The sequence below is a fragment of the Lathyrus oleraceus genome, chromosome 1, assembly GCF_024323335.1.
Source record: "Lathyrus oleraceus cultivar Zhongwan6 chromosome 1, CAAS_Psat_ZW6_1.0, whole genome shotgun sequence".
Lineage (NCBI taxonomy): Eukaryota > Viridiplantae > Streptophyta > Magnoliopsida > Fabales > Fabaceae > Lathyrus > Lathyrus oleraceus.
Genome location: NC_066579.1, coordinates 366785751 through 366929929, shown reverse-complemented (window position 1 = coordinate 366929929; position 144179 = coordinate 366785751). Strand labels below are relative to the sequence as shown.

Sequence of the window (144179 nt, the reverse complement as noted above, 5' to 3'; positions counted from 1 at the left end):
TGATGCAATTTGAAGTGTTATAAAGCTGACACTCGTACCTATAACGTGGTAGCGACTGGTTATATGTTTGAATATTATTCACGTGCCTAGTATGTTGATAAATCTATTGATTTATATGTTTGGTTGATGAATCGTTGCATTGTTGTAATATCGTGGTATGATAATTATGTTGTTATGTCGATGATGTTATGATAATGATGTTAAGGTGTTGATGAGTTGATTTTTTTTGTTTATATTATTGATGTGGTAACATGAATTGATTATTTCATGATGAATGATGTGATGCATAAATGATGAGATGTGTGTGGAGATCCTTTTGGTGAACCTTGTTTTGTTAATGCATGTTATTTGAGTGTCATGCATCATGGTGTACGGACTTCGGTCCAATTTTCGTGAGCATATATCCTATGGTGATGGATCGGGTGATACTAGTTAATTCCTATTTATAGCGGTAAATTCCCGACCATCGAGCTATTGGTTAGCTTAACGTCAATAAAACAAGAGTCGCCACTGCACTTTTATTGTTTCCAAAGGAAAAGGGAAAAAGCACGAACAAAACCCAAAGATAAGAAGTTTTAAAATTAAAACTAATAAAATGTCAGAGATTACAGGTAAGGGGGTTGGTTACATAGAGGGAAGGTATTAGCATCCAAAGTGTCCTAGGTACTCCTAGAGAGTCCTTTTTGCGTGTAAGTGTTTTAGTTGAAAATGATGTTTGTTGAAAATTGAATGTGGGGATGAGAAAAGAATTCCTTTATTATATTTTTGGTTTTGCCAAGACCTTCGATCTTATGCCTACGTACCAACATATAAATGAGGGATAAAAACCTCATAGTTCGTGGTAAAAATTTCAAAGATTGGTGGATTGATTTAAAAAAAAAAGCTTACAGATCTTTTGTTATGAATGGGGGAATACTCAACCAAACATCCACTGATAATGAGTGCTTTACAACATTTAAGATGGAGGGCTACAACTTGGATTTAATCAACAAGTATGTCACTAACCCGTAATAAATGGAAAGACTTATAATCAATATATCATGGAATAGGAGAATTAGGTCTCAACCAAAGATAACTCAAATATATATGCTCTCTTTTGAAAAGTTTAAAAGAAAGGGCACAAAATGGCTAAAAGGTTTTGATGAGGTTGTTAGTTATTTTTTTCTTTTTGAAAGTAAAGTCAATATGATTAAATTCATTTATAAGTTTAATTTAAGAAAATGTTTTGAAAATCAATGGCATAAGGCCTAGGTTTCTACTCATTAAAACAAGTCTAAGTTGAAAACACAAACAAATAAGTTTTTGAAATGAGGGAGAGATTTTGAAATTAAAGAAGATGGAGGAGATGAAGGGACTATCCTAGACAATATTTTAAAGTTTAGAGTTGAAAAGACCTAACCAATGAGAATCATCCACAAAACAAGAATGTTAGATAGAAACCCATTTTCTTTGGACTTTTAAGCAAGCAACAAGCATAATCATCCAAGAAATTAATAAGGAGACCAAATCGCATCAAATAAAGATAGTCAAGCATCAAAGCAAGAACTCCAAAAGTAAGTAGTCTTCAATGTCTTAAAATGTATCTGATGAATATTTCTTTTAGCAAACTCATAGGGACAATCATCAGGTAGAAACAAATAAGATAAAAATAACAAATTAAGCATAGAGACAAAGTAGTAGATAAACCAATGGATTTCTCAAGGCTTGTATCATATTAATGGCATTGGCCCATAACAGGTCTCAAAATAATGGCATTGGCCAAGTTTCCTCCAAAGCATAGGGATGTTGCCTACTCTAAGTCCAAAAGTTCAGATCAAGTCTCAGATAGAGTTCCAAAGTCCACCAATGTATTTTTTAGGATTTTTGTTGTTATTAAGTATTTTAAGGTCCTAAGACTGTAAAAAAACAAAATCACAATCACACAATATAATACAAGCACAAAATATGGCTCAAGTGAGCAAAGTGAAAATGACTGAAACATAAACAAATTGCATGAATGTAAATGACAATGAATGCTAAAGTGCAAGAATTTAAATTGCATTAAATAAAATGACATTAGAAATAAAGTCAATACAAATAAATGTTAGTTAAATATTAGTGGAAGGAGCAATTTTTTAAGTAATTCTGTGGAGAATACTCAACCATCCACTCATAAGCATGGAGATATGAACCAAGATATCATCCATGAGAAGGGCTCCAACTTGGATAAATCAATAAGTATGCCACTAGCTCTCACAAATGGAAAAAAGGTTAAATATTCACACAATACCATTAGGAATGAGAGACTTACAATCTCACTTACAAAAATGTTATGCCTTTGGGATAAATTTAGCTCTATGTTAAGCAATCGTAATTGGACTTATGTAGAAGTCACAACTATCTGAGGCCGGGAAATAATAATATTGGTGTTAATGCATGCTAGAGACATGGTACAAATACCAAGCTCCTAAAGCATAGCAGACACAAAAATAAAATGGGATTAACCTATCTCAATCAGGCTCATGTTGATTCATCTGACACAAGGTCCATGATGAATCAACTAGCATTTGAATATTTGAGAAGTCATTGGTCAATGAGGGATTGGGGAAGAAGGAGATGAAAATGAAGATGAAATGAAATAGAATCCCAAATTGATCAATGGATGAACTTCATTTGACCAGTACTATCCATTCATCTTGAGGGATAAAGTCCATACTTCACCAACCCCCTAAATCCAATAGTATTGATCAAATTGAAGTCCAATTCAACCAAGATCAAGGCTAAACAGAAGATGAGTTAACACAAAGTCAGTCAAATAGATCAATAAAATATTTAAACAATTAAACAAATTAATTTCAATTTTTAAATGAATAAAAATTCAATTTAAAAGATGAAAAACCTCAAATCCCTTTAAATCACCAAATAAATGGCCAAGAGATTTATCATACGTCAAACAAGGTCAAAGGACCTTAGGATAAGTTTTTGGAATTTTTGAAAAGTCATAAGTATTTTAAATCAATTAAAAACAAGTCAAAAACCATTAAATTCACTAAAAATATCAAATCCGACCCAAAAAATGATTTTAATTCGTAAAATGGAAGAGGAAATTATTTGAAATTTTTAGGTGAAAGTCCCATATTTCTTGGATTAAGATTGGATTTATAATAAATTTAATAACCAAAGGCTATTTAAAATACTAATTCAGAAAATAAAAAAACAAGAGCCATCAAATATCCCTCATTAATTGAGGTGGCAGATCTGATGGTCACGCCCATCATGTCCATGGTGTTCCAAAGTCCACGCATGTGCAAACATGGTAATAAGATTTTATGGTTGAGATTAAAACTTGGGAACCAGATCAAATGGTCTGGACAAAGCCAACGCATCACAGGAGCCCTAGCTCCGGTCATCTTCTCTGATCACCCTCGTCGGACTGTCAGGACCAAAGCATTACCAAAATGAAGATAAAATCATGAGGATCTCAGATCTGACCTCCAATTTCTCCAATTCTCACTATATAGGAAGATACGTGTCATTGAAAAAGGAGGTATGCAAACTGAGTTGCTTAGACTCAACCTCAAAGCAACTCAACCTTGTTACCTACATTGGTAGGACTTCAGCCAACCACAAAACAAGCAAAATTATGGAGAAATAAGAGAGAATCGAAGAAGGAAAATTTGTGAAAATCCACCTTCGGGTTGTAGTTATTTGGCTTGATCTGGATGCAATTCTTCTTAGCTTTGCTTCCTCTTGCTTGCAGGAGATGATTAGAACACAAATGGAGGTGAACCCTTGGAGTTTTAGCTCACAAATAGAAATTGAGCTAAAACTCGATTTCAAAGAAATCTTCAAGGTTATTATTTCAATGGAGGTTAGGGGAATTGCTAGGCAGAGCTTGGCCAAGGTTCCTCCAATGTTGAGGCAATGGCAATGTATTTATAGGCTCTTTAATTCATTTCTACACCATTTGAAAAATTGGCCAAAAATAGCAAGTTGTGTGCATGGGTGCATGGGCATGGAATTAGGACCAAAAAATGATGCAATCCACTTCCAATTCATGTACAAATGTTGTTGAAGTCATAACATGGAAGCATGCAAAGGAGAATAACATTTGAGTTCAAAAATTGCCAAAACAAACTATCCAAAGGAACCATACGCAAGTTCGTCAAATTTGATCCAGATACAATGATCTTAGACTCTTTGGAAAGCTAGCATGAATGGAACAACTTTGATGTTGGAACATTTTCCATTTGAAGCTTGGATCATGATGAATTTTGGTGTTGAAGATGGAGAAATCAAACATACTTGAAAACTTTCTAAGTTAAAAGTCAAATGACCCATTTTTCCACCTTGAATAACTTTTATTATAAGCTTCAAATGACTTTGGTTCCTTATTTAAAGTTGTATCTATTTAAATCATATTCAATTTGGTAATAAATTTGACACCATTTGAAGCTTGCATGACAGAGTTATGGATTTTAGAAGTTGAGGAAAATTGCTTGTTGAATGATAAGGACCCAAAAGGACCTATAATGTTTCCTCATGGCACATGACTTTGCAAGTGGAATTTTACTTTCATCAAAGATGAAAAGTTGAATAAGACATATTGAAATTGATCATTAAACTTGGATCATATTCATATCATACAAATTGAGCAAGTTATGGTTCTTGGAAGTTGACCTTCTATCTAGGGCACAAACAAAATGACCTATAATCTTTCACTTTAAAAAATGACTTTCTAAGAAAAGTTAGATCTTGATAAAAACATGAAATCTGTTTGGAATGTAATAAAGAGTAAATTTCATCTTGTAATCATTTTAATATGACAAAAATTGTAGGAGATAGGGTCTAGGGAACCCTAGATTTGACCAATTGACTTTTCTGGTCAACCTCCTTGAACCAACTTGCAAACTTGAAGTTCCTTTACTCTTTGGGGTTCATGGAGAACCATATATGATTAAGATGATATACAATAAAGTATCCCTTGATATCTTTGACCAAATGTTGAGTAAACTTGTTGAGCAAGGCACACAAGATACCTAGATGAATTAGGGCTTCCTTGACAAACAAGCTTCAAACTCTTGATGAATTCTTGATCAAAATAACAAATGAAGAACATACGGATCAATATATGATGCTTAGAAATCAAGTGGACCATTGCTTGCTTGATTCCTTTCATTGACGGTCTTAAACCCTAGTTGTGAGTTGGATGAGGCATAGGTGAACATACACACTACCTACAAAAGAAACAAAGCTACACTAGACATATTTTTGGTGTTTTGGTTAGTAAACAAAGAAAATAAAGTATGATACAATCAAACATGCTTGGCAATCTCTCCTAATGAAATCCCAATGAATGATAGGTGAGAAGGATACCAAGGTGTGATCATAATGCCAATGCAAATATGATGAGATGGCATGAGGGATCTTTGTGTCAAAATTGGGGTCTTACAGCTGCCCCTATTTAAGGTCATTCTATCTGGGGATATGAAGGTTAAAATATTTGTATCAACGCGGTAGAATGGACTTAAATAATAACATCAAGAAACAAATTTTGGTCCCTATGAGACCTCATGATGCATATGATATGAATGCAAAAAAAAATTATGGGAAATATATTACCACAAAGGAAAATGATCCGAAGAGACTAAAAATGTACGGGAGCATAATGAATTCCATAAGGAAAACTCATTGAGGAGACATAGACTCAAGGGATGAAAAGCTTTGCGTAGGCCTGACTACAACTTAAACATTGTTGGAGACACGAGGTAATTTATATGAAAATAAATCAATGGAAAGACTTGGACTGGAGAAAAAGAATCTGCATGTATCGAGATAAAACCAACATAACAAGAAACAACCACCAGGGAAAAGCGTAAATCAGAACGAAGCTGAAATACCCAAATACAAAAGGAAATTCGATTTCACAAAGAAATATGAATCCAGACTCAAATGAGGAAGAAAAACTTCAACATAGGAGTAAAAGAGATACATTATCTACCACTTGTTAATGGGTAGGAAGATAATACACTCGGGAAGACGGACATTCGTCACCGCTTAAGGTGAACATATTAAGGATGACTCGCTGAGAGAAAAAAGAGGAATATTCAATACCGGTTAATGGGTAAGAATAGCCTACTAGGGGAAAATGAAGAAATAGGATTTACGACTATCTGCGGGGATAGAAGACCGAAGGAAAAATATTCGTCATCGGTTAGGATGAACATATCAAGGATAAACTGCCGAGGAGAATATCCATTACCAATTAAGGTAAACATACCAAGGATAAACTCGCAAAGAAATAGGCTTTGCATCTTCCGGTTACTGGGAAAAAGACCAAAAATAGAGAATATATGTCATCGGTTAAGATGAACATATCAAGGATAAACTCGTTGGGGAAACGAGAAATGAGTCCGTCGGGAAAATTAAAGAAGTAAATTACCTTTTACCGGTTACTGGGTAAATTGACACAAGTAAAGTACTCATCATCAAGAAGGATATTACCAGTTACTGAGTAATAAACTCTTGGAGACCAAAAGATCCATCTAGGTAAGAACTAGAAAGAAACTGTCAAACAAGACTCAACCCAATGAGGATATAACTTAAGGGGAGTGGTTCCATCCAGATAATGAATTGGGCAAGAAACAAAATAATAACCATCCACGAAGAAATAACTCAGTGGGGAAGAAGAAAGGATATCCTCTTTCTGCTTAAGGGGATGACACTCTATATTGAAGGAGGATAGACACACCAAATCTGCATGGGAAATTATATCACCAAAGCAAGGGATCAGAAAAAATTAGGTCAATGCATAAGATGCACAATAAAATATCTGATGTTGTGTTTATGCATGTATATGCATGTATATGATTATGCCGATAATCGAGCACAAAGGATACAAACACTGAAGATCCAATCATCACAATTAGATACTCGGAAACTCTCAACAAGATGGGAATACCAACTAAAGAACCTGCTAGGGATGAAAAATAAATCAACAAGGATATAAATCTTATCTCAAATACATTCATTTCCCATGTACCACACGAGGATTCAAATCACAACAAACTCCTCAAATGGAAAACATCAGTCATAAGACTCTTCTTGGAGATTGAGAAATAAACCAATTCCAAGGTACTAAAGATATCAACCCACACTGCAGGAATTCGCAAAAGGGAAACACTGCCATGGCCATACAACAACAAAAAAGGTTTTGGGAATCTGGAAACCAAATAAAGGTTTCACCGGGGATCCAAGGTTCAATTACAAATGGAAATTGAGAATGAAATACCCACGAAGTCTCAATTGGGGACAAATGATGAACCATAAAGAGAACAACACATCATCTCTACCAGGGATAAATGTTAAATTGTTGGGGAGAAAACATTAACCATGCTTGGGAAGAAACAACAATGCTTTACACATCAAGACTTACTGCTCTCAGATTGCTGTTGACATTTCTTTTTTTTGTTTGAATTCAAAGTTCTTAAAGTAAATGCCTTATTATTTTAGAAAAATATTTATTCATTTATTTAAAAAATTATCATCATGAAAATTCAATTTTATTAAACAAGCGCAAATAAGAATAACAAATAATTGGATAAAGGCTCAACTTTATTTAATAGAATGGTAGTCTGCAAATGGAAAGACTCCATGGATCTTTACAATGTTTGAAAATGGTAATTTACATGGAAAAGTGATACATTAAATACAATGACCACTACTCTCCTCTACCAATTCTGATATCCATTGTGCTCTTGTCTTCGGTTGAGAATGATGAATCATAACCAAATGACTGACAATGTTGCTTCAATGATCTGATCTAGTCGGATTCAGTTACTTGCCATAATCACTGATTTTTCCTAGGTTGTCCCCAAGGTGGGCTACTCAATCTACCGGGATAATTTTTTTGTTTTATGTCTCTAACTTTTTCCTGGATCGCCCTTTTGGGTTTTCAATCCACCGAGACGCTCATTTTTGCCTAAGTCGCCCTTTTGGGTTTTCAACTTAGCGAGTTGTTCATTTATTTTTTTAGGAAAAGTATTTCTTGACTGCATCGGCGTTCACAGAACGAGTGAACTCTTCACCATCCATAGTTATAAGAATCAATGCACCTCCTGAGAAAGCTCTCTTAACAACATATGGGCCTTCGTAGTTAGGAGTCCATTTTCCCCTAGAATCAAGTTTAAAAGATAAGATATTCTTGAGCACGAGGTCACCTTCTCGGAACACATGAGGCTTAACCTTCTTATCAAAAGTTGTATTCATTCTCTGCCGATATAACTGACCATGATACATGGCAGTTAATCTCTTTTCTTCATTCCAATTGAGCTGGTCAAATCTGGTTTGACACCATTCAGCTTCAGTCAACTTGGCTTCCATCAATACACGCAGTGATGGGATCTCAACCTCTACGGGGAGTACAACTTCCATGTCATAAACAAGATAGAAAGGGGTTGCTCTTGTTGAAGTGCAGACAGATGTACGGTACCCATGTAAAGCAAACTGGAGCATCTCATGCCAATCTTTGTATGTGACAACCATCTTCTGGATAATTTTCTTGATATTCTTATTCACAGCTTCAACAACCCATTCATCGTGGGTCTGTATGGAGAAGAATTATTGAAGCTACGTGAATTATACCTTAGCGCATCGCACGCTCAAAGATACAACAAAGTCTCCATCAAACTTTATTTATTCCCGAAGAAAAGGGAAAACATTGATAAAACCCGGGGTAAAGAGAAAAGGGTAAGGAAGTCGGTTATGCAAGGGGAAAGTATTAGCACCCCAAACATCCATGGTACTCCATGGGAACCATTTTGAATGTTCTTTGCAAGAATAGGTGTTATTATCTGAAGATTACTCAGAAAAGGGGAAACAATGGGTTAATAGATAAGTGTGAAAAAGGTGAGAAATAGATAAACGTGCTCGCCAAGGATTTGGGCCCTCGTGCCTACGTATCCTCATTCGTGCAATGAGCAAATCAGAGCTCCGTAGTTCGTTGAACTAGGACGGATGCGTTAGTTGTTTTTAGTGGATAGTATTAACGTTTGCATTCTACTGTCGATTGGCTTGTATGCTCGAGCATGGGAGCTTTAAGCGTATGTCTGTTTGCGGTAGAATGGATGAACTCAGATTGCACTCTAGCAGTTAAACATTGCTTGCTCGCTCATTGAGGCTTAAGCATCGTTCACGGCAGAACGGAAGTAAAACATTCTTTCTGAAGAGGTTTTAAACTAAAAATGAAGCCCAAAGGCAAACATATTTGAAAATTTTCTAAGTCCCAAGTCAAATGTTCACTTCTTCCACCTTGAATAACTTTTTCTATGGACTTAAAATGAGAAAATTTCCTTCATCAAAGTTTTAATTCTTTCAAACCTCTTAAATTTGGTCACAAATTTGACCTAGTTTGGATTTGGCATGAAGGAGTTATACATTTTAGAAGTTGAGGAAAATCACTTTTTCAATGGTATTGGCCCAAAATGACCTATAATGTTTCCTCTTGGCACATGCATTTTCAAGTTAAATTTGCACTTCCTCCAAACATCAAAGTTGAAGTAGACATCTTAAATTTGACCATGAAATTTTAATGGCTTCCATCTCATACAAAATGAGCAAGTTATGGTCTTAGGAAGTTGACCTTAATCAAAGTATTTCTTGAGAGACTAAAATCTAAACGCCTCACATGAAGGACTTAGAGTCTTATCAAACATAATCAACTTAAAGTCTCGCACGAAGGACTCGAGTGATGCTTGTCTCGTGAAACTCAACTTAAAATCTCGCTTGAGGTATTCTACCAAAGTCTTGCCAAAGAGATTCAACTCTAAAGCCTCACCTGAGGCACTTAAAGTTTCATCATACATGTTCGACTTAAAGTATCTCCTAAGGGACTCGACTAAAGTATTTCTTGAGATAATTAACTTATAATCTCTCCTGAGGGATTCAAACAAAGTCTTTCCCTAGAGACTCAACACTAAATGTATCACCTGAGGGACTTAGAATCTTATCAGACATACTCAACTAAAAGTATCTCCCAAGGTACTCAACGAAAGTTTATCCCGAGAGACTTAACTTATAGTCTTATCTGAGGTATTAGACCAAAGTCTTTCTCGAGAGACTCATCTCAAAACACCTCAACTAAGGGACTTAGAGTTTCATTAGACAATCTAAACTAAGAGTATCTCCCATGCTACTTGATTGAATTTTATCATGATACACTTAACTTATAGTGTCTCCTGAGGGATTAGACTAAAGTCTCACCCAATAGACTCAAACGTAAAAGCCTCTCATAAGGGACTTATAGTTTCATCAAACATGCTTAGCTTAAAGTGTAGTGAGAGGGACACGATTGAAGTTTATCCTAAGAGACTTAACTTACAGTCTTACCTAAGGGATTCGAAGAATGTGTTACCTGAGAGAATAAATTTGGAATTCCTTGCTTAAGGTACTTAGATTTTCATCAAACGTGATCAACTTAAAGTCTCGCTGAGAAGCTCATCGGAAGTTTGTTCCGAGAGACTCAACTTAGAATCTCGCCAGAGGGATTCAAACAAAGTCTTTCCCAAGAAACTAAACATTAAAAGCCTCGCTCGAGGGACTTAGAGACTCATCAGAAAGGTTTGACTTAAATTTTGGCCCAAACGATTTGATCAATCGCCATTTGCATTAAGTTTTCGTTACTGATCCGACAAGAAATCGAGGATTTTGAGACTTTGTGCAAGCATTTTTGATACTTTTCAAGGCAATTTTACTTTCGGTATAATATTTAAGCATTTCCATTCATTGTTACATTTTATTTATATTTTCGTGATTTTATGCGTGGGATAATTGTGTTTTTGTCCGACAGGTCCAGGTAGAAGAACCAGGGAATTCAGAGCAAGACAATGCGAGATTCCGGCAACTAAAAGAGTGGAAAACCCTAGTACAGGAGGCCTGACACGGCCACCCGTGTCACCTGACATGGGCCATGTCAGGAAAAGGGGGGCGTGGCAAGGAAGACAGTGGCCTAACACGGCCACCCGTGTTAGCTGACACGGGCCGTGTCAGGCATCACCCCTAACTGTGTCAAGAGGCCATGGGCATGTCACCAAGGACAGCATGCTGACACAGCCACCCGTGTCTGCCCAAGCCCAAAATTCCCTTTTTCTCGGGCTTTTGATCATCGGGCTTTCAGGGAGATTTTTGGACATGTCCACATGCTGCTTGGAATTTTCATTATAAAAGACAACCTTTTGCCTAAGGAAAAATCATCTTGGAAGAAGGCAAAACACAGTATTATGAAGCAATCAAGTATTACAGAGAGCAAGGTATTCAGAGAGCTGAAGGTTTTCATGAGCGAAAGCGATTGAAGATCAAAAGTCATCCAAATACTTGTAATGTGTAATTTTTATCTTGCCTTTGTTTTGAACAATATGAGTAGCTAAACCCCCCAATGCTAGGGGGGTGTCCCTGATTTAGAATTGTAACGAATTTGAGTTTACATTTGCATTTATAATATTATTTTTACGGTAACCTTTTGATGTGTTTAATGTTTTCTCTTTCGGACCAATCGAGATTGTTTTGGGGTTATCAATTAGGTTGGAGTGCCATTGATAAGGTTTTCATAAGGTTACTCTACAGTAGATATCACCTAGGACTAGGGATACCCTATATGAACCAGAGTATTCTTGATATTATAAAGCTTAAGTTCACCTTAATTTCCTATGGACGTAGAAATTAGGGTAGATTGATTAAAGGTTTTCTCACCAAGGACTTGGGAGAAAATACCCTTGAGAATTGGTAGTAATTGATATTTGTTGATGCAATAGTAACTCAGAGTTGTTACAGGGATAAATCATACACCTTCCTTAGCATTGTTCCATTTTCCATGTAAACCTTTATTTTCATTCTTATTTGCCTTTACCTTTATTCTTATATTTTTACATCTAAAAACCAAATTAATACTTTTTGTTTAATTGAATGATAATTTAATCTCGATATTAACGTGTAGTCCTTGAGATCGACATTCAGGGAATTTCCCCATTATTACTATAAAAGGAAAAATAGTACACATGCTATTTTCCCGATGAAGTTTTTGGCGCCGTTGTCGGGGACTACCAAAATATAGAGTTTAATTTTAATTTCAATTAAAATTTTGTTGCTCTACAATAAAATTATTTTTCTGTAATTTATAATTTACTATGCGAGTAGAACCCTCAGCTGAATTTCTTTTTGACGCAGAAATCGAGAGAACCCTTCATCGAAGACGCAGAAACCAAAGAGTGCATTCCAAAGAAGAAAGTACCTCTGATCACTCAGAAGTCAAAGAACGTAGCGGGGTTTTCGTTACCTTTAGGTTTATTGACTAAGCCAAAAGTCAACATACAATTCGAGTCGCCACCGCACTTTTATTTGTCCAAAGGAAAGGCTAAAAAGCGAACAAAAGCCAAGTAAGAAGTTTTTCAAATCAAAAACTAATAAAAATGTCAGAGATCTAGGTAAGGGGGTTGGTTATGAAATGGGAAGGTTTAACGCACCCAAAACATCCTTAGTACTCTAAGGAAACCCTTTTTGCAAATATGTGTTGTAGGTTGGTATTTGTGAAAAGATTGTGCAAAGGATTGGAGGGATGAGAAGAGAATAGATTATATTTACAAATTTTGTTGTTTGAATGGATGAACCCATTGCCTACGTACCATCACAAAGGAGGATCAAAACCTCGTAGTTCGTGGTAAAAATCTCAAAGATTGGTGAATTGATTTTGATCAAAAGCCTTAAGGTCTTTTGTTATCAAAGGGAGAAAACTCAACCTAAACCAACAATCCACCATGTGAGGAAGGCTTTCAACATGCTAGTGAGGGGTTAACCCTATAATAAGCATGGAAGGCTTATAATCCAACACTAAGGATGAGGTGAGATTTACATCAACCACTATGATAACTCAAACCTATGACTAATGTTTTTGAAAAGGTTTTAACAAGTGGTCATTGGAACCACAAAAGCAACTTGAAATGAGTTATATTTACAGGTTAAAGTTATTTACAAAATGAAGTCAAAGTTGGATTAAAGTTTATTTACAATGAGTATTTATGAAAATGGTTTTAAAAAGTCAAAGGCCTAAGGCCTAGGTTGAAGGAGAAGGGCGATCCAAAACGCGTCAGAATTTAAAATTTTCTCCTTTAGTGATCCTTACGAATGGGCATGATCAGTGATAGAATCGTTACCTCTTGTGACGATTGAAACCTTTGATGCAGATCTACGGAGCGATCACGAACGTTGAACAATGACAACGCCTCTACTCAGTCCACACGAACGGATTCCTTCAATCTCAGTGCTAGTTGCTACGAATGAAGGCTTTGAGTGAGAGAGAGAGAGAGGGAGAGAGAGAGAAACGAAATTGCAACTGCAACAATGCTTCTACACAAGGGTTCTATTTATAGAACCACTTGTGTGGGTTGCAAGCTAAAAAGCCCACTCAAGTGTATATGGCCCATATCTTATAATATGCCAAAATCATTTAAGCGCATGGTACCTTACCATATTTCGTATTCTACTTAAGTACACCGTACCTTACGATGTTATATAATTCACTTAAGGGCACCGTACATTACGGTATTCCTTAATTACTCTATCTCTCATCAATCCGTCCTTTGTGTGTGACCCTATAGGTTTTCGCAGCATTGGCAATTATATTAAATCACATATTTAACATAATAAACAGTGAGCGGTATCTAGCAACACATCACTGCTACCCAAGACACGAAAATGTCATGTGATCTGACAAATCCTTATGTGATAATAATTATGTGTATAATTACCCTTTTACCATTATGTCTATATTGAACACAAGGCATAGACCGTGTCATCCTTGTGCAGTTCAATATTGGGCCCATAGACATTTATCATGTTACGCAGGATGGGAAAATTCCATCTAGGTCACTCATGTCCCTTAGCATGCTTCGTGGAGTACCCATCAACTGTCTTAATGGTCATCCAATTACGGACAACGTTTGATCAGCAATAAGGCACTCGACTTTACATCTAGGGTCCATAGTGGTTTCAGGTCGAAGGGTGGTATACACCATTATCACCATGAGAATAACTTATGACACTTTGCATAATATTCTATATAGTATTCTCATAGCGGGTCAATCCAGTATAAATATTACTCTTAATATTCATACCTATGTTTAAGACTTGATAACTCTTTATCCATGATCCATGAGATGTGATCATCAGTCTATAAACATAATAGTCTTCATGCTTTAATGTTATCCCACTTCACAATAAAGCTTGACTACGGATACTTTAAGAATAATGTCCTTATGTTTAATGTGATCTCATGATTAAGTCATACTTGATACATTAAACGGACTAGCTATTCTAGGGACTTTATTAAACAAACATAATAAAGAAAAAGCTTTTTATTATTAATAAATAATTCGATACAAGTACCAAAAGTATTGGCCTCTAGGGCTTACACCAACAATCTCCCACTAGCACTAGAGGCAATCAGGCATACCCGTAATTCCCATAGATTTAGTATGGCCATCATGCTTCTGCTGCGCAAGAGGCTTTGTCAGTGGGTCAGCAATATTGTCAAGTGTAGGTACTTTGCATATTTTCACATCTCCTATATCTATTATCTCTCGAATGAGGTGATAACGCCTAAGTATGTGTTTGGATCGTTGGTGAGATCTAGGCTCCTTAGCTTGTGCGATAGCACCATTGTTATCACAATAGAGACCAATGGGATCCACAATGCTAGGAACTATGCCAAGTTCACTAATGAACTTTTTGATCCAAACAGCTTCCTTTGTTGCACTTGAGGCAGCAATATACTCGGCCTCGGTTGTAGAATCGGCAACTGTATCTTGCTTTGAACTTTTCCAGCTCACAGCGCCACCATTTAAGCAAAACACATAACTAGATTGCGATCTAAAGTAATCCTTATCTGTTTGGAAGCTAGCATCAGTGTATCCAATTACAGCCAACTCTTCATGACCTCCATATATCAAGAATGAGTCCTTAGTCCTTCTCAAATACTTAAGGATATTCTTGACAGTTATCCAATGGGCATCACCAGGATCAGATTGGTACCTACTCGTTGCACTTAAAGCATATGAGACATCTGGTCGAGTACATAACATGGCATACATGATAGATCCTATTGTAGATGCATATGGAATCTTATTCATGCGATCCCTTTCTTCCTTAGTTGAAGGGAATTGTGTTTTTGATAGACACAAGCCATGTTGCATAGGTATGAATCCTTTCTTGGAATCATGCATATTAAAGCGTCTTAGCACTTTGTCTATGTACGTACTCTAACTTAGGCCAAGCATTTTTTATGATCTATCTTTATAGATTCTGATTCCTAATATATAGGCTGCTTCACCTAGGTCCTTCATAGAAAAGCATTTCCCCAACCAAGACTTTACTTGTTGCAGGGTTGGGACATCGTTTCCAATGAGTAATATGTCATCTACATATAATACCAGGAAAACGATCATGCTCCCGCTAACCTTCTTGTAGACACAAGGCTTATCTTTGTTCTTGATGAATCCATATTGTTTTACCGTTTCATCAAAACGAAGATTCCAGCTTCTGGAAGCTTGCTTCAATCTATAGATTGATCTTTGTAACTTACATATCTTTTGGGCTTCTTCTGGTATGTCAAATCCATCAGGCTGTGTCATGTACACATCCTCAAGAAGAATCCATTGTCCACAAACATGGATGTGTCAACCAGGAATAAGAGGTAACATCTCAATGCACGTTGTCGGTGGTACTTAACCTGCATATCATCACCTTCGGCATCCAAGCCCTCTTGCAGATGGTCTTTATAAAGCTTTTCCAAAAAAAAAATCTTGCATTAGCACCTTTTGTGTCAGTTTTCTCCTTTGAGGACTTATCGAGGTCAGACCCCAAATGGGTGAGCACCATCTCGATGATTTCCTCCCGACCAATCCTTATGTGGCCTAGTAATTTTCCCCTTATGGGAAGATGGAGGAGATATGAGACGTCATATAAGATAATGGTCATTTCACCTATAGGAAGGTGGAAAGATGAACACTCAGAATGCCTCCTCTCTATAAAAGTCATCTGCATGTCGTGGTTTATGATCATGTACACAGCAAAACATATACTGACAAGACCAGAATAGCAGATAACATCAACGAACCAATCAACAGTGGGTTGTGTTAACTCCAATATCTTTCTATTATGATTTACCGATTTCAAACATGTACGCTCTTGTAAAAATAAAATATCACCATTAGTATCAATTTAATTAGTTGAAAACAAATGTATTGCAAAAGAAAATAAATATGTATCCCTTTCCCAAACATGCCTGGTAGCTTGGTCTGTATAGAGATGAAGTAAGGAGGTGTCAAATGGGCCTCCTGGGTAACTCTCTAAAGAGGCATCAGAAGTCGCTTCCTCTTGGGGTTTAGGGGCTTCAAGGACTTTAGATTCCTGAGAGAGGCAGTTACGAGAAGTAGAACCAGTTGGTTGGGAACCTCAACATTGTGAACCACCAAGCGAGTTATCATCAACTCATGGTCTCGTGGTCCTGGCTGCAGTCATCTCATGTCGTATCGACGTGGTTTAGGATACACGGTCGAACCTAGTTCTTCTAGAGTTGTTTTCAACCATTTCACATGTGTTACAAACAGACACAAAGAAAAATAATATGTCAAGAAAAAATCCACAAATTCCACCAAATCAACCAAATATCATACTGAGTCAAATCCGAAGACGCGCCTCCGAAAATAGTTCAGAGCAAATCTGGAGATGCATCTCCAGACAAACCTACGATTCTAAGTCATGGCAGATACGCCAGCTTTGCCATAACCCTCCAAAAATATATCAATGCATGCTCTTTTAGCCTACAAAAATCATTTACACTACTAACTAATGTACCTAAAACAACTAATGTAGGTTAAACAACGAACTACAAATCAAAACCTAAAAATAAATAGAATTTTTTAAAACTTACCAAATTAAATTGATGAGAAGTAGAATATTAAATGTTTGAGATGCTAGAAAGAAGGAGAAATAACTCCAATGATAGAAGTTTGAATGAATGGGTGAGAAGCTTTAATATTGTACAGCTCAAATGATTTTTTTAGAACATTTTAGATAATGAAGAAGGAGGTATAGGGAAAGGTCTGACACGGGATATGAAACAAAAGTGTATGAAGATGTATCTCCAGACCACCCATTAATTTTTGAATAAATGGTGTTTACGGAGATGCATCTTCTGATTCACTTTTTACGTATATGAAGATGTATCTCCGAATTAAATTTTAGCATAATATGGACGTTCCTTCAAATTGCTCTAAGAAATGACTTAAAAGATGCGTTTGGAGATGCACCTTAGGACTTTATAGACAATCCTGACTTTTCATAGTGGTGTAAGAACATACATAAGAGTCGGAAAAAACAACTTTTTTTTAAAATCAAAACACACATACATCACTTTTTCAACAACTACACTAGTTGTTAACAAACAAGTAAGACCAGTTAAATGAGCTTTGGAAAGACCCTTAGGGCACTTGGTTTTGTTGGAAAACTTTACCTCGTACCCCTACAATTGTATCCATACCCCTACAAATAATTTTTTTAACCAAAATACCCTCATATAAATAGGGTATATTTTTTAGAAATGGAAGTTTTTTCCAATTGCGCTTGAAGACTCCCGGAAGAGAAATTTTGGCATTGTAAACCAGAACACTAAGAGTAAGTCTTCCGGTTCACAAAATGTATACCGGAACACTTATCCAAAGTCTTCCGGTTCGCTTCATTTTTGGGGCATTGCACCGGAACTCTTATAGAAAGTCTTCCGGTTTGTTTGGCTGTGTACCGGAACTCTTTCTTAAAGACTTCCGGTTTGGATGAACTAAACTAGAACTCTTTTTAAGAAGTGTTCTGGTAGTCAACCTTGTTTTTCTCCAAACCGGAACTCTTCTTTGAAGTGTTCCGGTGCGTTTTTTTTATTTTTAATTTTTAATTTTTTAATTTTTTTAATTTTTAATTATTTTGTTATAATATTTTTTGTAGTGGTTCGAAGACGAGGTGCAGATGGTAGGATTCCAGACCGCAGTTTAGGTCGGGGCGCATCTTCGTCTGCAGCTGAGTCGGCTGGATATCCAGGAGGGTCGTACGATATGTATCTTTTAGTGAAGTACGAGCATCATGTTGCTCGCCATTTATGGTTTGGTGAGATAAATAAACGGGATATATTTAAAAATGAATAATATTTGAATATTTTATATTGCATTTTCTAATATGTGTTTTAATTTTTTTTAGGAAACAGGTCCAAAGAAAGAGTTAAAGGTTGTTGGAGATGGACTAAAGCTGACATCTAGGGTTCCACTAGCTCTTCCACAATAGGTGGAGAGTTGGTTATCTAGATCTGACTTATCTTCACTTCAGAGAACTAGTCTGAACAAGATAGACACAAATTTGGTCTCTGCATTTATGGAAATATGGCATCTAGAGACATCTTCATTTCACATGTTGTTTGGTGAAATGAGCATTACTTTGGATGACGTCTCATGTCTGCTTCACATGCCCATCAGGGGTGTCTTCTGGAGTCCTTAGGATGTCACGGAAGAGGTAGTTGCTGAACTTGTTGTTGACTACTTAGGAGTGTCACAGGGTGAGGCACAATCACATGTTCGTAGCTGCAGGGGTTCGTATTATAAATTGGAGTGGTTATACGATTTATTCGTACAGCATAGAGCTGCTTCCAGCTGGGCATATGCGACCAGAGCATATTTGTTGATGTTGGTGGGTTCCACCATTTTTGCCGACAAGATCTTTACACTTGTCGAGGCACGATACCTCCTACTGTTTATGGACTTAGATAGATGTTCGGGATATATTTGGGGAGCAGCTGCACTAGTTACCCTATACAGATATCTTGGATGCGTCCATGTTCAATTGCAAATAGCTCGGTGGATATCCTACTCTCCTACATGTATATAATTTAATTTTATTTATTAAGTGTTGGATTCATTTTCTAAAGTATGTTAACTTAATTTATTTTGTTTATTATGTTTTTATTTTGTAACAGTGTTAGATTCACGAGTACTTTCCAACTGTTGGAAAAAGAGGGGAGAATTGGAAACCAGCTGATAGTTATGGTCTTCCTCGAGCGATGAAATGGTCCTATAGGCAAGGAGTCCTGAAGGTTGATGATTTACGACCTATTTTGGAAGAGCTGACACCTGCCGACGTCATATGGCGTCCATTTGAGGATCATAGAGCATGGTGTCAGTTTGATGAGTTATGTCTCTACATGTGGTGTTTGAAGTGGGGTGACACAGTTGTTCTATACTTGCTTGACAGATGTTTACGTCAGTTCGGGTACAAGCAGTATGTTCCATCCCCACCTCTTGATTGTATGATGGAGACTGATATTGATGTTGATTGGATTGGTTACCATCAGAGCGTTATCGCTGTGATCCGTCCAATTACCCTGTCTACCACTCCATTTGATGTAGAAGATGGTTATCTGGAGTGGTATTATTGTGTTTCGCATCCACGTTTGGTCCCTCCCCATCGTGAAGATCCAAGAGAGGTACCAATTCCTATTTATGACGCGGGATCATCTGATCCTGATTGGGCTCGTGTAGCTACACTGATTCATCGTTATCTGAGACAGGTTAATGCCGAAGAGGAAGATCCACAGTTTGCTGATTTATTTGAAGCTTTGCATATTTCTCGTTCACATTGATTTATGTATTAAGTTTTAGAACTGAATATAATAGACATAATATAAAATTCATGTTTTGATTACATATTCATGTTTTGAGTACATATTCATGCTAATATATGCGTAAGTAATTGCCAATGTTGTAGACGTCCTGCAAATCCTAACATCCAAGACGTTGTTGTATGATAACGAAAGTTCTTCCAATCTAATGCGACCGGTGGCAACGGAAACCCCTCTTTCATGTTAACCTGATAAAGTGAAATAATTAAAATATTAAGTCATATAAAATATTTAGTGTAATAATTAAAATATTAAGTCATATAGAATAACTTGTCATAGAAAATACGTACCTGAACCCAATGATTTTGGTTAAGAAAACCAATGCAATAAATAGAGACATTTGGTGAATGTGAACTTGTAATGAGCAGATTCAACCCTAAAAATATTAAAAATAACACATAAAAAATACATAGAAAAATGTCACATATAAAAATAACACATAAAAAATTATAACACGTACCGATTAGTCATTGTGTTACCCAAATGTGGCACTCGATTAATCCATGGTCCAACAAATATATGTCTATGTGGAGTCAACAATGTGTCTTTCACATAATTAATAAATCCACTATAATCAACACATGCTTGCTCAAGTTGATAAAACTGTTGACCATACTCAACCTTATCACTAGCCCAAACAACTTCTATCCATAATGTGTCTATCGTCTTTTGCAGATCATTCACCACATGTTGTTTGCATTTGGCACCAACGTTTTTGTTAATGTGAAATCTACATAGCAAATTAATCGACCTGGGAAACAAAATTTCAATTTCTTTCATAAAAGCAAGATCTCTATCTGTCAAAATCACTTGTGGACACAAATCTTTCTTCACAAACAACTCTTTTAGTTTCTCCAATACCCAGCAAAAATTCTCTGTCTGCTCAGACTCCATATACGCAAATGCAACAGCAAAAGTCAACTCGGTTGATGTCATGCCAACAATTTCAAATAAAGGTTGTCTATATTTGTTTGTCTTGTAGGTGTTATCCATAACTAACACAATCGGAAAAATATTCAACAACTTAACTGAATCAGGATGGGCCCAAAATATATCTCTCACAACTTCCGAGTCATCCTTTTTTCTACTCCAATACACATAGTCTGCATCCTCAATAAGCTTAAACAAATGTTGTATCTCACTTCTAGGACCTCTTATCTCTTTTTGTATCACACTCTTATACTTGTATACTTGCGTAATCCGAGTGACATTCTCAGGATCTTGGTCTTGCAAGGAAAGCAATATGTGTCTAGGTGATACATGTCTCTTTGTCAAATCAGCGACATGTTGCTTCTCATCTGTGGTCAACCTATCAATAAAGGAATGACCTTCTAATCTATCAGGTAAATTATGATTATGTAACCCACATTTTACATCAATCTTCCAACCAGACCCATCTTTCGCCGGAGTCGACCTGATTTTAAATGGGCATCCACATTTCTTGGACGCATTTTGGGTTCCACTATCAGTACTCGTGTTTCCCACCTTTATCACAACCAAATATTAATTTGTTACTTCTCTCCCTCTTCCCTGTTTCAGTATCTGAACGGCTGATAATAAGAGTTACTTTATTATCGATTCCAACCTCTTTAATCCATTTGATCACCTCTTCTCGTGTATCAAATCTTTTTGTCGTTATAAACGCATCAGAAGTATCTACACATATTTGGGGAAGATTTTCCATTCCTGCACAATAAAAAAAATTAAAAAAAAATCAAAAATACAAAATTGCATACCGGAAGTCTTCAAAAAAAGAGTTCCGGAGTACATAAAACACAAACCGGAAGACTTCTTCAAAGAGTTCCGGTATGTGTCACTTTGATTACCGGAACTCTTTCAATAAGTGTTCTGGAACGTGTCTTTTTTATTAAAGAACCAGAACTCTTTCATGAAGTCTTCCGGTTTACTACTCAGTGTGTTCCAGATGCTTTTGTGAAGTCTTCCGATTTGGAAAAAATACATACCGGAAATCTTTTTCTAGGAGTTCCGGTGTGAGGGTGTGTAGCGGGGTATTCGTTACCATTAGAGATATTGATTAAATCCAAGGTAAATCATACAAGTCGAGTCGCCACCGCACTTCTATTTATCCAAAGGAATGGTTAGAAAGCGAACAAAAACCTAAAAGTTTTATCGAATCAAAAACTAGTAAAAATGTCAGAGATCTGGGTAAGGGGGTTGGTTATGCAATGTGAATGTATTAGGCACCCAAAGCATCCTAGGTACTCCTAGGGAGCCCTTTTCACATTTGTTGCAAAGGTTGTTGTTTTTTTTTTTTTGAAAATTTATTTGTGCAAACATGATTGAAGGGATGGGAAAAGTGTGTATGGTTATCTAATGTACTACTTACTAAAAGAATGGTCAAAAGAAAATGACTCGCACGGACGTCGCATCCACTACATACGTATCTCATCTGAATCTGAGAATCAGAGTCTTCGTAGCTCGGCTACCTATGGGTTAAAGAGGAGTGTGCTCGCTAAGACATCGCGTCTTAAGCCTACGTATCTCATCTGGGATGAAAATCAGAGCAAAATGTAGTTCGACCACCTATGGGGTAAGGGTTGTGTTTTGGGGTGAACGACGTTACTACGCAATCTACCGGATGCTCGACCTTTGGAGACTTACTCGCCTGTAGTAGAAGGAGATAACGTGTTCTTAGGAGAAGAAAAATCAATGAGTTTGGGGTGTTTAGGGATGCTCATGCAAAAAGGCAGTCCTAGATGAAGGAACCGCGCTACCTTAAATGACATGCCACGAGAGGCTATACGAAACCTAAGAAATAGGTAAAATGCGGGAAAAGTAAAGGGATCGAGAGATCTACCGTACGGATAAAGATCCGAAGTAACAACAATTAGATAAATAAGAAACCCAAAGACTCTTCCAAGCTAGCACCATCAAAGAAAGTGAGTCAGTACAGGTAATCGGAATAAACCTCCAGGTGGTATCCCACAAATAAAGTGGAACATCAGGCAAGCCATCTCTGCAAGAGTCATATGAGCCCTCACAAAACAAAACTCAACAAACAGGTTAGAGAAACAAGATAGGGTAATCAAGAGTTGCCCCCAAATCAAAATGTAACCACATGAATCATGCCATTAAAATTCACAAAAAGCAACCAAGGGTAGGAGGCCTAAACCTCTTGTCAAACACATGCATCAAAAGGGTATCAAATTCACCCATAATACCTCATACATTCAGAGCATTCAAATTAAAAGCATAAAGTAATGGGAATAAGGCAAACCTGACTGGAGAGATCGAATGAAATTGAATTTCCCGGTTGGGTTTGCAAAGCAATCTGAGGGTTTATATGAGAGGGAATTGGTTCTTTGCCGATGAGTTCCTTTCAGTCTCTGGAGGTTGCTCTGAACTCTGTTAGCTCTTCTCTCACTATCTTTTTCCCTGCTAGGGTAATAAGAATAGAATGGCCTTTTGTTTCACTAGAACTCTGAATTTATAACCTGATTTTTGTGGACCTGTGGGCTCAAATGAGAGAGGCCTAAGTCCAAAAATTTTCTGTTATATTTTATTTATTTATTTATTTTTATTTTTATTTATTTATTTATTTATTTATTTTCGTTTTTCGTTTTTTTTTAACACGTGGACTTCGCCTAGCGAGCATGACAGCTCATGAACAAACTTTTGCTCCTTCAAGATTAACGTTTTGATTGACGAATAGACCCCATTTGAACCTGTTGGAAGTATCTCAAGCCATTCCCTTGTGTTGACTGCTCATCTAAATAGAACCCACAAAGTGTCTTGGATGATACTCAAGCTTCAAACAAAAGATGTTAGTGACACATTTTTGTGCTTTTGGTTAGTAAACAAAAGTAAGAGAAACAATGATGTATAATTCAAGCATGCTTGGTGATCTCAAACCAATCACAAGGAGTCTCACCCAAAGGCAAAGGGAACCAAGATGCTAAAGACCCTTGAGGCAATGCAAATGCAATGTTATGATGCCATGAGGGATCTTAGGGTCAAAATTGGGGTCTTACAGGGTGGAATGTGTAATTTTTGGAAGTTTCAACTGAATGATAAAAATGAAATGGTAAATTGGTTAAAACCAATTAAAGATAAAATTGATATTTCTAAAAAATTGTAAGGGTATGAGACTAAACGTAGGGGTATGAACCCACAAAGCTCCTTGTTACCCGAAGTACCAGGAGGAATACACTTGCACTATCACCTCACACAAAAAGTTTCAATATATATATATATATATATATATATATATATATATATATATATATATATCAAAATTTAAAATAAATAATTTTAAAATATCTTTTAAACAATATATCAATTTTTTTATATATCATCAGATGGCAAGCTGGAACTAAGCTCCCTGTCAACCATTTGTGTTACTAGAAAGAGGCAGTCCATGAAGAAAGATATACTACATCCAATATGTACCAACTATGCTAGACCTCGAGCTACCTTCACTTTATGGCTGGCTCTCCAAAACAGATTGTCCACAAAAGAAAGGCTTGCTAGAATGCTAGAATAGGCATTACCACCTATGGAGGTTGTAGCTTCTGCAATCAAATGGAATATGTTGAACATATGTTTTATGAGTTCACCTTCACTAACAGTATTTGGAAAGATATTTTTGAGTGGCTTGGTTGTCGAAGAAATCCCACGGGTTGGACAAGTGAAACTCAATGGCTCATACAGGAAACCAGGAAAAAAGGTTGGAAACGACTGCTATTGAAGATTGCAATGACGGAGAAAATTTATGGCATATGGATAACGAGAAATGAAAAGATATTCTCAGAAAAGCAAGTTGACACTATAAATTGATTTCATTAATAGTGTTAATATTAATAGTACTATTTAATTTTTTAATAAGGGTCTTGATAACTTATATCCTTGGGGCACAAGTTAAGGTTACTATAATTAAAAAATTTGTGTGGAATAAAACAAAATTTTAAATTTCAAAAAATTAGATACACGCATTTCAAGAAAATATTTTTGTAAGTGTATCCTTAACTTGTGCCCTTGGGGCACATGTTATCATTTGCCTTTTAATAATAGTGCTAATAATATTGAAATCAATTAATCCTAAATTTTATGTCTTGGTTTTATTAATTATCAAAATTAATTTAGATATGAATTATAAATCAAATTGTTTAGAACACAAAAAGTACTAATATTAATTGTATTATTCAATTTTATTAATAATAGTGCTTTTAATATCAAAATTATTTAATAATAAGTTAATAGATCTTTGATCTTAAATGAAGTTGAGACAAAGCGGATTATGAGAAGAAAGAAGATGAAGTAAGATGGGGAAAAATGAAAAGAATGGAAAAAAGTATTCTAGAAGAGAGAGGGGGATAGAGAGATGAAAATTTTAATTTAATAATATTTGAAGAAGAAGAAAGAGAAAATGTGTGGCAAATTTACCGAGATAACCCACTTTTTCTAAGAAATTCCCAAAATAACCCCGTTTTCAAAAAAATTCCCAATCTACCCCACTTTTAGGAGGAGGCGCCAATTGGATTGGCGACCCCTCTTAAAAATTGCAAGGAGGCGCCAATTGGATTGGCTAGGGCACCTGCCCTAGCCAATCCAATTGGCGCCTATGTGTAATTTTTAAGAGGGGGCGCCAATCCAATTGGCGCCTCCCTTAAAAAAGCCTCAAATGAAAACACTTCTAACATGAAAGTTGTAGATATTTTCAAGACAATGAATTTGGATATAAATTTTGCATCATTTGGGTTTTTTATGAGAAAGTTATGGGTAGTTGAAGTTGGACTTCTGAGTTTTTGAACTATTATCTGACCGATAATGTTTTGTATTATTGCATGTGTTTCTTTTAGGAATATGAATTTTTGTCCAACATAACATTTGAAGTATACATCTTAAATTTTCCAATGTACTTGGTCCCACCTCAAAATAATTAAAAATGAGTGAGTTAGGTCTTTGCGAACTTGACCCAAAATTAGGGTTTATGTCAAAACAAGTGTATGTGAATTTTGCCAAAAGGGACCAACTTCAAGCCCTTTAGTTTGAATGATAAAAGCCTCAAATGACAAAACCTTCAACATAAAAGTTGTATATATTTTCAAGATAATGAATTTGGACTAAAGTTTTGCATCATTTGCAATGTTTATGAGAAAGGTATGGGCACCTGAACTTGGACTCTTTGACATTTTATCTGTTATCTGACCTATAATGTTTTGTATTATTGCATGTGTTTGTGTTAGAGTTATGAATTTTTGTCCAACATAACAAGTGAAGTAGACATCTTAAATTTTCCAATGCACTTGGTCCCACCTCAAAATAATTAAAAATGAGTGAGGTAGGTCCTTGCGAACTTGACCCAAAATTAGGGTTTCTATCAAAACATGTGTATGTGAATTTTGCCAAAAGGGACCAAATTCAAGCCCTTCAACATAACAATAACAAGCCCTTGAATTAGGGTTTCTGACCTATAATGTTTTGTATTATGATATGTGTTTATTTTAGAATTATGAAAGAAACCTAATGTTTGGAGTTTACACAAAGATAAATTTGACATAATACGAATTGATATTAATAAAATTTGGATTTTACACAAAGAATCCTAATGGTGATGACCAGGATCACCTAACCGACCTCCAGTCCCACATACCCTAGCTACCCTAACCCTTGGCCCTAACCCACGTTGACGATTCTGCACCGGTGTTTGTTCATCTGATGGTCCAGGAGCGTCATTACCTCCTACAGGAGAAGATCCGTTGAGGTATTCAACCAACTCAGCATAGTCTTCTGTATTCAATGATGGTGTACCGGCGTAGCTGAGCTCATGACCCATGCCAGAGAAGTTGGGGTGTGGTTGACTCATGGATGGGCGACTGGGACGGTTGAAGGGAGACATGGGTGTGAATGATGGGTCTAGGAACAATTGGAAAGGTTGTTGGGGTGTTTGGAAAGGGTATGGTTGTGGGATGTTTTGGTATTATGATGTTTGGGATTCTTGGCTACGGTAGGAGGAGGGGCGGTTCGTGTTTTGGCTAAGGCGACTTTGGTAGGGTGATGGTGTGGGTGCGAAGCGATGTTCGGTCGAAGGTTGATGGTCCATTTGTTGGTGGTGGTATGGGGGATGTTCTTGGTATTGGGGTTGGGTGAATGGCATGTTTTGGTTGTATGTTTGTGTGTTTGTGGAACGGAAAGTTTGACGGATAGGTGGTTGTGAGTAACCGGGCTGAGATTGTTGTTGGGGGTTAGATGTTGATCCTTCTTGTGTGTAACTTGTCTGGCGTGGGTCGTAGAGGTACATATCATCGGCGATGAATTGAAATCCAACCGATCTTTACCAAGCCATATAAGTACGACTTGGTTTTACCTCATTTGGCATGATTGCGTCAGTTAAGACATGGTCATGACGGTGCTTCCACTTGCGACACTCTGATCTTGCGAATTGTTGCCAAGGGTTGTAGTTCCATTGGTCGTTCACTTTACGCATATGCCATTCTCCTAGGCTAGCTGGGGGGTCTGGGATATTCTGGACCATACCGAACTGCAGCTTCACACGATCGGTGTTGTGCATCTCCAATGTTGTGAACCGTATTATCGGTGTGCATGTTGTCCATACGGCTGCGTCTTTAGGGTTGATATGATGCTCATGATCCATATTAAGGTATGGACGCCAAATGAACTGAAATGTTAAAGACGATAGGATTTAAATGAATGTAAAAAAAGTCAACATAATATGACGAATTAATGAAGTCATTTTGCTTACGTCTGTCGGTCGAAGGTGATCCAACAGGTTGCGATACTGAGTAATACAGTGTCTCGGACATCTGCTGTAATTCATACCGCGTGCCGACCATCTACACCAAAATGTTAAAATAAATTAGTTATGGGTACTAAATTGTAAGGAAGGAAGTAAAGATATAGCAATTTAAACAACTTACTTTTTTGCATATGGAAAAGTGAAGGGGTTGTTATTGACCGGTGCTAGAGACGGTAGTCTTGACCATCCCCATGCTTGTAGCAAAACAGCACATCCAGAAAACGTAGATGTGTCTTTGTGGGAGTTTTTACACAACGAACTATAAAGATAGGCTAGACATGCGGATCCCCAACTATAACTACCTATTCTATCTATATGTCTAAGTAAAGGTAAGTACATAATATGCATGCTAGAACCACTACCTTCAGGAAATAAAAAGGATCCTAGTAACAACATAATGTAACACCTAGTTTTGATGATTCGAGCATCTTCGGTAGAATGCTCATCTAAATAAAAACTACTCCCTCCGTTTCTTTTTAAGTGTCGTTTTAGAAGATTTTTTTTGTTCCTATTTAAGTGTCGTTTTGATGTTTTAATGTTACAATTTGTCAATTATACCCTTACTATTTAAATAACTCAACTTTATATTTTCCATAAATTTTTCTTTCTTAATATATGTAATAACTCACTCCACATTTTCCAAAAATTTAGGAGTAGTTGAAAAATGCAACGGAAGAGAGAGAGAGTTATGTGGAGAAAATTATGGAATTAGTTATTTGAAGTAAATAATTTAATGAGTACTTATATTAATGAATTTTATTTAGAAAGAGAAAGTATATGGTGGATTAAAATGAGGGTACAATGGGAAAAAAATTATAACAATTCATTTATCTTGGTTGGAGAGCTTTATGCTAAAACGACACTTAAAAAGAAACGGAGGGAGTATTATAATATGACTTTAGGCGTGAGAGTAGTATACCTTGACCTCTAGCATTATCATCTAACAAATCAGTGTTTAAAAGCTCCATGCAAATTGAATTTGCATAGTTGGTCTTACCATTAACAGCTTTGCCTTCAATTCGTAGTCCTAAAAGCATGTAGACGTCTTCTAACGTCACGGTACACTCACCGGTTGGAAACCAAAATGTGTGTGTCTCTGGCCTCCATCTTTCGCATAAGGCTAGAATGAACTTGTTATCTATAGACCAAGACATAATCTTGCTAATGTGACCAAAACCGGCAAGTTCAACATAAGGTTGAATCATCGGGTCCATTGGGACAAATTCGTGGACTCGAGTTCGAAACCTTGATACATCCTATAATAGAAATAATATAACACTTGACTAAGTTGGTATTTCAAAATAAAATGGGGTTGGTGGAGATGAAACATAAAAAATTAGTATAAGAAAAAACTTACGTATGTTGCGATGTTTGCAATTGTTCCTCTGTGTGTTTCGCCCATTGTGAGTAAAGACATATTGTTGGGGAGTTGGTGTAGATGAAATTGGAAGATTTTGTTGAAGATGAAATTGTAAAAGAAGTAATGTAGATGAAGTAGTGAGAATGTTGGTGTGGAAGAATTGTTGAAGGAGTGGATGAATTTATAGGCAAATGGAGGAGAGCATAAAAAATTGTGTTTGCATGGTGTCTCCACTTCATTTGGCGACCATGTGCAATAATAAAGATGGGGCGCCATTCAAATTGGCGACACCATAGGGTACATGTATGCAAGGCTAGTTCTGAATGCTTGGTTTCGAGGACTGACTCCATGGGGGCGCCATTCAAATTGGCGACCATGTGCAAGCCTTAAGTGTAGGCGCCAAACCAATTGGCGCCACCTTCTGCATGTCTGACACGTGGCACTGTTGTCTCCTTCATGCTAAACAACTCACTTATGGATGGCTTGCATGATTGACACATCATCTCTGACCATCTTAGGTGTCTGACACGTGTCTGTCTTGTCTCCTGCATGCTGATGACTAACTTCTTGATGCCTTGCCTGGTTGACACATCATGTCTGACCATCTTAGGTGTCCGACACGTGGTTGTCTTGTCTCCTACATGCTGATGACTAACTTCTTGATAGCTTGCCTGTCTGACACATCAACTCACACTGTCTTGCCTGACTGACACATCATCTCTGACACGTGGCTCTCTAGTATCCTGCATGCTGAAGACTCACTTCTTGATAGGTTGCCTGTCTCACACATCAACTCACACTGTCTTGCCTGACTGACACATCATCTCAGAACTGTCTTACATGTCCGACACATGGCTATCTTGTCTCCTGCATACTGAAGAGTCACTTCTTGATAGCTTGCCTGCTTGACACATCAACTCACACTGTCTTGCAGATTGACACATCATCTCAGTCACGTGGCTCTCTAGTATCCTGCATGCTGAAGACTCACTTCTGTCTTGACTAGCTAGCATGCTTGACACATCAACTCACACTGTCTTGCATGACAGACACCTCATCTCAGAACTGACTTGCATGCTTGACACATTATCTCAGAGTAGCTTCAATGTCCGACGCATCATCTCAAAACTAGCTAGCATGTGAGATACTGATACCATCTATTTAAGTGTCTTACTATCAACATCCAAGACACTTCTCTCACATTCATCTGCACTTGCAAAATAGTTTTCATCTCCAAAATGTCATCTTCATCATTATACAGTGTCAACGTTCACTACAACGGTGAAACTTTTGAGTCTGAGCTTCATGGTTTTTGTTTTAGAAACACTGATACCATTAGAGTCACGATGAAGAGAAATGCAACCTTTTTGCATTTGAAAAAAAGAATACAATCCTTTATAGGATCAGGTATTGTGTCAAAGATGACATATCAAAATCCTATATTTTTTGAGAATGGTCAATGCAAGTTTTTCCCCCTTAAGATACGAGACGATGAAGATGTTCAAAACATGTTTCTTAGTCATGAACATTCAGGCATGGATTCTATCGAGTTGTACATTACTCTACAACCATGTATACCGTCTCAACAGTCTCAACTAACCGATCAGGATGCAGCTGGTGAAGATGCTGCAGATGATGCACAATGGTCAGATGAACTCAACCCAGAAGCAGAAGTAGAAGTCGACGTTGTTGATGAAGAAGAAGAAGAGACTGAGATACAGGTTGATCACATCCTGAACAACGACGATGACGATGAGGCTCAACCACCACCAATACCTCCTAGTCATGCCTATACTCCTCCTCAACATATGACAAATATGGATCTTCACGACGATGAAACGTCTGACAGTGTCTTCTATAATCCGTATCCGAGACCAGTAGGCGAATTAAAGGTGGGAGACATGTTTCGTACCAAAGAAGAATGTGTCTTGGCAATCAAAAAATTCCACATGAACAACTTTGCTGACTTTACAGTGAAACGCACTGATTCTAGAAGGTATGTTATCGAATGTCGTAACATGCTTTGTAAGTTTCGTTTGGCTGCATCTTACAAGAAGAAAAATGACTCTTGGGAGATCGCTTCAATAGACCCACCACACAGTTGCGTTGCAACTAACGTTGAACAAGATCACCGTAAACTGAGCACAGCCTTGATATGTCAAGACATTTTGCCATTGGTAAATAAAGACCCATCAGTGAAGGTGAGTATAATTATATCCCATATCCGAACAACATATAATTATACTCCATCTTACAAGAAAGCATGGATTGCGAGGACAAAGGCTGTTGAACAGGTTTTCGGCAACTGGGAGGATTCATTCAAGGAATTACCACGGTTTTTATGGGCACTAAAAACTTATGTCCCAGGAACTGTGGCAATTCTGGAGACAGTGCCAGCAATGATGCCAGACGGAACCTGCGCTACAGGTAATAGAATATTTCACCGTCTCTTTTGGGCATTTGACCCGTGCATCAAAGGTTTCGCTTTCTGCAAACCTCTCCTGCAAATTGATGGCACCTGGTTATACGGAAAATACAAGGGTACTTTGCTCATGGCAGTTGCACAAGACGGTAACAACAATGTATTTCCCATTGTCTTTGCTCTTGTTGAAGGTGAAACAGCTGGTGGATGGGGTTTCTTTCTTCGACATCTCAGAACGCATGTCGCTCCACAAGCCAATCTATGTTTGATTTCAGATAGACATGTTGCCATTGAAAGTGCCTACAACAACCATGACAACGGATGGCATGATCCTCCTTCTACACATGTCTACTGTATCAGACACATTGCACAAAACTTCATGCGTGCTATAAAAGATAAGAATCTTCGCAAGAAGGTGGTGAATGTTGGGTATGCTTTAACTCAACCGTCATTTCAATATTATCGTGATGAGATTCGACTGTCTAATGAAGACGCGGGGAGATGGATAAATAACATCCCAGTAGAGCAGTGGACAAGAGCATTTGACGGTGGTTGTCGATGGGGCCACATGACAACAAACATTGTGGAATGCATGAACGGGGTTTTCAAAGGGATTCGAAATCTGCCAATAACCGCCTTGGTAAGATCAACCTATTATAGGTTGGCTTCTATGTTCGCAACCAGAGGTGAAAGATGGAGTGCAGTGTTAATGTCCGGACAAGTATTCAGTGAGTGTTGCATGAAGGTCATGAAAGAGGAGAGCATCAAAGCTACGACACACGCTGTAACAGTGTTTGACCGTCATAGACAAAATTTCAGCGTCCAGGAAACAATGGGCAACAACGAGGGGAGACCAAATTTAGCCTACGCTGTTAGACTACACAGAAGTTGGTGCGATTGTGGAAAATTTCAGGCCTTCCGCATACCTTGCTCCCATGTCATTGCAGCATGCGCTTATACTCGCCAAGACGCTTACACCCATTTATCTGATGTGTACAAGGCAAGCACCATCATGAATGTATATAGTCAAAGCTTTTCAGTACTACCAATGGAGGATTACTGGCCTCCATATGAAGGAGATATTGTTTGGCACAATGAACAGATGCGTAGAAAGAAGAAAGGAAGGCCAAACAGCACACGTATCAGAACAGAGATGGATTCCACAGATAAAATGATAAGATTATGTAGTATCTGTCGTCAACCAGGACACAACAAAAACAATTGTCCCAATCAAGGAGCATCATCTAGATCTTAAGATTTTTGTAACATTTTATTTAGATCTTAAGCTTTTTTTAACATTTTTTCTAGATCTTAAGCTTTTGGTAACATTGTATTTCTGTAACAATCAATCATTATATATCATTAAGTTCTTGTTACAACGAGTTTCATAACCAACATCAGTACAAAACATCTGAAAACATAAGTAATTCTAACTGATTACAACAATCAAATTAATGTCGTCTCGACCGAACATCATTTCCCTAGCATCCTTATCAGTCTTCATTCGCACCCAACCAAAGATACTGTCAAGTCTCTCAATACTTCTGATTTTTTCCCCTTCTGGTATTTTCCCGTCTAACCATCGAACCAGCTCCCTCTTCAGTTGATCTAACGTGGTGATGTTCCAAAACAGCATCACCAATTGAGGTTTGTCTCTCGCATAAATCACCTTACCGTATCGACGACGAACACCAAACATGATAGCCAAATGATTATATGAGTTGTGGAACAATAGGTCACACAACGCATCTATTTATAAGACAAAAAAGGCATCTTATGAGGGACTCGCCAATTGAGTTGGCGACTCCTCTTAAAACCTACACATAGGCGCCAATTGGATTGGCTAGGGCATCTGCCCTAGCCAATCCAATTGGCGCCTCCATTCAAGTTTTAAGAAGAGTCGCCATATGAACAACTTTCATGTTCATCAAAAATCCATTTGAAACTTGGAAGCTCATCATTCATTTCAAAACATTATAGGTCATTTTGACAGAAACCCTAATTTTGGGTCAACTTCGCAGGGACCTAACTCACTCATTTTTAATTATTTTGAGGTGGGACCAAGTGCATTGCAAAATTTAACATGTCTACTTCAGTTGTTATGTTGGACAAAATTTCATAACTCTAAAAGAAACACATGAAATAATGCAAGACATTATAGGTCATTTTGACAGAAACCCTAATTTTAGGTCAAGTTCGCAGGGACCTAACTCACTCATTTTTAATTATTTTGAGGTGGGACCAAGTGAATTAAAAAATTTAAGATGTCTACTTCAGTTGTTATGTTGGACAAAATTTCATAACTCTAAAATAAACACATGAAATAATGCAAGACATTATAGGTCAGATAACAGTTCAAAAACTCAGCAGTCCAACTTCAACTGCCCATAACTTTCTCATACAAAATCCAAATGATGCAAAATTTATATCCAAATTCATTGTCTTGAAAAGATCTACAACTTTCATGTTGGAGGTTTTTTCATTTGAGGCTTTTTTAAGGGAGTCGCCAATTGAATTGGCGCCTCCTCTTAAAAATAACACATAGGCGCCAATTGGATTGGCTAGGGCAGGTGCCCTAGCCAATCCAATTGGCGCCTCCTTGCAATTTTTAAGAGGGGTCGCCAATCCAATTGGCGCCTCCTCCTAAAAGTGGGGTATTTTGGGAATTTTCCTGAAAAGTGGGGTATTTTGGGAATTTTTTCGAAAATGTGGGTTATCTCGGTAAAAAAACCAAAATGTGTAGTCAAATCATGAGATGTAAATTGAATTTTTTTTTTGATAAAAGTAATAATGTAAGATTTGATTTTGTTGAAATAATTAAATGATTATAAATTAGAATAAAAAATAGTGACATGACATAACATGAAAGCATTAAGAGTAATTTTGAAATTTAATGTTAATTAGGGGTTATTCTTAACCCGAAAAAAAATTATTTCTCATGATTAGTCAGTTTGGGCTTATTTACATTATCCTTAGGGTTATAATTCGGCCCTTTGACTCATAGTAATATATATATATTATTGAGTTTTTTCGCAACCTTATGGTGTGGGTCGCACCTCTGAAAATCCAAAAGTACCCTTAGGTTTTTTTCGAAGATGTATCTTTGAACGCACCAAAGACCATATTTGTCAAACTTTAGTCCGAAGATGCATCTGTAAATATTTTTGGGATGAATTTGCAGATACGTCTCCAAAATCTTCTCTGCATGTTTCTTGGCATAAATATTATCCTAAGTTTGTATTTTTTTTTATGAATCCAAGGTCATTCTAGTTAGACTAACATTGACATTATTTGATTCAAACATTAATAAACATGAATATTGTAGAACAAGGTAATGCATTAATTAAAAAAACATCCAATCATATTACGAATATTATTCTCAAAGTATGGTAAAAAATACAACAACAACCTAATGGATATGCTTAATCATAACCCCTAGTTCCTCCTCTCTCACCGGTAACCCAAAGCATTCTGTGCATCGTTAAGAATGGAACGTGCTAGGAAAACTGCATCATAGCCACCTCTCTCAAAGAATCCAGACTTTATGCCCTCATACATAATGCGTATAATATTTTGACAAATCGGCAACACGTCAATGACATGGTTATCCCTGGTATGCTCATTCTCCAGGATCTTCTCATGAGCAGGCCTAAGTGGACGTCCAGGAGCGTCCGATGTCATGACAGAGTGTGAGACATTATAGAACCAAGTCATCTAATTGTCCGCATAAGACCACTGACTTGTGGCTGACATACTCTGATAATCCTCTAGTACCAGATGGCTCTCGTAGTCTGTCAGTATGTGATCAAGATGCCTACGGACTATGTTGTTAGTGTAACATCCCGATTTTAATATTCACTTGTTGTAATTATTCATTTAATTTAATTAAGTATTTTATTTAAATAATTATTTTTGTGAATATGTGACATATTTGGCTGGTGACGATATTTGTGGTGTTTGATGTTAATTAATTGGGTTAGTGAGAATTAACTAAATTAATTAATTATTTAATTAAAATTTGATGAGAATTTATAGAGTTAGATCAATTATGAGAATTGTGAGAGCTTGGTGGTGAGAAAAGAAAGGTGGAGCTTTAGTTTGGCAAAATGTGCAATTTAGAGGAATTAAAATAAAATACTATATATATTCTAAAGTTAGACTAAAGAATAGGTTTTAGAAACTATTTTCTTCAGTACGTGAGAAACAAGGAAAAGAGAGAGAAAAGCTTGAAATGGAGAGTGTTATGGTTTTAGAAAAGAGAGCATTTGAAGGTTAAATTGTTGAATTTTCTGGAATTATAAAGTAAAATGGGATTCTTCATCTACGGGTGTTTAATTCATGAAAGGGTATAGAGGTTTCCCTTAACATGCAATAGGAATTTCTCTTTTGTGTTGATTGAGTTGTGTGATGAAAAATATGATTGCAATTATGTTATATGCGATTATTTACTTGCAATTTTTGTGTACTATAATTGGTGTGATTATTGCATATGTTATGTGTTCATAAACATGATTTTGAATGTGAAATTAGGGTTTTGAAACATGATTAAATTCTAATTTGTATGGTTGAATCCATGTAATAACATGTTAGATTAATAGGAATTAACATGCTATTGTGTTGTAATCATATGGGTATTATTTCTGGATGATTTAGAGGTGTTTTGGGTGAAATTTACAGGTCCTACCATATAATAACGTATATCTGCTTATTTTTCGCAAGGTGACGGGCGTCGCCCATATGACGCCCTAGGCGTCATGCGCTATTGAGTGTTGATGGGCGTCATCCAAATGACGGGAAGGTCGTCACAGTGTGACGTGTTGGGTGCTGGGAAGGATGATGGGAGTCATCCTGGTGCCAGGTCACCCGTCATTGAGTCGAAAGGCGTGTTCTGACTTGTTGAGATTGGTTTTGAGGGTTATTTTATCAGGCAAACAATTTTTGGCTGTTGTTCGATGTTTTGTGATAAGTACGAGTTGATTAATTACTTAATATAATTAATTGAGAAATGTTATGCATACATGTGAGTTATGTGTAATTTGTGAATATGTGTGACAAATGTGAAAATATGAGGTGATGTTGATTTGTGTTGATGAGGTGTGTATGAGTTATTATTGATGCGTTGAGACTGTATATTTTATTACAGTCAGAGTGAGACTATTTTGCATCTGTTGTTGTGAGAGTTATGTATAGTAAGAGTGGGGTTATACTGCATTTTGTATGACATACATCACATGTGTCATGTTGTGAAAGATGCATGTTCACTAGTTCAGAATGGGAACTAGTGGCTTGTCCTAAGCCTTGAGCAGGGGCTTGGAGCTCAGAGTGGGGGCTCGGAGTTCGCAGAGATTGGAACCCAATTTGTATGAAGAACCAAATGTGAGTCTATACCACATGCATACATAGTTGAGTTGTGAATCTGGTCCAAAGTGGGGACCGCGACGAGCATGAGTTGACTCGTCGTTGCATTATATTGCATAATTGTGATGTGGGTGAGATGTGAATACATGATGTTGGTGTGTTTTCTGATTATATGGATGATTGTGTAGATGTGTGAATCTATCCTAAATAATTATGCACAGTTTATTATTTGAATGTATTCTTACCTCCTTTTTGAGTTGTTGCGTCTGCGCTCCTTTGGAGTACAAATAATCAGGTACCTGAGTAGGAGCTTGAGGTTGATAACGATGTTGTGCCTCTTTACTTTCTTGTCGTTCGAGTCTATAATAGGAGTCACTCTAATACGTAACACAGGGGGATCAGGTTGCTCTATATTTGTTTATGTTGCGTATCTTTCTGTTTGGTTTTATTCTGTGATGAACAGTTTGTCAAACTAATAATTCTGTTAAGGCTTTTATGTCAAGTGTTTTGTAATTCTGGTGCTTATCAATTGATTCAACTTTAAATTGTGTGTTTCGAAACAGTTTTTGAATGTGCCAGCAATATCCTACTTGGTGAATATTTATGTTTTATACATATTTTATTATTTAAGTATTAAGTCAGGAAGTAGGGTGTTATCATTAGAAGAAGACAAGAAGGGGGATTTTGGAATGATCTACACATATTCAAACTGATGCATGCATCACTCCGACAGATACCTGCACATCATATTCTCCCCCACATGCCAACCATTTAGAAAATGAAGGAGAATAAGAAGGGTATGACGTGCATTATATATACATTAAACACTTTCGGAGATGCATCTCTGAATTTTCCCTTATATTTGAAATTAAGGGTTATTTTGGAGATGCATCTGCGAACAAACTCTAAAACAAATACGAAGATGCATCTCTGAATTAAATTTTAGAAAAGTGAGGAAACGGTACGTTCAGAGATGCATCTCCGAAAATTGGAGTCATTTTTTACTTTTGGCCAAGGGCCTGGGAAAACATATAAGGGTGGGAAAAAAATTCCATACTATTGTTAGCATATATGACCTTCTTAGCCAGGTTGTGGGCTATGCTATTATATTGTCTAGGGATAAAATTAAGGGATCCATACTGAAAGCCCATTAGATACTTCCGGATCTCCAAAATCATCTGACCCACGTGTGTTCTATTTTCCACTGAGATGTTTCTTTGAATCTCCGAAACCTTATTTTTCATATCTTTGTCCTTTAACATATGTAGTTGTCGCTCTGCCTTCAATGTCTGCGTATCATTTCCTACCTCTTTATCGCGTCTAACCTTCATCTTACCTTAGTCATTGTAACTCTCATGATGTTACTTAATCTCCTCTGCCCCTCGATCATGATTTACCAACTCAATAATTGCTTTACATTAGGAGTAAACTCGCACATTATTTGGTTTCATCTTGATAGCAAGCTGAAGAGCATGAATGATCGCTTGACCATCTAATGCCATGGGGTTACTAAAGCCTCTTCGCTTCCAAGTCCCATCCGCCAGGTAATCGCAATCTGAGTTTCTAAAATTCACCCCCATATTCTACTCCTCTTTCATAGACATATTCTCATCCATGGTGATGAAGATTATCTTGTTATTCAAGGTAGCTTGATCATTAGCTTCAGAGTTGTCGAAGATATTGATACTCTCTTGGTTGCCTTGCTTGTGATTTTGGAATTGCTTTGTCCAAGTCTACTGATCTTGATTAACCTTATTCATAGGGTACTAATTAATGTGATGCCTTATGTTCTGCTTTCTATCCATCTTCTTAACATGGTTATAATTCCACATCTGATCATTACATCCTTTATTTTTGTGTGCAGGTTTATCCCATTGATTATTGTGGGGGTGCTTGGTACTTTCCTGATCATCTTGTTTTGTCATATTTGTGTTGTTATGCTTAGGGTACTTAGCCTTCTCTTGAGTGATTTTTTTTCATGACTTTAATTTGTGGTCTTGTTATTGTCAACAACCATATTATTCATGTGCTTACTGTCTACGACCTTTTGACTATAATTGTACTTATTCTCCACGAGGTAATAATTCTTCTTTGACCATCTTCCTTCAATTTTTTTGTTATCATTCCCAATGTTTCTCTGATAATGATGTTTATCAGGATTCCAATCAGGGGTTTGATACATGTTTCCCTTACCCTTCCTGTGGTAATTGCTTTTCTCCCAGTGATACTTATCTTTGTCCTTATTTCTCTTGCAGTGAATAATTTAATTTTGGAAATAATCCTCTTTATCTTTGACATAACAATTCTCGAAATTTCCTCGTTGGTGCTTGGAACACTCTCAATTTTCCATTCTTCCCTTCTGGTATGTGCTATCTTCAAACTTCATATTATCTTCCCCACACTTGTTCTTCTTCGGATTCTGATTGTTACTTATATGCATCGTAGATAACGTGATCTCCCCCACATTGAAAAGCTCCAGGTGATGCCTTTGTAACAAATTCATCTTTTCTTTTCCTTTCATTTTTTCTTGCTCCTAGTAATTGTCATTTTCATGTCTAAGATTGTGGCTAAAACCGGTTCCTGAGGGATTTTGAGTGTCTGACTGATTATTTCTCTACTCATTATGCATATTAATCTAAAGCGAGGTATCTTGGAGGTTAGGGATCTCAACACTATTCTTTATGTTCAACTTATTATTCCTTATACCGTTCAACATATTCTCAGTGCTTCTTATGTTGTTTCTTTGATACTCAAGTTGATTATAATTATGGGTAGAAGTCAACTCCTTTTTCTTATCATAGTGAGCAATTTGATTCTGCTCTTCACACTTCCTTTTAGTTTTATTTTGCTGATGTATGAGCATGTCCTTGTGCTGCACATGTTGGCTATATTTGTGATCCCTTGTATTGTGTGTCTGCTTGTTATTTTTCTTTGCCTCGTTATTGAACATGACTGAATGGTTAGGAATATAATTTGATTCCTTCCCCCTTCTAGCTTCTTCTTCCTGATTAATAGCATGAACAACATACTTTATGCTATCCTTGATAGGGATACTGACATTGTCATAAACCACTCTATTACGAGTCGGCCAGATGCAATTAAGTAGCGTCATAACTTTCTTAATTGTATCTTTGTCCTTAGTATTTATGGTGTCCCAAATCCACTCTCGAATGTTACAACTCTGGGTTTATTGGAATTTTATATTCATTTGGGACCCAAACCAAATTTTCTTACCCCACTCACAGTCTCTAAATGTGTGATTCAATATCTCTCCAAAGCGAAGACATCTAGGACAAAATACGGGGAACTTATACCTCTCTTGTTGAGCTCCATCCTAACGGCATAGCGTTATTGAGGATGCGTCAACTAAGGGCCTTAATCCTAGGGTGGATTTTGACATTCCAATTTTTTTTTCAAACTTGGACATCTTTCTTAGCATCAGAATGCTCCGGATTATCTTGGTTATCCAAACTATAGAAGTAGTGGTAGCCTGTTCTGGCCAAATAATTCCCATCTCTTTTGCCCATCCACATAAGCATATACTCCTCATTTATATCTCCTATAGGGATTTTAAGAATCTTATTACTATCTTTTTACTTTGAAAAATGGTAAACAACCGCTGATCTTCCAAATTTTTAAATTTGGTCACTCACAGGATCGATCAGATTGATCCTAGGAAATATGCTAAATTTCTCGTAAACATAACGTTAATAAATGATCGAACTAAACGTAAAATCAAAACGTTAAATAAAAACTAAAGACAAAAGAGTGACTTGAACAAAAGAACAATTTTAAATCAGTATTTAGAACTATTAAAGAAGAGGTAAATGATGGGAATTATAGAAGGGTTGAAAATAATCAAAAAGGTTTGTAAGTGCTGGAATCTTTAAGACTGTAAGGAAAAAGTTCAAGGTAAGGAAAGGAACTAAGGATCTTTAAACTTGTAAATGACGAAGTAAGAAATAAAGTGTTTGAGAGTAAAGAACAAGGAAAGATGTTTCTGAAGAGAAAGTAAAGATAACTTTATAATGCTTTGAAATGATTAAACAATGGTGTAGACAACGTATATTTTGCGTTTTACAATTCTTCTTCACAAGAATACTTAGTAAATTTGCAAGTTTTTTTGTACACAATTTGACACACCATTTTCTAACATTAAGACCATATATTTATACTGGATCGAAATAACTGCTCTGATGGTTCTTCAATCACGTTGATACACGTGGCGCCCTGCATGCGTATGTTCGCCCACTCTGCTTCCACGTGTATCCTCGCGATTTCTAATGAAGGTAATCTTCCCTCCTTTATTTGAATTTCAAATCTCTGATCGAAACCGTTTTTTAATTGCTCCCTAAGAAACTGCTCCGAAATTTCATCTATAAACTTGATCTTTATCCAATCAACTAAGTCGGTCTACCCTCAGCTGGTCGAATCACTTCTTAATCGAAACCAGCTATACATACTTTCCAATTTTGGTAATTTGAAGTGGACGTCGAAAATTTGAACTAACACTATCATATAATTGAAAGGATTCATTTATTAAGAAAATATTTCGAGAATTGCTAATCTCATCAATTAGGTTCCTAACCCAAATCATCCTTGATAAGACGCATAAAGATCTTCCCAAACTTTAACCCTATGGTCATCCGGTAGAAACTTATCATTTATTTGCATCATACTTTTTCAAATATAACTGTCTTGAGCTTTTATTTTAACTTTGTGTTACGTAGTACTAAGAAAATATTTTGCCTTAAACCAGCTATGAATGATAAAGTTTTGGTTTATGAGAATGCGCCAAACTTGTTTGGGTAGCAGTTAATTAGGGATTTTGACGATAATTAAAAAAATAGTAATTAAATGAATTTGAGGCTATACACTAAATTAAGCAAAATAATGACCGGTTAAAAATTTTAAATAAAAAAATATAATATATCACCTTAATACAAAAAGATTCAAAGTTTCCATCAATTACATATAAAAATCCTAAAATAAAATCACTTTTAAAATCATAAATATATAATTTATTAAAAAATTAACAAAAAATCTGATAATAATAATAACAACATTTAGATGGATATGATTTAAATTATCAAACATATGCTGAATAAAAATTATTTTAACTTTCATTATATAGTCATCAACAATTTTTTTATATAATATTAAAAATATAAAAATCCTAAAATAAAATCACTTTTAAAATCATAAATATATAATTTATTAAAAAATTAACAAAAAAATCTGACAATAATAATAACAACATTTAAATGGATGTGATTTAAATTATCAAACCTATGTTGAGTAAAAATTATTTTAACTTTCATTATATGGTCATCAACAATTTTATTTTATATAATACTAAAATAAGGCCCCAAAATATTTTAAGAAAAATATTGCACGCTGATTTAGTTGAGAATTTAATGTTCAAATCCATCAAAAATATATAAATTGGTTGCACATTTTTGCAATAAAATTTAAATTAGAAAACAACGAATTCTTCTAGATTAGATTGACTAGATACATTTGAAACAAATGTGTAAAATTATTTTAAACATATATATTTTTTAAATTAACTAATTTTCTATAATCATATAAAATCTTTAATTTTTTCATTTCTCTATATAGATCGTAAATGTCATATAACAAATGACATGTCATTTTTTCTTCTAATTAGTTTGATATCTCATACTAATTTTTATGATAATGATAATATAAATTATATGAATTAATTATGTTGGTTCGAGTAAAAGGACTCGCTAGTAAAATTTTAGAAATCCATGGCCCGAATCAATAAACATTAAATTTCATTGATTTGCTTCCGTTTTTGTTCAAACTAAAAAATATTTTACCAAAATTAAACGATTTGGTTTAAATTCTGATTTGATTTGGTTTAAAAAAGAAAAAGCTTATTTTTTTTCTATTTAAAATTTTAACTTTAATAAATCACCAATTATTAATATACCACTTTGTCGAAAAAAAGTTAATCAACATTTGTAATATTTTTTATATAAAAAAAAGTCATATTTATTCAACTAGACAATATATATAATAGGAACCACATGTTTCAATATCAATGTATCAAATAATAACTTGTGAAATTATGATGGTTTCTGTCTCCAAATTTGTGATATCATTTTTTATGTTACTAACAATTCTTGTTGCTTTGCAGTTCCATGATGGTGAAAGTAGTATCTTCGAAAAGGAGAAAGTAACTGTTTATGTTGTGAACAACATAACCAATGTGAAACTAGGTGTTCGTTGCAAAGACAAAAACAATGATGCTGGGTATCAAGAACTAGATTTTAATCAAAGTTATGCCTTCACTTTTAGGCCTATGGCTATTATAGAGAAAAGCCTATGGTTTTGTAGGTTTACATGGCCTAATGAATTTTACTACTTTGATATTTATAAAGAAGCACGAGATGAGGATACTTGCAACACAGAATGTCATTGGGAGATAAATAAATCAGGACCATGTAGAGTTAATGGTTATAACCTAGATTGTTATCCTTGGAATAAAAAGGTTGTTGTACAAAAGGGACAAGATGAAATAAATAATCCCCTTATTGTGTAACTATAGGTTCATGTATTTTTCCTTGAAATTTATGTAGATTGAAGAATGAGATATTGAAATAATGCTGTTATAGTTAATAATCATATGTCGATCATTATGCATTATGCATTATGAGTTTGATCTTCATTTCTTATTCGAAATTTCCTTCTCATTTTATTTTTAAATATATTCTTATGCACTCTAGTTTTTTATTATATTTATTAATAATTTTTCCTCTAGTTTTATTTTTCCTTTATTTTTTGATTGAGTCCGATACAACTTTAATTTATTTAGTTCATTTTAGTTTTTTATTTGGTGCCACAAGGATGAATTCTCAATTTTTAATTTATTGGTGGTTCTCTATTAGGGTGTTCAAATTAATCAATCAAATCCATATTTTGGATATTCATATTCAAAATAAAAATCAAATTAATAAAAAAATTTTAAAAAAACTTTTGTTTCTTTTTGAAAATTTTTAAAAAAATATATTTATTTTTTTAATTTTGAAAAAAAAATGGCAAATATGTTTTTCAGTAAATAAGAAAACTGATTTTTTTTTAAATATATATAAAAAATGATATTTTTATAAAATAAAAAATATTTTTTTCAAAAATTGAAAAATAATAATTTTTTATTTTTGAAAATAAATAATTTTTTTTAATATTAAAAAATCTTATAAAAAATAATTTAAAAAATCAAAACTAATAATGAATTTGGTTATGGATATAACCGGTTAATAACTAATTTATAATTCTTTAAAAAAAATCGATTATGACAATTGATTTTAATAATCAATAATAATATAAAAATTATTTATAATTATGAATTAATTATGAAATTTAACCATCCATTAACATCCCTATTCTATATATATATATATATATATATATATATATATATATATATATATATATATATATATATATATATATATATATATATATATATATATAGATTAACGCATTAACCATTTGATTTTGATAAGCTAAGTATTATTAATAAGAGAAGTATAAAATGCATCCCAATCTTTAAAAATAATAAATGGGTCAAAAAGAGTCCACCGTGAAACTATGACACATTTTGGATTAGGAAAATACTACTTTTAATTCTTATTATAAGAAAAAAGATAGTTTTTTTTAGACATATTGAATAACAAATGTATTTGAATTATATATGAATCAATTACACGAACTATTTAACGTATTTAAAAATAATTTATTTTATTATAGTAAAGTTACAAGGGAGGAGAATGGTTTGCATTAGATATAGTTTGAAAAACGAATTATAAAACACAAATAGTGTTTTGGACTCGTCTGGGTGGCCATCGATCGCGATCCAGAGGAACATAATGATTCGCTCAATTGTTTGAATAAAATGAGAATTATCCTAGAGAATAGTACAAGAGATCCAAGGCCATGATACATCCAATGGCTCACTGCATCTCACGCCTAGAGAATAGTTGGTTTGTTATAACCGCTCCATCATATAAAGAACACCCACATCAATTTCATGTACATAGTTTCAATTTCAAATTTTATTCACTATTCTCCTTCACATACTGACTTGAATGTTGGAGTGTTAACCTTGCAGGTCAGCCTCTGTTTTATCGCATATGAGGTTAAAGACCATTGTTGCTCACTCCAACCACAGTTCTTCGATCATTTATGGTTCCATAACAGAATAATGGTGTCGTCGGTGGTGATCGACTTTTGATTAATGTGTTTTTCAAAATTGCATATTCTCGCTTCGATTCATCAGTTTGAAGCTCTCTTAACCTATCATATCAGAACTCTTGAGATCGAACGTCAGATCCCATGTCTTCGATCTATTATGGTAGCAGATCAACTTTGATTCTCATATTTTCCAAAATTTTAACCTCAAAACCTTCCAAAGATGGTTGGATCTAAAGCTACCGACTTTGCAGCTCTACGATGGTTGGACCTAAAGCTACTCGTTCGGCTACTCATTCACTTTTCTCCTTCACATAATGACTTGGCTTGTTTAAGCAACTTTATCTTTCTCAATTGTTGTAAATTTTTTATAATCCATGCAAACCATGAAACTCATTCAATTGTATCTTTTATAAAACTCTACTATCTTTCACTTTCATTTATAATTTGTGCCTCTATTTATAAACCTCTTATTTTTGAATAAAATATTTAGCACTTTGGGCTTCTATAAGGAACCACTTCAGAAAACTAATTATGAAAAGGAGAAAACTAGTAACACGAAATAAGATACGAGATTGACATAAATGATATGGATCACAACATGATTAAGATACAAAGCAGAAAGGAAAAGCGGACAAAATTCTTAAAAACATTACAAAACACATCATAATGGATGAATAACAAAAAGGGGAATAGAAACAAGATTGTTCTTCATTCTTATCCTCATCAACAACTTTGAGGTTGGTGTCATCAATATGATCTTCCTTGGTCAGATCATCAGCGGAAGAAGGCTCAGTTTCTTCCATATCTACAAGGCGGCCATCCACCACAACTTTGAAAAAGTCCATCTCAGACAAATCAAGCCCAGGGTGAAGGCACAAGACTTGAGCCTTGCCCTATCAAAAACATCATCGCCTGCATCAAGAACGTTGATTTGGGCTTTATGCAAGGCTTTCTGCAGTTGGTCATATAATTCTCGAGTTGATTTCATCTCTTTGGATTGCTTGGTGACAGTGGACTGCAATTCTTGACTCTTAGCCTCCGACTTTTCCCTTTTTGTATTCTCCTCCAACAATTGTTTCTCCAGGTCGGATCTTATATCCACCTGCATCTTTTATTGTTCCTTCATATGATTGATCTCTTTGTTAAGTTTGATCTCAGTCTGCTCAATATTGTCCCCATATTCAAACATACCTCAAGTCAGGACAACGCATCTCATCAGATCCGAGCTGATATTTTGGGTCAGTTTTTTTCGACCTATTATCTTCACCTTGTTCACATCTTCCATGGCATTCAGATGGTCATATAGGAATTTCAATCCGTTAAAGTTGTTACCCCAAAATTTAAACTAATTGGATGGTTTAGTTTGGTCGTTTCGACCAGCCTCTTGCATCAAAGAGGAAAATTTTCAATTGGCTCTGCAAACCTCATCACTCATGAAAGTTTTCATCTTCTTTGGGGAGTTCGAACGAGAGTCCTCCAGTGGCGGGATGGTTGAGACTTGGGGCTCAGAAACGCTTGGGGATATGTTACTTGGTGCTACCTTTCTCTTCTTTAATGTCCGAGTTTCTAAACCGGATAAGTCCGACTTAGCTACGGATTAGCCGACTCTTCTTCTCGCGCGCATGGGCTTCCAACATCAGTTTTTTCTGCTCCTTCACAGATAGGTCAGTCACTTTTTTTCAAAAAGGACAGGAAAATGGTTAGGAAAATAAAATGTAGTGCAATGAATAATGAAAAAAAGAAATAGACGAGTATTACCCAAAAAAGGAAATACTTGTTCCTCGGGTAAAGACAATAGATCCCTGACTTTCATCATACGAAATGAATCTAATATGCATAAAGACTGGATTTCTAGGGTGTTTAGCTTATCAAAATCAAACCCAGATACCGGAAGTGAGTTTTCAGTCCAATAGATAGGAAAATGATGGGATCAGTCTAAAACATACAATACCAGAGGACATCTCGTTCCACATCTAACTCGGAGAAACTGGTCTTCAAAGCCTTTATAATTGGTAGTGTAAACTTGAAGAAAACTCTTACCGGGAAGACCACTAATTGTGATCCAGCCACCCTTATCAACACCTTGATTTCAAAAAAGGAGAAAAACAAACCTATGGGTGGGCTATATGTTTATGGACTCACAAACTATTTCGAAAGCCTTGATAAACCCCCAACTATTGGGACGGAGTTTAGAAGGGGAATTGTTTATGGTTCTTAACAGGCCATATTCGAAATCGGTAAAGGGTAAATGGATTTTAAAATCGTCTAATACACCGACATATAAGTGGAAATACTCATCTTTGACGGACTATACAAACACATTCCCCTAGGATGCATAACTTTAATATAACATCATCCTCGTTTCTGATAGAGGAGATATTCTTCAAATATCGGAGTTTAGATATCTCTACTTCATCAATGGAGCTATGATCATAGATCATCACCTCTTGATCAAAGGAGTCGACAATCTCCATCAACACTTCAACTGATGAACCTGATGAGGAAGATTCAAAATCAGTATCGCTAAAAGAGGCGTAAATATCGATGTAAACTTCATTTATAATACAATCGAAGTCAGCTTGGCTTAGGGTATCCTTAAATTCTCTCATGCGTAAGTCCCATAGATTTTTCTTTTCTTGGATACTCAGGGTTTTTAACGTATTTCTGTCATCGTCACATTCATGTACAATAGCCATTTCTTAAAAGAAAGAAAACGGATAAAGAGATAAAAGAAAAAATACCTGAGATTGAAGAACAATTGGAAGCTCAAAAATATTCTTGAAAGAGAAATAAGTTACTTTAATGGATGATTAGCAAGAAGGGGAATGAATGACTTTAATTAAGGGGGAGTCCTTTTTAACAACTCTAAAATATGAGGCGTTTGGGATTTCTGAAGAAAATCAATTACCTACAAAAACCATCATTACAGAAGAAAGAGAAAATCTAGCAAAGATATGCCCCATGTTTGCCAAGATTTCCCATGTCACTAAGCCAAGTCTATAGAACAGACAACTGTATGTTAGGGTCGAGTTATACCTTGACCCTGTGATGGACAAAAAATGTTTCAGACTTCTTTTGTCCAAACATTTCACTCTTTCAAATTTCATGCTCGGAGGGCTTATGTACATCCCGAAAATTATTTTGACCAGTCGATGTGTAAAATCAGAATAAGTCTATGATCTTATAACAAAATGACCTATAATCTTTCACCATAAAAATGACTTTCCAAACAAAACTAGCTCTTGACTTCAACATGAAAGTTGTTTGGAATGTCATTTTGAGTAACTTTTCTCTTGAAATCATTTTCATATGACAAAAATTGTAGGAGATAGGGTTTAGGGATCCCTAGTTTTGACCGGTTGACTTTCTTTGGTCAACCACCATGAACCATCTTGCTAGCTTGACATTTTATTAATATTTGGGATTCATGGAGGATCATATATGTGTAAGATGGTGTAATATGAAGTATCCCTTGAAATATTTGATCAAATGATGAAGAAACTTGTTAAGGAAGTCACACAAGATACCCAGATGAATTAGGGTTTCCAAGGCAAACAAAGCTTCAAACTCTTGATGATTTCTTGATCAAAATGATATGTGAAGATCATGGGGATCGATATATGATGCTTAGAATCAATGTAACCCAATTCTTGATTGTGCTCCTTGCATTGGGGGTCTTAAACCCTAGATATGAGATTGATGGAGCATATGTGAGCATACACATTTCCTATAAAAGCAACAAACTATACATTGACATATTTTTGGTATTTGGTTAGTAAACAAAGAAAAATGAAGTATGATATAATAAAATGTGCTTAGTGATCTCTCCCAATGCAAACCCAATGAATAAGGGGTAAGGAGGATGTCAAGGTGTGACCCCAATGCCAATGCATATGATGAGATAACATGAGGGATCTTAGGGTCAAAATTGGGGCCTTACAGGCGTGTCCACTGAGAGGTGGGATACAGACACATTGGCATAATCCATGGTGGTGGAGTCCAACCCCATGGTTGCCAGGTTGGGTACTGTTGTTGTTGTTGTTGCCAAGGAGGATCAGACCAAGGTGAGGGAACGCTGGGAGCTCCAAACTGAGGTTCATTGCGGTTACCACGTCCCTCTCCGCGACCCTGGTTGCCACGGGAGCGAGAACGGTTGTCGGGGCGGCGGTTGCCACGCTGAGAGGTGTCTTCAGTAGGTTTCGGCTGAGTGGTGCGCATAGCAGCATGAGAGCCTGTGTTTGCCATCTTAGCCATACCGATTTCTTCCAAAGTGAGCATGGAATGAGCCTGATAGAATGCAGAAAAAGGGTTTCTCTGGCGAATCAAAGTAGCAACACTGTGGTAAGCTTCTGGGAGACCAGCGATCAACTGAAGGACCAGACAATGATTGTTGACAGGGGAGCCGACATTTCTCAATTGATCAGAAAACATCTTACGACGCTAACACTAAGCTGAGACATTGGAAAAATCCTCCATACGAGTGTTAGAAAACTTTTGCTCAAGAGTGACAGCTCGAGCATTTTGGTTGTCCTGAAAAATATCTTCCAAGCGATTCCATGCTTCCATTGCAGTGGAGTTGGGTCCTAGAAAAATGGTCAGCAAATCGATAGAAATAGTGGAATAAATCCACTAAAGAACGATGGCATTAAGAGTGGACCATTGTTCATGGTTGACGTCGGTAATGGCTGGTGGCTCTTTTCCGATAGATGGAACGATGTGATGCAGGACTCGATGTGATGCAGGACTCGATGTGAGCGAGCATGGATGCGGAAAAGCTCGGCCCAGGTACCATATTGATCTTTTTCCATCTCAAGAATAATAGGAATGTGGCTCCTGATATTGGAGACGGCAAGAGCGGGATGAAACTCCGATTTGGAACCTCGAAACGTGGTGTTCTTGGGCTGGCCGAAATCACCAGTATCGGTGGATTTGTGGGTATCGACAGATTTTTGGGTATCATCGTCACTGTGTTCTGAATGGTCTGATTCAGACATGGCTACGGGTGCGACGACGGCGACGCGAACAGAGGAGGAAGGCGAGAGAATATGGTGGTTCTCGTGTTCGGCGGCGACGGTACAGAGTACGGTAGTCTTGTTGCGGCGACAAACTTCAAGGAGGGAGAAGAAGCATGCGGCAGCGAACTGTAATGAGGGAGAAGAAGAAACGCGTTTTTGCGTTTGCTTTTTTTTAAATTTATTTTTAGAGAGATTGATCAGTTAGGATTGATACCATGTAAGATAATGAAAATCTTGTTCTTCTCATTGATCTGAATAGAATATATATACATCAATGTTTAACATTTGATCAACTATCTAATTATGATACAACATAATTATAGGAAACTAATTATGACTAATTATGACTAATTATAACAAAATATTCTATTATATCAAAATTATGTTAATTGATGTGTTGCTTGTTTAACAAACTTTATCTTTATCGGTTGTTGTAATTTCTGATAATCCGTGCAAACCATGAAACTCATTTAATCGTATATTTTACAAAATAACACTATTTTTCGCTTCCATTTATAATTTGCGTCTCTATTTTTAAAACTCTGATTTTCGAAAAAAAAATATTTTTGAGAATTGTTTTAGGGAAATGGTCAATTCAACCCCTTATAAACCATTCAACATCCATATTCTATCCAAACACTTTCTTTTCCGGTTCGTTTGGATCCTTTAGGCATTAGTCGTGCTTAGCTCTTATCTCTTTTGAATATGACTTTGATCCTTCATTTTTCTTCACACTCTTGAAACACACGCGTTAGTCGTGCTTAACTCTTGTTTCTTTTGAATATGACTTTGATCCTTCGTTCTTCTTCACACTCTTGAAACACATGTGTTAGTCGTGCTTAACTCTTGTTTCTTTTGAATATGACCTTGATCCTTGGTTATTCTTCACACTCTTGAAACACAACAAAAACAATAAAATGATAAAATTAAACAAGAAAAAAAATAAAATCATGACTTATCATAAGTGGATCTTTAAAAAAGAAAAACGTTTTAAAAATCGAATAATTAAAATATAAAACAAGACATGTGACAAAAAAAAAATTATTCCAGTAAAAAAAAATAATTAAAAAAAGATTTTTTTCGCAGGTGTTTGTAAAACACTATTATTATCTAAATATTTTAATAAATGACAACTATTGATCAATTATAGAGATCTAACATGAAACAATAAAAAAACTTTGCAATAAATACTTGTTTTTCTAATTCTTTTGGATTATTACAGTGTGTGATAAGAGAATCAAATTTTTAATTAAAATGCAAAATAATTTATAAGGGTATTTGATGTATCACTCTTGAAAAATCTTTGTATAAATTAAAAAATAGCAATCATTGATAACAATTAAAAATATAAATAAATTAAATATAATTGCAAGTGTCGATACAAATGCCAAATATATATATATATATATATATATATATATATATATATATATATATATATATATATATAGAGAGAGAGAGAGAGAGGGGGGGAGAGAATATGACTATTTCCAATTTTGCCACTGAAGTCCTAAAACCATAAGAGTACAAAGGAAGTCGTTAGTGTTCAAAGTCCTTTTGCCTTTCATTTTCCAGTCACAACAACACAATTTACACACAAAAAAAAATATTTCACATAACAGTAACCCATTCATAGCGGTTATTCATCTCTCCAAATTCAAATTCCACTCCCAATCCCAAATTCCCAATGACAGAGCAAACCAAGTTCAGCGTATTATGCAGTCTATTAACATGGACACAACGAACCAAATCACCGCCGAAGAAACGCGCCAAGTTCCGGAAGTTTCTCGACTCTTTCTGTCCCGATCGGAACTACTTCCCCGCTATTCGCCTCATTCTTCCTAACCTTGATCGTGAACGAGGCTCCTACGGTCTCAAAGAGTCCGTTCTCGCTACTTCCCTCATTGACGCTCTTGGAATGTCTAAGGATTCCCCAGATGCTATTCGGCTTATCAATTGGCGGAAAGGTGGTTCCAAAACTGGTGCTAATGCCGGTAATTTCGCACTTGTCGCCACCGAGGTTATCTTCTACTACCGTTTTTACTTATTATAAGCTTCCGTTACTAATTTCCGAAAGTAGTAACATGTAGTATTAAGAAAAATAGTACCGTATTTAGGGCATGCTTGGTTCTGTGCTGAAAATTGATTTTGAGTGAATTCATTCTAAAACCGAGTTGAATGTAAATGATTTCTTGTCAAACTTGAGTTGAATGTAAATGAATTCTGGTTAAAAGTGAGTTGAATGTAAAGAGATTTATAGTCGGATAACTTTATGTAAAATTGAGTTGACCATGTAAAACATTTAAACTCAAACTACAAATTCTAGCTTCAATCAATTTTGGAGGCAAAATCAATTCTACTTTGGAAGAATTAAACACCTCAAAATCATTCCAAAATCAATTCTAGACCTCAGAACTAGCAATATGTAGTAGTATTAAGAAAAATAGTACTGTATTTAATGTGTTCATGTATTTAATGTATTCATTTTATGTACCAGTGATCCTAAAACTTTGACTTTTTATCCCAAGATAGTTAGTAGTATTAATTAGAATATATTTGAAAATAAAAATAGTTTTATCTGATAGTTTGAAATGTGATTTAATATTTAGGAACATTTAAAAAAAATGAGATTTACATTTAGGGATGGAGGTAGTGTTTTTATTTCTTCTTTTGTTACTTCCTTGTGATGAGATTTACGTTGTACTTTACTAATTATTTAGGGTTTTGTATTGTGATTGTTTATTGCTTTTGTAAATGATGCTGTTTTGTTGTTGTTGTTGTTGTTGTTGTTATTGTTGTTTTTGCTGAAAATGGAGTGTTTATGAAACAGGTGCTGCAGCTTAGACAAGGTACTGCTTCGGGTGGATTGACGATAAAGGAGTTGAATGATTTGCTAGATCAATTGTCTTCAAGTGAAAACAGGTTTATGGTTTTTGCTTTGATTGTTTCTTCGCTTTATTATCTATGTGCTATGTGCTATGTTTGTTAGTCCCTTGCTTTTTCGAATGTGTGTGGTTGCATTTGCATGCCTAAGCTCTTGAATATGATCAATTTCAGTAGGCACTTTGATAACAGTGTAATTGGACTCCGAAATAGAACTATGAAACTGATTTACTTGTTGGTGTCAACGGGATAAATCAATTAGTACCATTTCTATTATCTACTACAATTTTGTAGGTTTTTAACAACCTGCAGATGGGATTGAAAATTGAACAAGATTGTTTACATTTCACGATGCTTCAATGGTTGCCGTGTTTTAGAAATGCCCTGTTTTGTAAAACTGTTATTGTTTGTGTATAAACCATGAAAACACTTTGCAGTATATTGAACCAGAAGACCTTGTCTCCATGCATTCATATCTAACATGTTGCTATCATAATTTAAGCTAAATTGGTGAAATTGAATATTCAAACAGTCTTAACATCTAGTTCACCATTCCTTATGTAGTTTTTATATAACATCTTTCTTGTATGGGTGACTATGGTTACAGGGGTGAGAAGACTTTGGTTCTTTCAACCCTTATCCAAAAGACAAACGCACAGGAGATGAAGTGGATCATCATGATAATCCTGAAAGGTGTTTTTCATTTGCACCAGGAAATCAATTTAATACCTTAAATAAAACTCAGGCATTTAACTAAATTTCATCGCAGATTTGAAGCTAGGAATTAGTGAAAAAAGCATTTTTCATGAATTCCATCCAGATGCTGAAGACTTGTTTAATGTTACATGTGACTTAAAATTAGTTTGTGAAAAACTAAGGGATAGGAACCAACGTCATAAGCGGCAGGTTAGTTGTGGTTTAAATTATTTTTCAAACTCTATATAGCTTAAAGAGTACTTCATCTCCAGAGCATATTCGTGAATTGATTGTTGTCCATCTTGACATGAACGCTTGTTCAAAAGCCTACTTTCTCGTAAGGTTTTTAAATAGGCCTGAATCCTAACTTTGAAAAGGCTGAGGCCATGTTAGACCTAATGCAAGAAACAGAGAGCTGATTTATCTATTTCCACTTTTTTTTCTCTGGATTATTTGCCATGGAAAATAAAGATAAACATATATATTTAAAGGTTCCTAACAGAAAGCTGTTTCGTACATTTGCATGACTTCTTTTCATTGTAGGATATTGAAGTTGGAAAGGCTGTGCGTCCTCAATTAGCTAAGAGAGTTGCTAACGCAGCTGAAGCATGGAAGAAGGTTTGCTTCACTTTGCCTTTTAATCATCACTTGTTACAATAAAATGGGAAACATTTTGCTACATTCAGGTTGGAAAATCTTAAGTGCATGCTACGTAAACAAAGGAGTATTCAATTGTTGTTCATTGTTATTCTCTCCGCACATAAATAATTAGTTTATTTATTAATTTATGTTTTTACTGTTTTTGCTTCTCTTCAGTTGCTAAAATATGAATTAGACATTTTCATAGGCTGAAATAGTACGGTTTACTCAGTAAAGGACACATTTGTCTAACTATGCCAAGACACTTCAACCAAGCTTTCTATGATGTGCATATCATCTTCCTTTCCACTGCCTCTCCAAACTTCATATGAGCCATTCCTGATCTGGACTTTTCTTACTCTTCATAGAACTATTTGTAAGGCCACAGTCTACCTCCACTTTGAGGCATTGCACTTTAATTCAGTGTTTAACTAGATTAACACCTTTTGTTGTCTCTAGCTTTATCATGATTAAGCTCAACCCGTCTTTCCCCATCCAGCATGTGAACAAACCTGGAATGAGGACAGGGTTTTTCCTAATTATTCAATGAGATAGTACACTGAATATATTTAAAGCCAATATTTACATTTTTATGGCTCAGCAAAGAACCATAGATATTCTCTCCCTTTCCATAAGAATAGCTGAAATTCTATCGTTAAATATCTTCCTTTTTATCCTCCTACCTCAAAATATACTTGCTCCCTCTAAATCAACCTCTATGTATCCTGTGTTTCAGCTAGGTCCTTGGCTCTAGGCTAAACCTTTAAACTTCCAATTCTGTGAATTTATTAAGATCTACATTTCAAAATGTTACTGCAACCATGGTTGTCAAAATCAGGATCTCGATAAAGATCGTTAGGGTATAGAAAAAGCGTGAATCGTAGGATTGTAACACGGATCGTAAGATCCCAACAAATAGATAAATATATAGAAATAACTAGGAAAAATAACCTTAACATAAAATTCTCATTAACTTAATCATCAATAGCAAATACTCGATCCAAAAAAACATAATTTCCTCGGACATAATATTCTCAATGGCAACTAAAACATAATTGTAAGGAAGGAAGAGTATTGCAGTGCAGGAATAGAAAAGATGAGAAGAATAGAAGGATGATTTGAATATATATAAAGGATAGATGAAGGTTAGAAATTTATTCATTGTTTGATTAATCGATACAAAATTCTCAGAGTTCCAATGACTTTTGTTTGCCGCGCAACTTTCACAATCCTTATTTTGCAATTCTTAACAGCTCATTTAAAACATTGCCAGTCCCCAAACCCTAAAATATATGTGCACATCCATTAGGCTTAGTTACCGGGTTGATTTATGGGTCAAATCCAATTGTTTAATGGTTGGGTCAAAACATGTGTGAGACAGGTCAAAACAAAAAATGGATCGTTGGGATCACAAGATCCCACAATTTAAGATGTTTCTCTAAGAGTTCAACGCTCTAGCCAAATACAAGATCCTTGTGACACTTAAATCGGTTGTCAGTTGCCAGAGCGCAAGATCGTAAGATTTCAGAAGTTAGAGCGAGATCCCGACAACCATGACTGCAACTATTATGGCTGATCACTTCTAGATCCGACATACTTGGGAAGTGATATTAGTTTTCTAGGGGGTGTCAGTTAGGATACTTTTTTTCAACCACTTCTATCAACTCTGCAATTAGGTTAAAAGTTATTGATTTTTGAAATTTCTACTCCAACAGTCCACTCTTCAATGTCTGTCCATAGATCTCTGCCACAGGATAAAATTTAAATCCACCAATTAGAATCATGAAATATGAATATCTAGAATGAAATGTAATCTATTTTTCGAATTGTTACAAAATATTTCAGGGAGGGAGGATGGGGCATAATGCCGTTCGTTGGTTTGTTCTTTTTTGTTTGTTTATTTTAGATATAGTAGTGTTGTCTTGTTTTTAGGGATCTTAACTTTTTAGGAATCAATAATAATATTTTATTTCGAGGGATTTTATTCTATCTTTAATGAGTTTGTATCCTTATTTGATTAGTGTAATTAGGATTCTAGTACTCAACCTAACTCATAAACCAGGTCTTCTTCTGTATCACGTCATTATTCCCTATTTGAATATAAGAGAATATCATTGAAAATTTCTTTCTTTTCCTCCTCTATACCATAGTGAATTGATTAGTTGGATATTTATCGGTAACTTTTTATTTTTATTTTTTATGTTTCCTTTTATTTAGCTTCATGGTAAGGAAGTAGTTGCTGAGTGCAAATTTGATGGTGATCGCATTCAAATTCATAAAAATGGAACCGAGATACATTTCTTCTCAAGGTAAGTGCACTTGTGTATTTTGTAACAATGTTATTGTTTTTATATCAGACAGCGGCTCTTTTATGTCAAGAGGATTCTTGCTTTTACACCACCTTCCCAGTTTGTATATGCATGTGTTTGTATGACTTTGATCTTAAAAAGATAAAAATGCTCGGTGAAATGTTTTATAGTTAAATATAGTGCTGCTTATAAAGTGAAGAAGCCAGCAGGTTATTATGATATGATATGGCAGTTGTTCTTTGTTTTTTGTGGGTGTTTCTTTATACCTAGGTATTTCTGAAAATGTCTTACTGTTATGCGCAGTATTTTTTCACTGATTATTGACCAAATAGGTGTTCTGTTATTTACATTGTCACCCATGATTGCAGGAACTTTCTTGATCATTCTGAATATGCACATGCGATGTCAGAAATCATAATACAAAATATTCTTGTAGATAGGTGAGAATGTTTTCTGTAGTATAGTTATGTTCCTGTCCAATGATTTCCTATTCTTTTAATCTTCATGATGGGCAATGTAACTGTAATTTGGAGGGGTTTGTGTGCGTGACATTAAACTTATAGCAACGAGGTTGACCTGGGTTTTTTATGGATTTTAAAATTAATATATACAAAAATTGGAATAACAAGGGCCATGTTCAAGAACACTCATGCAGTATCCACTAACAAGAGTGATGTTCTGATATGTTAGAGGATATAGAAAATATCTTATATCTTGATCTTTGACTATCTAGTATTATCTCTTAAAAAATATTGTCATGAACAACAGAGTGTTTGGTTTGATCTCTAACAACCATTTATGGCTGAGAAAGCATTGCAAACTGGCTGTTGACTGTCTGAGCTCGGGAGGATGATATATCTTCAACTTTTGGTTCTAATGACGGGGAGAATGTCGCAGGCGGTAGTTATATCAATTGTTTTGGCTGAGACTCCGATCGTGGTTCGGTAGCAAGACAATTGGATATGGGTCAGTGTTTATGGCTTCCAAAACCCTAAAACCGAACGAGTGAAACAAAATGAAAGTATTCTAGCACTTGAGGGACCCTCCCCAAAAGCTAGCAATCAGGGGGAACAGCCAAGCCACTTAAATATTCCACCGAGCATCTCATATTATTTGATGTGGGACTTGCGCACCCCATAATACCCAATTCCCTATCGTAGCACTGTCCTTGAAAGCCGATGTCTCAATTGCTGCACCTTTACAATGCTTTCATCGGCCTTTCCAGTTAGCCCTTCTGCAGGTAGCACTTTCATAACCGTTGACAACTAGTTCTAATACCAATAAGTATTCAAGCATGAAGTCCTCCCTTAAAAGCTAGCTATCAGGGAGAAAATCCAAGCCACTTTAAGATTCCACCAAGCATGAGCATCGCATGCTACTTAATCTGGCACTTGAGCACCCTATAATACCCAAGTCCCTATCACAAAACAAGAAAACGGGAAATGAACTACAAAGCTTTGATGCAAGCTGAGTATTTTAGAGTGAAAAACTTGCATTACATAGTAGAATTATACAAACATGCATGCAAGAGAATCTCTCAAATTAATGAAAAATAGGAATCTATATCAGGGATAATCAATTAGAAAGAATTATGATTATAATCAACGATCATTAACAAAATTTATTCTTTGCTAAAACAATAAAAGACACTCCACTATTTTAGAAAGGGGATTCCTCCACCAGTTTTTTTATTCCTACAATATGCAATTTTCTATTAAAATTATTGTATCATTATGAATTTATGATGAGTGTATATATGTGTATGAAAAAACTTATCTATTTTTTTTTTGTTTTTGATCTTATGATCTTATTTAGATGCATACTTGATGGTGAAATGTTGGTCTGGGATACATCCTTGAATCGTTTTGCTGAGTTTGGCTCTAATCAGGAAATAGGCATGTACTTTAATGTCCTAGCCACTGTAAAGCCTTAATTTTCAGTAGCATTGGCCAATTAATATTTTCTTCTCTTGGCAGCCAAGGCAGCAAGGGATGGACTTGATAGTAATAGACAGGTTCTCAATTTTGGGACTTCTTTATCTTAATTTTTTTGAGAAACTGTAGTTCTAATTATTTTTTGTTCTTTCTTGTTGCAGTTATGCTGTATCCTTGTCTCTGAACAGTTCAACTATAAATATCAGCTATCAGTAAATGTGATGTGAATTGGTTTCAATATAGAATGAGTATCTAAATTCGTATATTTTATGAAGGTTTCTAATGGAAGAAAGTTTATGTCCAATATGCCTTGACTCGAGAATGGTTAGACATTGCATTTGATATCCTTTATTTTGGAGATACTAGTGTAATTCACCAAACTTTAAAGGAGCGGCATGAGATTCTACGTAAAGTTGTGAGGCCATTGAATGGTCGTTTGGAAATTTTACTACCTAATAATGGTGGTATCAACAGTCATCGGCCTTCTGGTAAGATTTTCTCAGGAGCAATTTGTCTTGTCATGCATGCTTACTATACTGAAAGACTTCTTCTCCTTGCATGTTAGCAGTTATTCATCCGATCCTGTTGGTTACTGATTGATTAAGTATTCTTTTTGTTTTGGCATCATGTTGTCACTGATGTTGGTATAGCAATAGCATTTCCTATTGATTCAATTTGGATTTTATGAAAAGACTTGTTAAGAGTCCCACATCGGATAATATATAGCTTGAACATGTGTTTATAAGTGGGGGTAATCCTGACTCTCCAAATTGGTTTTGTAGGGTTGATTTAGGCCCAACCACATTTCTTAACAAGACTAAATTTAATATCGATTTCCATTGCCTGACATGTGCAATGAAGTGGCGCAAAGTTGTTTCTTAAATCTGATTAGTGGCGCAAAGTTGTTTCTTAAATCTGATTAGTGGCGCAAAGTTGTTTCTTAAATCTGTTTAGTTAATAAAATTTCAATTATTTTCTTCATATTACTGTGAAGTGAATTCTCAATGAAGATAACTAATATCATTGTAGTAGATAATATCAATGCACAAACCAGATAATATCAATGCACAAACCTTTTTATTCTCCTTCTATCATTTCATCACTCTTTTCTATTTACTTCTGTTGATATTTGTAAATACATAGTGTTAGAATATTCGTATATAGAATAGTCCCACATCGACTATATCATGTAATTAGTTGTAATCTCTCTCTCTATATAATAAAGTCTCCGTAGTGCTTTTAAAACACACGGTTTAACCTAAATGTCTCTTAATCTCTCCTAATTCAATATGGTATTAGAGCCTACTAAGAGACAACTTTTTGCCGTGCTTTACCCGGTTGACCCACTGTCTTCTGGTGATAATTTTTTTTCTCAAACCGTGTCATCACTCCGGTTTGCCTCTAACTTCTCCGGTTTTGCCTCTAACTTCTCCGGTTTTGCCTCTAACTTCTCAAAATTCTCAGGTAAAACCACCTTGCCACCCGATCCGGCTGTTTTTCTCAGCCGCCCCACTCGGCTCCCTCCATCGCTCACAGATCTGGTCTCCTAGCCCCGATTTTGTTTCTTTAAGCCATGGGAGATGTTGATTCCATCTCATTTACTAAAGTTCCGCTTATCCCATGTGAAAAACTAACCGGATTAACCAACTACAACATATGGGCTCGTGCTGTCGATATGTGGTTTCATGGTCAGGGATATGAAGATCACCTAACCACAAAATTGGTTGATGTTGCCGCCGCAAAACTCGCTAAATGGAAGAAAACGGATGCCTCTCTCTGTACTGTGTTATGGTTTTCCATCGCACCCAACCTCCAAGCGCAGTATCAAGCCTTCTCCACTTGCAATGAGGTTTGGGAAAAGGCTAAGAAAGTCTTCTCCAATGACGTTCATTGTCTATACAACGTCATCCTCAAACTCGACACACTGAAGTTGCAAAATATGGATATGCAAGCCTATCTGAGTAAGCTTGATGCCTTGAAAGCGAGTTTCGAAACTCTCATGCCTTATGCAAAAGATGTAACAGCTTATTCCGAACAACAGAGTAAATTTTTCATGGTCATGGCACTTAAGGGACTACCACCAGAACTCGAGTCCGTTCGTAATTAGATTTTATCAGGTACTATTGTTCCTAACTACGATGCAGTTAGTGAACAACTGTTGCGCTTGGCTACACCTTATGCATTTGGTCCGGTTTCCCCTCCATCTATTGTTGCTCCGACACCAGGTGACACTGCTGCCCTTGCATCTCTTGGCAACAATCAGAATCGCCTTCGAGGAGGGTCATCCAACTCCAAACCTCGTCCCAAGTGTGACCATTGTAACCGGCTTGGACATACTATCGACCGTTGCTGGAAGTTACATGGCAGACCTCCACGCCAGGTAAATGCAGCTCAAATTGATAATCCAGATACTATGCAAACTTTACCTTCTCTTCAGAGCCCTACGCCAAGCTACGAGGATTTTCTCAAGTGGTGTCAGAATAATCAAACCTCTGGTTCCACGGCTTCGGTTGCACACACTGGTAATTCATCTGTTTGCTTCTCTCAATCATCTCCTATTGGTCCTTGGATCCTCGATTCTGGTGCGTCTGATCATGTTACCGGTAATAAAGGTCTTTTTTCTTCCCTCTCTACCTCTGGTTTCTTACCGAGTATAACTTCCGCAAATGGTTCTCAAACCCGATCCGAAGGGATTGGTACTGTTCAAATTTTACCATCTCTCTCTGTGACTTCTGTCCTATATGTATCTAATTGCCCATTTAATTTACTGTCAATCAGTCGTTTAACTCGTTCTCTAAATTGTTCTATCACCTTTACTAATAGTAATGTTACTCTGCAGGATCGGAGTTCGGGACAGACGATTGGCGTCGGATGTGAGTATCAAGGCCTCTACTACTTCTCTATGTCATCTACCACATGCTCCACCACAGATTCTCCACTCATTATACATGCACAGTTAGGTCATCCAGGTCTTCCCAAGCTACAAAAGTTGGTGCCTAATCTATCTAAATTGTCCACTTTACATTGTGAGTCTTGTTAGTTAGGGAAACATACTCGTAGTCACTTTCCTGATCGAGTCAATAAACGGGCTACGTCCCCTTTTGCTTTAGTTCACTTCGATGTTTGGGGTCCCTCGCGTACCGTGTCGACTTTTGAGTCTAGATATTTTGTAACTTTTATTGATGATTTTTCACGTTGCACATGGCTATTTTTAATGAAGAATAAATTTGAATTGTTTTCTATTTTTGAACAATTTTATCGAGAAATAAGAACCCAATTTGGTTTGTCTATTCGTACCTTAAGAAGTGACAATGCACGTGAATATTTATCCCAATAGTTTCAAACTTTTATGTCATCCAATGGTATTCTGCACCAAATATCTTGCCCTCATACACCCCAACAAAACGGGATAGCCAAACGCAAAAATCGGCATCTTGTAGAAACCACTCAGACCCTACTAATCCATGGTAATGTTCCTCTCCGTTTTTGGGGGGATGCGGTGCTCACGGCATGTTACCTCATAAATCGCATGCCCTCATCTGTCCTTAATAATAAAATCCCTCATTCAATCCTGTTTCCAAATTCTCCTCTCCACCCAATTCCTCCTCGAGTATTCGGGTCAACGTGTTTTGTACACAATCTCTCCCCCGGTCTTGATAAACTAGCAGCTCGATCACTAAAGTGTGTCTTTCTTGGTTATCATCGTTCCCAAAAGGGTTATCGTTGTTATTCTCATACTCTACAACGATACCTCATATCGGCCGATGTTAGCTTCTTCGAGTTTGTTCCATATTTCGGGTCCAACCCAGTATCTCCGGAACCTCTTCAAGAAAGTACTCCCACACCTTTTCCGGCAGTTATTAATGTCCCGCCTACCATTATCCCCCACCAGTCTATGGCTCCTGACCCCCCTACTTCTCGACCACTTCAAACATATCAGCGTCGTCGCCCAACGTCTGTCGTCCCCGTCCCTGAGGTCATACCTGTCCCTGAGGTCATTGCAGACTCTCCTCCGACGCCTCCGCCATCACCGGATCCGATCCTGCAACCTGAGTCCGATCTTCCGATTGCCCTTCGAAAAGGTATACGTCAAACACGAAATCCGTCTCCACATTATATTGATTTATGTTATCATCGTCTTTCCCCTTTGCAGTATACTTGTTTGTCTTCTTTGTTTTCTGTTTCTATTCCTAAAACTCCAGGTGAAGCATTATCTCACCCTGAGTGGAGGCAAGCAATGATTGATGAAATGTGTGCTCTTCAAAGCAGTGGTACCTGGGAACTGGTTCCTCTACCCCCTGGGAAATCTTTAGTAGGTTGTCGTTGGCTTTATACAGTGAAGGTTGGTCCAGATGGTAAGATTGATCGATTTAAAGCTCGCTTGATAGCCAAAGGATACACTCAGATTTTTGGATTGGATTATAGTGATACCTTCTCGCCTGTAGCCAAGATGGCATCTGTTAGACTTCTTCTAGCCATTGCAGCCATTCGGCATTGACCTCTTCATCAACTTGACATCAAAAATGCTTTTTTACATGGTGATCTTGAAGAGGAAGTATATATGGAGCAACCACCTGGATTTGTTGCTCAGGGGGAGTCATTGAATATGGTGTGTAGGTTACACAGGTCTCTTTATGGTCTTAAGCAATCTCCGAGAGCTTGGTTAGGCAGATTCAGCGCTGTAGTACAACAGTTTGGTATGGTCCGTAGTGAAGCTAACCATTCTGTTTTTTATCGTCACTCAGCCCAAGGGTGTATTTATCTTGTTGTGTACGTAGATGATATTGTCATAACTGGTAGTGATCAGCATGGTATACTCCAGTTAAAACAACATCTCTCGAATCAATTTCAGACAAAAGACCTTGGTAAACTCCGCTATTTCTTGGGTATTGAGGTAGCCCAATCTAAAGATGGTTTGGTGATTTCTCAGCGGAAATATGCTATGGATATTTTGGAAGAAACAGGTTTGTTGAATGCCAAACCAGCTGATACTCCTATGGATCCAAGTGTCAAACTACTACCCAATCAGGGGGAGCCTCTATCTGGCTCAGGAAGGTATAGGAGATTGGTTGGAAAGTTAAATTATCTCACAGTCACACGTCCAGACATTTCTTTTGCGGTTAGTGTGGTAAGTCAGTTCTTAAATTCCCCCTGTCAGGAACACATGGATGCTGTTATCCGGATTCTGAGATACATCAAATGTGCTCCAGGAAAAGGTTTAGTGTATGAAGATAAAGGACATACTCAGATAATTGGATACTCTGATGCTGATTGAGCAGGGTCACCCATTGATAGACGATCCACCTCTGGGTATTGTGTACTTGTGGGAGGAAACCTTATATCCTGGAAAAGTAAGAAACAAAACGTAGTTGCAAGATCAAGCACCGAGGCAGAGTATAGGGCCATGGCAATGGCAACATGTGAACTTATTTGGTTAAAGCAGTTGCTCAAGGAACTTCAAATTGAAGAAGCAAGACCAATGACACTTATTTGTGATAATCAAGCTGCATTGCACATTGCTTCAAATCCAGTCTTCCATGAGAGGACCAAACATATTGAGATAGACTGTCACTTTGTTAGAGAGAAGATCGAGTCAGGTGACATCGTCACAAGCTTTGTCAATTCTAATGATCAATTGATAGACGTGTTTACAAAATCTCTGAGAAGTCCCCGAACTAATTATATATGTAACAAGCTTGGTGCATTTGACTTATATGCTCAAGCTTGAGGGGGAGTGTTGATATTTGTAAATACATAGTGTTAGAATATTCGTATATAGAATAGTCCCACATCGACTATATCATGTAATTAGTTGTAATCTCTCTATATATAATAAAGTCTCCGTAGTGCTTTTAAAACACACGGGTTAACCTAAATGTCTCTTAATCTCTCCTAATTCAATAACTTCTATAAATCTTTTTTGATTTATTTTTATTATTGTTGCTTATGAATCTTATTGCTTTGAACTTTTGTAGCAACAAGAGCAGGGAATGCCCCTGTGAAGACAAAAATAATTTTTCATAAATGTCTATATATTTTATAATTTAAATTGGTTCTTTTTAGAATTACAAATAATTTATAATTTATAATTTTTTCATGAATTGATCTTCATTAAAAAATAATTAAGAGATAATATATATTGTTAACATTTATTATCATCTCATAGTTGAATTTAATTTCTAGGAAAAAGGAGTCAAAATAAATATTCTTGTAGATGTTTAATTGGCTGCATTGTATGGTAAAACACTAGCTGGATTCTAATGTCTTGACTGATGTCATGACATGCTGTGGAGATGTTTGTTTGACTGCATTGTATGTTAGAATATCTAGCTGTACTCAGTATGTTAGAATATCTAGCTGTACTCTGATGTCTTGGCTAATGTCATGACATTCTGAGTAGTGTACTGCAGGTTTAGCTAATACAGGATTTATTGAATGTCAAACTGGATGTTATGATATTCATCCCTGTCAGCAGATACTGAGGAATAGAACAGTGCTTGTTCTGCTATAACTCAGCACTTAGGTTCAGACTGTTTATCAAGAGGATAACAGACCTGGCATAAGGCCTACTGTCTGGATGTCAAACTGGATGTTATGACATTCATTGACAGCATTTACTGAACAATAGGCAGATTGATTTTCTGCTACATTTCAGTATATAGCTCAGTCTGCTTATCAAGAGGATAACAGACCTGATGTAAGGCTCTATGTGTGAATGTCAAATTGGATGTTTTGACATTTATTAATGTACGCTGATACTGAAGTATGGACAGATTGGCTCTGTACAGTACAGCAAATTGTACAGTCTGTTTTAAGGAAAAACAGACTTAGCATATGGTTAATGATTTGGAAGTCAAACTGAATGTTGTGACATTCATTCCTGACAGAATATGCTATATTGTAGGTTGTTTAGTTTTTCTGATTCAGCATTTTTCTCAGGCTAAAATCCAGGAAACCAACAACCAAGCTACAATTAAGGAACCTAACAAATAGCCTATTTGTTAACACACTAATATGTGGAAATTAGTTAGAATCCTATGTGGCACTATTTGTGGAGGTCTTGGAATATATATAGGCTCAAAATAAGGAGATATATATGGAGAGATTTTAGGATTGAAGACCTTGTTTGTAGCAGAAAGTTTCTGCTGACTTTGTAACAGCAAAGAACAAGTTTGCTGCGATTTCTGAAGGCCCAAATCCAGTTGGGTGATTAGGTTATAAATAGCTTATTGTAACCTAGTTTTTGTAAGCCTCTTAGAATGAAAATTTAGGGGTGTGTGTGAGGTAAACCTCCCAATCTGTGGGAAGGTTACCATGTGTTTCTCAGTGTTCAAAGCTGAGAGTATTTGTAACTCAAAGCCTGTAGGCAAGAGTGATTATGTTCTTGAATGAAGCTGTGAAGCAAGTTCAAGATGTTTTGCATTACATTGTAATTGTTGTGATAGGAATGGAAACTGGAGGTTTCTATCTAGGAGTTCCTAGGTATAGATTGCATTGGGTAGGGATTAAGTGAAGAGTTGTAAACGGGGGAGTTTAACTCTGAATTAATACTGCTGATAGTGGATCTTCTTCCTGGCTTGGTATGCCCCCAGACGTAGGTGATGTTGCACCGAACTGGGTTAACAATTACTTGTGTTTTACCTTCTGCATGTTATAATTTTTTCTGTTATAAAATAAGGTAAACCTGTAATGCTGTAACAGATGATGTTCAAATCAATGTTGAGACATCATGCTGTTAACTGTGCAGGCTCAACAGAAGTAAGTGCTATGTTTGATCTCTGCTGTGTCTTTGTACCAGATGGACAGAACTGAGTGTTCTTCCATTCTATGGTGATATAGTAGCAGATGTCGTGACATCTGTGAATGTGTGCATATCAGTACTAGTTTGTAATTTGTATAACTGTCTTGCTGTATTAGTAACAATGTTAGATCAGATGTCATTACTTGGAGTAGAACATCTAAACTCTGACTATGCCAGAATTTCAATTCTCAATTATTTTAATTTTGCACATTTAATTTGAGGGAACCATTTTAAATGGGTGATGGGTGATGGTAATATCTTCCCTTCAAAGGATGTAAATGAGTACAAATGGAAAATTCAAGTGTAAATATATTGACATATTTATTTGTTCAGTGATGCAATGAGTTAGCATATGCTCATATAACATTGATGACCATGTGTCATATGTTGATTGATTGAACAATCTCTATCCCATTGTGATATGCAGGTGAACCATGTTGGTCCCTTACTGCTCAAAATGCGGATGAAGTTGAAAGATTTTTCAAAGAAACCATTGAAAATAGGTCAGCAAAAATATATTTGGACATTAAAACAGTAACCTTTTTTATTTATATAATCAAACACTTTTTTTTTCTTGTGATTTTTCGCAAGACAATGTAACCTAGGATGGTTTAGAATGCCTCAAACACTTGATAGCTATTTCATATTTCTAGCTAAAGATTCCACAGTTAAACATGATAAATGAACTAAAGAAGAATAGTCATAATCTAGCAATAAATGAATTTAGGACAATAGCAGCTCAATTCTGGTTCTTTAGTGTCTACCTTTTTCAGGTCTTAGCAAGGTTGACTACACTTCTCTTTGTACTATTTTTGTGTGAAGAATATGATTATTTTCCTTTGATTCTAAAATATAGCTTTAATAAAAGTAGAAAAAAAGAATAAATTGGATGTGCTTCTTAAGAATTTTATTTATCTCCTTTACTTAGAGACGAAGGAATTGTAGTAAAAGACCTCAGCTCTAAATGGGAGCCCAGTGACCGCAGTGGAAAATGGCTGAAATTGAAGCCTGAATACGTTCAAGCTGGCTCTGATCTGGATGTACTTATAATAGGTTTATATGATTTGTATTCTTAAATTTAACAGTTATGTACATCTTGGAGTAGCTTGGTTAACATAGTTATCTTGACTTTTCTGTTTTTGATGATTTCTAGGTGGCTACTATGGTTCCGGACGACATGGGGGAGAGGTTTCATCATTATTTTCTAGCAATTGACTTTATATCAAATTATTCTTTTGTAAAATGGACTTATAGAGGCATTTTTTTCATTTCAGGTTGCTCAATTCTTGGTGGGCCTTGCAGAGCGTTCATCCCCAAATACACATCCCAAACGGTATAAATGTTTTAGGGTGTATTATGTTTTTTATTCTTATTAATATGCCAAAATTTGGTTTTGCTCTTTCTTTAGTTTCGGTTTAGTTTGTGGTTTCTTGCTCTTTAGAAGTGACCAATTTTAGTCCTTATCGTTCAAATGATTATGTCAAGTGATGACGTGGCAAGTAGATTAGCTACATCTCAATGCATAATCGGTTAAAAAATTGCAAGGCTCAAGCTCGACATGTCATTTTAAAGGTTTATTTCATATCAACGTCTGAAACTAAGTCATTTGACCTATGTTTAAATAGACAAATTTGCTAATAGTTAAGAGTTTCACATTGGAAAGGATATGGCCTGAAAATATGTTTATAAGTGGTAGACAATCTTCATCCTACAAGATAGAAGAATGAGTTACGTCTATTATAAATACCTACGATGGTATCAGAGACCCTATAGCAAATCTGCCCGGCCACGTGATATCAAGTTTCCGATATCAGATCACTCGGGTCACGCTCAAGATGTTCAACCTTAGACATGAGGTGTGTGTGTTAAGAGTCCCACATTGGAAAACGTTGCCTGAAAACATTTTTATAAGCTGATTTTGTAAGGTTAAGTTAAACGGTTAACTTAAACCCAACCCAACCCAACAAGATTAAGTTCAATTCTTGGTGACTAGCTTGCTTTAACCTATGTGCATAGTTATCTATGTCTATTTCTATTAATATTCTCCTGTTTTTTTCTTTTCTTTTCAGGTTTGTCTCCTTTTGCAGAGTTGGTACTGGACTTTCTGATGACGAGCTTGAAGCAGTAGTAACCAAACTGAAACCTTACTTCAGGTTGGTTATATTGGGAAAAAACTAAGTCCTACATTGAAAAGAGATAAGGCCTGGAAATATAAATAAGATGCATCCCTCACCATTCAAAAACCTAATATTGTATCAAAACCTATCTATTCGGGCCACACACCAAATTATTCACGTACCTAGCTCAATTGTGCTGGATGTGAGGGGTGTATTGGAATAGGCTCAGTTATTACATTGAAGAGAGGTAAAACTTGAAAATAATTTGTAAAGAGAAGGCACCCATTAGTTCACAAATTGGTTTTGTAGCTAGACCCTATATAAAAACCTTGTAGGTTTTATGTGTTTCAATTTTATTCATGAGGTAGTATCTCATTAGTTTTGTTGTGTCGTGTCTTAGTTGTCTTTATTTTCTGGTATTGAAGCAGAAAAATTTAAATTATGTACTCAATCAAATATCTTCAACTTTTAGTTTAAGTCTGCCTTTTCTCTCTCTCCCTCCCTCTCAGAAAGTATGAGTATCCAAAGAAGAGGCCACCGAGTTTTTATCAAGTTACTAATCATTCCAAAGAAAGACCTGATGTGTGGGTCGATAGCCCTGAAAAGTGAGTATTTTAAACATATGTTTGAACTCTGAATTACATATCACTAGCATTTCCAATGTTGATCCACAATTACCGTTCTCTTTTATGCAGATCAATTATTCTGTCTATAACCAGTGATATCCGAACTATAGAATCTGAGGTGTGATCTTGAAAATACAGTGTCTATCTGAGTTTGGAATAATTGTAGTCTATGCAGTCTTTCTTGTTTCTTGAACTGCACAGTTTTAATCTGAATGATTTTATTCGCAGGTATTCTCTGCACCTTACTGTCTGAGATTTCCTCGGATTGACAGGGTGAGATATGACAAGGCTTGGCATGAGTGCCTTGATGTACAATGTAAGGGATTTACAAAATATGTTGTTGCATATTCATTGGTGATTTTGCTATCAGGTTAATTCATTTATTTCCCCCCTTTGCAGCATTTATAGAATTGGTGCAATCTAGCAATGGTACCACACAGAGGGATACAGAATACGGGAACAAGATGGGCAGTAAACAAAAACACATGAAATCCTCTATAAAGGGAGAAAAGAAAAATGTGTTAATTGTTCCTTCTCATTTAAGTCAAACAGATGTTTCCAGTGTTAAGGGAGGTTCCTTAATGTTTTCAAATATGATGTTCTGTATCCTGGAAACCTTGCAAGCTACCAATCATCTGTCCTGCTGATTTTATATATTAGAAATATGCTTTTATACTTATTTGCAAATTACAGCGTTGTTATAAATGTTTCCAACCCTAACTATTAGGATAAGGCTTGGTTGTTATCATGGTAGTCAAATTGCGTGGTGAATTGTAAAGTCGTAGGAGTTCACGATGTTAGTCGTGCTCTGCGATTTAGATCTCACAATGTTATCATCTATCCAGTCGCATTTTGGTAAAATCATACTTGTTATTGTTCACTTTTTCATGTTAAGAATTGTGTATAAAGCACATGTCCATTCTACCAATTATTTTTAAAAGTTTTGATAGTGTAGCAGCATGAGAGAAATAACTCATAATTTTAATCATCCTGACTGATCTGAAAATTGTTAATTGTACAAAATAGTTTCCCTTGACATGTATAATGTATAGATTTTGTCAATGTCCCTCCATCTCATTCTCTCGAGTCCTTCCACAAATTAGTTGCTGAGAATGGCGGCACTTTCTCAATGAATTTGAATAACTCAGTCACCCATTGTGTTGCAGCAGACAGCAAGGGTTCTCCCTCTATCTCTGACATCAGCTTGAAAAAGAGAGTTTTATTGGCTGCAAATTTAATAAGGACTGCTATTTGTCTGTAGGGTTTAAATTTGAAGCAGCAAAACGTCGTGGTGATATCATTCATTATACCTGGGTACTAGATTGCTATGCACAAAAGAAACTCATCCGCTTACAGCCGAAGTGAGTTCCTGACTGAATATAGACTTACGTAATGCTGTAAAGCTCTTCTGATTGTATGTTGCTTTCAATGTTTCCTATGAAAGATACTTCCTCTTCCTATCTGAAGAGACCAAGAAGAAGCTACAAGAAGAAATTGACGAGTTCTCGGACTCTTACTACTTGGATCTCAATCTTGGAGACATCAAACAGGTAAGTTGCATTAGTGTGTGTATACCCGAGTCATATCCTCTTTTCCTTGTGTGCCATGTATGTTCTACTGTAAGGTGCATTGTTTATACTATAATGTAGCTACTTCATTGATGTGCCATGGTTTTTTCCCTTTAGTAATATTTGACAAAGATCTACTTAGGTCATTCCTCGGTATATTTAGTTACCTTTCATTCATCATTTTGCAGCTCTTAGGCAATATTAATAGGTCAGAAGATGTCAGTACTGTCGATCATTACAGGAAAAAATACTGCCCAAAGGATAAGTGGTCTGTCTTCAATGGATGCTCCATTTATTTCAAAAACACAATGCAATCATTGTAAGCTACTGTAAATGTGGAATTGGATCTATGTTTTTTACTAAGCACATAATATGGGATTTAGGATTTTGGTCATGATCGTATAAACTTTTCCTAGTTTTCTTTGTTGCTTTCTGATTGTTCTGTATTTTCATACAGGAAAGAAGATTGGCAATATTTATTGGAACTTTCTTCAAAGAGACTCAAGCTTGAAGTTCTCATGGGTGGTGGAAAATACACCTCTAATCTCAATTTTGCAACTCATGTAGTGGCTTTGTTCACACCAAGTTATCATACCAACTATGAAGAAGAAATACAGAGCAGGTAAGTGATCTGTTTGTTGGCAACTCGTGTGTTGAATGTTTATCATTGACTCCTTACATTTGGTTTGAAAGAAAAAGGTGAATATTAATGAGTTGTATATAATTTATTTATTATTTATATTTTATAGCCTTTAACACTTCTATTTTGGGTTTCATTTGGTGTGGGATGTACTTCAACTGTGTAGTTTCACTTCAATTGAGAGAAAACTATTCCGGAGCAAGAGGTTGCATGTAGTTAATTCCAAGTGGTTAGAAGATTGTTTGAACAGTTGCCAAAGATTATCAGAGGACACGTATAGCTTGAAGTCCTATGGAATAGAAGAGTCAACTGCTGAGGATTGGTAAGTTAATCCATGGAAGCATTTACAATCTCCTCCTTATTTGGAGACAAGGATTTAAATCTTTGCACGTAAATGCATTGATGTTGTTATATACTGATATCTGTCCCTCAATATAAGTCATTGTAGCAACAAAAAAATCTTATATTTATATGTCGTTTTACAATATCAACAAAGTATTAATTTCTGGCTCTGTTTTAGTGAACATGACTTGGCGGTGGATGCTCATCTGGTTGAAGATAATGTAGGAAACCAAAATGAATCTTTCTCTAATAAGGGAAGTAAACAGAGTAGTGCAAAAGCTGTTTCTCAAGACAGTTTGGGTTTGGCATCACAAGGGGCCCATGGTCAAAGGAAACGAGGAAGACCTGCAAGCAGAGGTGTTAAAAAAATAAAACCAGACGGAAACCAAGCTCGAAGAGCAAGATCACAGATTGCAAAAAAACGCGCTAAAATAAGTGAATATGAATCAGATGAAAGTGATTCTCTTGAGAAAAGACCATATGAGCAAGAGGTTGACATTACAGAAGGAAGTTCTGGATTTCACAATGAACAGTCAGAACTACACGAGACTGAGAAAACTCGCAATGTCCAAGGTACTGAAGGAGTAGAAATTTCTGAACAAAACAAGAAAGTTGAGCTAGAGGATTTCAACTACAACCAAGATGAAAATATGCTGGCTCCTGAAATCGGATTGGATGATGGGCACAATGACCAAAGCAGTCAGGTGACTGAGAAGCTTGAAATTATGACTGATCCTATGCAGGCAATGTTACTTGATATGATTCCTAGTCTTGCTATGAATAAAGTTGAGCAACCTACGAATCATCGTGTTGAAGAGGAGAAGCGACGGGAAATCTCCAAGGAAGAGCCTTCGGGTACAAAGAAAAAGAAAGTTAGTTTCAAGGCTATGGCTGCTGACTTGCTCAAGGATTGGTAGAGCATTTAGATGGATTACTAAGTTATGAGTGTATGGCTAACAAGTACTTGTTTAAACTAGTTTTATTTTATTTGCTTGTGAATTTCGTTCCTGGTTTATTTCTAGATGTGACTGATTCTATCTTTTCTTTCTTTCTTGCTCTATCAATTAAAGGTTTTCAAATAAGTTTCTATTGCAATTGTGCGATTCAGGTGTATCATGTTCCAACTACACCTTGAACCTCTTCACTCCACATTTACAATAACATGTCTCTCCACTCTACATTTACAATAACATTTTATATGATATTCAATCAAAGATACACTTTTCAAGACCACAAAGCTCCTCAATAATTGGAAATTTGAGTAGGAAGTAGAAATAGGGCAAGAAATTAAGTAGTAAATAACACAATAATTAGGAACTCTAATAAAAAAGCCAAGGTTCTTCAACTCTACACTTCTATACTAACGGCTTAAAAATGATAAATACTATATATATGCACTTCATTAGATGCTCATAGGACTTGGAGGATCATTTAGAGATGCAATGGCTGTTTGGATCTTTATCTGCAATAGATCTTTATCATCCTCATTTGCCTGAAAAAGGATCGAAACAAAGTAACACAAAATGCACATGTTAGTGATATATACATGCTACTTGTCTTTTTTTCATTAGCAAATTTTGTTTGTATATACCATGTTAATTTTTCCACCACTATTCAGTAAAGATGCATTAGCCCCAAAGCAAATAATAGTAATAACACATTTCAAATTATAGCTAGAGACTTTTACACCTTATTTAAAAAAATAAGTACCTTAGTTTTCAACATTTAGATTTTTATTTACAACTAACATATTTAATTCAAATTTAAGGAAAACAAATATTAATTAAAAATTAAATAAAAATAAAAATATAATGTTTAGATACATTACATGATCTGATGATGATCATCAATATTCATGAAATTTAAGTCATTTGAATTGATGTGAATACAAGACATTTTACTTCAAATTCCACCATTTTGAAAATCAATTTTCAGCGTATCTCATTTTGATTTTTTTTGAATTGTTCTTGTTTGTATTTGTGAAAGGAATAGTATGAAACTTTTTTAAAGAGAATTCTCGACCATGGTGTACATGAAATTGATGTATATTAAAATAATAAAAAGTAATAAAATATCCAAATTTTGATTCAAGGACTAATGAATGTGAACCTCTTTTTCAAATAGGATATCTTAATTTTTTTTTAAACTTGGATAAATTGAAAATTTTATTCAAATAGGATATCTTAATTTTTTTTCAAACTAGGATAAATTGAAAATTTTATTTCAAAAAGAGAGCAACACAAGAAAAAAAAATCTAGTGGAGGCAAATTGCCATTTCCTTTAGGCTTAGGTACATCCGAGAAAAATGAAACATGGCAAGGCAAGTATAGTTGAAAGACTCATTTAATAAAATTATCTACTCTCAAATAAATAATATGGAAAAAAACATATTTGAGAATGTAAATCTAAAACTAACTGCTCTAAAGAAAAGAGTAATGCAAACTTACATATTTTACGATCTTAAAAATTTAAAATAGTAAAAAAAAATTGGTTAATATTTATATTTGCAAAAATTTGAATAAAATGGACAAAACAAATATTAAAGATTGGGGATCTAAAACTCAAACCACACAAAAACTACATATAAACAAACATCTTCGAAGAGTCTAAACATATACAAATTTTTAAACAAAAGTTATTAAAAAAGTTTGATTTTTTGTATTTTAAAAAAAATCTATTTTATAAAAAAATATAAACATAATTTTGATTGGTAGTTCTTTATAAAAAATAAAAGAAATATTAAATTAAATGTTGTTTGCATTTAATTTACTTTAAAAATTATTTTTTTACAATAAAATAAATATTTTTTATTTATAATTTTTCACAAGGAAAATAAGTTTTTTTATTTTATAAATTGATAGGAGGAATATCTAAATAAAATACTCCTTTCAAAATAAATAAATCAAAGAACATAGAAATACTACATTGACATAAGGACAAAGAGAGTTAGAGTGAGTATGACATAAATGTTACATGAGAGGAGACGAAGAAAAAAACCAAAACTTAAAAACGTGTTTGTCATTCTTGTGCTATTTTTATTTCGGCGTGACTTCCACCGTGTAACACCGCGTCGTGCAGTTTTTTTTTTTCACGCACGTTTTTCTTCTAACTCTAGTATTTGGTCTCGCTAAATTTTTGTATATATATTTTTTAATATAAAAATAAGACGAAAAATAAAAATACATTAATTTATTAAGACCAAAAGAGTATTTTTTTTTTTACTATGCCGATTATTAATTGTTGCATTATTTGGAAACTAGAAACTTCCACCAAACAAAGAAATTATTCCTTTTTATATAAAAAGTAAAAGAAATGATTCAGTATTGGTTTAATGGATGCTCCACTTTGTAAAAAGTGGTCTATCGGTTTGGGAGTATGTAGACCCCTCATTCTAGCTGTCATGTTTTATTTGTCTTATAATTTTGAATTTTATTTTTTGAGGAAAAAAGTGAAACTAAAGGATAGGATAGATTAATAGAAAGTAACCTAACCTGAATGAAGACTGTCTTCAAAAGTGTGCCAGAAAAACAAGTGATATTGGCAGTGATAATTTTAAGGTTTAAAGATTCAAACACTTCACATAATTTAACCATTGTGTCTGTCCTTTTGCTACATGTCAAGCTCACAACTATTGTATTCTCTCCCATATATGTAACCCTAAGCTGCACTCCACCACATAAAAATCATCATTAATATTTCTTAACAAATCTAATCATAATTATAATAATAATTCCAGAGAGAGGTTATGCTTAAACATCAATAATAAGTTGTAAGAGTTAACCTCAAGAAGCTGAATTGGAGAGTTTGTTGAACTGACAGAATCATACAATTCATCTGTTCTCTTCTTCTTCGACCTCAGCAACACTGGAAGCTCTTGATCGAAATCATAATTTTGAGTAATATTATTATTTGGCATCCCAGTTTGAAGTTCCATTATCTCAGCTTCAAGATTCTTCTCTTGTTCATGCAAGTGTTGTATGTACTCAATTGCATCCTTAACTATTGAAGCCTTATCCATCTATAACCAAATAAAAAATTGTCACCACTCATTATATTAATTACTTTGAAGCATGATTAGTATTAATTAATGATGTTTACCTTGCTAATGTTGGGGACCACTGCTCTAAGTGCAAAGAGTCTTTGATTGAGTTTGTTCCTTCTATTTCTCTCAGAAACAATGTTCTTAGATGAAGCTCCACCATCTGGGGAGCTTGAATCGTAGTATCCTGAAAACGCCTCATCCAATCCCCAGCTGCTGCCACTACATCCATCTCAATCATCAATATCAATTCATTATTCTATCTAAATGATTCAAGAAAACAAAATGATATTGTTACCTATCAAGATGCTCTTGGGTTTGGAGGAACATGTTGGTCTCCCAGTAATGTTTGTACTCTTCATCAATATTCTCCATGCTTGTTTTTAACTTTAAATTCAACTGAGGAAAACAGAATAGGATGCTTTATAGATTGAAGGAAATTTAAGGTGGTTGGTTAATTGGTTGTTTATATATACAAAGGTCTGTGATGGAATTTAATCACGTGTTATTTTAGCACTTTAGATAAAAATAAATGGGTCTATAGCTTCTTTCTTCTGTGCTAGCTCCAATCAAAAACCATACAAATGTGATATTTAGATGGAAAAATGAGTGACAAGTACTATACTCCAATATTGTATTGCGCTTTGGTCAATGACACCGCGTCATGCGACATGACATTTTCTGAACTAATTTATCGGTGCCTTGTCATAGATGCTACTCTAACTACAATTCTTATTCCAATATCATGACATAATTGAGTTTTATTTAAATTGATGGGACCCTTTTCAACAAATATTAATACATATCAAATATCTATTCATAATGGATATTTTTTACATTTTGTAGTATGCTGTTCACATTCTGACTTTATAATATTATTTATATATTATTTATTATTGGTGTCTTTAATAAATAATTGCGAGTTTTAATTCATTTGTTGAATCAAATTCAAAAATCCTAAATGATTTTAGTGTAAATAAGAAAAGAAATAAAGTAAAGGTGTTTAAATTAACCAAAACAAGTAAATAAATATACAATAATAAAGTAATTGAAATACTTGAATTGAAAATGGAACGCATGTTAATATATTTCTCACAAGCTCGTTATCTCAGTAAATAAGATGTCTGAGTTCTAAAGAGAACAAATGAACGCGATCATTGACTATAAAGTTGAAATTCGCTTATATACTAGGTACACTATCAACTACTAACAACAATTAACTCTTCAAATTTTGATAAATATACTGTTGTTAACCTGAGATTTTTAGCTAAGTAAGATGCCAACAAATTTAAGGTCAAGCTACGTTGACATTGTTGAATGCCTAAAAGCTTAAGCCCAAAGAAGCTTTGACATAAGTAGTTGTATTAACCCGTTGGTTCGACTAAGTTGCAAGTGGAGTCGAGGGAAAGAACAGTTTGGAGAAGTCTCAAGAATAAATCCACAAGATTTTGATCACTCTCTCTTCCAAACATGTTCAGAATGTTGAAAGATCACATAACAACCTTTCGACACAAAGACGAAGTCGACACTGTTAAGGACTTATGATATTTCTAAGTCCTCAGACTAAGCATTTTCGAATGACATCCACCTTTCGGCAGGGGCAAATAATGCCTTCAAAGACGATCATCACTAGTAATCACCACATTCTGGTTGATTTTTAGCAGTTACATCCTTGAAGACGTGTGGACACAAGTTGAAATGTGAAGGCTTAAGTATTAGGATACATGTCAGATTGATAGGGTTTAACCATGGTCGATAGTTTTCTTTGTAATAGTCTATAATGCGAGCTTATGTCAAGTGATTTTCTAACTTGCACCGTTTTCGTAACAAACCTTGAATTTTTGTCAAGTGATTTTCAAAACCTTTTTCCTAATAAATGCTAATCCATCTTAAGCATACTCAGACCAATTTCAAAAGACTAAAAAAATGCATAACTCATTTAAACCATTTTTGTGCCCTTTTCCTTTTAAAACTTTTCTCAAAGTTTAAACATGAGTCATTTCCATAGTTGAGATATAATTCTCATATCCCCATAGTATTGATGATAGTTCTTTTCCATCTAAGAGAGCTAGTGACATACTTGTAGATTTTTATCCAAGTTAGAGCTCTTCTCATGATGATGCAAAGTTCTCATACTTGTGGGTGACTAGTTGAGTATTCTCCTTAAAATGACAAAATGTCTTTCCATAAAAATGAATCAAAACAAACATCTTTGTTATTTTAACCACGAACTACGAGATTTTGATCCTCCATTGCACTTTGTTGGTACGTAGGCATGAGACTTCAAAAGTCTTGGAAAACACAAAAAATAATAAAAAACATTTCTTTTCCCACCTCTCCAATCTTTTGCAAATAACACCCATTTTCAAACCAATAATGTACATATTTTCAAAGAGGTTCCCCTGGAGTACCATGGATGTTTAGGGTGCTAATACTTTCCCTTTGCATAACCAACCCCCCAGATCCTTATCTCTTTTTATTAGTTTTGTTTTAAAATTTCTTCGGGTTTTGTTCGTACTTTTTCCCTTTTCCTTTGGAAACAACAAAAGCGCGGTGAAAACTCTTGCTTTATGAGTTAAGTTAATCAATAGCTTAATCTCAATTTTTTTACCGCTACGGTCATCCCCACTAAGGCCAACTAAAACTTACTCCTTTGCAGGGAGTGGATCCATGGGATTGAAGGACTCCCTTCGACGATGCATCAACGTATCACAATCTAGAGACCTGATGGCATTATAAAAAACATAGAGACTGATCAAAGTTACTTTCTGGAGGATGGGAATCATGTTGACATGAGTAAATTTGACAAAAGATTGGAGAACATTTTCGCCATGCATTCCAGATGGAACTAGATTTTCTTTCCAGGAGGATAGTGTCTACTACTCAATTAATTTGTGCCTTACTCATGGGTTCATGTGGGAATACGAGAACATCGATAAACATAATAGATGGTCTAGTTTAGAGGGCAATGATGTCTGATTCGAGCACGTTGGCTCGAGTTTTGCCTATGAGGTTGGAAAATAAACTAAAAGTTGGATGTCGAGCCATAACTGTTGAAACAACAGAAATTGTCTGGACGAGCCAAGAAATAACTTCAGAAAGCCGCATGCTCAATTGCATCTATGATGATTATCCTTCGGGGTTTAAGAAATACCCAACAACCTCAACCAGAAGGATGAAAGCTCAAAATCCTCTAGAAGAAATAAACTTAAGATATGAGATTATCAAAAGGACAACTTATATAAGTGCTAGAATCAACCCAAGTCTGAGAACACAAATAATCAAAATACTAAAGGAGTTCAAGGATTGCTTTTCTTGGGATTACAACAAGATGCCAGAACTTAGTCGGGATTTGGTGGAGTTAAAACTACCAATTCGACATGACAAGAAGCATGTAAAGTTGTTGCCAAAAAGTTATCTTGAAGATTAAAGCCGAAATCGAATAATTCTCAAGACTAAGTTCATCAGGATTTCCAAGTATGTCAAATGGTTAGAAAATATTGTCCATGTAATTAAAAATAATGGGACTCTTAGAGTTTGTGTTGACTTGAGCTCAACTACACCGAAAGACCAATACTCAATGCCAGTAGCAGAAATGCTAGTCGATTCAATGTTTGGTTTTGAGGATTTGAGTATTTTAGATGATTATTCTGGATATAACCAAATTTTATTGCAGAGGAAGACATATAAAAAATGGTATTCTGATGCCCTAGGGCATTGAGGACTTATGAATGGGTGGTAATGCCTTTTGACTTGAAAAATGATAGTGCAACATACCAAAGGGTGATGAACTCAATTTTCCATGATTCCATAGAAACTTTTAAGAAAGTGTATATAGATGAAATATTCATCAAATCCTCTTCGAAAAATGTTCATTTATACCATCTTCAATAGTCATTCGAAAGGATGAGGAAATATGGACTTAAAATGAATCCATTAAAATATGCATTTGGTGTCAATGCAAGTGAATTTCTAGGATTTGTGGTGCATAAAAATGCATTGAAATAAATGAGAACAAGACGAAGGCTATATTCAATATAGAGTTTCCGTCAAACAAGAAATAACTTCAGTCCTTGCTTGGGAAGGTAAATTTCTTCCAGGTGGTTCATTGCTACGATTAAAGAAAGTGGAATGATTCATATGGGAACTAGAACATCAAAAAGCTTTTGATGAGATTAAGGAGTACATGTTGAAACCTCCCATTTTACTGCCTCCCATGAGAAACAAAGTCATGAAGTTGTACATTTCTGCATCTGATTCGACAATAGGAAGTATGTTAGCCCAAGAGGATGATGACGGTGTTGAAAGAGACATTTATTACCTTAGTCAAGTTCTAAATGACGCAAAAACTAGGTATAACTCGATAGAGAAATTATGCCTTTATTTATACTTCTCTTATACAAAGTTAAAGTATTACATAAAGCCAACACATTTTTTTGTTTATTCCCATTTTGATATTATTAAACATATGTTGTCGAAACATATTTTACATAGTAGAATAGGAAAGTTGTCTCTAGCTTTAATTGAGTACTCTTTAACATATGCATCTTTAAATGCAATGAAAGGTAAGACTGTTGCTGATTTTATTGTAGATCATGAAATAGTCGAAGCACCACAAAATCATATGGGGTTTAAGCCTTGGAGGTTGTACTTCAAAGGTTTCACTCATAAAAATGGAACTCGTGTTGGAACTCTAGTTATTTCCCCCAAAGGAATACCAACCAAGTATAAATTCAAAATCCAAGGAAATTGCTCAAATAATGAGACTGAATATAAAGCTTTAATAGTATGCCTTAAGATACTGTTACACTTGGGGGCAACAAAACTCGACATAATAGGTGACTCTGAGTTGGTTGTTAAACAATTGGAAAAAAAATACAAGTGCATTAAAGAGAATTTGCTTGTGTACTTCGTCAAAACTAATTCACTCTTAAGGGGATTCAATTCAGTCGACATCTAACATGTGCCTCAACTGGAAAATCAAGAAGCAAATGACCTAGCTCAAATTGCTTTAGGATATCAAGTCTCCAAAGATAAATTAGAAGAATTAATCGAAGTCAAAGAAAAATTGACTTTGCCCAGTATCATCCCCTCAAAATTGTGAAAGTCAAAACTAGCGGGGCTAGAAGGGTTACAATATTAAAATCTGAATTTTTTTGAAATTTTTGCCATTGACAATTTATCGAACAATGATTGGCGAAACGCAATTATATTTTTTTTGGAAAATCCAATAGGGAAAATATATCGAAATGTCAAATATAAGACATTGAACTATGTGATCATTTGAAGTGGGTTGTTTAAGAAAACTCCAGAAGGAGTTTTACTCAAATGCCTTAGTGAAAGCAAAGCTTACTCGATAATATTTAACGTCCATCATGGATCCTATGACGCACATCAAGTAGGCCATAAAATGAAGTGACTTTTGTTTCAACAAGGTGTGTATTAGACAACAATGTTGAAGGACTGCATAAAGTTTGCCAAATGGTGTCAAGAATTCCAAAAGCATGCAAGGACTTAACGTGTTCCTGCCAGTGAGTTACACTCAATTATTAAGCCTTGACCATTTATAGGTTGGGCGTTAGATTTAATTGGTAAAATTCGACCTACATCATATAAGAATCATAATACATCCTAGTAGGCATAGACTATTTTACCAAATGGGTCGAAGCAGTGCCTTTGATGAATGTTGATCAAGACATTGTGATCAACTTTATTCAGAGTCATATTATGTGTAGGTTTGTAATTTCTGAAACCTTGACCACCAACCAAAGTTCATTATTTATTGGTCGAAAGATAGTCGAGTTTGCTTCAAAGTCAGGAATCAAACTTTTAAATTCCACCCCTTATTACGCTCAAGCAAATGATAAAGTCAAGGCAAAAAATAAAATCATAATTGGCCTAATCAAGAAACATGTGGGCTAAAAGCCAAAAAACTGACATAACACCTTAGACTAAACACTGTGGGCTTGTCGAATATCTCCTAAGGAAGCAACTAATGCTACACCTTTTCAACTGACATTTGACCATGATGTAGTCTTGCCTGCTGAGATCTAAAGATCAAAGTGATTGACAACAAATCTACCATAAGCCTTGCCAAGAATCCGATGTTGCATGGAAGAAGCAAAACATATTGACACAAAGTTTCATTTTCTGAGAAATCAGATTCATAATGGAGTGCTAGAAATTGTACAATGTAGTACTCATAAACAACTTGCATATGTGCTAACTAAAGTTGTGAAGACTAAACACTTTATCCATCTGAGGGATGAAATTAGTGTTGTAGAATTTAATTAGTTGAATATGAATTAAGGGATGATGTTAGAAGTAATTCACATTTAGAAGCAGTGCTCTCACTCATAAGCATAAGCTTCTGAGGTTGCTGTTCCAGAAACCACGTTTACCTTCTGAATTGTAGTTGGTTTTAAGTTTTTAGAAAGTGCACTGCTCAATTAGCGTAGATTTATATTTTCCCTATGTGCATTTTTGTTTGTATATATAAATCAAACTAGTAACAGAATTTCGTAGTGTGAATGCAATCAATACAAAGTTTCTCTAAAAAATTAGTTAGATATATTTTTTGTCTCCCTTTTTTTCTCTATCTTCATCATCTTTATCATCAACCTTGTGTACCAACACGATTGAGGTGTATCATATTCCAATTACACCTTAAACTTTTCCAGTACATATTTACAATAACTCTCCGCTCCACATTTACAATAACATCTTATATGATATTCAATTCAAGATACACTTTTCAAGATAATAAAGCTCCTCAATAATTGAAAATTTGAGTAGGAAGTCAAAATGGGGCAAGAAATTAGTACTAAATAACACAATGATTAGGAACCTAATAAACAACGGAAAGCCAAGGTACATTTCTATACTAGTGACTTAAAAATGATAAATACTTCATTAGATGCTCATAGGACTAAGAGGATCATTAAGAGCTGCAATGGCCCTTTGGATCTTTATCTGCAATAGATCTTTGTCTTCTTCATTTGCCTGAAAAAGCATATGTTAGTGATACATACATGGTAACTCTAATATTATTTTATTTCATTAGCAAATTTTGTCTCTAATATTATTTCTTAATATGCTTAAAATAAAAAATATACCACTTGCTGTGAAACATGCAAAATATTTATGATAAAATCATCTATCAATAAATACTTTTTCAGAACTGTTATTAATTAATTAAAAATATGTTACACCTAGTATTTTTTGTAATAAATTACACGTAAGAGTATCGTGACAGTAAGAGTATAATAAGATAGATCTCTTGTATAATAAACATTAAAAATTAAAATAATAACAATACGCAAACGCAATGCACCTGAAAACTATATAATTGAACAACATAAAAGTTAAAGAAAAAAAGTGAAGACATTCTAGAAAGCTTCTAGTTTCTTTAATCAGGGTATGGTTGTTTATTGAATTTTTAAATCAGAAAATCCATGTTATTTGATTTGGTTGTTGTAAGTCTTTAGTTTATTGCGGGCAGCTAAATCACTCCAAAATCCTTTCATTTTTTTAATACAACCAACATGTTTCATTCAAATTTAAGAAAGATGAAATATTAACTAAAAATTAAAGAAAGATAAAAATATCATGTAATCAAATATTTGATGATCATCAACATATCACTAATTTCGTGAATATGATGTAATAATATTAGCCTCAGAGTGGAGCACTATAATAATAATAATAATAATAATAATAATAATAATCCATTTGTATATGATTTGGGATTGAGATTGATTAGAATTAGAGAAGCTAAACGACAATGATGGTGAATGATTTTTGTGTGGGGTGAGAAAGAGTAGGTTTGGTGGAAGCTTCTAGTTTCCAAATAATGCAACAATCAATAATTGCAAAGTAAAAAAGAGTTATTTGCATAAAAAAACATTAGTACTAGAATAAGAACAAAAACGTGCGTGAAAAATAAAAAAAACTGCACGAAGCGGTGTTACACGATGGAAGTCACGCCGAAATAAAAATAGCACAAGAATGAGAAACACGTTTCTAAATTTTGGTTTCTTATTTTGTCTCCTTTAACGTAACCTTTATGTGATACTGATACTCACTCACTCTGTCCTTATTCTATAAGGTTACATTACTATTTCTATCTTCTTTGTTAACTATGATGATTTTATTTTAAAACAAAGTATTCTTATTTACATATATATACTACTTTAGAGATGATAAAACGGACATAATATATCAAACATCCGTTTTATCATTGTTTTTTACCATAGATATTAGAGTTTTAAACAACACATTTTATTATGTCTGTCCTGTTTAATTTCTTTTATAATTGAGACATTTGACATTTTTTTATAACTTTTAATTTTTAAGATTACAAATTGAATGCTGTCAACTTTCTTTTTATGTGTGTCTGTTTTTTTAGAGAGAAAGATTTTAGATACACTTCTTCAACTAGGCTCCCACCCCATTTTTTTGTGTTTTTTGTGGACAAATCTAAATAGGGAGGATATGACAATTTGTTACTCTATCTATTTCTAAATTGCATTTACTATAAAATATCACTATTGTTGAGAGTTCCATTTATATTTACATGTGTGAGGAATCTTCATACTATAAGTTGAATTTGAAGAAATGCGTTAAGCTCAATCACAATTTTTATTATGATGATATCAAAATCTCGTTTAGGATCTAATGTGTCATCTATGGTCGTTTCCACTTTCGAACCACATACCATTTTATTTTTATATTTTATATGTTAAGAATGTATAAAGTGTGAGTAGTGTGGATAATAGTCCCACATTGGTTGGTAATGTGGAGACTTGAGCATTTATAAGTGAGAGAACCCACTCACCTATTACCTTAAGGTTTTGGGTGAATATGTGATGTGTCTCCCACAAAGATGTTTCTATAGAAAAGAAATCTCACAATATTCAATGCTCCCTAGTGAAAAACTCCCCCAACAAATGGTATAGAAAGGGTCTGACTTACTTGTATTGAAAGTCAAAAACTTCTTATTCACTTTGCAACTTGGTTTCAGAAAGGGTCTGACTTACTTGTATCGAAAGTCAAAAACTTCTTATTCACTTTGCAACTGCAAAATAGTGTGAATACAAAATAAGGGTTACTCCCTCTTTTTATAGATTTAGGTTAACTTGGACCTCAAACCAAAACCTAAAATAACTAACACTACTAAAATAGGCCTAAGTCAAAATTCTGTGTGAAGCAACATGCTTTGACACTTCGACACACTAACACAACTTAACACACTAGGTGGTTCGACACTTCTCTGTGTGAAGCAACATGCTTTGACACTTCGACACACTAACACAACTTAACACACTAGGTGGTTCGACACTTCCTTACTCTATCAAGCAACCTGCTTCGACACAATGAATTACAATTCAACACACCACCTAACTCATTATGTCTAAGCTAAATACATTCATCATAACTCTTAATCTTCTGAACACTTCGACCTAGACTCCCTTTGTTAAGATGTCTACAATCTGATTCTCAGTTCTACAGTGTTCCACATTCATCTTCCCATCTGCTACCTGTTCTCGAAGATAATGGAACCTCATCTCGATGTGCTTGCTTCGACCATGTGCTATCGGATTCTTCGCTTAATTGATTGTTGACATGTTGTCGATCTTCATGGTAATTGCTTCATGACTATTCGCTGTTATCTCTTTGACCAGATTCACCATCACGTTGCTTGACATGCACAAAGAGAAGTAGCTATGTATTCTGCTTCGCATGACGATAATGCCACCTGTGATACAGTGAACTGACTTTGTATTTTTTCTTTGAAAAGCTATGTTGCGGATAGCAAGAGTCGCCACCGACTTTTCTATTATCCAATAAGGAAAGGCGGAAAAGAACAGGAAAGACCTTGATTAGATTTTGAGTTCGGGAGGTACATTATATAAAGGGAAGGTGTTAGCACCCTTTGTATCCATGGTTATCCATGGGCTCTTAATTGCTTAACTCACTTATGTTTTCCTTGTTTGAGAAAGTGTTTGAGAAATGTGGTGTGTTTAGAAAATATTTTGAAAGGAGAGTTTAACTTTGTAATGATTCTTGTACTAATGTATACAAAGTGTTTATCTCGTTTGATTTTAAAAGATGTTTAGAAAAATATAACTCGGCGATGATTCTGGTGCGAATGTATACCAAGTGGTTATTTTCTAAAAGATGTTTTGAAAAGTGTGAGGTGTGAAAAGTATTTTAAGCTGTGAGCAAGCATTTAAGAGTTATACCTAACCAAGGTCTTTATAGGTATTTCCTATCCTTAGGAGGGTAAAACTGTCCTTACTATTGAGAAGTAAGTAGTCTTATCCTTTGGATGTAAAGGGACATCGTGAGGTCGTCGGTTGGTCATTGAAGGCAACATTTGTAAGGATACCTTAGCATTCGAAGAGACGATAATCATTTAATCGTAGGCTACAACGAAGGGTCATCGAGGGACAAAGTCATATATTCAAAGGCAACGTTCGAGGGACAAGGTCATATATTCTAAGGCAACGTTCGAGGGACTATGATTTATCTTGTAGGGACATTGACCTTTTGATCGAAGGGAGTATGACTTATCTGTTTAGGGATGATGATGATTTAATCGAAAGGATCTTTGCTAAGGGTATCCCCACATTCGCGGGACATGACCGTTATATCGTAAGGCAACAAAGAGAGGGTTACCCTAGAGGTGCAAGTGTGGAAATGATTGGATTCAGATATATTATCTTGAATTAATTTATCTAAGTTCGATTATTTATCTTTCCATGCAATCCTATTAGCATACATGTAGACAGTTATATTCACAGTATGGAAAAATTAAAGTGCGAAAAATAAGACTACGCTATTACATGGCTTCGGGATGAGGGTACATAATTTAAAAGAGGATATAAAATATCTAAATCTTAATTAACGAGTACAAAATTAAAAGGGCATACAAAATAATAAAACCTAATTAAACTAAAAAGAAAGAAATAAAAAAAAATCCTAATTAAATCTATTACATAGAAAGTTCATGACCAATGAAATAAATAAACTAAATTTAAGAATGAATTAAGAATATTTTTAGTCTATAATAATAGAAACTTTTTTTTTATGAATTTATGGAAAAACTTAGACTAAATTGATAGAAATTTTAAAAGAAAAGAGAAAAAAAAATATAATTAGATTTTTATTATTCAAAATAGCCCATTTTAATTAATTAAGTGATATATGAAAATTTAATTAATAACCTAGATTAAAGTATATCCTAGTTTAGATAACTAATATAATATATTAATTAGAAAATTAATTAATGGGTTTTATTCTAATAATAGAAAAATAGTGATGAATTAATTATAGTGGAAAGGGAGTAAACATAGTAAAGTGAGGGGGGAGCTACCAACGAGCCATGTTGGTCCATTCGTTATTTATTCTCCTTCATTAAAATATATATTAATTCTACATGAATTTTTCCATTTTGACACAACATCACCATGCATGTTACAGCTTTCTCTTTTACGGCAAGCTACTTTATTTTTTCTCATGCCGTTTCTTTCATGTGAATACAACAAACCTGTAACTTCATCTTATATCAAACCACACACATAAAATAAGATCATATGTAATCATCATGCAATAATAAAATAGCCATGCACAAATCAAGAAGCTTATATTTTACTCATGTATTAGTTCTTTTTACTGCAAGTGATAATGATAAAACAAACCTTACACATACATGTTAAAGACAACCAAGGATTTATATTATCACCATTATATCATCATAATCATTATTATATAATAACAACATGTGAAATAAACATAATCATGCTAGAAACAACACTCATATAATAATAATTAAATAGCAGATATAATTCTTTAATCATGCAAACAGAATTTCTCCCACATGCTATGACATATCAAGAACAGATGCATACTTGAATAAAGCAATATCAACATCCACCAAACCATGAATACATCATCTCAATATATATATATTAAACCAATATTATTCATGCATGAATTAAGGAGTATTGCAAGGTAATTATGCTGGATGCAAATTCCATAATGAACATTTACCGGAGATTTGATTCTTCTAGCTTGCTCATTGTATGTGTGTTGTTCTTATTCAAGCTATGAGTGCTTTATGGTTGCTTCTCTTTTCCCTGCCCGTGAATCTTCTTGTTTCTGCCTTGCCTTGTGTATCTTCTTTTGTTGTATCTCTCCTCTTTTTCGTCCTCCTCCCCCTTTTTCACTGCAGCCGTATGGAGTATTTATAATGGTGTGGATTAGGGTTTAACCTTGCTAAATATTTGGATCCCTTCCTATACTTTAGGGTTTAACCTTGCTAAATATTTGGATCCCTTCCTATATTTTAGGAGAGTTAGGGTTTACCTTGCTAAATATTTGGATCCCTTCCTATACTTTAGGAGAGTTAGGGTTTAACCTTGCTAAATATTTATTAAATACAAATATTATTATAAATAATGAATAAATGGAACATGAGTCACTAAATTATAAAAAATAGTTATTATAATTTAATGAGCTTTAACAAATAAAATTAATTTAAAATTTTAATTATACAATTAAAATTCAAATCTATTTTTATTTATCATTAAATTAAAACTATTTTATTTATATATATAAAATTTATTTATATCATACAGATAACCAAAATCATTATTATTTTTTATATCTGTATCACATAATAAATAAATTAAAATTTATAATTTATATGAGAATGTATGCTAATGAATGAATGCAAATGTGAAATGAATGCCATGCATGAATCAATTTATCATAAAAATTAACAGGCAAATTTTGGGGTATGACAGCTGCCCCTGTTCAACATTCTTAAACCGAGAGAATTAGAATGGTATGTACGCCATTCGTGATCTGGAGGTGGAAGATTATTGAACACTTAGAATGCCCCAAAAATTTGCACTTGTTAATTAAAAGATAGTCTTGATGGAGATGGGCTTAAAGATGCCATCCAGAAAGTTTGATGATGAGAGCTTCAGAGTGCGTCGCACATTAGACCATATCTGAAGACATGGGTGTCACACTGGATCGTACGCTAGACCGTATAATGAGTCATCCATTAGGTGATATTAGGGTGAGCTGAATCTGATGAGATAAGGATCAGTATGGGTCATACGCTAGACCGTATCTGAGTAGCAGAGTGAGCCGTCCGTTAGGCTGTATCTGGAGAAATAAAGATCAGAATGGATCGTATGCTAGATCGTATCTGAGTAGTAGAATGAGCCGTCCGTTAGGCTGTATCTGGCGATAAAAAGTAGTCGTACGTTAGACTACATTTCAGAATGTACCGTACGCTAGGTAGTATCTGATGAGAAGAGCCAGACTGGGTCGTACACTAGACCGTATCTGAGTTGCAGAATGAGTCGTCCATTAGGATGTATCTGAGGATAAAAGATCAGAATGGATCATACGCTAGATCGTATCTGAGTAGCAGAATGAGCCGTCCTTTAGGCTGTATCTGATGATAAAAGGGGTAGTCATACGTTAGATTACATTTCAGAATGTACCGTACACTAGGTAGTATCTGAGGGGATGAATATCCAAATGGGTCGTACGCTAGACCGTATTGGAACAGTTGAAGGAACCATACGTTAGGCTGAATCAGAATGAGCCGTACGTTAGGCTATATCTGATAATATTTGTATATGTTGTATTTGCAATAAATGTCTGGGATGGGCTTAAAGATGCCATCATTAGGAAGATATCAGAATGCTTGTCAGAATGAATATTTATATGGATTATATCTGAAAGATGTATCTGAATCTTGAATGTAATCGATAAAGATATTCGTCTGAATGAATCTTTATTTTGACTGTATCAGGAGGATAATTAACCTGGAAAAAAAAGAGTTAGCCTCATGCCATGTCATGATGCATGAGATGTTTTATGCTCTTGAAAATAAATGCGAACATTGCATGCATGTATATGCTGTGAAATGATGCATGAATGAATTATGCGTCTGAAATTTTTTGCCATGGGAAAATAAATCCCGATATTCTGGTTGGAGATATTTGTATTGATGACCCTTTCTTAGCTGGGGATATTTGATTTCTGTCTGATGGTAGAAATATTCAACAGAACCTGACTGGGGATAAAAGAGATGACCAGTCTGTCTAGTAGTGCCAATTTCTTCTGGGAATAACTGGTTTTGCTGGGGAATAGGATTTGCAACCGGATTTGTTAGAACGCATGATTAAACCTTATCCTTGATCCTAAAGTCTTTTAGTAATTGCTATTTCTATTTTATGCATGTATTTTCGGTAAACATCAATCATATTCAAATGCATATATTAATTCGAATTAAATCAATGGACGTTTATGCAAACAAAATGGAGAAAGTAAAACAAAAGTATCTTGTTGGAAATAAAATTGTATTGATTTTGAAAGAGGGCCTATAAACAAGCAATTTTAATACAAGGAGACAGAAATCCTAGTAAGAGGAAATTGTCAAGAAAGCAAAGAAAAAACAGCTATGAAAAAAAAGTCCTATTGATTTTAATTCTACTACTGCTATTATGTCTTCAAGCATCTCATCTCTTGCTGTCGTATAGAAGTGATTGGCTTGTTCAGTCTCTTTGACTTTGGTGAAGCTGACCGAGAACGGGACATAGTCATACGCTTTAATCCCTAACTTTTGCCTGGACCGCCTTTTCAGGTTTTCAGTCCACCAGGATACCCTTTTTTGCCCAAGCCGCCTTTTCAGGTTTTCAACTTGCCGGGTGTACATTTTTGTATGTTTATCCCTAATTTTTTCCCGAACCCTTTTGGTTCGCCGGGATGCCCTTACTTTTGCCTAGATATGTCGACCTAGCGGGTCTATTTTATGCGTAGTATTTTTTAACTATGTCCGCGTTCACGGGATGCGGGAAATCTTCGTCATCCATTGTAGCCAGCATCATGGCTCCACCAGAGAATACCTTCTTAACTACAAATGGCCCTTCGTATGTGGGAGTCCATTTGCCTCTAGGATCACCTTGTGGTAGAATGATACGCTTTATCACCAAGTCGCCAATTTGATACACCTGTCTCTTGACTTTTTTATTAAATGCCTGGGTCATGCGCTTCTGATATATCTGTCCATGACAAACAACCGCAAGTCTCTTTTCATCAATCAAATTTATCCGATCGATTCGAGTCTGAATCCATTCATCTTCATCTAAGCCTGCATCTTTCATAATTCTTAGAGAGGGAATCTGAACTTCCACTGGTAAAACGGCTTCCATTCCGTAGACTAAAGAGAAAGGAGTTGCCCCTGTCGAAGTGCGTACTGAAGTGCGATAACCATGAAGAGAAAATGGTAACATCTCATGCCAGTCTTTGTATGTTACTGTCATCTTTTATATAATCTTCTTAATATTCTTATTAGCAGCTTCTACGGCGCCATTCATCTTTGGCCGGTACGGAGAAGAGTTATGGTGTTTTATTTTGAACTGCGTGCAGAGTTCAATAATCATCTTGTTGTTCAAATTAGTACCATTATCAGTGATAACTCTTTCAGGGATGCCATACCGACAAATAAGACTATTCTTGATGAACCGTGCCACCACATTCTTGGTGACAGAAGCAAATGAGGCTGCCTCTACCCACTTCGTAAAGTAATCAATAGCAACTAGAATGAAACGATGTCCATTAGAAGCAGTAGGTTTAATCTCTCCAATCATATCAATGCCCCACATTGCAAAGGGCCAAGGGGCTGTCAACACGTTCAATGGAGCAGGAGGTACATGTACTTTGTCCGCATAGATCTGGCACTTGTGACAAGTTCTGGAGTGCTGATGGCAATCAGCTTCCATGGTAGACCAATAATACCCTGATCTCAGAATCTTCTTGGCCATCGTATGTCCACTAGAATGAGTCCCAAAAATACCGTCACGCATGTCTTCCATAATCTTTTCTGCTTCCTTTTTATCCACACAGCGAAGCAAAGTCGAATCATGATTACGTTTGTATAATACTCCATTACTCAAAAATAATTTAGCGGAGAACTTCCTCAGAAATTTTCTATCATTGATGGATGCCCCTTCAGGGTATTCCTGAGTTTCTAAATATCTTTTTACTTCGTGGAACCAAGGTTTCTCTTCTACTTCATCAGCATTAAGTTCATAACAATATGCTGGTTCATCTAATTGTTCAATGGTGATCATGGGAGCTTCATTGTCCCATCTGACTCTGAACATAGATAACATGGTAGCCAATGCATCTGCCAACTGATTCTCTTCTCGTGGAATATGTTCGAATGTAATCTCTTCAAAGTATGGGATTAATGTCAACACCCGCTCTCGATAAGGGATGAGATTCAGATGTTTAGTGTCCCATTCTCCTTTGATCTGACTGATTACTAAGGCTGAGTCTCCGTACACACTCAAAAACTTGATTCTCAGGTCTATAGCAGCTCTGAGTCCCAAAATACATGCTTCATACTCAGCCATATTATTGGTACAATCAAAACATAATCTAGCAGTGAAAGGCGTATGGCAACCCTTGGGAGAAATAATTACAACACCAACGCCATTACCCAATGCATTAGATGATCCATCAAAAACCATAGTCCATCGGTATCCCAGTTCGGGTCCTTCATCCGGTCCAGGTTCTTCATAATCAGTAACAAGCATAACATCCTCATCAGGGAACTCAAAATTCATAGATTGGTAATCATCAACTGCTTGATGAGCCAAATGATCAGCTAACACGCTTCCTTTGATTGCTTTCTAGGTAGTATACTGGATATCATACTCTGTTAAAATCATCTGCCATCTTGCTATTCTTCCGGAGAGAGCAGGTTTCTCAAATATAGATTTTATAGGATCCATCTTAGAAATCAATAAAGTGGTATGATTCAACATATACTGTCTTAGTCGGCGAGCAGCCCAAGCCAAAGCATAACAAGTTTTCTCAAGCAGTGAGTATCTTGTTTCACAGTCGGTAAACTTTTTGCTAAGGTAGTATATTGCATGCTCTTTTCGACCAGACTCGTCATGTTGCCCCAGCACACACCCCATTGAATTTTCTAACACGGTCAAATACATGATTAGAGGTTTTCCTTCGACTGGTGGCATCAGAATTGGAGGTTCTTAGAGATACTTCTTGATTTTGTCAAAAGCTTCTTGACATTCATCATTCCATATTATCTCTTGATTTTTCCTCAGTAATTTGAAGATGGGTTTGCAAGTAGCAGTCAAATAGGAGATAAATCGGGCAATGTAATTCAAGCGTCCCAAGAAACCTCTGACTTCTTTATCTGTACGGGGAATTGGCATTTCTTGAATAGCTCTCACCTTAGCCGGGTCAACCTCAATTCCTTTACCACTGACAATAAAGCCCAAGAGTTTACCGGATCTTACTCCAAAGGTGCATTTGTTCGGGTTCAATCTCAACTTGTATTTCTTCAACCTGTCAAACAGTTTGTATAAATGATCGAGATGTTCTTCTTCAGTATGAGATCTGGCTATCATGTCATCCACATATACCTCTATTTCATGATGGATCATATCATGGAACAAAACCACCATAGCACGCTGGTATATTACCCCTGCATTCTTTAAACCGAATGACATTACTTTGTAACAGAAAGTGCCCCATTGCGTCACAAACGTAGTTTTCTCCATGTCTTCAGGTGCCATCTTAATCTGGTTATAACCTAAGAATCCATCCATGAATGAGAATACCTTGTGTTGAGCGGTGTTATCTACCAGAACATCAATGTGCGGAAGTGGAAAGTCATCTTTGGGACTTGCTTTATTCGAATCTCTGTAATCTACACACATTCGCACCTTACCATCCTTCTTTGGCACTGGTACCACATTAGCAACCCATTGAGGATAAGAAGTAACAGCTAGAAAACCTGCATTAAATTGTTTCATAACCTCGACTTTGATTTTCTCAGACATTTCCGGACGCATGCGACGAACCTTTTGCTTAACAGGATGACAATCTTCCTTCATCGGCAAACGATGTACTACTATATCAGTATCCAGTCCTGGCATGTCTTCATAAGAACAAGCAAAAATCTCTACATAGTCATGTAAAATCTGAATCAATCTTTCTTTGACACTGTTTTCCAAGCCTGCTCCTATTTTGACTTCTTTCTTGTCTACTTCAGTACCCAGATTTACAATTTCACTTGATTCCTCATGCGGTTGTATAGTCTTTTCTTCTTGCAGTAACAGTCTGGAAAGCTCTCCAGGCACTTCGCAATCTTCCTCACTTCCATCCTCGGCTTGGTAGATCGGATTTTTAAAGCCATAATTAACAGTAGCAGAATTATTATCAACAGGATCCAGAGTGGATATGGATCTGCAGTTTGTTACGTGACTGTGTGTAAGAAAACATAGCTTATTTGAAAGATGACAGGAAAGATAAAGAGCGCAATATTTGAATGCAAAAAGTCCATTGATTTATTGAATGTGAATATGCTTATGAAAATGACAAAACCCTTAACAAATTAGCTATTTTGCCCCGGGCATAGACACAATGCTTTAAGAAGTTCAATTGTTCATAATAAAAATTACAAAATTTGAAACACTAAAATAAGCAATAACAATTACTCCTGACTAAAGGAAATCGGGATAGTGTCTTCAGCCTTCCAATTATTGAGTCCGTCACCAATTGTTGGGAAAATCCAGCTATCCAAGTCGCAATCGCTATCAGCATCTTCTACAGTATTAATCTGATCTTTGACTATCTTTTCAGAGCTAAACCCCAGGCCAAATTTATCAGACTTGTACGGTACCTCGATTAGTTGACCCCAGCCAGTACGACTACCATCTTCAACCACGGCTTGAGCATCTTTCAGAGAAATCATAGCAGGAGGAGCACGAATAACCTTGGGCACACGGGAAGTTGGCTTAAGGACATGACTGGTCGGAGGAACTACTTCAAATGACTGAGAAGAAGTCTCAAAGAATTCACCATCCATCTCGACGTATCTGAAGGTATGCACACTACTGACAATATACTCTTCTTCTCCATACACAGTGACAATCTTGCCCTCTATTGGATACCTCAGCTTTTGATGGAGAGACGAAGCTACATCACTTGCCCCATGGATCCAAGGGCGTCCCAGCAAGCAGGAATAGGCAGGACGAATGTTCATTACGTAACAGGTAGTGTTGAAGACTTGAGGTCCTATCTTGATAGGGAGAACCACTTCACCATGGACAACACTCTTCACACCATCGTAAGCACGCACCACAACGTCACTAGGTTTCAGTTCAATGCTTTTACAGTCAAGCTTATCGAGCACAGTTTTCGGTAGCACATTCAAAGAAGAGCCATTGTCGATCAACACATGAGACAAGGTGATCCCCTTACACTCAACGGAGATATGCAGAGCTTTATTGTGATTCTTTCCTGCTGGTGTCAGGTCAGTATCAGAAAAGCCTATGCCATTATCAACAACCAAGTTAGCAACATAATTTTCTAACTGATCGACAGATGTCTCCTGAGGTACATGAGCGGTCTTCAAGAATTTTATCAACGCACTGGCATGAGATTCAGAAGATAACAACAAGGATAACATCGAAATTTTAGACGGAGTATGCCCCAGCTGTTCTACCACATCAAAATCACTCTTACGGATGATTTTCAGCATTTCTTCTATTTCCTGCTTGGCAACATCTTCGGTAGTAACTTCGACTGGTGTCTTTGACTGAGAAGGATTGATTACTGGTCCCTTTCCTCGAGTTTCAGGGGCGGGAGGTGAGATTTCTAGAGAGAAGATCCTTCCACTTCGAGTAATTTTACTAGTCCCAACAATGTCAACGTCATTAGGATTAGCAGAATTATCATCTTGCTTTATGCCGTGGATGTAAACATCACCTCCATAATTCCACGGAATGGCTTTGCTTGAGGAATACGGTACTGGGCCAGGTACAGTAATAATTAGGGGAGCTACATTGGGCTCAGCAGTAATCATCACAGGCACTCTAGTAGCGGTAATATTCACTGGAACTTTGGATCTAGCAATCACAGATATTTCTTCAATAAGGTTTTCCACCTTAGGAATCTTTTCAAAGAGAATTGTACGATCATCCATCAGCCGTTGAATACCATTCCTTAACTTCAAGCAATCATTGGGTCGGAGTATACAGAGATCGCAATTTTCAGCACAACCTGGAAATAAACCAGCTTGCAATAAATTCTTCTTGATGATCAGGAGAGGAGATGCTAAGTCAGCTACATAAGTAATGTGAGAATTGTCATCCACAACATTAACAGTCTTGTCATGATTAGGCATAGGAGCAGTGATGACATTAGGAGTCTCCGGAGGATCAAATTCAATTTCTCCAGCGTCGATCATATCCTAAATCTTATTCTTCAACAACCAACAATCATTTGTATCATGCCCGGGGCTATCGGAGTGATATGCACACCTGGCATTGGGATTATAACGAGGAGAAGTAGTGTTGGGATTTGCAGGAGGATCTCTGAGGGTAATTAAATTTGCTTTTAGCATACCCTGCGGTGCTTGTGCTAAAGTCATATTGATCTTGGTAAACTGCCTTCTTGGCCTGTCTTGTCTGTGTTGGAAGTTTTGAGATGGCGGTGCTGCAATCGTAACTGCTCCAACAATATGGTCACGATTTTTCTTGTTATGACCCCTTTGACCGTACACAGCATTTGATTCATTCTTCCCCTGATAGGACTTTTTGGTGCTTGCAGAGGTAGCCGCATGTATCTTTCCACTTCGAATGCCGCTTTCAACACGTTCACCCATCAATATAAGTTCAGTGAAACCCGATGAGGAACTTCCCAATAGATGGCTGTAGAATGGGCCAGTCAGTGTACCCATGAACATGTCCACTAATTCTCGATCAGTCATAGGGGGTTTGACTCTGCCAGCCAAGTCTCTCCATTTTTGAGCATATTCTTTGAAGCTTTCTTTAGAGCCCATAGTCATATTCTGCAGCTGTAGCCGAGTAGGCGCTAATTCAGAATTATACTGGTAGTGCTTGTAGAAAGCTGTCGCTAAATCAGTCCAGGTGCGGATGTTAGAGCTCTCGAGCTGATAATACCACTCTAACTGTGTACCAGACAGACTCTCTTGGAAGAAATGGATCCATAGCTTCCTATCAGTGGTATACGGCTGGATCTTTCTCACATAAGCTCTCATATGCATCTGAGGACAAGACGCACCATCATACTTAGTGAAAGCGGGGACCTTGAATTTGCGAGGAATGACCACATCAGAGACCAGACCTAAGCTTTCAAAATCCAGACCGAGCGCCTTCTGACCCTCCATAGCTAGCATACGTTCTTCCAGCAACTTATACTTATCATCCTTCGGAGAGTACTGTTCATTTTCATAATTTTCATAGTCATCCTCAGGGTTGAAGGGATCAACATTCTCATCTTCCGAATCATTTTCTGTCTCATCTTCTTTATCCTTCGGAATTCCAATCTTGACTCCTGGAGCCTGTCCTTTAAGCCTTCTTCCCGGGTTAATGTAACTCACATATATATTGTCTTTCTTCTTCTCGAGCAATAGAGTCTTCAGTTCCTCCTGCCCCTTGGATAAGTTTAAGATCATCTCCTGGAATTGAGCATTCTGAGCCTGGAGATCCTTGACAGTTTGTTCGAGGGCCATTTTTCTGTTTGAGAGGAAGACCGTGAGAACATTGATCCTTTAGAGTACCTGTTATGCAATGTTATGTTATGCTATGCAATGTATGAAATGTTTTCAAGGACTTTTGGAATTTAACTTTGCGTAAACCACCAAAAAGGGGAACTTTTATTAATAATTTCTTTAATCAATGTTCATTACAAGAAAAAATGAAAGCTCAAGTCTCCCAGGGACGGCTTCTTTTTGGGCGGAGATATGCATTGAGACTTCGTTCCTCATTAAGCTGGCTGGTGAGCTCTAATACTTTCTTCCTTTCAGCACAGAACTGAGCTTCAAAAGTATCCCTTTCCTCTCTCAGCTGGATCCAAGATTTCTTCAATTCTTCAACATTGGTAGGCATATCTGGATAAGGAATGATCTGAGGGGTACCTCCTTCAACTTTTGGTTCAACAATCAGAGGTCCGATTGCAAGATATGGCATGATAAGCTCACGAGCTCTGGCGCGTACCCATCTGAGATAAGGTTCCATAGGAATAGAGTTTTTCTGTCCTAAAGTACTTCTTTTCACCATGCCCCAAGCTCGTACAAACCTTTGACGGAGACCTTGAGAATCATTGTCATAGTCAAACACAGTGCCTTGAATAATTATTTCATGTGGACCATCTCTTTGAGCATAACCAAACTGACGTAGGGCTAAAGCAGGATTATAAGTAATACCTCCTCTTATCCCCAGGAGTGGTACGTTAGAGAATTCTCCACAACGGTCAATGATGATAACATTTTCTTTGGGTTGGGGACACCAATGGATGTCTGAATGGGAGAGCGACATTATCCTTTGAGACCATTTCAAATTTTGCTCATTCTTCAAGACTGATTGAGGATGGTGCGAAATAAACCACCTAGATAATAAAGGTACGCAGCACATGAGAGTCCATTGCCTTTTCCTAGTACGAGTGTGAAGGGAATGCAAAATGTCTCCAAGCAAGGTGGGCACAGGGTTATGAGTGAGAAATATCTTAACAACATTCATGTCTATGAATTGATCCGGATTAGGAAATAGCACCAAACCATAGATTAGTAATGCTAGAACATCTTCGAAAGCGTGGACACTCATAGCTTTTAGGAATTCTCGGGCCTTGTTTATCAGAAATTTGGCAAGTAAACCCTTAACTTCACTTCTTGTTACCCAATTAGTTTCAATGTCGGACTTTGTCATGTGTAAATCCGCGGCAACCTCTTCAGACCTCGGAATCTTTTCTAAACCACTGAAAGGTGTTTGATCAAGGATAGGTATCCCAAGCAACCTGGAAAATTCTTCTAATGTGGGTACCAACTGATAATCTGGGAAGGTGAAGCAATGATGTTTAGGATCGAAGAACTGGAATAGAACTCTCATCATATCTTCCTTAAAACCGGTGGTAACTAAATTGAGGAGATAACCATGTTTCTTGATGAACTGAGCATGATAGGGAAGTTCTGACACTAAATCCTTGAGTTGAGGAGAGGTCGCTACAAAATTGATCCGGATGGTCTTCCTGGAAGCCATAGCCTTACAAAACAGAGCAAAGTTAAATCCCTAAGTCCTCGAAATGGTTAGTACAATGCCATGATGTCATGATGTTATGATGTTATGATGTCAAGTAAGTAACAAGCACAAACAAGTCACACCACAGTCATTCCTAGGTTTAAAGGCTTGCATGAGTTCCATAGGTAAGTACCCTCCCCACTGAAGTTTGGTTGGTTTAACCTGTCCTAGAATAGTAACCGGGTTCTAGAAGGATCTCAAATCATTGACCTTTCCTTAAGTCCACTTCAGTGCAACACCAAGCGGTTGTCCAAAATTTCCCTAAAGTCCAATCTCAAAGAGTGTAGTATCGAGTATCAACCAACCCCAGTCGGAACCGAAGTCAGTTATCTCACTACTTTCTAATGGCTAGGATGAGTCAATTAGGGTTCTAAAGGTCTGGTTAATGCTTTGATGACACCACGCAGACGCCAAATTTTTCCTCAAGTAAACATGAGGAACATCAGGACATCCAAAGTGTCACATTAACCATAACCATCATTTTAACCATTCCAGTATACGCCGGACAGTCGCGATGATCTCTTGCTACTTACCTAAGGTACACTAGATCCGGGTGTAGGATCTTTCACTCAAGCATAGAATACCCAAACAATCCCTTAAAAGTAAATCAGACAAAGAAAAAATTCGAAAACATAAGTGATCTTATCTTTAAGGTAACCTCTCTTTTTAGGAGTCCCCAGCAGAGTCGTCAGTTCTGTGATACGGTGAACTGACTTTGTGTTTTTGCTTTGAAAAGCTATGTTGCGGATAGCAAGAGTCACCATCGACTTTTCTTTTATCCAATAAGGAAAGGCGGAAAAGAACAGGAAAAACCTTGATTAGATTTTGAGTTCGGGAGGTACATTATACAAAGGGAAGGTGTTAACACCCTTTGTATCCATGGTTATCCATGGGCTCTTAATTGCTTAACTCACTTATGTTTTCCTTGTTTGAGAAAGTGTTTGAGAAATGTGGTGTGTTTAGAAAATATTTTGAAAGAAGAGTTTAACTTTGTAATGATTCTTGTACTAATGTATACAAAGTGTTTATCTCGTTTGATTTTAAAAGATGTTTAGAAAAATATAACTCGACGATGATTCTGGTGCGAATGTATACCAAGTGGTGATTTTCTAAAAGATGTTTTGAAAAGTGTGAGGTGTGAAAAGTATTTTAAGCTGTGAGCAAGCATTTAAGAGTTATACCTAACCAAGGTCTTTATAGGTATTTCCTATCCTTAGGAGGGTAAAACTGTCCTTACTATTGAGAAGTAAGTAGTCTTATCCTTTGGATGTAAAGGGACATTGTGGGGTTGTCGATTGGTCATTGAAGGCAACATTTGTAAGGATACCTTAGCATTCGAAGAGACGATCATCATTTAATCGTAGGCTACAACGAAGGGTCATCGAGGGACAAAGTCATATATTCGAAGGCAACGTTCGAGGGACAAGGTCATATATTCGAAGGCAACGTTCGAGGGACTATGATTTATCTTGTAGGGACATTGACCTTTTGATCGAAGGGACTATGACTTATCTGTTTAGGGATGATGATGATTTAATCGAAAGGGTCTTCGCTAAGGGTATCCCCACATTCGCGGGACATGACCGTAATATCGTAAGGCAACAAAGAGAGGGTTACCCTAGAGGTGCAAGTGTGGAAATGATTGGATTCAGATATATTATCTTAAATTAATTTATCTAAGTTCGATTATTTATCTTTCCATGCAATCCTATTAGCATACATGTAGACAGTTATATTCACAGTATGGAAAAATTAAAGTGCGAAAAATAAGACTACGCTATTACATGGCTTCGGGATGGGGGGTACATAATTTAAAAGGGGATATAAAATATCTAAATCTTAATTAACGAGTACAAAATTAAAAGGGCATACAAAATAATAAAACGTTCGAGGGACTATGATTTATCTTGTAGGGACATTGACCTTTTGATCGAAGGGACTATGACTTATCTGTTTAGGGATGATGATGATTTAATCAAAAGGGTCTTTGCTAAGGGTATCCCCACATTCGCGGGACATGACCGTAATATCGTAAGGCAATAAAGAGAGGGTTACCTCAGAGGTGCAAGTGTGGAAATGATTGGATTCAGATATATTATCTTGAATTAATTTATCTAAGTTCGATTATTTATCTTTCCATGCAATCCTATTAGCATACATGTAGACAATTATATTCACAGTATGGAAAAATTAAAGTATTTTAATTAATTAAGTGATATATGAAAATTTAATTAATGGGTTTTATTCTAATAATAGAAAAATAGTGGTGAATTAATTATAGTGGAAAGGGAGTAAACATAGTAAAAACACTGAAAAGAGGGAGTAAACATAGTAAAAACACTAAAAAGCTAAAAAATAGGTCCTAGAGGACCGAACCTAGGACCTCTACATTGTAATGAGAGAGGGGAGCTACCAATGAGCCATGTTGATCCATTTCTTTATTTACTCGCCTTCATTAAAATATATATTAATTCTACATGGATTTTTCCATTTTGACACAACACCACCATGCATTTTACAGCTTTCTCTCTTACGGCAAGCTACTTTATTTTTTCGCCTTCATTAAAATATATATTAATTCTACATAGATTTTTCCATTTTGACACAACACCACCATGCATGTTACAACTTTCTCTCTTATGACAAGCTATTTTATTTTTTCTCATGCCGTTTCTTTCATGTGAATACAACAAACCTGTAACTTTATCTTATATCAAACCACACACATAAAATAAGATCATATGTAATCATCATGCAATAATAAAATAGCCATGCACAAATCAAGAAGCTTATATTTTACTCATGTATTAGTTCTTTTTACTGCAAGTGATAATGATAAAACAAACTTTACACATACATGTTAAAGACAACCAAGGATTTATATTATCACCATTATATCATCATCATCATTATTATGTAATAACAACATGTGAAATAAACATAATCATGCTAGAAACAACACTCATATAATAATAATTAAATGACAGATATAATTCTTTAATCATGCAAACAGAATTTCTCCCACATGCTATGACATATCAAGAACAGATGCATACTTGAATAAAGCAATATCAACATCCACCAAACCATGAATACATCATCTCAATATATATATATATATATATATATATATATATATATATATATATATATATATATATATATATATATATATATATATATATATATATATATATATATATATATATATATATATATATATATATATATATATATATATATATATATATATATATATATTAAACCAATATTATTCATGCATGAATTAAGGAGTATTGCAAGGTAATCATGCTGGATGCAAATTCCATAATGAACACTTACCGGGGATTTGATTCTTCTAGCTTGCTCACTGTATGTGTGTTGTTCTTATTCAGGCTATGAGTGCTTTATGGTTGCTTCTCTTTTCCCTGCCCGTGAATCTTCTTGCTTATGCCTTGCCTTGTGTATCTTCTTCTGTTGTATCTCTCCTCTTTTTCGTCCTCCTCCCCCTTTTTCGCTGCAGCCGTATGAAGTATTTATAATGGTGTGGATTAGGGTTTAACCTTGCTAAATATTTGGATCCCTTCCTATACTTTAGGGTTTAACCTTGCTAAATATTTGGATCCCTTCCTATACTTTAGGAGAGTTAGGATTTAACTTGCTAAATATTTGGATCCCTTCCTATACTTTAGGAGAGTTAGGGTTTAACCTTGCTAAATATTTATTAAATACAAATATTATTATAAATAATGAATAAATGGAACATGAGTCACTAAATTATAAAAAATAGTTATTATAATTTAATGAGCTTTAATAATCAAAATTAATTTTAAATTTTAATTATACAATTAAAATTCAAATCTATTTTTATTTATCATTAAATTAAAACTATTATATATATATATATATATATATATATATATATATTATATATATATATATATATATATATATATATATATATATATATATATATATATATATATATATATATATATATATATATATATATATATATATATATATATATTTATTTATATCATACAGATAACCAAAATCATTATTATTTTTTATATCTGTATCACATAATAAATAAATTAAAATTTATAATTTATATGAGAATGTATGCTAATGAATGCCATGCATGAATCAATTTATCAGAAAAATTAACAGGCAAATTTTGGGGTATGACACCACCACGGGCTCTTTTCTCGAACTCCAAGCAACTGGTGCACCACCTAACATAAACACATAGCCTGCTGTGGATTTTCGATCCTCAACATCACTATACCAACTTGAGTCGGTGTAGCCCACTAATTTATAGTGAGCATGAGATGCTGCAGGAGACATTATCGTCAATAACACTTTAGACTTAGATCGAAGAAAATATATCCAAGTAAAACGACTGTAGTCATCAATAAATGTGACAAAATATTTATAGTGAGCATGAGATGCTGCAGGAGACATTCCCCACACATCATTATGAATCATCTCAAAATAAGTGGAGGCACGATGAGCACCTGATGGAAAAGAAAGTGTTTTACTTTTAGCCAATTTGCAAACAGAACATGAAATAGAAGCAGTACAAACATGTTTATTTCCGAACAAACCAGTTTTAAATAAATGAGACAAAACAACAGAATTTGGATGGCCCAATTTTCTATGCCAATCCTCATAAGAGTTCAAAACACTATTACTAGCAAAAGATAAATGACTAGAGCTAAATTGGAGCGGAAACAATCTTCCCGCTTTAGGCCCCTTCGCAATCACCTTCCCCGACACCTGCTCCTGCACAAGACAACCAACACGAGAAAAATTAACATTATAATTGTTATCCACCAATTGACCAAGTGACAATAAGTTGGAAGCAAGTCTGGGTGATACAAGCACGTCACGAAAGTTAGAGTTTATGTCACCAACATCAGTGGTAGTGAGTTTATTACCATCAGCAATTTGAATTTGCTGATTGCCATTATAAGAATGTAAATTGTGCAAGTATTCAGAGGAGCCCGTCATGTGATTGGATGCGCCAGAATCAAGAAACCACGGTTGAGAAACATTAGAAGACTTACTCTGAATTCCCAAGGCTGAAAGAGCAGAATGTACCATTTGTTGAATCATTTCAGGTTGTATAACACCGCCATTAGATGCACCAGTACTGAGAGGACCAACTGTAGAGTTGGTAGTGGCATGGAATGCTTGGGCTGGACGCTGTGCTGGTCGGGGAGGACGCGTGGGACAGTCAAAGATGATATGACCCTGTTGTTTGCAATAGTTGCAAAACTTCTTACTGCAGCTGCGAGCAATATGTCCAAATTGTTTGCAAGAAAAACATTGGACTTGTCGCATATCACGACCCTTTCCTCTGCTCTGAGCAGCATATGCAATTGCCACGGGTTCGGAACTGACAGCATCATGAGACATAACTCCTTGAGTAATCATACGTTGTTCTTCCCTGAGAAGTTCACCAACACAAGTATCCAAAGAAGGAATATGATTCCTATTTAGCAAAGCACCTATGAGAACCTCAAATTCTGAATGAAGTTTCATGAGAAATTGATCTCGCCCACTGGTGTTGTAAACTTCTTGAACAACCGCTAGGGAGGTCTTGGGAACCTTAGCGTGTATAATAGAGGAGTGTTCTGTCCAGAGATTTAGAAAACCAGAATAGTATTCTTGAATAGACAAGTCACCTTGTTTATAGTTGGCTATGTCTAGCTCTAACTGAAACCGTTTTGCCGAATTGTCCTGGTTATAAATGCGCTTCAAATAATTCCATATTTCTTGAGCAGTTGAAAAAGAGCGCAAATTATTGATCATCTGAGGATCAATACTGTTGAGAATCCAAGTGATGATTTGAGCATCTTTAGTTTCCCACACATCTAAAGCAGTTTTCTCCGTCGGTGCCTTAGAAACATCATCTAAGTGAATCCATAATCCCTTTCCTCTAACATACATCTTAAATTGAAATTCCCATGCCGAATAATTTTTGCCGGTAAAATGGAGACAAAAATTATCTCTTTCTTTTTCGGAAGCCATCTAAGTTAGTATGCAACAAGATTCAACCTCACTAATTGATAAATTATTATAATAATAATTCTTATTATAATAATTATTATGATTATAATAATAATCCAGCAACAGTAAACAAACCAAATACTCCACGAACAGTATAGTGTCCACAATCCACAAACAGTGCAACAAGAAGATAACCAAGATAATCCACGAACCGAACAATCCACAATCCACAAACAAAGCAAATGCGATTTTGAAGAAGCGGCAGAATCAAAAGATAATCACGATCAAGAATCTCAAACCAAGAACATCCAAGAACAAAAAAATCAAAATTGCAACCGAAAAAAAACCAAAGACGACCGAGAATCACGATTTGGGAAAAGAATCGCAAAATAAACCGAAGCCATAACCCTAGAATCACGATGAAATCTCCGCGAAACAAATTCCACGTTGATCGATCAGAGACCAATAAACGATGAACAACAAAACTCGATCAGAACCAAAAAATCACAGGTTTGATCTCGAGGCTGATACCACCTAACTCATTATGTCTAAGCTATCTACATTCATCATAGCTCTTAATCTTCTGAACACTTCAACCTAGACCCCCTTTGTCATGATGTCTGCAATCTGATTCTCAGTTCTACAGTGTTCCACATTCATCTTCCCATCTGCTACCTGTTCTCGAAGATAATGGAACCTCATCTCGATGTGCTTGCTTCGACCATGTGCTATCGGATTCTTCGCTAAATTGATTGCTGACATGTTGTCGATCTTCATGGTAATTGCTTCATGACTCTTCGCTGTTATCTCTTTGACCAGATTCACCATCACGTTGCTTGACATGCACAAAGAGAAGTGGCTATGTATTCTGCTTCGTATGACGATAATGCCACCACTGGCTCTTTTCTCAAACTCCAAGCAACTGGTGCACCACCTAACATAAACACATAGCCTGCTGTGGATTTTCGATCCTCAACATCACTATACCAACTTGAGTCGGTGTAACCCACTAATTTGCATTATTTTCCTTCATCAGCTGCAGGAAACAAAATTCCATAATCGAGAGTTCCTTTTAGATACCTTAGTATCCTTTTCGCCACTTCTAGATATGATACCTTTGGCTTCTGCGTGAACCTACTCACCATACCTACACTGTATGCTAAGTCAGGCCTTGTGTGACAAAGGTATCGAAGTGACCCAATAAGTCTTCTGTATTGGGTTAGGTCGACATCATCTTCATCTGAATCTTTCGACAGTTGTAATCTGGGATCAGCTGGAGTCGAAGTTGGGTTGTAATCTTGCATCTCAAATCTCTTGAGAATTTCACCTGCATACCTTCTTTGATGCATCATCAAACCTCTACCACTCTTGTAGAATTCGATGCCAAGGAAATATGAAATGTCACCAAGAGCTTGGAACTAGAAGATAGATATATTTCTAAGGAAGAATGAATTTGTGAAGCGCACAAGTGAACATGGAGTATATGTAAGAAGAAGCAAGAGTGAATTTCTTATACTATGTCTCTATGTCGATGACCTGTTGATAACATGTAGGTACAAGAAGGAGATGGAAGACTTCAAAGGTGATCTCAATAAGGAGTTCGAAATTCTTATTCACTTTGTAACTGCAAAATACCGTGAATACAATGTTATGAACACTCTATTCACCTCATTACAAAATAAGGGTTACTCCCTCTATTTATAGATTTAGGTTAACTTGAACCTCAAACCAAAACCTAAAATAGCTAACGCTACTAAAATAGGCCTAAGTCAAAATTCTGTGTGAAGCAACATGCTTTGACACTTCGACAGACTAACACAACTCAACACACTAAATGGTTCGACACTTCCTTGCTCTGTCGAGAAACCTGCTTCGACACAATGAATTACAATTCAACACACCACCTAAATCATTATGTCTAAGCTATCTACATTCATCATAGCTCTTAATCTTCTAAATACTTCGACCTGAACTCCCTTTGTCATGATGTCTGCAATTTGATTCTCAGTTCTGCAGTGTTCCAGATTCATCTTTCCATCTGCTACCTGCTCTCGAAGATAATGGAACCTCATCTCGATGTGCTTGCTTCGACCATGTGCTATCAGATTCTTCGCTAAATTGATTGCTGACATGTTGTCGATCTTCATGGTAATTGCTTCATGACTCTTCGCTGTTATCTCTTTGACCAGATTCACCATCACGTTGCTTGACATGCACAAAGAGAAGTAGCTATGTATTCTGCTTCGCATGACGATAATGCCACACTGGCTCTTTTCTCGAACTTCAAGCAACTGGTGCACCACCTAACATAAACACATAGCCTGTTGTGGATTTTCGATCCTCAACATCACCACACCAACTTGAGTCGGTGTAGCCCACTAATTTGCATTATTTTCCTTCATCAGCTATAGGAAACAAAATTCCATAGTCGAGAGTTCCTTTTAGATGCCTTAGTATCCTTTTCGCCACTGCTAGATGTGATACCTTTGGCTTCTGCATGAACCTACTCACCATACCTACACTGTATGCTAAGTCAGGCCTTGTGTGACAAAGGTATCGAAGTGACCCAATAAGTCTTTTGTATTGGGTTGGGTCGACATCATCTTCATCTGAGTCTTTCGACAGTTGTAATCTGGGCTCAGCTGGAGTCGAAGTTGGGTTGCAATCTTGCATCTCAAATCTCTTGAGAATTTCACCTACATACCTTATTTGATGCATCATCAAACCTCTACCACTCTTGTAGAATTTGATGCCAAGGAAATATGAAATATCACCCAGATCTGACATTTCGAACTCCTTATTGAGATCACCTTTGAAGTCTTCCATCTCCTTCTTGTACCTACATGTTATCAACAGGCCATCGACATAGAGACGTAGTATAAGCAATTCCCTATTGATTCTTCTTACATATACTCCATGTTCACTTGTGCACTTCACAAATTCATTCTTCCTTAGAAATCTATCTATCTTCTAGTTCCAAGCTCTTGGAGCTTGTTTAACTCCATACAAGGCTTTATGCAGCCTGTACACCTTTCTTTCTTCGCCTTGTTTCACAAACCCAGCTGGTTGTGCAACATAAACTTCTTCTTCTAAGGGTCCATTAAGGAATACACATTTCACATCCATCTGACACATCTGACAATTGTTCATGTTTGCTAGACCAACAACCAACCTGATTGTTTCGATCCTAGCAACAGGTGCAAAAACCCTATCGAAGTTGATTCCTTCTTTCTGAAGAAATCCTTTCGCCACAAGTCTCACTTTATGTCGAGTCACTTCTCTTTTGGGATTCAACTTCACCTTGTATACCCACTTCACATAGATTACCTTCTTGTCTTGGGGCAATTCGACAAGTGACCAAGTGTTGTTGACTTCGATTGACTTCAACTCTTCGTCCATTGCTTTCATCCACTTCGAATATTTCAATGCCTCAGCTGCATTGACAGGTTTGATATCTGCGTAGAAAGCATAATATACCAGCTCACCTTCTTCAATGACCACATCATCTTATGTAATAAAAAATTCTTGCAACCTTGCAGGCACGTGTCTTGTTCTTTGAGGTCTGCTTAGGCCTGCATCACATATGACTTTTTCCTGTCGAACTTCTCTTTCGACTTCACTAGCTGGTTCATCATAAAAGATTCTCACTGAATCTTTCTTTACATTCTCAGTCCAATCCCACTCCTTAAGCTCATCTATGATCACGTCCCTGCTGATCACCACTTGCTTATTCACTGGGTCGAACAACTTGTATCCTCAAGTCGAATGATATCCTATCAGGATCATCTAACTCGACTTGTCATCAAGTTTTCTTCTCAACTGGTCTGGCACATATCTATGTGCTATAGATCCAAACACCCTCATATGACTCAAGCTAGGCTTGACACCAGACCAACATTCTTCTGGCGTGATTCCTTCTAGCTTCTTCATCGGACATCTGTTCAGGATATATGTCGCAGTCGACACAGCTTCTCCCCATAATTATTTGGGTAGATGCTTGCCTTTCAACATACTTCTAACCATATTCATAATGGTTCTATTCTTCCTTTCTGCGACTTTATTCTGCTGTGGAGTGTAGGGTGACACCACCTCATGCACAATCCCTTCTTTCACGCATAATGCATCGAAATCTTTCGACACATATTCTCCACCACCACTAGTTCTCAAAATCTTGATCTTTCGACCGCTCTGTCTTTCGTCCATAGATTTAAACTTGGAAAATACCTTGATCACTTCACTTTTCTTTTGGATCAGGTAAGACCATAGTTTTCGACTAAAATCATCTATGAATATAACAAAGTATTTATTACCTCCAACCGAATCCACCTGGAGAGAGCCACATACATCAGAGTATATGACTTCAAGAATTGCCTTCGACCTGCTTTCTGCATCCTTACTGAAGCTGTTTTTATGCTGCTTCGCCTGCACGCATTCTTCACACACTTCGTTTGGAATGTCGATTTCTGGTAATCCTGAAACCATATTTCTTATCTTCAAATCTCTGATGTCTTTGAAATTGAGATGACCAAGTGTGTAATTCCATATCCATTCATCTCTGCTGGCTGCTGTTGCAAGGCACTTACGCTTAATCACATTAAGCTCAATATTTAAGGTTCTATTCTGAGATATTGGAGCCTTCAAGATCAACCTTCTATTTGAGTCGAGAACTCTCATCATCTTCTCTAAGATCGACACCTTGTAGTTCTTTTCGACCAACTGCCTTATGCTGAGCAAATTACTCTTCATGCCTGGTATGTACAACACATTTGAAATTACTGACCTCTTACAATCTTTACTCATAATCAGAACATCACCAACATCTTCAGCTGCTAGAGTGTTGTCATTTGCAAATTTCACCATATTCTTCATTGAGGGTTTTATGTTGACAAACCAATCTTTTCTTCCAAACATGTGGGATGAGCATCCTGAGTCCAAGTACCACTGGTCCTTGAATCTCTCTTCTTCTCTTGTTGTAACCATCATCAACATCTCTTCTTCTTCATGTTTCACCAGCTTTGCATAAGTTTCTTGATTCTTCTGCTTTTCTGGATAATCACTAGAATATTGACCATACTTCTGACAATTGTAACACTGAATGTGACCCTTGTCTGGCTTTTGACCACCACCTCTTCCTCTACCTGTAACACCACCTCTTTGGTTGCCTTGGTTCCAGGGTTTTCTCTGATTCGACCAATTTCCTTCTTGCTGATTTCGACCAGTCGAATTGTTGTAACCTCCTCTGCCTTTGTTGTCATTCCAACTTCCTTTGCCTTTTCTTTCTTTTGTTGATTGAGCCTGCAAAGCCATATCCTCTTCGACTTTCCTGCAACTCTTTCATCCATTATTTGTTCATGAGATTCAAGCGTCCCTTGAAGCTCTTCCTTTGTCAATTTTGACAAATCTTTCGACTCTTCTATGGCTACTACCACGTGGTCAAACTTTGGAGACAACGACCTCAAGATCTTCCCAACAACAGATATAGATGTCAACACTTCTCCACATACATTGATTTGATTCACCAGTTTCGTAACCTTGGTGAAGAAATCAGTTATGCTTTCATTGTCTTCCATCGGAAGCAATTTATACGTTCTTTTGTGAGTTTGTAACCTCACCTCTTTCACTTTCTCCGCGCCTCCAAACGATTTCTCCAAAATTTTCCATGTTTCTTTCGCCGACTCTGCATCACTAACCTTTTCAAAGTTATCTGCATCAACACACTGATGGATTATAAAGAGAGATTTATAATCTTTCTTCTTCAATTCTTTATGTGCAACCTTTTCTTGATCCGTCACGTTTTCTGTAAGCGTTGCTACTCCTTCCTTCACAAGATCCCAAAGATCTTGATAACAGAACACAATCTTTATCTGCTTGCACCAATTCTCATAATTGTTGTTCTCGAGAATCGGAAGATTTGCTGGAAAATGCCCGTTTGGATGATTCGTTGCCATGGTGATTTTCTTTCCACAAATCGATTAAACCGGAGTTTTTGATACCAAATGTTGAAAATCCCCCAAAACTTATGGAGAATTTCAATCAATCTTGATGAACAAGATTATTATCACCCACACAATAGCAATGAAAAGAAAGAACAATGGAGAAAGAAAGAAAGTAAAGAACGACGAAGGAGAAGAGAAATTAAATTCTGCAGAGTTTCTATCTGTCCACAAACTGTGGAAAACTTCTTATTCACTTTGCAACTGCAAAATAATGTGAATACAATGTTATGAATACTTTATTCACCTCATTACAAAATAAGGATTAGTCCCTCTATTTATAGATTTAGGTTAACTTGGACCTCAAGCCAAAATCAAAAACTATAAAAGTCCAAAATAGCTAACACTACTAAAATAGGCCTAAATCGAAATTCTGTGTGAAACATCATGCTTCGACACTTAGACACACTAACACAACTCAACATATTAGGTGATTCGACACTTCCTTACTCTGTCGAGCAATCTGCTTCAACACACGAAATAATAATTCAATATGATGTATATTCAATTTTTAATATAATATTAAATAGACTCACATCAAATATTATATAACTTAAACATATTTATATTTATAAGGATAATAATCGTCATCTGAATACTTGATTTTGTAGGATTTAATTAATACTAATAATTTTTTTAAAAACTATTCATTCCTTTAACTAAAACATTCTGGTTTAGAGATCTCATGATTGATTACCTTTTTATATATAAAAAGTAAAAAAAAAAATTATTCAGTATTGCTTTAATGGATGCTCCACTTTGTAAAAAGTGGTCTATTGGTTTAGACCCCTCATTCTAGCTGTCATGTTTTATTTGTCTTAAAATTTTGAATTTTATTTTTTGAGTAAAAAAGTGAAACTAAAGGTTAGAATAGATTAATAGAAAGTAACCTAACCTGAATGAAGACTGTCTTCAAAAGTGTGCCAGAAAAACAAGTGATATTGGCAGTGATAATTTTAAGGTTTAAAGATTCAAACACTTCACATAATTTAACCATTGTGTCTGTCCTTTTGCTACATGTCAAGCTCACAACTATTGTATTTTCTCCCATATATGTAACCCTAAGCTGCACTCCACCATATAATTAAAAATCATCATTAATATTTCTTTATATAAGCAATCATAACTATAATCATAATCATACCCCACGTCTAATTTTTTAAAAAATCAATAATTCATAAGAGAGAGGTTATGTTTAATATCTCTCTTTTTAATCTATTTTAACTAATAAGTTGCAAGAGTTAACCTCAAGAAGCTGAATTGGAGAGTTTGTTGAACTGACAGAATCATACAATCGATCTGTTCTCTTCTTCTTCGACCTCAGCAACACTAGAAGCTCTTGATCGAAATCATAATTTTGAGTAATATTATTATTTGGCATTCCAGACTGAAGTTCCATTATCTCAGCTTCAAGATTCTTCTCTTGTTCATGCAAGTGCTCTATGTACTCAAGGTCTGTTTCATGGAATTTAATCACGTGTTGTATTAGCACTTTGGATAAAATAAATGAGTGAATAGCTTTTTTTTAGTACTTATTTTCTTAAAAACCATACAAATGTGATATTTAATTCAAAAAATGAGTGACAAGTACTATACTGCTCCTATATGCTTTGTATTGAGCTTTGATTTTGTGACGTTTGGTGCTTCCCAGAAAGATCCAAGCCGTTCAATTGAATAGGTTGTCAGGTCAATGAGACGGTCATGCGACATCATGTGAACTAATTTAATTGTAACTTGTACTACAATTCATATTCTAATTTCATGACATAATCGAGTTTTATTTAAATTGGTTATCTATTTCAACAGATATTATTATTTGTTAGCATACACATAAAGAATCAAATATGTAATCATAAGGATATTTTTCAACTTAATTATTATTTTGTAGTATTGAGTTCACAGTCAATCTTGATAACATAACAACTTTAAAACTCTTGAATACAAAAAATACAAGTATGAATTTATAATATTATTACTATATTTTATATTAAGTAAAGTTGAACAACAAAAAATATCTTTTATGTTAGCCGAACCACCTTGACTCATTTCGTATAAGAATAGAGAATAACAATTATGTTGATAAAAATTTATGTGAGGATGCTTTCGACGTGGTGGTAGTGGTTTTTCATTGACTGGAGATGGTATTTGTATAAAACGTTAGTACTCTGACGTTAAAATTAGTATAACATATGTATGAAAAACTTTGTAAGTATGAGTTGATTTGTATCTAAATGTGACTCAAGGCCACACTTATATATGAGGGTTCGTTGTAACAATCTCCACATTGTCCTGCGTAGAGTGTGAGTTGTCGTTGGATGAAGATCAACGACTCTGATGGAAGGAGAATTTTTCTCATGTGTGACACTATATGACACATATCTATCTATGCGACATTCATACAAGTTTTCCATTTTTTCAATGTAATGAAGAAGTTAGCTAACCCTTACCACCCTCATGGGTTAGCCTCTTTGATGTAATGGCATAAATTATTTGGAGTATACATGAATTCTTTGAAAAATTAAAAGATAAATTCTTCTTTATCATGACCAACAATTACGACATTCATGAAACACTATGTGAGATCCTAGAAATGGAATTAGAGGAATATATGGATAAGGAGTGTGACTTAGACATATATGAACATAACTTAAAGGCCACCATCCCAATGATTCCTTCATGGCCTAGATGAGAATGGAGGAAGAAGTTGGTGCTCTGGTGACTGACCAAAATGCAAGAATAAGTCCCTAAGTGGTGGTCTTAGAGTCACTTTAATAACGTTTTGAAACATACATGTACGCGGAAATTGACCTCTCTTCTGAGGAATTAAGGTATACAATGATATCTGTAGAGTTTTTTCATTTTTCATACCCTTCTTGCTTCTAGGGATTTTTGGAGAGAGAATTTTGTTTTCTTCTTTTTCATTGTTGGATTTTCTCCAATTTAGGTATATTTTTTCAATCATTTTCTTCTTCATTCACTTTCTCGATGTTAACTATAATGACCCAAGGTAGTTCCTTTTCCCCCATTTTTCATTTATGATTTTTCATTTACACGTACACATAGAGAACTCCAGAAACCCTGATGTAGGAATTCTCTTTATAGAACTTAATAACGTTATTTATAGAACCAAACTAGTAGTAGTCAATCCTGGTGATAAGGAGCCTTATCTCATCCTTATTAATATAAAACGCGTTACGATAGGTTTTGGGAAGTTAAGGTTACTAACCCCAATGTCGTTGATGTTTAAAGTATCACAAATGGCCCTAATGTGCAAGGGTTTATTAGTGATATAGAGTGTCAATACAAATGTAACTTTAGTGTTGAGGAAGTGAAATGGTTTGTGGAGGACAGAACCAAGTGTAAGAATCATCGTCATAATTTTTTGTCTTTGAAGAGTAATAAAGAAATGGTGAAAAAGGTGCCATCACCGAGTTTTGAATTCCCCACAGATGTTGAAGATTGTTTATAGGCGGACATTAAGAATTTAGGAACTCGATCCTACTACAAATATGAAGGCATGTGGGGATGTCCTTAGATTGGAAGTTGAATGTAATTGACATTGTTATGTGAATATGTTGCCATATTGAGGTATGTGACATCCATATGTATGAATACATGTTCTCCTAGATGCGAGATACTTATCCTTTGATGATTTTGAGGTTGAGGTTCTTAATCATATGAATATTTCACATTCTCAACTACGACAAACTAGGCATCTATACAAGGTATTTTTAGTACTAGTGTTAGTGCAAGAAGAGCTTGTATATGTTGTCTTTTGTTCAATGTTCAATGGAATTTATACAAGTTTTCCATTTGTTAAATGTTATGAAGAAGTTAGCTGACCCCAACCACCCTCATGGGTTGGCCTCTTTGGTGTAAGGTCATAAATTATTTGGAGTATACATGGATTCTTTGAAACATTAAAAGATAAATTCTTCTTTATCATGACCATCAATCACGACATTCATGAAACACTATGTGAGATCCTAGAAAGGGCCTTTGAGGAATATTTAGATAAGGAATGTGACTTAGAAATATATGAAGATAACTACATTGACCCTAATTTGCTTCTTCATTCGTTTTCTCGATGTTAACTAGATTAACCCAAGGTAGTTCCTTTTCCCCCTATTTCATTTATGATTTTTCATTTACACGTACACATAGAGAACCCCTGAATTCCAGATGTAGGAATTCGTTTTATAGAACTTAATAATGTTATTTCTAGAACCAAACTATTAGTAGTCAATCCTGGTGAAAGAGCCTTACTCAACCTTATTAATATAAAACGTGTTAGGGTAGGTTTTGGGACGTTAAGCTGATTAACCCTAATGTCATTGATGTTTAAAGTATCATAGATAACCCTAATGTGCAAGGGTTTATTAGTGATATAGAATGTCAAATAAAATGTAACTTTAATGTTGAAGAAGTGAAATGGTTTGTAGAGGAATCAACCAAGTGTAAGAATCATCGTCATAAATTTTTGTCTTTGAAGAGTAATGAAGAAAGGGTGAAAAATGTCTCATTACTGAATTTGGAATTCCCCACCGATGTTGAAGATTGTTTATGGGTGGACATTGAGATCCTGGGAACTCGATCCTACTACAAATCTGAAGACATGTAAGGTTGTCCTAAGATTGGAAGGTGAATACAATCGACATTGTTATATGACTATGTTGCCATATTGAGGTATGTGACATCCATATGTAAGAATATATGCTCTCCTAGATGCGAGTTACTTATCCTTTTGATGATTTTGAAGTTGAGGTTCTTAATCATATGAATATTTCACATTCTCAACTATGATGAACTAGGCATATGTACTACGTTTTTTTAGTACTAGTGTAAGTGCAAAAAGAGCTTGCATATGTTGTCTTTTGTTCTATGTTCAAGGGCGCATTTATACAAGTTTTCCATTTGTTCAATGTAATGAAGAAGTTTGCTAACCCTGACCAACCTCATGGGTTGGCCTCTTTGATGTAAGGTAATAAATTGTTTGGAGTATACATGGATTCTTTGAAAAATTAAAATATAAATTCTTCTTTACTACGACTATCAATTGCGACATTCATGAAACGCTATGTGAGATCCTAGAAAGGGAATTTGAGGAATACGTGGATAATGAATGTGACCTAGACATATATGAAGATAACTCAAAGGCCATCATCCCCAATGGTTCCTTCATGGCCTAGATGATAATTGAGGAAGAAGTTGGTGCTCTGGTGATTGACCAAAATGCAAGGATAAGTCCCCAAGTGGTGGTGTTAGAGTTACTTTGATAATGTTTTGAAACATACATGTACAAGGAAATTGACCTCTCTTATGAGGAATTAAGGTATACAATGATACCTGTAGAGTTTTTTCATTTTTCATACCCTTCTTGCTTCTATGGATTTTTGGAGAAAGAATTTTGTTCTCTTCTTTTTCACTGTTGGTTTTCTCCAATTTAGGTTGATTTGTTCAATCAATTTTCTTCTTCATTCACTTTATCGATGTTAACTACAATGACCTAAGGTAGTTCCTTTCCCCCCTTTTTCATTTATGATTTTTCATTTAGACGTACACGTAGAGAACCCCTGAAACCCTGATGTAGGAATTCTCTTTATAGAACTTAAGAAAATTATTTATAGAACCAAACTAGTATTAGTCAATCCTGGTGATAAGGAGCCTTATCTCATCCTTATTAATATAAAACGTGTTACGATATGTTTTGGGAAGTTAAGCTGACTAACCTCAATGCCGTTGATGTTTAAAGTATCACAAATGACGCTAATGTGCAAGGGTTTATTAGTGATATTGATGCCAATTCAAATGTAACTTTAGTGTTGAGGAAGTGAAATTGTTTGTGTAGGAATGAACCAAGCGTAATAATCATCGTCATAATTTTTTGTCTTAGAAGAGTAATAAAAAAATGGTGAAAAAGGTGTCATCACCGAATTTTGAATTCCCCAGCAAAGTTGAAGATTGTTTATGGGTGGACGTTTAGAGTTTCGAAACTCGATCCTACTACAAATATGAAGACAAGTGGGGTTGTCCTTAGATTGAAAGGTGAATGTCATTGACATTGTTATGTGAATATGTTGCCATATTTAGGTGAAATTTTGGTAGGCAGATACCAGATGTTATACACGATGTTACGACATCAGGATCAGGACATGTCACATGAGAAATAATTGCAGTGTTAAAGAAAATAGCAGGAAATAAATAACACAAGTAAATTGTTAACCCAGTTCAGTGCAAGGTCACCTACATCTGGGGGCATCCAAGCTAGGAAGGAAATCCAATATAATAGTATTATTTTGAAATTCTAACAACTTCTTGTTTTATAACTTCTCACCTAATCACTACCCTTGGAATTTCTATCTAAGACTATCCTAGATATGAGACCCTTCTCACTTCTCTTTAATCACACAACAATGATAACAACTTCTAACAATAAATAGAAGACACACTTCTAAAGAAACAGAATCCACTATTGCTTAAAAGCTTATGAGTGATTCACAATTACAACTCAAAATTAAGTCCAATTCAAGCATCCAAGTGATACTCGAATGACTCACAAAAACAATGAACAAACTAAACCCTAACAAAGACTATCGCATGCGCAACTTCGTCATCTTCTTAGGTTTTGAGTCGTTCTTTAAATAGCACTTGAAAAGCATGGGATTCGGGCTAAAACAAACAACAGATCAAAACAAATCAAATTGCTGCACAATCTTCTACAAAATCAAATAAAATCTTATCTAATGTTTCCTAAAATGTTTTGACATCCTTTCTTAGGAAACAAGGCACAACTGGAACCGATCTTAGTGCTTCTAAAAAAAGCATTATGAGACATAGAATGCATGCATTAAATCAACAAAGAATCTTCACTAATCTCACGCTAAAAACAAATCTTCCAAGAATGTAAAACCACAATACGCCACGATATCGTACAAGCATGTCAAGACATCTTATCCAACATCTTGCTATTTCACTTGTTTTAACAAAATGCTTCCAATCACAAAACACACAACCTAACAATCTCCCCCTTTGGAGTTTTTTTTGGCTAAAACAATATTTGCAAAGTATAACACGAGAACTTCTTCAAAGAAAAACACAATAAACAAACTTGGAATATCTTCAATATACATCAGAGACATTTGCAACAGGACAAGATACAACCAAGCTCCTAGAGTACAACAACATGGATAAATAAACTCTCATCAAAGAGGACTTTCTTCAGAGAAAAACAAATTCTCACAGTCAGGATGTCAAGGCATTTGGTCTGACTTCACAGCAGCACACAAGAACTATTACTAAGAAGCATGTCATCATTAAGCTAGACGAGAAAACACACATGCTCCCCCTAAAAAGCATAACAGAGGCAATAACTGCTCCCCCTCCATTAGTACTCCCCCTTAAGGGGAAAAGGCACATAAGAGCAACAACTACACCACTACCACTACTACTCCCCTGTTTTAGCCAAAAAATGACAAAGACAGGAAAATTATGCATTAGGAAAGTCATTCATTTGAACATATTACAGACCAATAAAAAGGAACGCAAGGCGCAAAATATATCCAGGGCACAACCTAAAAAAACTGAAGTAATAATCAAAACATATCAGATGTCAGAACCGACATATGTTTCTTCATCAGTAGCATCATCTGAATCAACATTCTCATCCTTCTCACCTGATTCTTCTTCCATATCACTAGCCATATTACCATCAATATCCTCCTTAGTTAAAGCTTTGATTAGGCTTTTCAGTCTGATTTTCTTTTCAGTGCAAGTTTTGGATGCGTGGGACATGTTTCCTTGTGAAAAGCCTCTAATGCAAATAAATAAGAGATTCTCTCTTGCAGGCAGTGTCTGAATTGATCAAAATACTAGGCAGCGAGCTTGTAGCGAGCCAGTTTTCTTGTTTTACTTTTTGGACTTTGGATTGGTTGATTTTTCCAGCATTAATTCAAATCAAAGATCAACAAGTAATCATTCTATTACCTAGTTTCAGTTTCTAATTAAAACAGTGGTTTTTTTCAAGGAATTTGTATTAATGGACCCTATAAGTTTCAAGATATGGTGCTCTAGTACTCATTCTTGGCCACTTATTAGTTGTCCTTAGGTTGGAAGGTGAATGTCATCGACATTGTTATGTGAATCTATTGCCATATTGAGGTATGTGACATCCATATGTATGAATCCATGTTCTTCGAGATGCGAGTTACTTATCCTTTTAATGATTTTGAGTTTTAGGTTCTTAATCATATGAATATTTCACATTCTCAACTATGATGAATCATGCATTTATACAAGGTGTTTTAGTACTAGTGTGAGTGCAAGAAGAGCTTGCATATGTTGTATTTTGTTCAATTTTCAAGGGCATTTATACAAGTTTTCCATTTGGTCAATGTACTAAAGAAGTTAGCTGACCCCGACCACCCTCATGGGCTGACCTCTTTGATGTAAGGTCATAAATTATTTGGAGTATACATGGATTCTTTGGAAAATTAAAAGATAAATTCTTCTTTATCATGAGCATCAATCACGATATTCATGAAACACTATGTGAGATCCTAGAAATGGAGTTTGAGGAATACATGGATAAGGATTGTGACTTAGACATCTATGAAGATAACTCAAAGGCCACCATCCCCAATGGTTCCTTCATGACCTAGATGAGAATTGAGTAAGAAGTTGGTGCTCTAGTGACTGACCAAAATGCAAGGACGAGTCCCCAAGTGGCGGTGTTAGAGTCACTTTGATAACATTTTGATACATACATGTACAAGGAAATTGACCTTTCTTCCGAGGAATTAAGGTTAACAATGATACCTGTAGAGTTTTTGCATTTTACATATCCTTCTTGCTTCAAGGGATTTTTGGAGAAATAGTTTTGTTTTCTTCTTTTATGCTATTGGATATTCTCCAATTAAGGTTGATTTGTTCTATAAATTTGCTTCTTCATTCACTTTCTTGATGTTAACTACATTTACCCAAGGTAGTTCTTTTCCCCCCTTTTTCATTTATGATTTTTCATTTACACGCACACATAGAGAACCCATGAGACCCAAATGTAGGAATTCTCTTTATAAAACTTAATAACGTTATTTCTTGAACCAAACTAGTAGTAGTCAATCCTGGTGATAAGGATCCATATCTCATCCTTATTAATATAAAATGTGTTAGGGTAGGTTTTAGGAAGTTAAGTTGACTAACCCTAATGCCGTTGATGTTTAAAGTATCCCAAATGACCTAATATGCAATGATTTATTAGTGATCTAGAATGCCAATTCAAATGTAACTTTATGTTGAGGAAGTGAAATGGTTTGTGGAGGAATGAACCAAGTGTAAGAATCATCATCATAATTTTTTTCTTTGAAGAGTAATAAAGAAATGGTGAAAAGATGTTATTACCGAATATGGAATTCCCCATCGATTTTGAAGATTATTTATGGGTGGGCGTTGAGATCTCTGGAACTCAATCCTACTATAAACATGAAGACATATGGGGTGTCCTTAGATTGGAAGTTGAATGTCATTGACATTGTTGTGTGAATCTGTTGCCATATTGAGGTATGTGACATCCATATGTATGAATACATGTTCTCCTAGATTTGAGTTACTTATCCTTTTGATGATTTTGAGGTTGAGATTCTTAATCATATGAATATTTCACTTTTTCAACTATGATGAACTGGGCATCTATACAAGGTTTTATTAGTACTATTGTGAATGCAAGAAGTGCTTGCATATGTTGTCTTTTATTCAATGTTCAAGGGAATTTATACAAGTTTTCCATTTGTTTAATGTAATGAAGAAGTTAGCTGACCCCGACCACCATCATGGGTTGACCTCTTTGATGTAAGGTCATGATTATTTGGAGTATACATGGATGCTTTGAAAAATTAAAAGATAAATTATTCTTTATCATGACCCTTTATCGTGGCAATCAATAAACAATATGTGAGATCCTAGAAAGGGAATTTGAGAAATATGTGGATAAGGAATGTGACTTAGACATATGGGGAGAGTTACTCTTTCCTCGAGAGTTGATATGGTGTCATGGTATTAGGATGTTGTCAAAATTGTCATGGAGATCGATGGTGTCGTGGAGATCAATGATGTTGTGGAGGAAAAATATGCCATGTGGAAAAAGTTATCATGGAGGAACATGTTGCTACTATGAGGGAAATATTTAACCTACCTACAAATGGCACAAAGGTAAACAGGGTTCTCCCACCTTCTTGAATTTGCTTTGTCGATAAAAGTGAATTTAATTTGTATTTTGATGTACTATTGTATTTTTTTATATTTGTAATTTGATATTTGACTATATTGATTTACTTATAATCTGATTATTTGTTGTAGTATTATACCTTAAGTCACCCTTTGCACTCAATTAGAATTGAATCCAATGCTATTGATTTTTAGCTTGAGAAAGTTGATCAAAGTCTTAATATGAGTATGTTGAATCAAAAGATAGAAAGTTTAAAACAATGACTTTTTGAAAATTGATATTAAAGAAATGGATGATTTGAATCAATAATTCAATTTGAAATGTGATTTTTATATTTGTATTAGTGATTTGAATAAACGATGTGCACGATTCAAATCAAAGACCACCTTGATCTGAATCACAATATCGTACGACTCAGAATTATCAAACAAACTTTTGAAAATCAACTATGATTTGAATCATGTAACTACTTGATTCAAATCAGATGTATCAAATAATGATCCAAGTTAAACAAGCCATTTCAAGATGTTATCACCTTGATTCAAATTATAAATATATGATCTGAATCGAACCTATTGTTCATTTTATCATCTATTTTGTGCCTTTTTCTCTAGCACCTATACAAACTTTTTGTTTTTCCATTCTCTAAATTTTTTATTTATTTTATTTAATGGTTCTCATGATTATTACTATTTCAAAATAATAAAAAAATCCATATTTTCACAAATCTATAAAAAACTCTAATGTGTTTCCTTTCACACCTTCTCCCTCAAGTCAAGCGTATAGAAAAACTACATAGTATGTTAATTGAGTTAGATCTATTTAGGTGTTGTGTGATTTTCTTCATGATATCTAATCATCTTCAATCCTGAACTAAGAAAATTCCATTATTTTGATACTTAACTCTAAAGATTGAGTGTGAGTGGTAGATATAAGGTATATTAAGGATCTAGTGTTTTTTTTGTGTGTATCAGATTGAAGATTTAATATTGTGATTATGGTGTATTAAAATTGACGTATATCAAGGAAAATAATTATTTCCAATGTAGTCGCAGAAAGAAGTTAGGAGTTTCCAAGATCCTTGAGTTGAACAAAGGCCCAAGCAAGGAACCAGTAGATTTGAGTGAAGTCGGGTGCAGAGCGGAAGCTTAGAGACGAATTTTGGGTCTAGAAAGGAAATTTTCTAAATATTAAGTGAATATCTTGTGAAATTTGAAGTTTTGAATGTTCTGTTACAATAGAAGAGAAATCATGATTTAGACATGTGTTGGCTTAAGAGTTTTTGCTTAAAGTATTCACTGTTGTCTTGATTGGCCACTGTAACAAAAAATATTATATATTGAGTTTTGAAATAGTGGAAGACCTAAAGAAATTCAGTGGTTCACCATTTAAGACTAGAGTAAGTAAAAAGTGAGGACAAACGAGCTAAACTAGTATAAAACTGGTGTACAATTTATCACTGTTTATTTTATATTCCAGTATAAATTTGCATGACTTATGTTTTATCTCTCTCTAGAATCACATGTTTATATATTTTTTATCTACTTATAATGATTTATTGTATAAGCGTAGGCATGTGATAAATCTAGTCATTTGAATATACTTTCTCGTGATTATGAATGTATAAACTCTTAATGTTAGATTGTTTGTTTGATTAATCAAAATTCAGTTTGAACTTTATGTGAAAATTGAATTGTGTTAATGCACTTCTTCTTTAATCAACTTCATCTTTCTCAACTATTGTAATTTCTAATATCCCATGCAAATCATGAAATACACTCAAACATATCTTTTCTAAATCTTCGTTATGTTTCGTTTTCGTTTTTAATATGCATATTTACTTTTAAAACTCTGATTTTTGAAGATTATTTTTAGAATGATTTTAGGGGAAAGGTATACTCAACCCCACCCTTCTAAATCATCTGAAACCTATATTCTCCTCTGACAATTGGCCTCATAGATGGTCTTTTTACTAGGTCATGCGGATTCAAAAATTAAGAATATGGATCTAAATGATATGGAGGGTGTGATCAATAGAACTCTCATATTCAAAAGTGGAACCTATATGTTTTGAATTGATAACATGCTTGTTTACTTGATATCAATTGATTAAATGACTTTGAGTTATATAAAGCAATTTTTTCCGTTCGGGAATCATCAATGGATATTCTAACTCTTGAAGGAACCATACATGATGATAAATGAACAATTGTCGATTTTGGATGATGGTTGAAATCATCTTTACAGTGACGCGAAATGGACTTGCATAGTTAACACTTCAATACCCAAGCCAATTCAAGGTTCAAGATGAATAATGTGAAACTGGAGATCAGAGATTGCGTACCTTCTCATAACATGTGAACTATTTTATATGTTGGGTTGAGTAGAGTGGGCTAGAGATGAACTGGGCCTCAGTTACTTGGGCTTTAGACCTGTCCAAAACAATTGCGCCCAAGGTTTTGCTGAGCAATGAAAGAGTCGGGGTAAGCCTTACGTATCGTTGATCAGACTTTATATCGTATTTCGATGAAGTAGAATCACATCGCTTATGATCAATATGAAAAGTGATGGGGGGACAAGCGCATTTGATGTGGTTCTATCATTGAGATGTTTCATCACCTATTCTTGACATGTGCAATGACATGACCAGCTAGGGAATGACACAGTTCATAAAGTGCTTGAGTGCACTTGAGTTTGGTGCGTTTCCATGGGTGGAATCCTAGACGTCGATCTTTTTTATCTTTGTTTGTAGTCAGTCTTAATTGTTCGTGGTCGTTTCCTTGTATGTGTTGTATCGACTACAAAATGAGTAACCCACCAAAACTTTGGAAAATGAACGAAGAAGAAAAATATTGTGCCAGGTATGTGCTTTTTTATTTCCTTTTAAGAAACCTATGTTAATGAGTGATTTGATTTGTCCTTTTGTTTGCTTTTACTGAAACCCTAATATTTTACCAAGACTGAATGGCTTGCCAAGAAATTTGTCCACATACTTAGACATAGTCTTGACATGAAATATATTGGGCTAAATTTTGAATTGATTGATGGATGGGGAGTGAAATTGGTAGTTGATTAGGCATACAGAACTAAAAGAAGAGTAGTGGAATTGATACAAGGTGTCAGAAGGGATCAATTTACACATTTAAGAAGTTATGCACAAGAGTTACTCAATTTAAAGCCTAATAGTAATGTTGTGCTGCAATGCTCTGAATCAACTAGGGGTCCTGTGTTTGAAAGGATTTATGTCTGTTTACAAGCATGTAAAGTTGGATTTGCAAAAATTTGTAGACCATTAATAAGACTTGATGCATGTTTTTTTAAGGGAGACTATATGGGTCAGTTGAAGGCAGTTGCTGGAAGGGATGAGAATAATCAAATATTTCCAATTGCCTATGTTGTGGTAGAGGCCGAGACAAATGATTCTTGGGAGTGGTTCATAAGTCTTTTGATTGACGACTTGCAAACCATAACTCATAAACTTATATGCCAAAGATGAAAGGTCTTGCAGAGTCAACTAACAAGAAGATCAAGAAGAACATCCAGAAGATGGTGAAGACTTACATGGATTGGCACAAGACCTTACCTTTTGCTTTGCAAGGATATCGAACATTTGTTCACACTTTAACAGGGGAAACCCCTTTCTCTCTGGTATATGGCATGTAGGTTGTGCTACTAATTGAAGTTGAGATCCCCTTATTGAGAGTCTTGATAGAGACTAATTTAGAAGAGGCATAATGGGTGCAAACCATATTTGAATAGCTCAATCTAATTGAAGAAAAGAGGCCGACGACACTGTGTCATGGTTAGTTATATCAGAAAAGACTCAAGAGGGCATTTGACAAAAAGGTCCAACCTCGAGAGTTTATAGTAGGTGACTTGGTGCTAAAGAATATAATCTCCTTCCAAAAGGATTCACATGGAAAATAGATCCCCAACTATGAAGGACCATATGTAGTGAAGAAAGCTTTCTCTGGTGGAGCTTTAATTCTCACAAACATGGATGGAAAAGAGTTAACACATCCTGTCAATTCTGATGTAGTCAGAAAGTATTATGCATAACAAAAAAAGAGATGGATAATAAAATCTTGCTAAGTTGAAAACCTTAAAGGGAGAATTTGGCAAAATATGAGCATCCCGGTGAGTTGAAAACCCGCAAAGGAGGCTCAGGAAAAAATTAGGGATAAACAAAAATATTAAGCCCGATAAGTCAGCATAAAGTCTGCCAGGCGCCAAAGTAGAAGTCAGAGTTTTGCAAACTATCTTCATGGTTTCAAAACTGTTCAAGACTAGGACATTGGGGAATCATATATTTGATACCCAATAAATGAATAAACGAGTAAATTCATGCATTCATTTTCCTTCTTGCATATCTTGTACAAAACAGATCATGCATAAGCCTCATCCGAATTCAACAACCTCTAAAGGAAGTTCATTGTAATCCTTAGCAGAATCAAGATTCAAGAAGTGTTCTCAAGAGTAGAACGATAATTTTCTTTAGTACATGTTGATTTAAGAAGACCATCGGTATTGGTGATGATTCTCAAGGCAAGTTTTCTTCCCCAGCAAGGTGATTAATATTACCCATTTGAACTATGGTGTCAACAAAATTGCTGCTTAGCTTCCCCAGTAGATGTATCCCCATAGAGTTTCCTCTAGAATTTTCTCCATCCAAACTTCATAAACTCACCAAGCGAGTTTGATACCACCTGGATTCCTTAGAAAGGTATCTCCAGCAACATTATCCTCAACAAGTCTCTTCGAAGTAATTTTCCAAGATGGACATCTCTTCACAAGTTAGAAATCTCCTCCAACAAGTATAATGGGAAAAATTTACCCAACATACAAGATCTACTGAATGATCCTCAATATATCCTTAGCAAGTCTCCCGTTTGTTTACTCCTCCGAGAGTATTTTATATTCCCCAACAGATTTTAAATCCAGCCAAGAGCAGTTGGATGCAATAACTTCAACCAAAAACAATCGAATGCGATACTTTTATCCAAGAGAAGTTGAATGCAATGGTTTCAGCCTAGAGCAGTTGAATACATTGTTTTACTTCCAACCAAGAGAAAATGAACGCAATAGCTTTAACCAAGAGTTGTTGAATGCAATAGTTTCAGCTAAGAGTAGTTGAATATGACATCTTTAGCTAAGAGCAGATGAATATGATTATTTCTTCCCCAGGGGAGTCTTCCTTCAACTAATAACATTTGAAGAACAGTCGAACATGATGGTTTGTAACAAATCCATCCATAGAGGAGTCTATTGTCAATCAAGAGAAGTTGTACATGATTCTCTAATCCCTAGGAAATTTGCATAACATCTAATGATTAAGAAATCAAGAGTATTTTTTATTTCATTCATATCATTGTCATATAATGATTAAGGAATTAAGAGTATTTCTTAATTCATTTGCATAAAATCTAAGAAATCAAGAGTATTTCTTATTTCATTCACATCCTTGTCATTTAATGATTAAGGAATCAAGAGTATTTATTAATTCATTTTCACAATATCTAAGAAATCAAGAGTATTTCTTTATTCATTTGCATTCATTTTTTTAAGGAGTCAAGAGCACTTCTTAACTGTCATTACATCTATATCATTATCATTTCATGATTAATAAATCAAGAGTAATTCTTAATTCATTTGCACAACATCTAAGAAATCAAGAGTATTTCTTATTTTATTCATATCGTTGTCATCTAATTATTAAGGAATCAAGAGTATTTCTTAATTCATTTATAGAGCATCTAAGAAATCAAGAGTATTTCTTAATTCATTTGTATTCATTTTTTTAAGGAGTCAAAAGAACTTCTTAACCATCCTATATCATTATCATTTCACGATTAAGAAATCAAGAGTATTTCTTAATCAATTTGCATCCATTTTAAGGACTCCAGAGTACTTCTTAATCCTCATATCATTAACATCTACTGATTAAGAAATCAAGAGTATCTCTTAATTCATTTGCACTCATTTTTAAGAAGTCAAGGGTACTTCTTAATTTATTTCATTGTCATCTAACGTTTAAGAAATCAAGAGTATTTCTTATTTCATTTGCATAAGAAATCAAGAGTATTTCTTAATTCATTTGCATCCATTTTTAAGAAGTCGAGAGAACTTCTTAACATTCATATGATTAGGAAATCAAGAATATTTCTTAATTCATTTCTAAGGAGTCAAGAGTACTTTTAACATTCATATCATTGTCATATGATGATTAAGAAATCAAGAGTAATTTTTAATTCGTTTGCATTCATTTTTTGGAGTCAATAGTACTTTTTGACCCTCATTGCATTCATATCACCTGATGTCTGAGAAATCAAGAGTATTTCTTAATCTCTTTGTGTTCATTCATAACCTTAAGCATAACATTATATTGCATAAAAGGGCAAAATTTGAGTATGTTTGGTATTTAAATTATCTTTCACCCTGACGATTTTAAGACAATAGTTCTTCATATCCTCTAGTTAAAGATATTTAAATAAGGGTAAATGTCATGCCCTAAATTTTACGTTGAGTTTTTTTCACCAACATTAGCATAGCACAAACATTTCATTTGATCATGCATTTCATCAATTAAAAGCATTCATCAAGGTTTAGATAAAAATTCAGAAGTTATGGCATTTTATTTGGTCTTGATGATATTCATTCATCCATCTGTTGATTAAGAAGTCAAAAGACTTGATTTCCTAATCTCAGTCCATCGCCCATTCCAGTGCATCATGTTTCAGAGGTCTAAAGGATGATAGTCAAGAGTAATGTTATCATCTGAATCTTTGTAGGTTTTGATTGTGTTTAAGAATTAGAAGCAAATGGTTCAAGAGTGATTCATTTGCATCTGATTGACAATTCACAATTATTCAATCAGTAATTCAATGCATTCATAAGAAATATGCATTATATACTCATCATAACATACATTTTGTTACGCATAATGTTTAAAATGTCGGCCAAAATGAATTTTTAGATATACAGACAGGCCAGTTGATTTTTTTTTCAAATATACATAGAATTAGCGGGTGAAAAATTTCAAAATCGAGCTTGCAGACGTCAGTATTCTTAATCTATGGTTTACATAGTTTAACCTATCATGCTCATTCTATTTTTTAGGTTATTTTTTTGGGCGCATTTTGATCAGCCTGAGCCTCTTAAACCGGTCATCTTGTATTTCAAAATTTGATTAAAACCTGTATGTTTCTGAGCATTTTATTTCTCGCTGATCATTTTAGTGCATTAAGTTTAATTTTTTGAGCATTTTTGCATCCATTTTTATTCATTTTTTTTAGGCAATTTAATATTTAGATTTAATTAGAATTTATTATGAACTTATTTTAACTTTTGATGTTGTTTCATTTTGTTTCATTTTAATTACTAAGTTTTTTAAACTCAAAGGAAATGAATTGAAAGAGAGGAAGGGATATCTATCCAAGATGTACCAGCAATGCCCTTCTATTGGATCCATGTATCTCTTTAGTTTTCAAATAAAAAACAATAACTATTTGCATAGTGGCAACAAGGCGGCTCCCCCTTCCCACTTTCATTGTATTACGTGGAAACTTAAAAAAGGGTATTCTATCTTAGCAATGATGCTGAAACAAAAACAGAAAATTCACTCATCACTTTCCATCTACATGATAATATCATCTTCATCATCATCAACTTCATCTCCCTTCCCATCTCTCTTTAAACAACACACACAAAAACTTCACTCATCACTCTCCATCTCCATAACAACATAACTCTCATATTTTCTTCTTTCTCTCAACATCAAACATAACAACTAAAACCAACATCACCACCTTTGTCTTCATCATCATCATCATCATCAAACAACTTCAACAACATCACCAACCTTCATCCACAAACCAACATCACTTATCATCAACTCTCTTTCTCAAACTTAAAAAGGACGACAACAACAATATAACAATATTATCATAACCTTCACCACCATCATTTTCATCCTCTCTATCACAACAACACTTTGTAACATGTTTGAACTCATTGCTCTGAATCGCTCTCACTCACTCTGAATCTGTAACTCGTTTTGTTCCATTTCTCTTTCACTGAACCACAACCAAACCGACATAAGCCTCAAAACATGAAACCACCACCGGAGAACTCAACTCTGATCGTTACCACGTATTGTCGGCAACCACACACACCACCATTATCCATTTCGGTATCGTTTCTTTTTTTTGCCTAAAGAGTTAGTAGTGTGTTGTTTGATTGTTTTCCTATGTTGATGTGTTGCGATCTGTGAAAGATACAAATTCGATAATCACTCGATATATCTAAAGGATCACTCCTTAAAAGCAATCAACCAAGTAGTTCTTTGTAAGAAGAACTATGTAGCCTTGAGTTTTCCATAGCACATGGAGATATGTAGGAGCAGGATTTTAAAATCTTGTCATACACCTTTTTACTAAAAATGTTTCCTTGCTTTATTTCTTTCTCTTTTCTCACTCGATAAGTAGAAGATCGCAAACGATATCACACTAACACTCTTTCACAAAACTAACTAAATGAGTCCCGTTGAGTATAACAGATGTGAGGGATGCTAATACCTTCCCCTTGCATAACCGGCTCCCGAACCTGATCTAGTTATGACAATAATTTATTTTGTTTTACATGGGTTTTATCGATAGTTTTCCATTCCATTTTCAGGAATAAATAAAGTTTGGTGGCGACTCTGTTTTGTTAATATTCTGAGCAGTAGTTAGGCTCGAGTATTTTTCACACCGCGACAGATGGTAGAAATCTTAAATGTGGTGTCTCTTGACTCTATAGAACTTGCACCATCTTCCTAGTTGAGAACTCATCACACCCACTAATAAAGAGAAATTGTATCGTGTTTTTTAGGCTTATATCGCATGTTATTCGTATTTATTTCAATATGTTTTATCACCTTTCAGTTTATTTTTATTTGTTTTGCTGTTGTTAGCGAGTTTCAGTACAGATCCGAAAGCAAATCGAAAAAGGAGAAAAAGAGCAAGATTTTGCCCATTCTGCCCAAATGGAGTTCGCCATGTGTATATCGTGTTATCTATTGGCTTTCCTCCCATGTCATTTAATGATCAAGGTAATGGCGTTCTCCATTACCCTAATAACGTTCGCCATTATCATGCAGAAGCAGTTCTGCACTAGTGGGCAGTTTTGTGCAGTTTTCTCCAATGTATTTCCCTCCACTTTGCTTGCACGATCAAGGGAGGTTACAAGGATGCAAAACCTCTATAAATAGGACTCTTGGAGGTGTTTCAGGACATCGAAGTTGTGAGGAAGCTGTGTCGAAATTGCTTCGTAGTGTTAGGCATAAATTCACCTGTAAAAGTAATAACTCACATCGAGGGGTTATCACACTTGTTTTCTTGTAATTTTCATTGTACTCTTGGATCAAGAACAAGCCTGTTAGCATTTTCGTCTCAATTCAAAGTCTTCGTTTCTTTAATTTCATGTTTTTATCGCTCTATTATTTATACTTGTGCCTTTACTACATTATGTGCCATGCTGTTTTGAAGTTTAGTTGCTATGATCATGTTATTTTTTATTAAAATTATGTCTTGCTAATTTTGTCAGAGTCTGACATATGAGTCCCTTCGTTACTGACGGGGCTCGGTAGAAACAATAGGCACAAAGTTGTGATTAAATTCTGTTTTGGTTTTAGTTTCCAATTGTATGTTTCATTGTTTTGGCACGAGAGTGAAGAACAAACTAAGGTTCTAGCCGATAACGCGAGTGTGTGAGGAAGGAACCATATATTGGAAACTAGGCATCGATCCTAAAAACAGCGAGAGTGCTTTAGGAATCATTTAGGATCTCATTGGTTTTCAAAATATGCTTTCTAATTGAAACGGATGAGCGAGAGCAAAATCCTATGGTTAAGAGGTGTGGTTTTAGTCAATAGCGCGAGAGTGTGAGACAAAGTCTTTAAATCAATATTTTCTACAAAATGCAATGAAATCCTAATTAGTACCCACATTCTATATAATCCCATAGGAACGCAGAATCCATATTTCGAGCTCGTTTTATTATTATTTTCAAACCTCTAGCAATTAGCGTTTATATTTCTGTTCATATCCTTTTAACCTTTAGTCTTAGCTTTTCAATTACAACGACAGATAACATTAGTTTAATTATTAGTCTCTATGGATTCAAAAATCTTTTAAAACTACCCGCTAAGCTATATACTTGCAGTTATTATCTGACAGACACGTCCTTCGCGATCAGGTTTTTGGTGCCGTTGTTGGGGACTTATTTAGTTAATATTGTGATTCCGTTGTTGCGCAATATAGACTAAGGCAACTTTTATTTTATTTAACCTTCTAAACTGTCAATTGTATGCCAAGAACTAGCTCAAAAAGCGAAGATCTAAAATAACCAGTTGACGAAGTCGGGTGTTTTATTAATTTACAACGCCGAGTTCATAGTTTCCGAATTAAGTACAATCTTCCTTTTCCAAAACAAAAATTAGAATCTAAACCAGTAATGGTTAAAGGACCACAAAACCGTCCTCTTAAGTATTATGATGTTCCTCCTATGGAGGAACCACACAACAACATTGCCGCTCCTGCCATTAACCGTAATGATTTCGAGTTGAAACCTTAGCTATTATCAATCATTTAACAAAACCAATTTTCAGGTAGTCCTTCAGATGATCCAAACTTACATTTGTCAGTATTTGTGTAGTACACAGACACAGTGAAAGCAAATGGTGTCAGTCCCGAAGCGATTAAACTACATATTTTCCCTTTTTCCTTAAGAGATAGAGCTAGAGATTGACTCCAGTCTCTACCTTCGAACTTCGTAACAACATGGGACGAGTTAAAGAAAGTCTTCTTAGCCAGATATTTCCCACCAAGCAAGACGACTATGCTAAGAGCTCAAATCAACGGATTTAAGCAAAAAGATAACAAATCTCTTTTCGATGCTTGGGAAAGATACAAGGACATGATGAGACTTTGTCCACACCATGGACTTGAGCAATGTCTGATTATCCATACTTTCTACAATGGTCTTTTATACAACACTAAAATGAATTTGAGCGTTGCAGCTGGCGGTGATTTAATGGACAAACCATACGATGAAGCCTATGAACTGATCGAGAACATGACTCAAAATCATTTCCAATGGGGAGGTGAACGTGCTATTGTAGAAAAACCAACTCCGAAAGGAAGAATGTAATAAGTCAATGGCATAAACCACGTAAATTATAAAGTGGATACACTTACTAAAAAGATTGAAAGCTTAGCCATAACACCAACAACTACCGTAGCTGCTGTAACCCCAAACTATGAATTGTGTGAACCTCTGGGTACACTAATGCTGATTTTCAGTTATTGACTGGTATTCCTATCGACCAAGTAAATTACGCTCAAGGAAACCCATATTCCAACACTTACAATCCTGGCTGAAGAAACCATCCGAACTTTTCTTATAAAAATAGTAATGCTTTATTTCCTCCAAACCCGACACCTGCTATTCCACCTGGTTATCAGAAAGGAGCCCTTGTTGCTCCACAAGCACCTACAAAGGTAAATCTAGAGATCATGATGGAAAACTTTATGAATGCTCAAGATCAACAAAACAAGGATTTTGAAAATCAAAATGCTCATACTAGCGAACTGATGAAGCAAATCTCAAGTAAGCTTGATGTTGTGGCTACCCATAATAAAATGTTGGAAACCCAAATTTCCCAAGTAGCCCAACAACAAGCAACAATAGCATCCTCAACTGGAGCATTTCCCGATTAACCACAACCAAACCCAAAAGGTCATGCTAATGCTATCACATTGCGAAGTGGGACAGAATTAGATGAACCGGTTGACCCAAGACTCCGAAACCAGCCATGTATCAAAACTCTGGTAAAGGAACTGAAAAGGTAAAAGAACCAACCAATGATGGAAAGGAAGACAAAAGAGGAGAAGCAGAAGATAAAGAAACACCTTATGTGCCTCCGCCACCATACAAACCACCCATACCTTATCCTCAAAGACTTGTTAAGTCCAAAAATGAAGGACAATTTAAGAAATTCATAGAACTTCTGAAGCAGCTTAACATTGTTGATTCTTAATATTGGAAGCAATTTTGGTAAAACAAAGAGTGTTCACAAGATGTTATGTGTGATGTCTTAACATCATATATCCTATGTACCTGCTGAAGTTCAAGAACATGTTCATGCAGGATTGTTTCAGAATGTCATACACAAGGTCATGGCATCTGATATGGGATGTACCTGCTGGAGCTTAAATGAAAGACATGTTCATGCAGGATTGTTTCAAGATATCATACACAAGGTCATGGCATCTGATATGGTTGTACCTGCTGGAAGTTATAAAAGGAATTATTGAATTATGCAGGATATTTCCAGGATGTCAGACCCGATGTCATGACATCCTGTACACAGAACATTCAGTGTAAATGTCTGGTGTTTTGTGATTGCACAATTAATGGCAATCTATGTATGATTGAAGATCTGATTAGCTAGCGCATTCAATCATGGATTACAACCTGATTTACTTATTTTCCAAGGAGATCTGACCAGTTGTTATAAAAAGATTTGATTGGAAAATAGATTTAGGGTTTTCAAGATGTCTAAGCCCAGCTGAAAGCTTATATAAAAAGGGACTTAGAAAACCTGTTTAACAACACAACCAATACTGAGCGAAATATAGAGAGAGAGCTAGGGTTTGTGTCTGTTTAGTCGTGAGACTTGTAAGCCATTCAAGTCATCTTTTGATGATTGAATTGGACTGATTTGTGGTTGTAATTTGTCACTCTAAAGCTGTTAAAGCAAGAGTGTGTGTCTACTTGATCAAAGCTGTGAAGAAAAATCAAGTGTGTGTCTTCTTGATCAAAGCTGTGAAGCAAGATCAAGAGTGTGTCTTCTTGATTGAAACTGTGAAGTAAAATCAAGAGTGTGTTATTGAAAAGTGTTTTCTTTTCTCAAGGGATTGTTGTTTAAGATCACAGGTGTAATTGTAGGGAAGTGAGTGGGTTCTCATATCTAAGAGTGCTTAGGTAGAAATTGCACGGGTAGAGATTAGGTGAGAAAGACTGTAACTTGTTGAAGTGTACGGAGAGTCTTTGAACTGATTCTATTTTAGTGAATTTCCTTCCTGGCTTGGTAGCCCCCAGACGTAGGTGAGTTGCACCGAACTGGGTTAACAATTGCTTGTGTCTTTTGCTTTACCCTTCTATATCTTTCTTCTATTAGTATAATTCAGATATTAGTGTCGTGACATTACATTCGACATCTCATATCTGAGACCAGAATTTCAATTGGTATCAGAGCAGGCATCCTGCTCTGGTTCTGGGTGAGATCTAGGGACAATACTTTCTGGTACAATGGAGAGAGATGGAGGATCTGTTCATAGACCACCAATCTTGGATGGTTCTAACTATGACTATTGGAAACCTCGAATGGTAGCCTTTCTAAAATCTCTTGATAACAAGGCTTGGAAAGCTGTGTTAACAGGCTGGGTGCATCCTGTCATTACTAAAGAAGGAGAAGCCACTACTGAGAAGAAGCCTGAAGAACAATGGTCCAAGGAGGAAGATGATCTAGCTCTTTGAAATTCTAAAGCATTGAATGCAATATTCAATGGGGTAGACAAGAACATTTTCAGGTTGATAAACAACTGTGAATTGGCGAAAGATGCTTGGGACATTCTCAAGACCACTCATGAAGGCACCTCTAGGGTAAAGATGTCTAGACTTCAGCTGCTCACCTCCAAGTTTGAAAACTTAAGGATGAAAGAAGATGAAAACATTCATGAATTTCACATGAGTATCCTTGAAATTGCTAACGCCTCAGGAGCCCTGGGAGAAAAGATGACAGATGAAAAACTGGTAAGGAAAATACTTAGGTCACTCCCTAAGAGATTTGCAATGAAGGTGACTGCCATAGAAGAGTCTCAAGACATTTCTAACATGAGGGTTGATGAGTTAATTGGTTCCCTCTAAACCTTTGAAATGGGATTAAATGATGGTTCTGAGAAGAAAACTAAAAGCATTGCCTTCATATCAAACACAGAAGAGGAAAATAGTCAGGATGTTGATGAAGATTTGACCAATGAAGTTGCAATGCTGGGGAGACAGTTCAACAGATTATTAAAAAAGATGGATGTAAGATCCAAGGCAAATGTCAAGAACATCTCATCTGACATCAGCAATGAAAGAAGAGCAAGGTCAGATGAAAAGCCCAAAGAAGGAAAAGAAGTAAAGTGTTATGAATGTGATGGGTATGGACACATTAGAACTGAATGTGGAACCTATCTCAAGAAGAAGAAGATGAGTCTTGCTGCCACCTGGTCTGATGAGAGTGATTCAGAGGAGGTTTCAAATCTGGTGACTGCTTTGACAGGAAAATGGGGTTCTGATGGAGACTCAAGTGATGAAGAAGTGACCTTTGAAGAGTTGGCCTCTACCTACAGAAAGCTATGCCACAAAAGTGTAGAGCTGTGTAAACAGGTTGAAAACCAGAAGAAGGGGATAACTCAACTTGAGAAAGAGAAGGTAGAACAATTAGAAACCATCTCCAAATTAAAAACAGAAGCAGTGGCTCTGAAGGTCAAGCTAGATGAAAGTCAACAAATTGAAAGCTAGAAGATAGTATAACTGGAGAATGAAAAGGCTGAACACGTGGAAACCATCTCCAAGTTAAAAACAGAAGCTTTATTCTTGAACTCAAAACTAGAAGAGATGACCAAGTATGTAAGGATGTTGAATAATGGATTTGACTCCTTAGACAAGATTCTCCAAACTGGACTAATCACAGGAGACAAATCTGGAATAGGATCTAATAAATCCAAGGCTGATATCAGTCACACTAGTTACAAACCTCAAGCCAAACCTAAATGCAACAATAGTAAGAGAAGTCCTGATATGTCACAACATCAGAGGAGAAGACAGCAGAAAAGGAAACACCAAAGATGGAGATGCCATTATTGTGGGAAATTTGGTCACCTAAAGCCTCTCCTATATAAGCTATATGGCTACCCTATCCCTGTTCATCATCAAAATCACTATCAACCCAGACCCAAACAGCACAGACCTATCATCAAGAAGAATTGGGTTCCTAAGACTAATGTTACAAGTCTAATAGCTCACATTCCCCTCAGAGTCTCAGCCAAAGAAGAGTGGTACTTTGATAGTGGATGTTCCAGACACATGACTGGAAACCAAGACCTGCTAACTGACCTGCAGGATCATACCATAAGCCATGTAACCTTTGGAGATGGAGCAGAAGGTGAAATCAAGGGAACAAGTAAGCTTGATTGTCCTAGAGTTCCTGAACTTGACAAGGTTCTACTTGTTAAGGGTTTGACTGCAAATCTAATAAGAATCAGTCAACTATGTGATCAAGGCATGAATGTCAACTTCACTAAAACTGATTGTCTGATTAGTAACAAAGACAGTGAAGTGATTGTGAAAGGAATCAGGACCAAAGACAATTGTTACATGTGGATCTCTCAATTGGATCATTCCTCAAAGTGTACCTATGACAAAAAGGAAGGGATGAAGATAAGTACAGTTGCTAGAAGAACCCTCAAGAGTAATGAAAGCCACGCCTGTGGGAAATGTCAGACAAGGATGTCACAACCAGAAGCTCAGACTTAACATTACTCTCAAGGGAGGAAAGGTCATGATGGCCCAAATGGCTGAGAGGTTAGATCAAATAGGTGGCATTGTGACTAGTTATATGCAGTCTGATATTGAAGAGAGCTTTGTTGGAACTGAGCCACAAGGGGCTATGTGTGCCAAGAAGAATATGGAGAGGATTGAGATGAAGAGTGATAGGACTTCTGATCCTGCACATGTGAAAGATAAAAATTATGTTGATGATGAAAGTATATCAGATGAAAGCAGCTGTTCTCAACTAGGTTGGATGAAACTACTGATAATTGCATGCAATGTCACACACGATGTCATGACATTGTATTATCATAACCTGTATGTTGCAACTATGTCCAAAAATCATATTCAGCACAGCTGGACCAAGTACATTATTTGCTGTCATCACTCAATTAGAAAATATGTGGAAAACAAATTCATAGTTCTACAACATGAAATGCAACTAACTGACAAGGCTGCAAGGGATTTGGATGATATCCAACTTGAATATGTAAGGGGGAAATTAGGGACTTGGATTCTTGAGAAAATATGGCAATTAATGTGGAGTGGAAAAGGTAACAAAAATATTGTCTGCCCAATTAAAAGAAAGAGCCACATTAATAATGAATCATTCCCTAGTATTAGAAATAGTATCTATTCCATTTGCATGCTCTACCTGAACACAACTCTTTCCATCTTCATCAAACTACTCAGAGAACCTCTGCTAGGGAAAAGAAATTTTCCTCAAAAGTTCAACATGTCTCAACATCCATCATCATCTAGCTCAAAACCCTTTCATACAAGAACTCCCTCCATGGAGTTTCTAGATGAAGATTTGATGGACGTGACTCCTCTGCGTATGATACCAGGTGACGTCCCAGACCCCTCTTCCATGGCTGGAACTAAGCAAGGTAACATTCCTGAAAAATCTCCTGATAAAGAGGACATGCATTTTACTGATCGCACCATAAGAAACCTAATTACTAGGATTCTGAATGAAGAACATTGAGTCAAGGATATTTTTACCCCTCTGTCCAGAAGGGACCCCTCTCCTGAGGTGGAAACCCAAACTGAGAAAGATGATGACTCATCTAAGACAGAAAAGGAAGTAGCTGCTGAGGGATTATGTTCTCTTGGAAAAAATTTACCTAGCAAGAAACCAGTTAGCATGTCTCCTGATACTGCTGAGGATAGTATTGATTTGGAGGAAGAAAGCTCAGAGGAAGAGGAGGACACCTTGGTTCATCATGTGAAGCCAAGTGCTGCTAGGAAATTGAAGACTAGGAAAGGAAAAATCGTGGCTGAAATGATGGAATCCAGGACTAGGAAGAAGACTGCTGGTGTAGGACCCTCCAAATCATGGAGCAAGGTTGAGATTAAGAAGAGGAAAGAAAGTAAGAGTTCTGACTCTGATGAGGATGTCGAAGACGATGTTTCAGACATCTCCCCTGCAAAAAGGCAGGCTGTTAAGAAGTGTCCAGGCAAAGCTGCAGCTGTTCATTTAGACAACATCTCTTTTCACTTAGAAGACGGTGCTACTAAATGGAAGTTTGTTATTCAGAGGAGGGTAGCGGTTGAGAGAGAGATGAGAAAAGAGGCTGTTGAAGTAAAGGAAGTTATGGATTTAATCAAGAATGCTGGATTGATAAAAATTGTGGTTGCTCTGCCCTAATGCTATGAGAGGTTGGTGAAAGAATTTGTTGTAAATATCCCTGAGGAGATTTCTGAAAGAAGCAGCAGGGAATTTTCCAAAGCTTTTGTAAGAGGTAGGTGTGTGAGATTCTCACCAACCATCATCAACAAGTTCCTAGGGAGAGGAACTGATGGAGGAATAGATCTGGAGACTACAGACAATGAGGTCTGTAGGATCATTACAGCTGGCCAAGTTAAGGAATGGCCTAGTAGGAATCACCTTTCAGCTAGCAAGCTAACTGTCAAATATGCCATCTTGCACAAGATTGGTTCAGCTAATTGGGTGCCTACTAATCATATCTCTACCATCTCCATCAATCTTGGAAGAGTCATTCATGCAATTAGAACCAGGATTAACTATGATTTTGGAAAGTTTATGTTTGACCAAATTATCAGACATGCCTCCACAAATGCTGTGAAGCTGCCCATTGCCTTCCCATATATTATTTATGGTATCATCTTGAGTCAACAACCAGGCATACTCAATGCAAATGACATTCCAAGCAGAAGGAAGCCCCCACTGTCCATTCATCATAAACTGTTTGAGGGAAGTCATGTCAATGATGTTGTCAAGACGTCTTCCAGAAAAGAGCATGCATCTCAAGGGAGTTTAATTGATCAGTTGAAAGAAACCTGCAAAGAACTGGAGAATGGTATTAGGGTTTCCAAAACCAGAAAAGAGGCCTTGGAAGGTCTTCTTCATGGCCTAGAGAAGGAAGAGGTGAAGAAGGCTGATGAGACCAAAGACTTAGATGCAAATACTTCAAGTGAGAGATCAAATGCTCAATCCAGTGGCAACTCTGAAAGCTCTGAAGGCTCTGAAGGTAAAGGTGAAGGTGATACTTCTTCCTCTGATTGATGGTTTCCCCCCTTTGTGTGTTGAAGATGGTGTAAAGGGTGCTGTGAAGATGGTGGTGGATGATACTCTGGAAGCTGTTCTGCTGTTGCTGAAGGTTTATTGTTTTTTTGAAAAATGTGTAATTTGAGGAAGTCCTTATTGATGTCTGTTTGTAATATTTTGGGCTCTTAATGAGTTCCATGGACTTGTTCATTATCTCAGCTATCACAGCTGCGTATGGTGATGGTTTGTATCTTCTGAACAATTATGTTTTAACATTTTTAATGTTATAACATCTGTGCTGACATTCCCTGCTAGACTAATTGACATTTAGTTTGTCTAATTGGTCACCTTTGGTCAATTTTGACTAAAAAGTGGGAGAAGTGTTTATATGGAGCTGTGAGGAGATGTATGTGGCTGGACAGAAGGACAACTATTATTGAAGGAAGTGCACAGGTGTTAAAACAGAATGTTGTTCTGTTTACAGATGTCAAAGAAGATGTCTAATATGGTGCACAGGTGTTGATGTTGAAGCAGATGTCAGAATGACATTCTGGCTAGTACAGGTGCTGGAGTTACAGTAGCTGTTATTTTCATGGAAGATGTTTGATGTATGCACAGATTTAGGGGGATAAGGAGTATCCTTGTGCATTTGTGTGTCTTACTAGTTGCATCCATAACTAGTAATTCTGTTTTTGTTGCACAGATTTAGGGGGAGGAGAAGTACCCTTGTGCATGTGTGTATTACTAGTAACTATAAGCTAGTAATTGTGTTGCTTCTGTTGCTGTTTAAACTACTGTTATGTTGTTTAACTGCTGATAGTTTACCTTGTGAACAAAAAGGACAGATATATGTTTTAGCCAAAATTTTCCAAAGGGGGAGTTTGTTGATTCTTAATATTGGCAGCAATTTTGGTAAAACAAAGAGTGTTCACAAGATGTTATGTGTGATGTCTTAACATAAGATATCCTATGTACCTGCTGGAGTTCAAGAACATGTTCATGCAGGATTGTTTCAGAATGTCATACACAAGGTCATGGCATCTGATATGGGATGTACCTGCTGAAGCTTAAATGAAAGACATGTTCATGCAGGATTGTTTCAAGATGTCATACACAAGGTCATGGTATCTGATATGGTTGTACCTGCTGGAAGTTATAAAAGGAATGATTGAATTATGCAGGATTTTTCCCGGATGTCAGACCCGATGTCATGACATCCTGTACACAGAACATTCAGTGTGAATGTCTGGTGTTTTGTGATTGCATAATTAATGACAATCTATGTATGATTGAAGATCTGATTAGCTGGCGCATTCAATCATGGATTACAACCTGATTTACTTATTTTCCAAGGAGATCTGACCAACTGTTATAAAAAGATTTGATTGGAAAATAGATTTAGGGTTTTCAAGATGTCCAAGCCCAGCTGAAAGCTTCTATAAAAAGGGACTTAGAAAACCTGTTTAACAACACAACCAATACTGAGCGAAATATAGAGAGAGAGCTAGGGTTTGTGTCTGTTTAGTCGTGAGACTTGTAAGCCATTCAAGTCATCTTTTGATGATTGAATTGGACTGATTTGTGGTTGTAATTTGTTACTCTAAAGCTGTTAAAGCAAGAGTGTGTGTCTACTTGATCAAAGCTGTGAAGCAAAATCAAGTGTGTGTCTTCTTGATCAAAGCTGTGAAGCAAGATCAAGAGTGTGTCTTCTTGATTGAAATTGTGAAGTAAAATCAAGAGTGTGTTATTGAAAAGTGTTTTCTTTTCTCAAGGGATTGTTGTTTAAGATCACAGGTGTGATTGTAGGGAAGTGGGTGGGTTCTCATATCTAAGAGTGCTTAGGTAGAAATTGCACGGGTAGAGATTAGGTGAGAAAGACTGTAACTTGTTGAAGTGTACAGAGAGTCTTTGAACTTATTCTATTTTAGTGAATTTCCTTCCTGGCTTGGTAGCCCCCAGACGTAGGTGAGTTGCACCGAACTGGGTTAACAATTGCTTGTGTCTTTTGCTTTACCCTTCTATATCTTTCTTCTATTAGTGTAATTCAGATATTAGTGTCGTGACATTACATTCGACATCTCATGTCTGATACCAGATTTTCAAATATCACTATACCATTCACAGAAGCCTCTATGCAAATGCCTTCATATGATAAACTCCTTAAAGAAATCTTATCTAATAAGAAAAAGCTCGAGGATAACGAAATCGTTATGCTTACTGCTGAGTGTAGCGCTATTATTCAAAACAACATGCCTCCTAAGTTGAAAGACCCTGGTAGTTTTTCCATACCATGTGTAATTGGAAAGTTTATCATAGACAAAGATTTGTGCGACTTAGGAGCTAGTGTTAGTTTGATGCCTTTATCCACATGAAAGAAACTTAATTTAGGAGAAGCGAGACCAACAAAGATGTCTCTACAACTAGCTGACCGTTCTGTTAAATTTCCAATAGGCATGCTAGAGAATATTCCAGTTCGTATAGGTCAATTCTACATTCCCATCGACTTTGTAATAATGGATATAAAGGAGGATTCCCACATCCCTACTATTTTAGGAATACTCTTTTTATCCACAGCTGGAGCCATTATAGATGTTAAGAAATGAAAGCTAACTTTCGAAGTTGGGGAAGAAAAAGTCGAATTTATTTTAGCTCAATTCTTACTGGCGCGAGCTATAGAAGATTCATGTTATCTCTTAGACGTCATCGACGAATGTGTGAAAGAAATAGAGAGGGAACCATCTAAGTATACCAAACAACTAAAGATTCCAGCGCCTCTTATGTTCGAAGACGATAATTGGCATGAGCTATAAGTAGATGGCAGTCTGAGGGAATGTCTAGCACTAACGCCCAATCCAATGCCATGCCCAAATAAGCCTTTTGTAGAACTGAAAACACTACCCAAAGACCTAAGGTATGAATTCCTAGACACCGAGCTTGAACGACCAGTATAGTCAAGGCTGACTTAAGACAGATAGAAACCGAAAAATTACTTCATGTCTTAATAAAGTATCCAACATCTTTAGGCTATAACATCTCTGACCTAAAAGGAATAAGTCCCTCTATACATATGCATCACATTATGCTAGAGGAGGACTGTAAAACCTCTAGAGAACATCAGAGAAGAATAAATCCTATCTTGAGTGATGTAGTCAAAAAGGAGGTGCAAAAGCTATTAGAAGCATGAACTGTATACCCAATATCCGACAGTAACTGGGTCAACCCAATACATGTCGTACCAAAGAAGGGAGGTGTTATAGTTGTCAATAATGAAAAGGGAGAATCCATAGCTAAAATAATTCAAACCGGATGGAGGATGTGCATAGACTATAGAAAACTAAATAAAGCCACTCGTAAAGATCGTTTTCCATTGCCTTTCATCGATCAAATGCTTGAACGACTGACTAAACATTTTCATTTTTGTTATTTAGACAGATACTCAGGATTCTTCGAAATTCCTATTCATCCTGATGACCAAGTGAAGGATACTTTCACTTGTCCTTATGGTATGTTCGCTTATCGAAGAATGTCGTTTGGATTGTGTAACGCTCCTGCAACATTTCAGAGATGTATGATGTCGATATTTGCTGATTTTATAGACGACATAATGGAAGTGTTTATGGACGACTTCTCTATTTTTGGGAAAAGTTTTGAAGATAGTATTTCAAACCTAGAAATGGTACTTGAAAGATGCGTTAAAGTCAATCTCGTATTAAATTGGGAAAATGCCATTTCATGGTCTGATAAGGAATCGTACTTGGACATGTTGTATCTGATAGAGGAATTGAAGTGGATAAAGCAAAAATAGAAAATCTTAAACCTCCAAAAACTATTAGAGAAATTCACAGTTTCTTAGGACACGCTGGTTTCTATCGTCGATTCATTAAAGATTTCTCTAAAATAACAAAACCGCTAACGGGCTTACTAATGAAAGAATATGAATTCATATTTTATGAAGACTGCTTAAAAGCGTCTGAACATCTGAAAAATGCTCTTATTACAACACCTATTATGCAACCACCTGATTGGAGTAAACCATTTGAAATAATGTGTGACGCTAGCGACTATGTCGTTGGCGCTGTATTAAGATAAAGAAAGGATAAAAATCTTCATGCGATTTACTATGCAAGTAGAACCTTAGAAAACACGCAGATGAACTACGCCACCACAGAAAAGGAACTCCTGGCCGTTGTGTTCGCTTTGGATAAATTTCGTTCCTACTTAGTGGGAGCAAAGATAATTGTCTATACTTACCACACCGCAATTAGGTATCTGTTAAGTAAGAAGGATGATAAACCAAGACTTTTAAGATGGATTATGCTTTTACAATAATTCGATTTAGAAATCAAAGATAAGAAAGGCACTGAAAACATGGTGGCAAATCATTTCTCTAGGATTGAGGACCTAAAGCCCGAACAAGTGCCCATCAATTACGATTTCCCCTGCGACCAACTTGTAGCCCAATTAGAAAGTGAAAGTGAAACAGTTGAATGTTCTTTGATGTATAATAACATAAAAACTAATGAAGTTGTGGAATCAATTTGCACCAAAACCACACTGGCATGGTATGCTGACTTTGTCAACTACTTAGCAATTGGAGTACTTCCACCAGACTTAACTTACCAACAAAAGAAGAAATTCTTCCATGATCTTAAACATTACTATTGGGATGAACCCTTGTTCTTCAAAAGGGGCGCCGATGGTATTTTCCGTCGATGTGTCCCTGATTCGGAAGTAAATGATATCATGTCTCATTGCCACTCTGCATCCTATGGATGACATGCAAGCACCTCAAAGACTTGTGTGAAGATTTTACAATCTGGTCTCTTTTGGCCTAATCTTTGGAAAGATGTCCACACCGCGGTTATAAATTGCGACCGTTGCCAACGCACTGGCAATATCTCTAGGCGTGATGAGATTCCACTGAAAGGTATCTTAGAAGTAGAAGTCTTTGATGTTTGGAGTATAGATTTAATGGGACTTTTCCCATCTTATTTTGGTAACAAATACATACTCATTGCAGTTGATTACGTATCGAAATGGATCGAGGAAGTAGTCTCTCCTACTAATGATGCACGAGTAGTCATCAAAGTTTTCAAGAATATGATTTTTCCTAGATTTGGTGTACCAAGGATTTTCATTAGTGAAG

The 144179-nt window shown here is 35.8% G+C and overlaps 5 protein-coding genes, 1 non-coding gene and 1 pseudogene across 14 annotated transcripts; 2 read left to right on the top strand and 5 right to left on the bottom strand.

Annotated features, from left to right (window-relative positions):
- The first annotated feature begins 37824 nt into the window (after positions 1-37824).
- Positions 37825-43369, top strand: LOC127136934 (S-protein homolog 19). Of its 7 annotated transcripts, none has more exons than XR_007808692.1 (6): positions 37825-38202; positions 38303-38421; positions 38523-38604; positions 38914-39020; positions 39104-39137; positions 42825-43369. XR_007808692.1 is itself a non-coding variant. In XM_051063444.1 (2 exons), exons 1-2 carry the CDS (start codon positions 39282-39284, stop codon positions 43227-43229), a joined length of 438 nt encoding a protein of 145 aa, XP_050919401.1. In that variant the 5' UTR covers positions 39170-39281; the 3' UTR covers positions 43230-43369. The 7 variants fall into 7 exon arrangements, 1 of the variants encoding a protein (XP_050919401.1); XR_007808688.1 differs by having other exon boundaries at positions 37828-38202; positions 38523-38735; XR_007808690.1 differs by having other exon boundaries at positions 38285-38421; positions 38523-39020.
- A 5448-nt stretch (positions 43370-48817) lies between these two features.
- Positions 48818-49312, bottom strand: LOC127107277 (uncharacterized). Its single transcript, XM_051044575.1, has one exon. It carries the CDS (start codon positions 49310-49312, stop codon positions 48818-48820), a length of 495 nt encoding a protein of 164 aa, XP_050900532.1.
- A 15-nt stretch (positions 49313-49327) lies between these two features.
- Positions 49328-49875, bottom strand: LOC127115768 (uncharacterized; annotated as a pseudogene).
- Positions 49876-51399: 1524 nt separating this feature from the next.
- On the top strand, positions 51400-72490 carry LOC127136928 (DNA ligase 4). The gene is made up of 27 exons (XM_051063440.1): positions 51400-51916; positions 52727-52818; positions 53387-53472; positions 53549-53685; positions 54019-54093; positions 56332-56423; positions 56792-56863; positions 58239-58318; positions 58400-58437; positions 58519-58525; positions 58687-58845; positions 66586-66661; positions 67087-67211; positions 67312-67346; positions 67433-67491; positions 68228-68311; positions 68785-68880; positions 68971-69019; positions 69130-69217; positions 69301-69504; positions 69954-70079; positions 70163-70262; positions 70346-70451; positions 70658-70788; positions 70927-71091; positions 71276-71431; positions 71630-72490. Exons 1-27 carry the CDS (start codon positions 51584-51586, stop codon positions 72366-72368), a joined length of 3510 nt encoding a protein of 1169 aa, XP_050919397.1. The 5' UTR covers positions 51400-51583; the 3' UTR covers positions 72369-72490.
- Positions 72491-72515: 25 nt separating this feature from the next.
- On the bottom strand, positions 72516-76125 carry LOC127136913 (transcription factor bHLH35). Of its 3 annotated transcripts, none has more exons than XM_051063425.1 (5): positions 75789-76125; positions 75550-75712; positions 75233-75469; positions 74943-75113; positions 72516-72943 (listed from the first exon to the last, which is right to left on the bottom strand). In XM_051063425.1, the coding sequence occupies exons 1-5, from the start codon at positions 75863-75865 to the stop codon at positions 72854-72856; spliced, it is 738 nt and encodes a 245-aa protein (XP_050919382.1). In that variant the 5' UTR covers positions 75866-76125; the 3' UTR covers positions 72516-72853. The 3 variants fall into 3 exon arrangements, with proteins under 3 accessions (XP_050919382.1, XP_050919387.1, XP_050919392.1); XM_051063430.1 differs by having other exon boundaries at positions 75550-75706; positions 75789-76092; XM_051063435.1 differs by having other exon boundaries at positions 75550-75703; positions 75789-76092.
- Positions 76126-82402: 6277 nt separating this feature from the next.
- Positions 82403-118454, bottom strand: LOC127107269 (transcription factor bHLH35). Its single transcript, XM_051044569.1, has 4 exons — positions 118280-118454; positions 111910-112154; positions 111559-111729; positions 82403-82492 (listed from the first exon to the last, which is right to left on the bottom strand). The coding sequence occupies exons 1-4, from the start codon at positions 118452-118454 to the stop codon at positions 82403-82405; spliced, it is 681 nt and encodes a 226-aa protein (XP_050900526.1).
- Positions 118455-131757: 13303 nt separating this feature from the next.
- LOC127116607 (small nucleolar RNA R71) lies at positions 131758-131864 on the bottom strand. The gene has a single exon (XR_007801423.1). It is a non-coding gene; the product is annotated as a small nucleolar RNA R71 (small nucleolar RNA).
- Between the last annotated feature and the right edge of the window lie 12315 nt (positions 131865-144179).

Excerpts from the sequence above, each read along its gene's own strand:
- LOC127136934 (XM_051063444.1), top strand. The coding sequence starts at position 39,282 with ATGCATATTAATCTAAAGCGAGGTATCTTGGAG. Across the intron at positions 39,315-42,824 it reads TAAAGCGAGGTATCTTGGAG|TTCCATGATGGTGAAAGTAG; the intron begins GTTAGGGATCTC and ends GTTGCTTTGCAG.
- LOC127107277 (XM_051044575.1), bottom strand. The coding sequence starts at position 49,312 with ATGTTTTCTGATCAATTGAGAAATGTCGGCTCCCCTGTCAACAATCAT.
- LOC127136928 (XM_051063440.1), top strand. The coding sequence starts at position 51,584 with ATGACAGAGCAAACCAAGTTCAGCGTATTATGCAGTCTATTAACATGG. Across the intron at positions 53,473-53,548 it reads CATCATGATAATCCTGAAAG|ATTTGAAGCTAGGAATTAGT; the intron begins GTGTTTTTCATT and ends ATTTCATCGCAG. Across the intron at positions 69,505-69,953 it reads GTTTTCAAATATGATGTTCT|ATTTTGTCAATGTCCCTCCA; the intron begins GTATCCTGGAAA and ends TATAATGTATAG.
- LOC127136913 (XM_051063425.1), bottom strand. The coding sequence starts at position 75,865 with ATGGAGAATATTGATGAAGAGTACAAACATTACTGGGAGACCAACATG. Across the intron at positions 75,470-75,549 it reads TGGTCCCCAACATTAGCAAG|ATGGATAAGGCTTCAATAGT; the intron begins GTAAACATCATT and ends ATTTGGTTATAG. Across the intron at positions 75,114-75,232 it reads CTCCAATTCAGCTTCTTGAG|CTTAGGGTTACATATATGGG; the intron begins GTTAACTCTTAC and ends GGTGGAGTGCAG.
- LOC127107269 (XM_051044569.1), bottom strand. The coding sequence starts at position 118,454 with ATGTCCCACGCATCCAAAACTTGCACTGAAAAGAAAATCAGACTGAAA. Across the intron at positions 112,155-118,279 it reads TGATGAAGAAACATATGTCG|TGCTAATACAACACGTGATT; the intron begins GTTCTGACATCT and ends TTTTATCCAAAG. Across the intron at positions 82,493-111,558 it reads TGAAGACAGTCTTCATTCAG|GCAAATGAAGAAGACAAAGA; the intron begins GTTAGGTTACTT and ends ATGCTTTTTCAG.